The sequence below is a fragment of the Carassius carassius genome, chromosome 15 (assembly GCF_963082965.1).
Source record: "Carassius carassius chromosome 15, fCarCar2.1, whole genome shotgun sequence".
NCBI lineage: Eukaryota > Metazoa > Chordata > Actinopteri > Cypriniformes > Cyprinidae > Carassius > Carassius carassius.
Genome location: NC_081769.1, coordinates 32,779,893 through 32,921,531, shown reverse-complemented (window position 1 = coordinate 32,921,531; position 141,639 = coordinate 32,779,893). Strand labels below are relative to the sequence as shown.

General features: G+C 37.1%; 4 protein-coding genes and 2 pseudogenes across 9 annotated transcripts; 3 read left to right on the top strand and 3 right to left on the bottom strand.

Annotated features, from left to right (window-relative positions):
* Positions 1-22,327: 22,327 nt before the first annotated feature.
* Positions 22,328-35,298, top strand: LOC132158923 (protein FAM110C-like). Its single transcript, XM_059568551.1, has 2 exons — positions 22,328-22,453; positions 32,173-35,298. Exon 2 carries the CDS (start codon positions 32,803-32,805, stop codon positions 34,093-34,095), a length of 1,293 nt encoding a protein of 430 aa, XP_059424534.1. The 5' UTR covers positions 22,328-22,453; positions 32,173-32,802; the 3' UTR covers positions 34,096-35,298.
* Positions 35,299-51,696: 16,398 nt separating this feature from the next.
* Positions 51,697-58,234, bottom strand: LOC132157881 (uncharacterized protein C1orf232-like). Its single transcript, XM_059567144.1, has 4 exons — positions 57,784-58,234; positions 53,191-53,268; positions 52,836-52,939; positions 51,697-52,208 (listed from the first exon to the last, which is right to left on the bottom strand). The coding sequence occupies exons 1-4, from the start codon at positions 57,904-57,906 to the stop codon at positions 51,866-51,868; spliced, it is 648 nt and encodes a 215-aa protein (XP_059423127.1). The 5' UTR covers positions 57,907-58,234; the 3' UTR covers positions 51,697-51,865.
* Positions 58,235-61,982: 3,748 nt separating this feature from the next.
* On the top strand, positions 61,983-90,199 carry LOC132158922 (leukocyte elastase inhibitor-like). 5 transcript variants are annotated; one of them, XM_059568549.1, is made up of 8 exons: positions 76,366-76,518; positions 76,781-76,957; positions 83,005-83,142; positions 83,285-83,440; positions 83,542-83,659; positions 83,797-83,939; positions 84,022-84,189; positions 84,495-85,341. In XM_059568549.1, the coding sequence occupies exons 2-8, from the start codon at positions 76,790-76,792 to the stop codon at positions 84,897-84,899; spliced, it is 1,296 nt and encodes a 431-aa protein (XP_059424532.1). In that variant the 5' UTR covers positions 76,366-76,518; positions 76,781-76,789; the 3' UTR covers positions 84,900-85,341. The 5 variants fall into 5 exon arrangements, with proteins under 5 accessions (XP_059424531.1, XP_059424533.1, XP_059424529.1 ...); XM_059568548.1 differs by lacking the exons at positions 76,366-76,518; positions 76,781-76,957; positions 83,005-83,142; ... (3 more) ...; positions 84,022-84,189; positions 84,495-85,341 and adding exons at positions 61,983-62,356; positions 62,842-62,958; positions 63,089-63,244; ... (2 more) ...; positions 63,903-64,070; positions 64,397-64,837; XM_059568550.1 differs by lacking the exons at positions 76,366-76,518; positions 76,781-76,957; positions 84,495-85,341 and adding exons at positions 62,169-62,356; positions 90,043-90,199.
* Positions 90,067-90,403, top strand: LOC132157958 (serpin B10-like; annotated as a pseudogene).
* A 16,597-nt stretch (positions 90,404-107,000) lies between these two features.
* On the bottom strand, positions 107,001-124,776 carry LOC132158921 (leukocyte elastase inhibitor-like). 2 transcript variants are annotated; one of them, XM_059568544.1, is made up of 9 exons: positions 124,712-124,776; positions 123,502-123,678; positions 121,774-121,911; positions 121,476-121,631; positions 121,257-121,374; positions 120,977-121,119; positions 120,727-120,894; positions 119,429-119,644; positions 107,001-107,243 (listed from the first exon to the last, which is right to left on the bottom strand). In XM_059568544.1, the coding sequence occupies exons 1-9, from the start codon at positions 124,742-124,744 to the stop codon at positions 107,040-107,042; spliced, it is 1,353 nt and encodes a 450-aa protein (XP_059424527.1). In that variant the 5' UTR covers positions 124,745-124,776; the 3' UTR covers positions 107,001-107,039. The 2 variants fall into 2 exon arrangements, with proteins under 2 accessions (XP_059424527.1, XP_059424528.1); XM_059568545.1 differs by lacking the exon at positions 107,001-107,243 and having other exon boundaries at positions 119,077-119,644.
* A 2,281-nt stretch (positions 124,777-127,057) lies between these two features.
* Positions 127,058-141,033, bottom strand: LOC132158919 (leukocyte elastase inhibitor-like; annotated as a pseudogene).
* Between the last annotated feature and the right edge of the window lie 606 nt (positions 141,034-141,639).

The following is a 141,639-nucleotide window of genomic DNA, read 5'->3' as shown; positions in this document are numbered from 1 at the left end:
TTTACTGTAGGCTATGTCTAAACCGGACATCATTGTTAGATGTAAAATGCACCTGAATAAATAAACAATATCTAGTTATAGGAACATAAAAGGAGAAAAATGCAAAAAGCCATAAACGTCTTCAAAGGAGACCAAGAAAATTTGATTATAATAATTCTTAATAAAACATATCTGCTTTTCACACCAGAATTTATATATATATATATATATATATATATATGGAATGAAATTACCTTGTAAAATACACCGTAACAGCGCTTTATAATTTTAAAAACATTCATTTTGAATCATACTTGCATACTTTATAATTTGATCTTGTGCACCATGCAAAAATATAACTGAGCTCGTGTTCAATCTACAAACAGTAGACCTCTTGACCTGAACATTTAAGGGTTTTCTCTGCATCCTGCAATCGTCTGTTTTCTGTTGTGGCTGCTTGAGCTTTTCATGAGCTGAAATACTTTCCCAGCGATGCCAAGCTGCATCAAACACAGGACATAAATAGACACAAGCTGGTCAGAGAAAAAACATGCAGGTTTTATTGAGTCTTAAATGCATGCTGGGTTTATTCTTGCGACTTGATTATTATATTGAATTCAAAGTCTATGAGGTCTTACATTGTGACCCAGAATGTCAAAGGAATGGCAAAACAATCCTAACCTTACATTACAGGCAAAACTGGAACATAGTTAGCAAGTTTGAGGCAGGGTTTTTATCGTTAACTAAAACTAAAACCTTTTCATTATGTTTAAAATAAAATTATAAAAATAAGATCAAATAGAATAAATACTTATTGAAATATTAAAACAAGATCTCATCATATCAAATATTTAATAATAGAATATTAAATACTAAATTTACATTTAAAAGTAAAATCTTAAAAATCTCATTACTTGAAATGTAAAAAAAGTGAACTGCAATATTAAAAAATGTAATATTGAATTAAACAGTAAATACAAAATATTATAAAATAAGAAATACTTACATACAAATAAATAAGCAACATTCACTCCATCCAGAGACCTGTAGTTAATATATTGCTATATTTTAATTGTTATTATTAAGTAAAAAATCTTTTTAGAGAGACATTGGCTAGAAAAAAATGTTTATATACTTTGTATTGTGAATGGGAGAAAAAGTTGAAAATGTTAACTGCACAGATTTGTGAATAACATAAAAAAAGGATTGAATGGAGATCCTCGGGAGAGAACAAACATCCATGTGACATTAGATACACTTTCAGAAAAAAAGGTACAAAAGCTGTCACTGGGGCGGTACCTTTTCAAAAGTCATACCTTTGTAAAGAGTCCATACTGGTACCTTAAAGATACATATTAGTACCTAAAATGTACATATTATTACCTAAAATGTGTACCTTTTGAAAAGGTACCACCCCAGTGACAGCTTTTGTACCTTTTTTTCTGAGAGTTTGTGAGGAACTTCTGAGGACTGTTACAGATCATCTTCAGATGAATACTGAGTGTGTGAGATTTGTGGATGTTTTGTCTGCGTACTAATATCAGACAGGCATTAAACGTGCTGCCAGCTCACACGTCTATCATATCAAAACACTCATATTTATCTTTGTTTTTGATCTTTTAAGCACTCGTGGTTTGAAAGTGTAGTTAAATCTTTTTTTCTCCCTAAGAACAAACATCGTGACTCACTTGCAAATAGAATTTACTGTAGATTGTGAAAAAGCAAACAAGCTTTGATTTAAGCTAAAACACTGCCGTAAGAGCTGTAAACCATGACAGACCTTTTCCTCGTGACCCATATTGAGGTCAAATGGTTGTTTTGAAGTGACTGTTTTTACCGCAGTATTCTTGCAGTAAACACTGAATGGTTTGACTTTCTCCACCACTGTAGAAACAAAACTACACGGCGTCAAACATGCAGAAATGAAAGGCATCAGATCATAATATCCAGCACAAACATAGTTATTATTATATTAGGCTCCTAAAATAGTTACTATTTCATCCTGGATCAAAGAGAAGTGTTTTGATGACACGATGAGCAATTATGACAAATGTCACTTTAAATAAATGTCTCCGTCATTAACAAACAACATGATTATATTCATGCTGTAATGTCTGGACAAACATAACAGCATATATGCATTGATGTAATAGTTAATAACATTTAAATCTTCTTCAGAAACAAACATTTTCTCAACCAGACCTGAATGTTTTTACTAATAAGTTTTGAAAGTATGCAGTGTATTCAGTGAGTAAAATCTGATTATCTGATTACCAAGTTTGTTTATCACAATGGAAATAAAAAGATGCATTAAGTGCACTGCATTGTGGGATACAGTGTTTCATGCAGTGTGTATCAGCACTGTTATATGTTTTAGGTTCATATGCATGCATAAACTGTGACTTCACATATTGTGCACAGTGTATAACAAGTATAGTGTGGTAGTGTGATATTTCATAGCCGAGACAAGCGCTGGAAATAATAATAAAAAAATAAAAAAAATTATACAAAATAAAAAAACTGTGCCACACTTTTACAAATATATTAGAAGAAAATTACCTAAATTTAATTTACAGAGCCCAATCAATTTACGCTAATGAAAATGTGTTCAGATTGCATCCAGCAGTCAAAAGCTGAAAAATAATTGCATAACACACATTGGTCCAGGCATGCTGTATGTGTGTGTGTTTGTGTGTGTGTGAATTGTGATTTATTATCTTACAATCATCAACCTCAGGTAGCTTCAAGTGAATTAAGGATTTATTATCCTCCCCTATCCTTTTTAGCAGAGATTGCGTTCTGGATCTTCACTGCTCCATAAAAAGTACAGTATGACCTTTTGTGTAATAGTGAAACATGTTCATCAATAATGTGATGAACTGCATCTGTGGTTTATTGTGTGATATGTCAACCATATAAATCATCAAAATACCAGCTGAGTCAAAAAAAAGAAGATCTTATGATCATCAAGGCATTTATTTGATAAAAAATACAGAAAAAAGAGTAATCTTGCAAAATGTTATTGCAATACAAAATAATGGTTTCTATTTTAATATAATTTAAAATATTATTTATTTCTGTGATGCAAAGCTGAATTTCCATCATCATTACTCCAGTATAAAGTGTCACATGATCCTTAGGAAATCATTCTAATATGCTGATTTATCATTACAACTATAAATGTTGACAACAGTTGTGCTGCTAAATGTTTTTTTTTTTAAATATTTTTATATTTTTTCCACATTTTTATTTTTTTGATGAACAAAATCTTCAAAAAGAACAGCATTTATTCAAAATATAAATCTTTTCTAAAAATATATATTTTTTGCTCTCACTTCTTAACAATTCAACACGACCTTGCTGAATATAAGTTTTAATTTCTTTTTTTTTTTAAGAAAAAAAAAGAATAAGGATTTTACTGACCCCAAACTTTTGAACGGTAGTGTATATTGTTAGAAAATATTTAAATTTTAAATAAATATGAGTATTTAAGTGTGTGAGCAATTTTTTTATATTACATAATAAAGATAAATGAATACAAATTGAAACATATAATACACATTTTTTATATAAAAAATGTATTGAATATATAAAAATTATAATATATAAAATAAAGACTAAAAAGTAAATTCGGTAAAAAAAATTGTCAGACAGAGAGACATATAGATATTATTATATAATTTTTATATTATAATGTATATGTGTATATGTGTACTATCAGTAAGATAGATATAGATAAATATTTTATCGATTTAGGTTTTATATACCATCGCATAATTGATCACACAAAATATGAAAAAGCCACTGAAGATGGAAATAAATGCTTTTATACCATATTATTTTTTATATTATAATGTATGTGTTCTATCAGTCAGATAGATATAGATAGATAGATATGAACTGAAATGTGATGTGTATGTTTGTCCAGCAGATGGCGCTGTTGACATTTGGCCGCTAAAAAATTGGTTCTAGTTAAATCAGCCAAAACAAGAGCACTTGGCTTTCTATGATCACATCAATCAATCAAACTTTATTTCTATAGCCCTTTACAGCAGCCACAAGGTGTCCAAAGTGCTTCACATCAGATACAAATAACACATCATCTTTGTTTCAGTTGTTTCTGTGATGTACTGAAATATAATTACAAGCACTTCATACGTTTCAAAAGCTTTTATCGACAATTACATGACATTTATGCAAAGAGTCAGTATTTGCAGTGTTGGCCCTTCTTTTTCAGGACCTCTGCAATTCGACTGGGCATGCTCTCAATCAACTTCTGGGCCAAATCCTGACTGAGAGCAACCCATTCTTTCATAATCACTTCTTGGAGTTTGTTAGAATTAGTGGGTTTTTGTTTGTCCACCCGCCTCTTGAGGATTGACCACAAGTTCTCAATGGGATTAAGATCTGGGGAGTTTCCAGGCCATGGACCCAAAATTTCAACATTCTGGTCCCCGAGCCACTTAGTTATCACTTTTGCCTTATGGCACGGTGCTCCATCGTGCTGGAAAATGCATTGTTCTTCACCAAACTGTTGTTGGATTGTTGGAAGAAGTTGCTGTTGGAGGGTGTTTTGGTACCATTCTTTATTCATGGCTGTGTTTTTGGGCAGAATTGTGAGTGAGCCCACTTCCTTGGATGAGAAGCAACCCCACACATGAATGGTGTCAGGATGCTTTACTGTTGGCATGACACAGGACTGATGGTAGCGCTCACCTTTTCTTCTCCGGACAAGCCTTTTTCCAGATGCCCCAAACAATCGGAAAGGGGCTTCATCGGAGAATATGACTTTAGTTCAGTCCTCAGCAGTCCATTCACTATACTTTCTGCAGAAGATCAATCTGTCCCTGATGTTTTTTTTGGAGAGAAGTGGCTTCTTTGCTGCCCTTCTTGACACCAGGCCATCTTCCAGAAGTCTTGTCCTCACTCTGCATACAGATGCGCTCACACCTGCCTGCTGCCATTCCTGAGCAAGCTCTGCACTGGTGGCACTCCGATCCCGCAGCTCAATCCTCTTTAGGAGACGATCCTGGCGCTTGCTGGACTTTCTTGGACGCCCTGAAGCCTTCTTTACAAGAATTGAACCTCTTTCCTTGAAGTTCTTGATGATCCTATAAATTGTTGATTTAGGTGCAATCTTAGCAGCCACAATATCCTTGCCTGTGAAGCCATTTTTATGCAACGCAATGATGGCTGCATGCGTTTCTTTGCAGGTCACCATGGTTAACAATAGAAGAACAATGATTTCAAGCGTCACCCTCCTTTTAACATGTCAAGTCTGCCATTCTAACCCAATCAGCCTGACATAATGATCTCCAGCCCTGTACTCGTCAACATCCTCACCTGAGTTAACAAGACGATTACTGAAATGATCTCAGCAGGTCCTTTAATGACAGCAATGAAATCCAGTGAAATCTGATCACTCTTCATAACATTCTGGAGTATATGCAATTTGCTATTATAAAAACTTAAGCAGCAACTTTTCCAATTTCCAATATTTATGTAATTCTCAAAACTTTTGGCCACGACGGTATATACCCCTGTTACTGACTACTTAATGACTGTAATGCTTCACTGTAGTGTTTGGTAACAGTTAGCAGAAAGTGTTGCTTTGTTCCAGCAGTCGGACCTCCAGGGTGACCTGTAATACTCACCTTGTAATGATGACAGATGCCTGAAACACATCTGGTTCTTCAGGAAAGGGGCGGAGAAATCCTTTGAAGTCTGGAAGACATGCTGAAGAAGGGAGAAAGCTGCTCTGATCCTCTGTGTCACTACTGTTCAGAGATATTCAGGCTTGTGTAAAAACACCAGTAAAGATCTGGAGGAGCTTATTGCTTTATAAAAGAAGCAGCACAAACGGAAAAACTGTGAAATGTTATCAGAAATCATTCTAATATGCTGATTTGCTACGCAAGAAAACATTTCTCATTATAACTATCTGAAAACAGTATTTTTGTGGAAACTGTGATATAAATTAGTTTTTAAAGGGAGTCAAAAGAACAACTTGTATTGGGAATATAAATCTTTTGTATCATTACAAATCTATTTCCTATTGCATTTTTGAAGATGTCCACTAGAGGACCTTCCTGTTTAAGTCTTTAAGAAGTATTTAAGAAATTAATATATTATTTAATAACCATAATGTCATTTCAAATTCATATGCTAGTAGGAGAAATGTTCAAAAATCTTTCATTTTGGTCTTATTGACAAAGACAGCATGCACATATAATAAAAGCAGTCAATATGAGTTCATCATGCATGTGTTATATCTGTTTATACCAGCACACTGAACACAGGACAGTAACGTGTGCAGGTTTCCTACATGTCTGAACCACATTAAACACGCTGAGTCACTGCTCAGATGCACATATATAATTCACACGTGGAAAAGAGGCTCGTCCATATATTATTAAATGAAATAACCTCTCAATTAGAGCAGAAGCGAGGACAGCATGTAAAACAGAAGGTATCTGGGATCTAAAAAATAAAGTGCAAACATAACAATTAACCTAAGAAGTATATTTATAATCAACATTTTCTTTTTAATGAGCTCGTCCCAATGCATGATGGGATTGGCCTCTTCACGAAGGATACTGTTAATGCAGCAGTCCACAGATTTCAGGTACACAGAAAAGCAGCATTGTTAAGATTTCTATCATTTGGATACGCCTTCAAGTGTTACCTATGTAGGCAGCTGACTAGGCAGTTGGAGCCGAGCCTGACATCACAAGATGCTCTCGGGCCACAGATATAAACAGTGCGACCGCAATCTAAACGCAGGCATCCTCTAAACATAGAAAGGCAGGTTTCTGTTTGTGGAGGTTGTGTTTTATATATAGTTGAAGACGGACAACAGGATCACTGCCAGCTGTTTATGAGAGCGCTTCTCACAGAGGTTTGCACACACTACAAGTGGAGCGAACGGTTTATAGGTAACCCAAATACTAATGAAACACAGTAAAGGCTTGTCTCTGTGTTTTACACTCTCAAACCGGCCAAGAGCCTGACAGTCTGAAGGGAACAGAGACTAAAGGTTAACATGAACTGAGGAACTCTATTCATTAAATTCAATATCATTTATGTGGGAAAATCAGGTAAATGTGCATGTAAATGTTTTTATTTTTTTACTCTTCAATTCATCCTTTTACTCTTATTAGGGAGATTTCAATGTAACTGTGATTACATATTGTAATATAAACATTACATTTACAAAATAAAAAATATTTAATTAAAGCAGCATTTCTTAATTGTTTAAATTATTTTTAAAAATGTATTCAATTATTATGTCTATTTATATAAGATTATGTATAAAATTATATGTATTTAAGGTTTCATTTATTTAATAACAATTATTTTAAAATATTTAAATTCATTTATTTATAAAAAAGATATTAAAATATATATTTTTCATTGTTTTAATTATTTCATTAATTCATGTTCATATTCATGTTTAAATATCATTAAATTGTACACACACAAATAAAAAAAATTGATTATAATATACGATTAATAAAATACATAAATCTAATTAGACAAAAAATATTTTTGATTATTATATTTGCATATGTGTGTATCTATCTATAAATACATACTACACACATAAATCTAATATATATATATATATATATATATATATATATATATGATAAATTAAATATTTATATTAAATATTTAAGTTTCAATTTATTCCCAAAAAATATAATACAATTTTTAGTTCTTTTATTTATTTTAACAGCTATATTTTGGACTATATTTTCTCATTTTAAAAGGTGAAGTGTGTCATTTATGCACCAATAACATCATCATGGTTTTCAAACAGGTCCCCAGAACTCATTTCATAGTGCTGAATATGTCAGAAATGGCCAGATTGAGAACATTTAGACATTTATATTTACTGAAATCCAGTGTGCAGCGCTGCACATCGGTGAGGGTGTGTATGTGGCACGTGCATCAGAACGAACGGATGTGAGAGAAGACATGGCTTGCAGGGAACAGCAACACTGAATGATATAAATACTGCATTAGAAGCCCTCGTGACCAAATCAGTGCAGGACTGAACCTCCAGCTGCCTCACTGCATTTATTATTCCTCTGATGCATGAAATATGCTTCTGAATGCACTTATTATATGTGATTCCTGACTGCCTCCAGCTTTACAATAACAACAGAAACATCCAGTTGCTTTGAATTGGATTGGCCCTTAAATTTATTACATCCCTAAACAAGAATTTTATTTCTATTATTTATTATACCTTAAAACTATAAAAACTTGTTATCTAAAAACAAATATGAAATAAAAATAAATATTTTATAAAAAAAAAAAATTTCAATAATGTAAATATTATAATATTATAACATCAATTATATAAATATTATAAACTAAATAATATAATATTATTTATACTTATTATATATAGCATAAATATTAATTTATTTCACATGCAATTTTTACCACACACAAAACACTTATAACGTCTCTAAAAATAAATATAAAACTGAATGAATAGTATAAGAAAGTATTTTTCTAAGACCTGAGAAGTGCAACATGACAAACATTTAATTTATATTTAACTTTAAAAATAAGTATTTAAAATAAAAATAACAATGTCTCTCTTTATCTTTGCAGTTTATATATATATATATATATATATATATATATAACAATTTTTTCTAGAAAACTATAAAACAAATAAAACGCTTGGAAAAATGTGAATTATTTCCACGAATCCAGGATTACAGGCTCTTAATTGACTGAAGCCTGTATGGCATTAAACTGAAGGGAAACCCCTGCTACAGTGATGACCAATGATGACATAATGAGTGAGAAAACAAGAGCGATGGCTGGAGTTTGTGGAAATGAAAGTGCTGAGGGCACATTTGGCAGAAATGAGACACATCACAGAGGACACTTTGCTTTTAGTGCATGTGGTCAGACCAGACACAGCTATGAGAAACCACTGTCCTGAGAACAGCTGTGTGTCTGTCATCACAATCGACCTCAAATCTCCCCCTCAATTCAGATTCCAGCCCAAAACATCATATTCTCAGGTCCATCTGAAGCTCAATGAAGGCATTGTTTCAGACGAGACCTCGAAGAAGATTAAAGCACAGTCTCTCTAAGTGACTGCCGTTCCTAACCACCTGAGACACACATCCTGATGAAGTTATTTAGATGTGGCTAGAGCGAGCGCAGACGAGTACAACTGGCCTCCGTTGCACTTTTGTGCGGAGATAAAACAGATCTGTATTGTTTGGTCGGAAAATGTGAAGAGTTGTGAGCTGACGTCAGCTCCTGAAGAGTGGGAGACTGAGGCTTTTGTCATCGTGTTTGTTTGTGTCTGTGTTTGTGTGCTGGAAGACAAGGACAGACAAGTACTTGTGCAATCACAGTTCGACTGAGGACAAGCTTAACCTGTTTATAGCTGCTACCAATAACATTTTTTTTAGGAATAATTCATCTAAAAGTTAAAAATTGTCTCCATGATATGATGATTTGGAGAAATGTAGCATTGCATCAGTGTCTCATCGATGGATGCTCTGCAGTGAATGGGTGCCGTCAGAATGAGAGCTGATAAAAACATCACAATAATACACAAGTAATCCAGTCCAGTGAGTGTTTGTTAGAAACAAATCCATCTTTAAAAAGTTTTTAATGTTTTATCTTTTTAATATAACTATTATATAATATCTAATCTATAAATTAAGTAATTAACTTTAAGAAATTAAGTAATAAAATATATTTTGTATTTTGTTTGTTGTTGTTGTTTTTTTTTACATTTATTTTATGTTTTATTTATTTATTTATTTTTTCAGTTAAAACTAATGGCTAAATATATAAAGTATTACAATGACAGATTTATTTTAGGATTTTTTCATTCATTAATTTACATATTTAATTTAAAATTCAAGGCAATCCTCCATAACAAAAAATAAAATAAAAGTTTAATAAATGCATGATCTTTCCAAAGTTAATAAATAATCACATTAAATAATTGTGATCCCAGTACAGTTTATTATTATTATTATAATTATTATTATTATTATTATAATGTGCCGTTCACAGGCTGATATTGATTGAGTCAGCACCTCGTTAGTGTGCATTCATCAACCAATGGCCACTGCAACATTTATTACCCCAAACGACTTTTGAAAGAGTCACATGCAGGGTAGAGAAGTCAAGTATGTTCATGGGTCGTCACTGCTGGGATACTTCCCAAAATTATTTATTCAAGGATTCCTTTTCTAGGTCACATTTCCACAAGAGCACTATATTTACAGAGCGCTGGAGGAGTGACGCATCTGAACAGTTTATTAACTTCAGCCTGATTGCTTTGTACAATACACAGAAGTCCAACAACCGAAACCTCAGAGTGATTCTTTAGCATCTCAATTGTTTCTCCTATAGAGCAATGCAATGAAACGGAGGGAAAATCCAGGATTGTCAAGGCATCAAACGGCTCAGACTGGGCGAGATCCTAAAAGCAAGGGTGTAGAGTTGAGTAGAGATGCTGTGATGTGTCCCTACCAATATCCAGCGACTACTAATTTGTCCCTAGCAGTGATTTTGATCAAGCAATTAAACTTATGTGTATGTAACCATTGTGATTTCAGATGCATATCCAATTAAATAATGGTTTTTGTTCATGCATGTGAAATGTATGTCTTATATTTTCCTACATTGTCTTTCGAGTAGTCAAACAATCCAAAGAAAACACCTTTAAAACAGAAAGAAAAGACATTTACAAAATGAGATCTGATGAATATGGAAAATATTCTGACCAAAGTGTCTCTGTGTGGGTTCATTGTCAAACCAGAGAATGAATCTTTCTCAGAAGAGAGACAAAAACAGTCTGACTTGTATTATAATTACATCCATAAGCTTTTTCCTGAAATTTAGATGAACTCATTAATCTGTTTTGTATTAATTAGTGCTGTCAAACAATAAACCGTGATTAATCACATCCCAAAAAAGTTTTTCTTACATATCGGTATGTATATGTATGTATGTATATATATATGTATATATAAATACACACACATACAGTATATATTTTGAAAATATTTATATAACTTATATTATATATAAATACATATATTTAATATATAAACAACATATCTTTGTGTTTTTATATACATAATAAATATACACGGTACACACAGATATGTGAATAAAAACTTTAATTTTGGATTAAACATTAGTATTAATTAAATACATTTTATTTTAAATTTGAAATGTAAAATATATAAAATTATTCTAGAACAATTACAAATATTCCATTTAATATCCTAATTAATGTGGTCATGAAAACTGTAATGGATAATAATTAGAAAAAAAATAAAATAGTGTGTTGCTTTTTAAAATTAAATCTCACCTTCCCAAAAGTATTTCATGATATCGATTAGACAGCACTAGTATTAATCTGAGCTCTTGATATTTAAGGAGATAACTATAGTTTCGGGCATCAAAAAAAAAAAAAAAATAATAATAATATACATGTTTATATATATATATATATATATATATATATATATATATATACATATATACACACAAAATAAACATTGGTTAGGAGACATATGAAAAGTTACTTTTGTTGTCAAAGTCATCTAACCTGCATAATTTATTTCAGAGCTATGAGTTTTTTTCAGAGTAAAATGAGTTTGATCTGATGCCACACAAAGCCACCTTCAGAAAACGTAGAAGTGCATGAGTCACTCAGACTGATTTATGGTTCAGTTATGGTGCTTCTTGTCCATTTTGGAGTATGACAGACAGGTCTGGAGCTGAAAACAGCAGATCCGAGTCTGAGCCTCAGTGGGAGTCGTGGCTCCAGACCCATAAAACATAATGAGAGAGTCAGCGGTCTTCAACTCGGTCTCAAACGCTGAGAGAGACTCACATCCGAGGGAAAGCCCTCAGGGACTGAGGAAGAGACAGTCCAGCACAAACAAAACCCTGCATTTCCTTTCCCCTCCACCTTGTCTTCCCTTCATCCCTCGCTCCTCATTGTTGTGCTTGTGGTGATGCAGCTGTGGAGCTCTAAAAAGCTTTTATAGAGCTTTTCTGGAGGCTTGTGTCACAAAAATGTAAAAGAAAAAAAAACTCACAGACAGGTTTATCATGACAAAGTGCTTAAAGGAATAGTTTTATTTAATATATTTAACATTAGTATTTTTTATATTATTACTATTATTAAATATTGATAATATATTGTAATAATAATAATAATAAAAATAATAATAACACATTCCAATAATTATTAATTTTTTTATTAATTTATTTTCATTTACTTTTCATGTCCACATAAGTTAGGAGATAATTAATAATACTAATTTAATATATTTTAAAGTTGTATTTTAAATGTAAAATTTATTTAAACAATTATTGCATTTATTCACAATTTAATTAAAATTAACATTAAATTAATTAAAATTAAAATACATTTAAAATCTAATTAATTTGCCACACCACATGCTCATTCAAAATCAACTAATGAAGAAAAACAGGTGATTAAAATGGTGAAAAAGACAGGATTTTCATGCATGTTATAATATGTTATATTTCATGAATGTTGATAATAATAATAATAATAATAAAAAAACATCTAAACAGAAAAAAGACTAAACATTTGTCTGCGTTTATCTTTTAAATAGATAACATAACATTCTGGGAAGATGAGATTTTAAACTATTTTAAAAAGCAACTCACTACACTATTATTAATCCATGCAGTTTTCATGAGCGCATTAATTAGGATATTAAATGGAAAATTGTATATATTTTACATTTAAAATAAAGTTTAAATTTAATCGATTTTATTACTTATTTTCTATACGTGACACCAGTAAGTAGCACTGGATCAAAATTGCATTGTTGAGTGTAAAAAATATATAGTAAGTTTTATTATTACATTCAGAAACAATATAAAATACTGATAAACAAAACAAGATAAAGATTATAATCACTATATAAACATGTTTGATTTCCCTTCTCTCCACAGCAAATGCTTTAAATTTAATTCAGAACAGGATTGAAAAATATAACACAAACATACATCATACATACAATCAGAAACGCCAAGTCCGGGGAAATGTTTTGGGATGAACTATCCTTTTAAGGACAGACTATTTTTAAATTAAAACATTTCATACTAAATTCGTTTTGTTGGATTCTGCTTCGATGAATCAGCGTTTCTCGTTCACCGTGATGACAGATTCAGGGAACTGATTAAAAGTGTGATACCAGTAATCTTACTCAGGCCAGACAGGAAGTGAGCTCATAACAGGACAGGATGCATGCCATTATTTCCTTTCATAGGTCGGTTTCAGAACCGGATGGCGCCTGTTTATTCAACTCTACAATGTCCTGGTCTTTCAGGGTCAGATTCAAACACAGGACAACAGTCTGTGATTGGCCGAGAGGATTGCACCAATAACCAATCACACAGTGACTCAAAGTTTGACGTTTGAGTGCTTTTTTGAGTTTGCATTCAAGCTAATTGTTATGTGCCTCGTTCTGCTCTCGTTCCCACAATTCTCGTGTCTTTTCCTGACAGATCTTTCACAATAAATACTGACATTTTGTGCTCCTAAAAACAATATGCAGTATACAATAATACTCCTAAAACAATATGTAGTACAGTTTAGCTATACATAATGTGTAGTATGTTTAGATGGACATATGCAGAAGTCATTTGGAAAGCTGACATATTCTGCAAAAAGTATTTTAAACATCATTTTGTTTTTTATTATTTGCATGATAACATTAATTTTTATATATTTTACAATCATTTGAAACTTAATTTAAATGATAATTACATTTAATAGTACTTAAAATAAAATAAAATAATTTAACAAACTAATTTGTCTACAAAAGATCCTTGAAGATTAACTGGTGGAGGCAAAAAGTAATTAGAAATGGTAATAAAGCCCAACCTGCTATTAAAAACCAAAATAATAATAATCATTAGTATGACCACATCAATTAGGAGATTGTAATTTTATTGAAGTTCATTTAATATCTTTTTAAATATATTTTAAATTTAAAATGTATTGAGATGATTATTACATTCATTAGTATAAAAAAATTGATTAAAACTGTAGTAAAGGTTAACAAAAATAGTGAAAACCCTAACCTGCTATTTGTTTTATAATTATTAGTATGGCCACATTAACTAAGATATTATATTTATAATTTTAAATATAAAAAAACATTATATTTACTATTTTAAAATTAATTTAAATTATAATTTAATGCATAAATAAATTTAAATAAAATAAATGTATATTTTACAGTTCATTTGTCACACCAGAGGACTGTTTAAAATTAATTGGTGAAGTCCAAATTCAAGTCACGTTTTTTCAATTAAAAATTGTGATTAAAAAAGGTGAAAAACCTACAAGAAACAGTGACTATAAGCACTTAATCATATACATGAAAATAAATGTTAAAATATTTTTTTTTATTTGAATAATACAATTCCAATAATAAATATATATTTTTAAATTGTACTTAAAATCTAAAGTTAATTTAAATAATGACTACATTACTAACCATTTAAATAAAATTAAATAATTTACATTTAATTAATTTGTCATACCATATTAAAAATAACCTATTAAAGGCAAAAAGAAGGTGAACATTTTAATAAATGGTGATCAGAACAGGATATACAGATTAAAAGTAAAAAAGAAAAAGAAACTACACATACAGGCAGACAAACTAATTATTAAAATGCTGAATTTGATCATTGGAATAAAACTGGTGACTTTAAAATCATTCCCAAAATACAAGGGTCGATTCTGAGGTTACATAAGAACCGTTTCACCCCCAAAACCTCCTGATCCAGAGCATCAAAGCTTTCTGACCCCGTCATACAGCGTGGTTTGAATCAGAGGGGAAAAAAGAATAAAGATGCTCAATGTGATTATAATTAAGACTCAAAAGGTTTTGGAATGGAATAAATGTGTTCCCTGAGAAACAAAACAAAAGAATTACTGTTTTGCAACAGTCTGACGTGAGCGTGACGAACAGATCATGAGATACACACTGAATCTGAACACACATCACTCACAAAGACAGACAGATGGATTTCAAACTGCATTTTGCCATTTATTTTATATTTAGCGGTATGACCACATTAGTTAAGAGATTAAACTGAATATTTATAGTTTATATAGAATATATATATATATATAAAAAGTAACAAATTATATTGATAATTTTTTTTTTTAATTTACAAAAAAATATTAAAATATAGATTTAATCATTTAAAAAAGTATATTCTGGTCGCTCTAAAAACATTTTTCTTCTTTGAGAAACCAATTTACCAATTTATTACAATTAATAATTGCATTGCCTATAGACTTTAAATTCGTCTGCAACAATTCACATTAAAATAATCACAACAAACCATGCATGACTTTGACATGCACATCCATGCCATCCTAAAAAAACCCTCAATATTCCTGTGTTTTGTGTCATTCAGAACCAAACGCTGAAGAAGGTGGCAGCTCGTCATGCACCAGTGAAGGAAAAGGAGAAACTGGATCCAAATTCACAAGAACATGTTGCAATCTCCTAATCTCTTGTCCATTTAGCAGCATGTTTTGGAAACGCAACAGGTGTGAAGGTTCTCTAAGGGCTTTCACCTGCACACAGAGACATCTGAACATCAGGCTGAATGGAAGAAAGGAAACTGAGGATGTGTTTCCTGATCTGCACAAAGACCAAAGGCCACCGGAGAAAGACAAGACAATGGGACATGTCAAACAAACCACCAAAGTCTAAATATATTGATCGGGAATTCACTGATAACAATTAATTTTATCCTGAAACAAATGGCAACTGCATCATTGAAAAAAAAATGCATTTAGAACTCGATTTAAGGAACAGTTCACCCAAAATGAACATCTGCTTAACATGAAGACAGGCCGAGTTTGTTACTCGGAGAAATGTACAACCCGAATTCCGGTTGTGTCTCAGCAGTGGATGATCTGCAGTGAATGGGTGCCACTTTTGTCTTTTCAAGACATTAACTGATGGACTGGAGTGCTGTGGATTATTGTGATGGTTTTATCAGCTGTTTGGACTCTCATTCTGACGGCACCCATTCACTGCAGAGCAAGTGATGGAATGCTACATTTCTCCAAATCTGATGAAGAAACAAACTCATCTACATCTTGGATGCCTGAGGGTGAGGACATGTACAGCTAATGTTCATGTTTATTTGATCTATTCTTCTTAACCCTAATTGTTTTGCACATGAATGAATTACAGTATGTAAAGTGAAGATTCACCGACATTTAGAAACAGAATGGTAAAAAAGCAGTTTGCTTGTCATCCAGAGGAAACTTTTTGAGAGTGTGCTCCTGTGGAAGCAATATATTTAGCTTGCTTTTCTCATAAAAAAGTGATAAAGTGATATCTGTGATAAAGACACTTTTGATATCTGTCTGATGTCTTGCCAAGCCTGCTCGCGTTATCAAACTTTACAGCTTAGATGTAGACTTTGGCAAAGATGCATCAACTCTTTTAGAAAATACTCATAAGGAGTGCAGATAATAAATCAAGATTAAAAAGTGTGGTTTTAATAAAACGTATTAAAGTAAAAGTGGTAGGAGTGCTCAAAAATTGAATTTAAAAATAATCCTACACTGAGAAATATTAAGTGAAGAAAAAGTCTGATAAAAATCCTTTTAAAAAGACTTTTACAATGTTTCCAAAAAACGCTGTTCTTTTGATATTTCCATTCATCAAAGAATCCTGAAAAATTAAATATAACACACAAATATGAAGCAGTTACAACTGTTTTCAACATTGATAATCAGAAATGTTTCCAGAGTAGCAAATCAGCATATTAGAATGATTTTCTAAAGATTTCATAAGAATCTTACTGATTTCAAACTGACAGATAAAAGTCCTGTGTATCGCTCAAATCAGCATCAATCAAAACCCTAAAAGTCCAGACCAAACAACACAGACCGCTGAAGTCAACAATTCAGCTCTCAGACATGAAGAAGGATCGTCTTCTGTGCTTGTGTGTCTGAACGGAGAGATTACGAGCCCTAAGCAAAACAGCATGAAGGGCACGGTGCTCCAGACCAGATGTAGACACTAAACAAAAGAGCCACGATGGGGTTGGTACAGAGGGTGGGGGTCAAAGGTCAGGGCAAAGGGAAAGGTGAAAGAGGCTTCAGGAGCCACATTTTATGCACAAACTGAGATACTCCGAGCTGAAACAGTTAAAAAAAACAGTTAAAAAACTATAAATATATACAGTCTGGGTAAATCTCAGAAAACTTGTCGAAACCACAAATTCAAAAGAAAGAAATGAGAATAAGACAAACTGTGTTCATGGAAATTATGCAAACATGCACAATGCTTCATTTTCTTCATGCAACATTTGTTTTTAATTCCTTTATTTTGAAGTGAAATGTGACCTGCTTTCATGAGAATCCTGGTAAAATACATTTTTATTTCAGCAAATGTCTTATTAAATTATGTTTATTCGATTTTGAAATTAGATCACATTAATCATATGGGGCTTTATAAAATTTAAACTTGTAAATAAGCATGTTTTAGGACATAACAAAATGCAAAACAAATAAAAGATATAAAATAAAGATGTAATGCATTTTTATTTCTTCATTTTTATTATTTTTATTCTCTTATGTCGCTTTTTATTTATTTATTTGAATTAAATATGACATGCTTTTGAGAAAATATTGTACAATAAGTGTTCAGTTCAGCAAATTTCTCATTATTAAATTATATTTCGTATAGAGTTCAAAATGAGACCACTTTGAAAATACGGGATTTTGTCCAATTTAAAGCTGTAAATAAGCACCTTTTAGGGCTTAAAAATTAAAACAACAAAAAGATATTATGTAAAAAATAAGACATATTTATTTAGCAATTTTTTAGCTTTTTCTTTTTTTTATTTTGGATTGTAATGTTGCCTGCTTTCGATGGAATATCGTAAAATAAGTTTTCAATCTACCAAATTTCTGATTATTAAATTAAATTACCGTATGTATAGTGCAGTTTGAAGATCATATGAGAAAATATGAGGTTTTTTACATTTAAACCTGATTTAGGATATAAAAAAATGTATAACAAATGAAGATGTATTAAATAGAAAATTAGATGGAAAAAAAAAATAAAAAATTATTGTTGTTTTTAGTTTCATATGTAGCTTTTATGAACATTGTAATCACATTCATGTAAAACACTTTGGATTCTTCTTTGTATTGTTTTTTTGGACAGAAATGTGACCTGCTTTTGTGAGATTTCACCATCTAAGCCCTGCTGAATCTGAGTAAAAAAAGCATGTTTTTCTTCTTTCTTTTGGAGATCTTGGCTGCTAGAAAGCAAGATTAATTTATTAGGTAAGCTGCCATATTTCCAGACCAAAAGTGTGAAGTCCCAGATGTTGTACACATGGGTCCGGAGCAGCGGGCACATGCTCAGGTAACAGTCTGTTTCACTGATTAAAAGGCTGTTTAGCAAAAGTAAATGAACCCCATCCGGACCCCATCCATCGGTCTGTGTGATTACGTACTTGATCCTCTAATAGTCACCGCATGCTTCAAACACACGGGGCCTCAAGTGCAAAGACGCAAACGGGACAGGAAGCTGGGTTTACTGTGACTTCCTGCCCTGAAGGTGTGTCATTAATCTTGACCTGAACCGAGCGTGTACATATGTGCACGTTCACAGCAATAATACAGAGATGTGTACATTACTAATATAATTATCTTTTCTTATTGGTCAAGCAGTTTAATCAGACAATATTTGGCTATTTTAAATGTTTGTCAATGGCTGATATCTGTAGCCATGGACCACGGTCATGTCACTCTATTTTAACTCTATTTTGTTAAAATATTCTGGATGGTTGCTAGTGTATTGCATTTTTCAAGGAGGTTTGCAACGATTTGAATTTTAAAAAAGCACTATACAAATAAAATCTAATTGAAATCAGTTCTGGATGAAAAAAAAGTGCTCAAACAGGTCAGGCTCTTGGCACCCCACAAACATGGTGGCCTGCAGGAAGTCTGGTTTCCAGGGTCCCCCGGGTTTAGGCCAAGGGTCAGTGGTATCAGGACCAGGGTTAAATGGTGTTGGGTTTCTTTTTAGTGACGTGACATTCAGCCAAGTATGGTGACCCATACTCAGAATTTGTGCTCTGCATTTAACCCATCCGAAATGCACACACACAGAGCAGTGAACACACACACACTGTGAGCACACACCCGGAGCAGTGGGCAGCCATTTATGCTGCGGCGCCCGGGGAGCAGTTGGGGGTTCGATGCCTTGCTCAAGGGCACCTAAGTCGTGGTATTGAAGGTGGAGAGAGAACTGTACATGCACTCCCACCACCCACAATTCCTGCCGGCCCGAGACTCGAACTCACAACCTTTCGATTGGGAGTCCGACTCTCTAACCATTAGGCCACGACTTCCCAAACTTCCCAAACTTCCCAAACTTCCCGACTTACTAAAGTACTGCAGAGAATCCAGACCACTGAACAACGATAGGTGCTGTACAACTGCATATCCATCACCAGTCTTCTGTACTGTTATGAGATACTATTACAGTTTTTCTTTTAATATTTTGAGTACGTTTTTATTTTAATTTTATTTAAAGTTTCAGTTGGCAATTTAGTAATTCTGTTTTGTGCTTTGTCATTTTTGTTAAATATATAAAGAGTTTTTATTCATTTTTATTTCAGATTGACTTTTAGTTATTTTTACATCAAGAGTTCAAGTTTCATCCAGAAATGAACCCTCAGACCATTCAAGATGTAGGTGAGTTTGTTTCTTACATTTAGGCATTTAGCAGATGCTTTAAAGAGACTAGCAAATGAGGATGATAGAAGCAATCAAAACCAACATAACAGCATAACACAGTAAAAGTAGAATGTCTTTTTAATAATAAAAATAATTGGGAATAACAGTGTTAGAGGCAAGATGATCCACAAACAATTCACACGACTCAAGTTCATCTATTAATGTCTTCTTGAGAAGCCAGATCTGCAGTCCTCTATCCATAATAATGCTTCTTCCAGTGAAAATGTAATCTTGTCTGAATCAGGAGAGAAATCTGCATAGATCAAGCACAGTCCAAAACAGCTCTAAACAAATATGTGGGTGGATTTTAATGTGAGAGAAAACAGGAGATGGACTTTTTCACTGGATCATGGACTTGTATTTTGTCTTAGGTTTACAAGACAATAACTGATAGACTGGAGAGGTGTGAATTATTGTGATGTTTTTATTATAAGCTGTTTGGACTCTCATTCTGACGGCACCCATTTACTGCAGAAGATCCTTTGGTGAGCAAGTGATGTAATGATACCACATTTCTCCAAATCTGATGAAGAAACAAACTCACCTACATCTTTTATGTCCTGAGGGTGATTACATTTTACTTTTTTGGTCAATTATTCCTGTAAGCTAGATACAAATGAGAAATGTTGCTTTGGGAACTAGCTGAAATAAAAAAAAAGGGTCATGATTTTATATTTTATTTGAAGTAACAACAGTTTTTCATGGTTTCAGTGTTAGTTGACTATAATAACCACAGATTGCAGTGAATGCTCCATTAGAAATGAATAATAAACTAGAAATTAGTAAATGCATCCACGCACTATTTTCAGAGTCTCCAGACCAAAGCCCTGCAGGGCGCTCATTGTACCGTCATCACAACAACATTAACACATTGATGCACTGAACACTAATCTAATCCTAATGCTCTTTTCATTACTGCGTGAATAACAGACTCAGACATAGACGGTAAATCAGCACTGAGCTCGTGAGGCTTTCTGAGTAATGTTTTCTGGAAGAAGAGCCAGTGCTGATAGCTTATCATAGTTATCCATTTATCCACAGTTATCTATTCACCATAGAGATTTGCAGCTTGAATGCTAAGCAGTGAGTTTTGTGCAAAACAAAAAAAGATCAGTCTATATTTAGGTGATTAGATGCACATTGCTGAGTGTAATTTATTAAATTTTCCTGTGACTGCATGCTGACAAAATCACAGGCCAAAAAAAAAAAACCTACAATCTTAAGATTTAAGATGTTTTGCTAATGCATTAATATGCAATATGCACAAATAGAAATAAACAGTGATGCTGAAAAGTATTTGGACAGTTCAAATGTCTGAATGCCATTGCATTAGACTTTTCTCAGACCTACATTCACTTTTATTTAGTTACTTTTAATCAAAATGGTTTTTGGTGATTTTTAGTTGATATGTGAAGTCTGTTCTTATTAAGTTCAATAATATATGTGTGAATTTGAGAGAAATTACTCAGGATTCACTAAAAATCTATTTTCATCATCTCTAGATCTTTTGTTTTAGCATTTCAAATCTAAAAAACTTATTTTGTGAAATGTAGACCAACTGCAGGAAATGTGATAGGCCTAATTGTCTTTTTTAAAAAGACACCAACTTATGTTCTAAAAACATTTTAACGTTTCTGATTGTTGAAAAGTCTTTTCTTTATTAATAAGAACATTATCATTTTTGCATATAACATATATCATTATCAACTTACGCGTTACCTTTTGAACGTTTTCTGAACATTAAGAAACACGTAAGACGGAAAATGTCCATGAACAACCAAATAAACGTTTTTTGTTTTTTTTTTTGGTGATTTTGAGAACATTATTAATTACTATATAACTTTGAACGAACGTTCTATTAACGGAAGTCAAAAGTTAGCCAAAGTTCTGAGAACTTTCTCTGTTAGCTGGCTAGGTTTCAATGAATACAAAAAAAAAACATCCAATATTATGAAAAAATGCATTAATAAATTGTAATTTTTTATGATTGTAAAATGTAATTTTAATTACCTTGTAATTGTTACTGTATCCCCACATATGGTTGTTTGTTTATTTTTGTTCTGATGTTCACCTGTTTCATTGTGGTATTAATAATAATAATAATAAAAAAAAGGTTTCAATGAATTATGTCCTCAAACTAGGTTCATAATTTAATATACTCTTTAGATATTTCTAAAAACCTTAACAGGCTATTTAAAGAAGGATCCAAAACATATGGCCACAAAAGATCAGCTTGCGTTCAATGAACTCAATCTTTTTTTCTTTTCTTTGAAATTTCTTTTCTATTTCCTGTGAAATATTCAACAGGGTTATTAAAAGGTCTATATTTGGCTTGATATTTTTGTCGCACAATGCATGTCACTTAAAAAAGATATAAATCTACCTCTTTAAACACTGATGCCTCAAGTTTCAGGTCAATCCCCCAAACTAGCTCTCTCTGCTGTAGTGTTTGTGGAGGGCTCAGTTTACACTCATACCTGCCCGCCCACAGTGGGATGATCCCGGTGCATCCACGAGCCGCGCGGCGCGCGCTCCGTTCCTCCGGAGCTCAGTTCACTAACAGTGAGACAGCACACGGAGATTACCGAAGCTTTCACTTGTGCATAGAGAGCACGACACACGGTAAGAGCAAATCGAGCACTAGTGAAGAATATCCAATCACATAATTATGCATTTAGCGACTTTATTTTATTCGCGTCATTTATTTTGTTATATTTTCGTGTTCGTCTCGTCATGTGTAAACAAACGGCTGAGTTTGAAACAACACTGTTCATTCAATATAAACTGTTATCTTATTTTCATTTTTTTTTTTTATCGCATTTTAAGTTCAGTTTGGATATGATTTGTTTTCGGTAGGCTAGATAATTGATATCACTGCAGCTTTTAGTTAGGTTTATGTGGATATACTAGCCTACTATTTTGGGAGCAAAGTACAAATTGTAAATTCTGTGCTTTTTATAAGAGTGGTAGCCTAAATGGATGAAGTGAGGATGTTTTTTCTTCTTCTTGTGAATGAGAAATTGCCATACAGGGAATGTTTTGAAACGGCATTAATGGAGTAAAGATGATAGTTTATGAAACGAAGCGATTTGGTGCTTTAATAAATTTGCATATGAGTATGTGTACATTTTACATTACATTATAATGATTGGTTTTATTTTATTTTTCTTTATAAGTTTGAATGTAGTGTATGTAATACTTTCTTTATTCTGGCTGGTCGTTTACTTAATGTAATTTTATGTATTTAAAACTGAGTTTTTGAAGATTTAAATCTTTTTCTTAAAGGTACAGTGTGCGATTCTTGCGCCTCTAGCGGAACCAAACCGAATTGCAATAATAATGAATGGTTGAGTTTAAATTCCCATAAATTCGTGCACTCAATGACACGAAGAAATTACTAGGATGTACCAAATCATTCATACAGTTTAGTTAGGATGATGACTTTAAAGTCAGGAAGCATATATTGACCAAAACACTACATTTTCAGAGTGGAAATTGTTGATGGACTATGCATGACCTCTTCTCTCATTTACACTAGACTAGGAAATCATGTAAGTTTATAACCCAAAGTTTACACAGTGCAAGAGTGTTAAATGGTAGGGTTGGTGTGGTGAGAGAAGCTTTAAACAAAAGAACAGACTCCACTTCAGGAAAGTGAGGTGACCACATGTGTTTTTGGAAATGACAGATACAGTAGCCTAAAAAAAAACTACTGAGCCAAACAGACACAGTTGTACTACTAATTAAGTCTTTTCTCAATCTGTATGGATTTATAGCATTAAGTTTCTGGAGTTAATGGATGGTTAATGCTCACAGCCCTCCCCCACTAAAAAGCTTTATAGGTTAGGTGGCAAACCATGCACTAACTTTCCACAAAGTCAGCAGAATTAACCACTGAGAACCAGTCTAAACACTCAAGAACTAGACCAAACGCAGAGATTTCACCTGTCTTTGAACCATAAGTGAGGTCTCTTCATACTGGTGTATTGTCTTCCAAACCCCAAAATAGGATAAACACGTGTCTGTGGCGGTGTCATCTCTCTGACGCACCAATGCATGTGAAATGTAAACATCAGCATGATGCTCCTCTGCAGCCTGTCATTATGTATGTTTATTGAGGTCTAATATCTGCTTGCAAACAACAGTAAAGTCTTTGATATATTGCTGAATGCATTAGATCCAAATTATGACCCCAAATACGGCCATAGACGTTCACTCCAATAGCTACTAGCATGCATTAATGCTCACTTTTTAACAGTGTCAGACCAGGCCTTGGGACATTAGATCTGAAGTGTGGAAAAACTTTCACTATGTATTCACTATGTGTATATATATATACACACTCACACACACACACACATACATATGTTTTCATATTTAAATAACATTTCTTATATATTAATAATTTTATAAATGTATATTATTATTTTTTTTACATATACTGTATATTTTCATCTGAGTGTATCAATGACAAGATTAATATATACTTATATTAATGCATTTAATTAGATTCTCTAGATCTCTATTTTCTATTTTTATTCAATTTTTTTCAATGATATATTTCATATTTTTTATGCATATTTTTCTCTCTCTCTTTATGTTCGTATATTATTTATATAACAGATCTAGATCTATATTATCAGCTCTGCAGTAGACCTGTGTTGTCCACATCTCTCATCTGAGCTGCTTTGAGATGAATAAATGTGAAAGCACTGGGGCGGACGGTCAAAACACACGAGAGAAGCCCACGGGCTTCATGCAGTGACCTTTGTCAGTTTTTATGCGATCGGCTGAAAGGATGCCCACGCCGCTCTGGAAGTGAACCCTATGTAGGGAACACACTTCTCACTCGTCTCAGTGTGACCACATCATCAGTCTCAAGTGTTTCATGCATCCGGGGTGGAAAAGAAACAGCTGTTTTGTTTTATCAAAAGCCCAAATGTCGCTCTTCTTTCAGCCTTTTATTTTCTCCTCAAGTGCAATCATGTATACAATCATTCCCCCCAAAGAAATAATCACATCTATAGTGCTAATGTGTGGCTGCATGTTAACAGCATGAAGATCGGGTTACTAATTAGAGGCTGAAGGTTCCTCAAACTAGTCCCTATAAAGTCCTCTAGACTTTTTCCCTTCATGATTTATTAACTCACTGCACTATTAATATTAAATGGACAAATCCCGATGCTATGATGCTCACGGGACGCCTTACAGCTGTGGGAGCGGGTTGCTGATAGTCACACATCCCCTTAATTGTCCCCGGCTCGTCTAGATAGCACTGGATCTCTCGTGGCACATGAGGGGCCTGTAGATATTGTTGAGCACTGATCTTTCCCTTTGCTGGAGTGGTGGGGGCATTGAGGGGAGATTACGGGCTATTTCTGTGGCACTTTGGGCCTGTGTGCGACCAACGAGCCAGACTAGCGGTTAATGAGAGAGGACAGCTGACAGGTTCAGCGGAGGCTGTGAAGCAAGAGGAAACAGCAGGGAATCACGTGGCCTTTTTAGGTAGAAAGTGAGTGATCGAGAGTCTGGCTTGTGCTTTATTTTTAAGTTCAGCAGGAAAGGAATGATTTTTTCAAGAACTAAACTTCTGTCCTTGTTTACTCACCAATCTGAGATATGAAAGAGGAATATGTGAGCAATAAATGCTTCCTTTAAGTTGAGAAAAGAGAATGAGAGAATTGATCACTATTGGTTATTTTTGGATATTTGCATTTATTCGTTTAGCAGGCACTTTTATCCAAATAAAACCACAAATATAAATACAAGCAATTTAATTAAAATGAAAAATTTAAATTTGTTTTAGTTAAATTGGTAGTATATATTTGTACATATTAATAATTTGATTTTTTTTCATAAATATTTATAGTGAGGTCCTTTGTTTAAATTATTTATTTACTTAATGTACAAAAATATGCTATAAAAAACTAATAAATAAATTATATATAGTTATACAGTTATATTCACATTTGTATTATTTATTATTTAGTTAATTACACAGTATATATATATATATATATATATAATATATATATATATAGGTTATAATAAAAAAAAATTCTTACATTTTCATATTGACATATAGCAAGAAATTATTTATTAAATTTATTTAACTTATTTAAATATTTGAGCTTAACAATTATTTAACCAGGAAGTAAATCTAAGGTACGTATAATATAAATAAAAAAATAATATTCATAAATTATTATAATTAAAAAAAAAAAAAAAAGTGAAAGTGAAGTGACATTCAGCCAAGTATGGTGACCCATACTCAGAATTTGTGCTCTGCATTTAACCCATCCGAAATGCACACACACAGCAGTGAACACACACACACACACTGTGAGCATACACCCGGAGCAGTGGGCAGCCATTTATGCTGCGGCGCCCAGGGAGCAGTTGGGGGTTCGGTGCCTTGCTCAAGGGCACCTAAGTCATGGTATTGAAGGTAGAGAGAGAACTGTACATGCACTCCCCCCACCCACAATTCCTGCCGGCCCGGGACTCGAACTCACAACCTTTCGATTGGGAGTCCGACTCTCTAACCATTAGGCCACGACTTCCCAAAACTACTACTGCTACTACTACCAATAGTAATAATAATTTATTATAAATGAATAATAAAAAATATTTATAACCTTATTAAATTAAGGTTATATATATATATATATATGTCTGTGTGTATATATATATATTTCTATCTCTCTCTCTGTATGTATTGATTTGTTAAGTGTTTTTGTGTGGCAGTTGCTGGATTCAGGTCACAATGGATAATCAATGCAATATCTCTGGTAGTGTTTTGTGTTTGCTGTCATAGGGTGAAAACATGGTGCAGGATTGTTGTGGTGCATGACATTTGATGGTTTGATGTTAGACAGGACGACTGGAGGGGTCAGGCGTCCCTCCCCATCATCCCATCACCCCCGACCCCTTCCACAAGTCACACTTGTTTTAACACTTGAGTCTGTGGTGACCTTAACATGAGCCTGGCACATCACACTAACAGCCGGACCACAGCAGCTTTATCTGAGGGAACTAGAGACTGGTTAATGTGTTGACAGGAATAAACTCAACTACGTTATCACTTGTGTTCCCTGAGAGCAGATTATGGCAATCAAGTTAAGACTTAACCTTCCAAATGATCTGTAATGTAATCTGATCAGCGTTTGTGCTGCTCGTTCTACACAATTGCTCTTTGCTTTAGGCAGTTCACAAAAAATTCAGTTTTGTGAATGCTTAAAATGCTGCATGTAGATCAGATTATTCTCACTTAGACACAGATGAGCATGCATAGACTAGATATATGTATATCAAATACACATTCACATGCACACCCGCATTAGTCCTCAGGAACTTGGGCACCTCGCCTTTCCTGTCATTGCACGCACAAATCTTGAACATTTTCTCTGAGGAAAAGTAAGATGTTTCCATGCCCCTTTGTGTTTTTCCTTTACTATAATAGACGTGCACAACCTTTAGCACTTCTCAAGGCAACTCCTTCATTTCCTGTCTGAACTTTCCGGCTCTCATGAATGGATTAGATGGAGAAGCCAGGTCCACATTCATAGGAGGATATTCTGTTTTACTCTGGTGAAATTTATAGCTCTTTATCAGGCCTCTGCAGTGTGAAAAAAAGAAAGAAACAAAGCAGTTTATGACGTAACTAATGGAAAAGTAGGGTAAAGTCCACTGAAGTGATGTGTGAACTCTTTAACACAACATCTTAACCCTGTAAAGCCTGAAATAAATGAAACAACAGGCAGAACGTTTTTGAATCAGAGCACTTTTTGGAAACTTTAGTGAAAATATAAATTAAATCTTTATTTAAAAAAAATGTTTTTTATATATTTGATTTATCAAGCTGTTATGATATAATAAGAATATGGATTTAAAGCTAAACTTTTTCCTTAATGGTTAATTGATAGGTCATTATGCCATCTTTTGTTTGTTGTTGTTGTTGTTTAGGACACATTTGCATTTTAACTACACCTTTACATTTATTGGTTTAGCAGATGCTTTTATCCAAAGGGCTTGTCATAGACTCAACAATATTCATAGAATACAATACTAGATTTATTAGAAAGTTTATTAGAAATGTGATCCGGTGAATAACACATAGAAAAAATAATCTTCAAAAATAAAATAAAATAAATATTTTCATTTAAGTAATTAATTTTATTTTATATAAATTATAAATAATTATATAAAAAATAATATATATGGACATATTTGTTTTCTTACAATCAACATTAAATTTAATGCAACAAATACATATTCTTACAAACTATAACCAGTGAATTAACAGTAATGGGAGTACTCTTTTCTTTTTCTTTTCTTTGTTTGCTTCTCTGTTTTTTTCTTTTTATTCCAATAATGAACATTTTAAAGGGTAATCGTTTAATTTTTTAAAATGAAAAGCTAAAAAAGCTCAACCTACTGCTGTTATCAAAATAGCTTTTTGGTCAATATTTGCACAATATAATTATATACAACATTTTGTTCTCGTTTTCTTTTTGCACGTTTTCTTTTTTGGCTTTCGAGATTAAATATGTTCCTGATAACCTGCAAATTTGGTTTAAATAATCAAATCACAAACATTCCAGACCACATTTACACCTGCATTCATCACTGATCAGTGATGTTGTTAATAGCTGATGTAAATGGTGCCCATTTGTCTCCGGCTCACATTTGTGACGTTTGAATGACAATAGATGCCCACCGGGTCAGTTAAGTGTCCACCTCATAATTTGGAGAGGGTTTAGGGGGGTCTGTCATGTTTTTGTGGCCCGTACGCCCGTCCAGCCTCCACCATCATACATCAACTGCATAATAGCACTCAGGAGCTCTCTGTGCTCTGGAGATCTATGCTACCTCTGCCTTTGTGTGCGGAGAGTGTTTGTGTCTGTTGAGTTTTATTGTCACGTGTTTTCTTTCTCTCTGTTTTTCTTTCTAATGAGCCGCAGCATTCAGTCCAGCCTCTTATCTCCACAGCCAGAGGCCTCTATTGTCTGTGCCGATAAATAATGCAGGAGCTGGTCTGTGACGGACGTCCTGAGCCTTTTGTGGTTTTATATCGGAGTCCAACACGGGACCTTTAAATGTAATTAGGCTGCTCAGACTGGGTGGGACAGACACACTCTGCACTGTTTGAGTGTGCTTTTAATTAGAAGCGTTGAAGTTTTATCAACTGGATGCAATAACTTTCCGTTTCAATTCATGGCACGGACTATAAATAATATGCTTTACTGCCTGGATTGGAAGTGTTAGAATATTCCACAACATTCTAATGGAATGGAATATTTGGAATATTTAACCATTTTAGATTTATGAATTTTATTAAGATTAAGAAGTATAGTTTTGCATATTATTATTATTATTATTATTATTGTCTAAAACAATCAGTGAAGCATTTATATTAAAGTAAATAAAATAATATATAACAATTATATATAAAATACGTTTTTTCATTATTATTATTATTATTGTTAATAGTTCATATTAACTAAATATTGAAATTATATACAATTAAATCAATTTAAATGATTATTTAACTAATTTAATTAATTATTACTGTTTTTTTAATTGTTTGTTTGTTTGTTTTTCAGTTGAGTAAAAGATTAAGGAAATCCGCTTTTAAAAAGATTTATTTAAAGTTCAATAAATGCATGATGTTTCAAAATTGCTGTGTAATCAAATAATTGTGATCTCAATAAAATAACCATGAATATGAATTATTTTTATTTTTAATCGAGCAGCCCTATGATGTACATCATTTAAGGTTTAGTGTCCCAGTAAATGTTACACACGCACACAAATAAATAACATATGCTGTTTATGTGACTTTTAAACTTTTATAGGCAGTTTGAATCATTTTCCACCCATAATCTAACATATATCAGGATATTAAACCATAAATAAGGCCTATATATTTAGTCAAATGGGTTAAGACTGTCTTTTTGGTCGTGTTGCTACTCTACAGCAGATTATGGCTTTAGATGCAGCTTGTAAGAAAACATCTGTTTTCTCTCTGACCTTGTTGGATGACTGTTTTGGCCTCTGCAGGCAGACGGTCTGCCCACCAACTTCACCGAGACGCAAAGACATACCAGCATGAAAGCCAGTGAGATGAGAGGAGGCTGGATTAGCAGGGGTTAATTACAAGCCCTCAAGAGCCACTGCTATTACTGGGCAGTTCAACCCTCAAAAGAGAGAGGAGCACAGGCGATTCATGTCACTAATTTGCCTCTTTAAAGCCAAAGAGAGTAATACAGTGCACAGTAAAAGAGCAAATGCTCTCGCTGATGCTGTGAACATGTGAAACGACTGTAGTGATGTGGGACTGATCTCAGATCAGTGCTAAACAGAGACATTTTGCTTTTAAAAATCTCAATTTTGTTTGTGTTAGACGTTATATTTTAGATGAGTTGTGAGCTTGCAAATCAAATCGAGTTTAAATTAAATAAGTTGATTTATGTGGTTCTCTTGAATGAATCAACTGAACCAATTCAGACTGAATCAAATCATCTCAGATCAATCACTGAATGGCTTAGTTTATAGTACATATCTGCAAAATAATTTTGTAAAATAGCTTGTATTTATTTATTTAATTTTAGTTTATTGTTTAGAATGTTAGTTTGGGGGGAACAGCTGAAGGAAACTTTGTGAATGTGAAGAAGTTCATTTAATAGTGTTTTATTCTATAAACTAGGCTATTATTAGCTCATGTCCTAAACACGGTGATCCAGCATTCAAATGACTTTCCCACTGGTTTGGAAAGATCTATATTAGTGATGAAATGCATTTACAAGCCAATAATAGCCTTAAGTGCACTTAAGTGATGTAGACAAGGCTAATAATAATGTGGTAATTATGAAACATGCTACTGTGGCTTAATTTGTGCACCATATTTTGATTGCATTAACCTGACTGATTATGCATTGTATAAGGAAAATAATAGAAGACTGGTCCGGGGTTTTTTTTTTTTTGTTACCAAATTTCAAGTCTATTGGGCTGGTGGTTCATCTAATAAAAACAGTTAATATATTTGTAATATCATTAAATCAAAAGACTGAAAAATAAAAGCCCAACTGGTTAAATAAGTGTGTTTTCTGAGTTTGGACCTCCTGTTGCTCACTTATTTTCTGAAAGTCCCTAAATCCAGATCCATCTCATGCTCAACACCTGTTCAGAATTCTTTCCCGGAACTTTCCCAAACAATGGCTGCTTTTCCCGGACTCTCTGACATCTGGAAAATGTTGCAGTTCCCCTTTTGACTGGATTTATAGTGAAGGGCTTCAGAGGGGGTCGAGGTACATGAGAGGTGCTGTAGTTGTACTTTTATGTTAGGGATTTTTTTCTCCTTCAGAATTTGTCTGTGCAGTTGATTTTTCTCCCTACTTTAAGTCTGACTATTGAGGAAAATAGAGTTTGGAATTTAGCAGCACACACCTTTTTTTAGTTGTACTAAACAACTGCTATTCATAGTGAAACTGGCAAACAAAGCACAGTTTTTTCCCCATTTACTAGGTCACAAGGACATATTCACTTGAAAATACCATGTATTGTCTTTTTTTTCTGTGAGGGAATATAAAAATAGCACTTTGATGTGTCATGTTTCGAATGTCTTCCTTTTCAGAATTATCCATGCAGTCAAAATGTTTTTAAGCTAGCTTTGCAATCAAATTCTTTGAGTTGTAAGTGCTATTCTTAATGGACTAAAACCATGCAGAATCATAAAAACTACTCCAGTGTGTTCAAAATTAAATGCAGAAAATGGTCTTACATCTTAAAGGAAATGTTTTTTATAAGCTGATTTTGGGGTCTCTAAAATATGGACGCAGTCATGCATTATTTAGCAAAGCCCTCAAGGAATGCAAATGTGGCATGTGGGTTAAGCTAATGCTGATGGTGAAGGCCATTACCTCTGCAGTCTGAATCCACATGGTCACAGTTTCCCTTAATAGACTTTCTAAATGCATCTGAGGGTAAATGGGCAAAATTCCCTGTGTAACATTCAGTGTCAATCCAGACTATGTCATGTCTATTATGCATATTCATTCAAAGCTAAAATGCACTAAATTTGGACAGCACATTTGTATGAGTGAACTGTTATTTAGGGCTAGTTCAATAGGTGAGCACTGTGAAGTCAAATCAGTCCATGAATAAGCTAATGGCACTGCCTGTGGCCCCAGACATAAATTTCTGCCAACTTCATCGGCTCACAAAGGGCTACAGAGACTTCTGTTCATGCTGCCATATGGCCTACGCCTTGGGAGATTGGCTCTCCCTTGAGAAATGCTAAAAAAAAATTAACTTTGTCTCTACCGTTTTTGTTTTCACAGGGCTCTAGGTATAGAAGAAGAAAGACAGGACCTCTGTCTATCAAACTCTGAAGTGCCCCGGTGCCAGCTGTATATGTCAAGCCAACCATAACGACACAGGACAATAGAAGCCCAGCCCAGAGACGGCTATCAAAAAGCAAATAATCAAGCTCATTAGCGCTCTTCCTTCAAGACGACCTTCTCTGAAAAGATTAACAGAAGAAAGGAACTAAACGAGGAGGGAAAAAAGCCACTGGCAGCTATTTCTGATGCTCTGTGGTGAAGAGAACATCTCATTTGGGATTTAGGGATTGCAGAAAAAGGATTTCCCCATGCCCTGCCCATTTTTCCCAATGCCTGTATAAATATTGCATGGACATATCGAATCAACCCTTTTCCAAAAGCGTCCAGTAAAGAGACTAATTGTAGCAAATCCCAACAGTCTGTTGCATAAACCTTCCAGATTCTCAGATGCCTAGAAATCTATATTCATAGGGATCCTATAATTGGATCCCTAAAATTCAGAGACACATCAGATCTTGACGAAGCATCAAACCAGTGGTTTAATCTCCAGAGAGTTTCCTTGTCCTTTTTTGGGCAAGGCAGCTGCTTTGTCCTTTTTAGTTGGATGCATTTTTGCAGAACTCCAAAATGAAGCCATTAACTCCCATTGGTTCACCTTCTCCACTGCGGCTCCTAAACAAGGGGCCTGATTACCTGCGCAGGCAGATGGATGCCGGAAGCAGGGGACGTTCTGTCAGTGCTGTAGAGCGACTGGAAGCTGACAAGGCAAAGTACGTCAAGAGTCAACAGGTCATCAACACGAAGCAGGAGCCTGTGTTAGTTCCCTGTGCGACCCCTCCACCGGTGCCTCGTCGCAGCTTCACAGTGTCGACACCTTCAACGCCCATCCTCCCAGCTCGAAATCAAATGAAGCCTTTCTCTGCACCATTGTTCCCACGGGATGAAAATGAGGACGACTCCAAGAAAGAGAACTGTCGGAATGAAACCGATGAGGAAACCAAGAATTGCAACAATGCAAACAAGCCTCCTGCAACTTCTCTAAGAACTCCGATCATTGCTCCATTAGTTGCTCCACATAGTGCACCAATAATGCGCAGGAGCAATGGCAAACGCATGCTGCGTCCAGACTCCCTGGTCATTTACAGACAGAAGAAAGAGTGCAAGAGTCCCAGTGGAGGTGGAGAAAATGCCAACGGCAACTTAGAGGTCAAGGGATACAGCTTTGTAAGACGGCTCTTCCAGGGATCTATGCGTGAAAAGAGCGGTGGGAATGAGGCTCAAAAAATGGTGATAAATGAGGAGAAGGGGTCTTCCTCTCGAGACGGGGATTCGCGAATGTCTTGGTCCATTGATAAAGACACTGTCGATGGCGGGAATGAGACCAGACGATCAAGCAAATCCGAGCGAGAGCACTCAATGCCCGAGACACAAAACAACAACATTGGTTTTCAGGAGAAGCAATCGAAAAACTGCATGATCATCAGTTTACTAAACAGGACGGGGAATGCCAACAATAACGACATGGACCCATGGAAGCCAGTCGTTCCTCAGATGCGATCCGATTTGAAATGCTCCAAGTCAGAATTGAGACTACGCTGTTCGCTAGCCATGTCCGAGCAGGAACGCTTCTTCGACTACTGTGGATTGGACCTGGATATGGTTGAAAGGCTCGGACCGGAGAACTTTTTAAATGGGGCAAGTTCAGTCGACACGCTCTCGCTGCTACTGAGGAGTGTCGGAGGCGGCGGCTCAGAGCCCAGCGAGTTTTCCCGACACTCCGGTGAAGGACTTTTCCAGGAGGAGCTTGCCGAGCAGATTCCTACAGGTGTGTCCATTATTGAGAGAAATGCACGGGTCATAAAGTGGCTCTACAGTTGTAAGAACGCAGCCCAGGAGGGTCCTAAAGAGTCTACTGTTTGATTATCACAATGACCAATCCTGAGACTTTCTGGAGCTGTGTTCCAGTCTGGAAAACTACATTGTATTTATTTCACATGAGACATTGTATTTAAGAGATTTGTTTGGCTTTTCACAGCCAGTACGAGAACATTGATGTTATTTTGTGCAAGTCACATATGAAGCTGCAAACCGACACTTCCTTTTATGACCTACACTGTGGCTTTGTTGAAATCACCCCCTATAACCTCATTCACTATTACAAACATTAGTTTACTAATATAGTCCACTCGAAGGAGTGGGTGAAAACAAATGAGCGAATTTGAAGACTGAATGTGGCTGTGGACTCTTCTGATGAAACTCGAAAATGTATTTGTTGCATTTCTCACATTGCATGGCTATTCTGTAGTGGCCTGTTCACTCATTATTACGGTGCATTTTGGGATTGAATGAGTACATGTCCACTGCGGTTTCAGACTAGTGCACTATAGCTTGTAGGGGGCAATAATGATATATATTTAGCAATTTCATCTCCTGTTCTCTATAAATAGAAAGTGTCATGAGTCTGACCTGTTACTTCTGTTTAGAAACGAGTGTTATTCATTGAACGTAACTTAAAGAACGTGTCATCTGATTAATAATTTAACATTGCAAACCACTAAGCTTTTTCTCTGGGGTTGGGAAACCGATGCATGAGTGTTAAATTAACCATGTGTACCTCATTTCCAAACTGTCCCAGTTTAGTTTGTGTGTTGCCTTCTTTCCTTAAACGCAGGCGTTGGAACAAACACACAGAGGACCCCTGTGGGGATATTAATGCACTGAATTGGAGAAAGAAATACAGTGGGAGCTATTTATCCTGCTATGAAACATATTTTGAACGCTGAGTGTATGCAAAGAAAAATGCAAGGCCTTAAAAAAAAAGATTTTGAGTTTTATTAACTTATGCCAAAGAAATGTGCTGCGTACTGATGTACAATATGTTCCAAACCCTGTTGAGCCGCCTTGAGAGAATGACGTTCACAGAGTTTGATTTTAGCATGTTGCTAAGCTAATAACCTGGGAAATACTGGATTAAACTGTATGTTTTTATTAATATTTTTACAGTACAGAACATAATATGTTCAGTGTTGGGAAGGTTACTTTGGAAATGTTATAGGTTACAGATTACAAGTCACCCTATGTAAAATATTTTACAATTACTTTAGTAAAGTATTGTAACTGATTACATTTGAGCACAGCCACCACAAAATCTGACTTGAGTTCGCTCTGAGGTTAAATACAGATTTAAAATCATAAGAAATCGTTTAATAGCTGAAACTGTTTTTCAAATCAAATCTTTGCATAGCTATGGCAGGAAACTAGAATCCAACAATGCCTTGGACAACCATTTAATCAAAAAAATAATTATAATAATAAAGCATATACATAAACCCAAATAGGAAATAAAATAGTTATCAAATAAGCATGTGTCCTAATAATATTTTAGAGCAGTTAATGCATTTTCGGGAAAGAAATCAATAAAATCTGTATGTGTGTGAAAATATTCATATGTAACTCGCTTTGTAACTGTAATTGAATTACACATTTTTCTCAGTAACTGTAACAGATTACAGTTACATTTATTTTGTAACTAAATGTAACTACCCAACACTGAATACACTTATAAACAACACATCTTCCATGTTTGATTTTTTTTTCCTGTGCATTTAAGAATTATCATTTTTCATAAAAGGATGCATGATGTGCAAATTTGATTTTGGCAGAAACTCGAATTGTACAAGGCTTTGTAATTTTGCTCTAAACAGCGAATATTCATTTCTGAAGGGGACCAAAGGTAACATTTTAAGGATCAGTCATTGATAAACCAGTACTCTTGGTAGCCGCTCAATAGGTTTTGGAACAACCATAGCTGTCTTTTACCATACATATAACATGCAAATTACTCAGTTTCATTACCACATTTGTGAAACTGCATCTATGGGTAAATACTGTAATGCTAAATTATGGTCTTTGGATAATTGGTCCTCAATGCAAATGACAGTTCCTGTGGCAAAGCATTCTTCAGTACGCACTTGATCATGCTGTTTCTGTGTTTTTTAAAAAGTAGAGGAAGACATAACAGCAAGAGACAGTGTGGGAGACGCTGATGTGTTTTTATATTAAAGAAGACCTTTGAAAGCTCCTCCTGTCTGATTCAATCAATCAGACACTGATTCTCCTTTGTCGTAATGAATCCCCCGGTCGGAGGCATTAATCAATCTCTATGATACCACTGATAAATGAAGCAAAGGTCTGCTGCGGCATGCACAGGTCAGACTGCGATCTGCAGAGAAAGAACTGTGATCTTTCCTTTCAAACTTTTTCATCCCCACCGTCCAGATCACCCCAAATCTCTCTCTTGCATGTTTACATTCTATCTGTATATGTTTCTATAAAGAAGTTAGATTTCAACCCAAATAGATATTACAGAGAAAGTCCTAATAAAATCCTATTTCTGAACAACTGTATGCATTTGTGTTTTGTGTCGGTATAATTTAATTGAATGCAAAGAAAATTGTTTGCTGCTTAATTTTTTATATAATAAATAAAATGCAATAACCACGATACATTCAAAAGTAATAAAACATGACAGTAAAGACATTTATAATGTTACAAAAATTTCTAATTCAAATAATTATTGTTCTTTTTTAACTTTCTATTCATCAAAGGATCACAAAAATTTTATGTATCAGTTTTCACTAAAATATGAAACAACACAACTGTTTTCAATATTGATAACATTCAAAAAAGTTTCTTGTATGGCATTTCAGCTTATAAGAGTGTTATCTGAAGATCACGTGACGCTGAAGACTGATGCTGAAAATTCAGTTTTGATAACAGAAATAAATTACATTTTATTAGGTATTCACATAGAAAACAGTAATTGGAAATTGTAATAATATTTCACAATATTACTGTTTTTACTGTATTTGTATTCAAATTAATGCAGCCTTGGTGAGCATATGCATGAAACAAAATCACTGGAAATTCAGCTTGCCAGCTGCTCAGGTGTGTCATATTTCCAGTGTTGAAGGTGTGGAAACTCTTTAGATGATGTCATTGGAAATAAAAATGATTGCATGGTCCAACTGTGTAAAGCTATAAATCTAAATACTCTGAAGTGAGTGCTGCATGCCAGCACAGAGCTGATGATTACACAGTAGTCAGTCTCAGATTTCTTTCTAGTCTTCAGTGTTGTTAGGAAACACACACAACTCAGTTGTTAAATACATTTTGTGCATGATAGGAAACAACATACTTTTGAACAGCTCTTCGTCCTACGTCTCAGTGCATTTCAACACACAGCTCCTTTCTCACTGAAGCTCAAGTGTCTGTTATTCTGCAAGAATGCACACAACATGCAAAGCAGTACTGGATATGAAAAACATATTTGTGTGTTAAACAGTATATTCAGTGTGAAATCTGGAGAATGGGACTTGATGTTCTCAAACTGGATTTGATTGGTCAAAAACAGACATTATATACCAGAATGAATTCAGGTGTTTGGAAGAGTCATTTCTGAAATGCTTCATCTTTTAAAGAGGGATAATTATTCTGAAGAAAAAGTTTTATTATTAACAACTAACTTATTTTATTATTATTATTTGTAAATACATGTGTCCATTAAATCCAGAAAATGAAAATAAATACCTTAATTTTGCATGGACGCATTGATTAAAACGCATTGATTTTGTTTGTCAAAAGACATTGGTATTTTAAATGCATGCATGTGCTTTTTAATCATGAAAGAATGAAAAATGTATTCAGAAATCTATATTATATGTCATTATATGTATATGTCAGTATGATTTTTCTTTCTTTTTTTATTCATCAAGGACACATTAGAGTGACAGTAAAGACATAATTTTACAAAATAGTTCTATTTTAAATAAATGCTCTTCTCTAACTTTCTATTCATTTTACTATATATTCACATAGAAAACTGTTATTTTAAATTATAATAATACTATTTGACTTTATTAGAGTGTAAAGAGCTGGTGATCCTATTTTGTCGGTCAGGTCGGGTTACCCTCTTCCTCTCCAGCTCTCCTTCTCTTTCCTCTCTTCAGACACATATGTGAATGAAACAGCAGTTCTCTTCCTGACGTTCAAACGCTGTGGCCTGCTGTGACATCCTGTTATTGGTCCTGTCCGTAGTTTTTTCACACGCTTGCTTATCAAACAGCTCCTCTCCTCCCACAGCTGCTCTGGGGTGGACGGGTCCACAGATCATGTTTGCAAACCTTGTCTCGGTCTGACCCATGCAACTTTATCTCCAAGTGTGATGTCAGCGATGTCAGGATTCACAAATTTAGCCACGGCAGACTGACTCAACCCTTCTTTCTAGATACTGGAATGTGCATATAAAAAAGTCGATAATAATAATAAATAAAAACCTCTATGCAACAGTAATCATCCCATTTTCATCTGGGATTAATGTCAATATATTTATATAGTCTGTATGGTTTTTATTCATTTTTATTTCAGTTTTTATTTTTTTCTACATAAAGTTAAACTAAATCAAAAATGAGAAATGTTTCCTTGCTGACTGGCTAAAAATGAAATAGGTTAAGTTTATTTCAAGTAACAAAGATGCTAGTTGACTATAATAACCCTAATATAAATTCATATTTTTATGAGTAAATGAACTACATATTTCATAAAGCATTGCAAATAATGGAATAAAAGCATACATTTTAGTACAGTATAAAAGCTACTGAATATCAACGTGTACAATATATTTGATGTTCACTGCAAAATATTAAAATATAACACATTGCATCACTGACTTGTGGCTTCTACAGAATTCATATGCAGTTGCAAAAAGTGTTTTATACTTTAATATTAATCAAGAATGTGAAATAATTATTTATTAACATAGATAACATACATGTTTTGCTCAAACAGCTCAAATAAGGCGACTTCCTGATGAAGTATAAAGAGGTATAATGTTGTTTAAAAGAAGAAGAAATTAAAGAAAATAACTAAAGTAGAGGGATATATAGATTAGCACTTCCTGAGCGGAGCTGACGTTTAGGGTATGTTTGCGTCTGATGCAGGGTGTCGTGGGTGGTCTTGTAAGCACCGTAAAAGCACAATTATACAGTCTCAGGTGCATTTAGCAGACAGCGAGAACTACACACATCTGAACTCTGTCTGAAAAACCTTCTGGATTCGTAAGACAAAGCATGCCAAGATTTCCACTCTCATTGTGCCATGGCAGTATAATGAGACTCTGTTCACAATCGCCCTCGTGCACAGTGAGGGAATTTGCATCGGGGTTGTGAAGTGTGGTAAATCTGGCCTAATTCTTCTGGCCCAGCAGCTCCCATATGCCAGAGCCATGCATGAGTCAGAATGATCTGTCCCTCCATCGGCATAAACAGGCGGGATGGAGGAGAACTTGTCCTGGGAGAGGCCTAAAATAATTCAGATGAAAATAATGCATGATAACAGTGTTGCAGGAAGACTGGGGGAGAAAAAACCTGCCCTAAACACAACTGCAACAGGAAGAAATATAAACACGCACCTGCAAAAGAAACAGTCTAAGCCTAAAACAGATGTTTTATAGAAAAAAAAACATCCTTAGACGAGAACCAAGAGTGACATTTATTATTTTCACAATACATCACAATATAATATTGACTATCCATAGATGTAAGACCTTAATAAATGATGAAGCTATTTAAAAGTATGGGATTTTTAAAATGTTTTTGAAAATCTCTTCTGGTCACCAGGGCTGCATTTATTTGATTAAAAATAGAGTAAAAAATGAAATATTCAAAATAAGTGTATTATCATAAGTGACATTATTTTTGATGTTGAAAAGAGATGCTACTTTATACTTCTGTGTAAACCGTGATACAATTTAGTAGAATGTTCAAAAGAACAGCATTTATTTTCAATTAAACAACATTTACTGTAGCACTGTTGAATTTTTATCTAAAATCTCGACATTAAAAATGCCAGTATAAAATATTAGTATACAAATAAGTTCATGATATCATAGCAATCTTTGCACGTGTGCGAAAGCTTCAAGACTTAATTCGGATGGGCTTAGGAAACCTAAAACTCTTGGGGGTTTCTGGGAGGGTCTGTTTCGGTGCTTCACAAAAAGCGTCCGAGCGCAGGAGAAGATCCGATGGCAGCAGAAGGTCATAAATCAGAGGACAGACCTTTTCACTTCAGTCTCTGAGGCGTAACCTCACTTCTGTGAGGTCAGAGAGAGAGAGAGAGAGAGAGAGAGGGGCTCCTGACACTGCTCTGTGGGAACATGGCATGTGAATTACGGCTCTTTGTAATGACCTCCTGACATCAGGACAGACCTGAGAATGAAGGGCAGAGAGTGGTTGGTGGAAAATCACAGGAAAACCTGACAAAAAGTTTGTTTATTTGATGTTTTAGGATTTCCTTATATCATATTTTTAGACTATGTAAAAAAAAAAAATTAATAAGATGATAATTTATTTATTTATAGTTAATTATTATCTTTTAATTTTTTCTTTCTAAGTTTTGCAACTCTCAATGTCTGGACAATATGGCGAATAAAATATGTGAATAAAAAGTTTCTTTAATTTATTCTGCATATCATATTTAGCCCTCTGATTTAATGTAGCAAAAAAATTTTTTTTTTTTTAAATAATATGTTTATTTAAAAAAAAAAAAAAAAAAAAAAAATTATATATATATATATATATATATATATATATATATATATATATATATATATATACAATGGCTTCTTAAAAACATTTTAATAATAAAAAAAAAATATTCACCCCTTTTTTTGCACTTATTATTATTTATTAGCTTATTACTGTATTACTAACGTATTATAACGTATAGAGACCTCGTCCTGTAACTATACTATATATATGAAAACGTGTTAAATAACTCTGTTATAAAAAAGTAATCAAATTACAGTAATGTGTTACTAAGTAATGCGTTACTGCACAACACTGGTCAAAAGACACTTCTACAGTAAACGTATCAGAAAGACACATTTACAACATGCTGCAGAGGCACAAACAAAAGCAGTAATGGTATCAGCTTATGTTTAAAGAGTTTCGAGCTGTGTAAATCTGGACGCGAGGAAGGCCAGACTTTGATGTTATGGGGGGTAAAAAGCCTCAGGAGTAACACGATGCTTAACGTCTCTGTACAAGCAACCCTGAGCAATCTAGTTAAAGTTTGTGTATAAGTCCTGCATGCAAATCAACAAGTTGATTCCATTACAAATAAATCACATTACTGTGTTCCATGTTTTGTGTAAATCAATATCCTTGACTGAGATAAAAAAAAAGAAGTGGTTTCTGCAACCAGGCATATGAATGCACAGGTCTGCCATGGAGTGTTTGCCATCTCTGGAGATTTAGAGACTCCAGTGAAGTGGTTGAATTACACTGTAGAAAACCAGGAGGAACATCAGGCTAACAGCTGTGCCATGTTTAGTCCATGTTCAATTCACTATACCTTGACTGAACCATGAACACATTATTTCAAAAGTCATGCCTTCATCTTTTCCCCCCTTAAAGCATATGTGCAAATGTTTCATCTGTAATGATAGTGATTTAACTTAACTATTGCTACACATCCATCCAACTGTTTGGGGTCAGCAATATATTTGTAATGCCTTTGAAAAAAGTATTTTCTGCTCACCAAGGCAGCATTTATTTGATCAAAAATACAGTAAAAACCGCAATATTGTGAAATATTATTACAATTTAAAATAACTGGTTTCTATGAGTATATATGTTCAATTTTAATTTATTTCAGTGATCAAAGCTGAATTTTTAGCTCATTACTCTTCAGTGCCACATGATCTTCAGAATTCATTCTAATATGCTGATTTGCTGCTCAAGAAACATTTCTTATTATTATCAATGTTTGAAAACAATTTTACTTTTCAGGATTCTTCGATGAATAGAAAGTTCAAAAGAACAGCATCTATTTGAAACAGAAATCTTTTGCAATATTATAAACGTCTTTATTGCCACTTTTAATATATTTAATGCAAACTTCAATGAATAAACATTTTAATTTCTTTAAATAAAAGCATTATTGACCACATTTTTTGGATACTGTATTTGGTATTTTTCTTGCAAAAACATCTATCTATCTATCTATCTATCTATCTATCTATCTATCTATCTATCTATCTATCTATCTATCTATCTATCTATCTATCTATCTATCTATCTATCTATCTATCTATCTATCTATCCACAGCCGTGTTGGTCTTCATTATACTTGGTATTGGATCAAAAAGCAAATAAGTGCCATCACCCACGCACCCAGAGTCTGATGAGCTTGATTATAAAGTGCAGTGATGGGCAGCTGGATCTCCATCTAATTTACGTCTGCTTGTCCTTCTCTCTGTAATTGTGAGCCGTTTTCATGGGGGAAGAGTCAACAGTGCTGTTCCCACACTCTAGGGCTGGTCACGCTGGGCTTTAAGGGTATTTCTCCCGGGATCAGGTACTTCTGCGAAGGCCAACGGGAGATTGGGGAAATTAGTCCGTTTAGCTCCAAGAGCTGGAAAACGTCCATATGTTTTCCATGGGAAGACCATCTGTGTTTGTTTGTGTGCACATGTGTATCCCTGCTTGCACTCACGGCGTGTGTAGCGCTCCAGTGAGAGAAGACGCATCAAAGACTCGCTGGGGTGTGACCTCGCCCACAGTTTTTGGGACGAGCTGTTCTGTATTTAACCCTGGCCAGCGTGACACAGTCGTACATCCCTCCGCCACAGCACAGAGCTTTAAACAAACTCCTGCACCATGCTTTATCACGATCACAACACGTTTATATTATGGAGTGGCGGTGCCATTTGAGCCATGATGAATGAGATTTTACCTTCCATATGTGGCAGCTATAGGTGACTGACTCCTGCAGATGCTCTTCAAAAGGACCATTTGCTCTGTATAATGAGACACACATCAGCTGTATTACTGAGGTTAGGGAGCTGCCTAGCTAGGCAGTATTTTTAGTAATCACAAATGTAAGTACCTATAAAAAGGTAGGCAGCATAAAGTCACACCCAGTGCAATGCATATTTACACTGAATTATGATTAATTTTTTAGGATTATTTTATGAATAAAAAACATAATTTATTTGAAATATACATATTTCGTAACAATTTAAAAGCTTATAATGTCACTTTTGATCAACTTCTTACATCCTTGATGAATAAAATGTATTAATTTCTAATTAAAATAATTGTAATTAAAAAAAAAAAAAAATTAAAACCTACTGACCACAAACTAGTGTTGTTATTACACTATGGGTTCACTGTTTTGCATGACAATTTGTGCATATTTTAAGCTTCGTAGTGGAAAAAAGTATACTAATTAAATTATTGATTAAAAAAAAATTGTATGATAACAATTTTATCTTAATGGCTTTTTAATGGCTTCATTTTCCCAGCTTTGTATAAAGATTTAAATATAAACATAGATTATTTGAGTGCTGCCTTTTTGTAAGCTGTAGGCAACAAATTCTTTAGCAGTGCAACCAATTTCCTGTACAGAAATGAGGCTTTGGGTTTTTCCTCATTTGGAAATTAATTGTACAAAGACTCATAGTTTGCTTAACACACCATAGGCATTGGTCTTTATGGAAATCAGAGAATAATGAGAACCAGCTGTCTAAACCACCAGAGACCCACTGTAAAACATCTTTCAAAAAATATTTTACATTTATAATTTATAATACATTTACATTTAAGGATAGTTTGGGAAGAAAATAACATGTTGAAATGACAACTTGAAGCAGTATGCTGATACAAAGCCAGAAAAACAAAACTTAAAGATCTTTTTCATTGAAGGTTTGCTTTCGATTAATTCTAAGCAAAAGTGTGAGTGATTGAGAAAACAGATCAATTCATAAGCAAACTATCCAAATAATTCGGAACTGAACTGCAAATGGATTCAGACTCAATAGTGAACAAATTCGAAATTTTAAGCCACATTTACACTTTAAATTAAAAACCTAAGTTCAATTGCTGCTTAAATGTTAACTAAACTGGCTGTACAAGTCAATCAACTTACATTAAACTGACTTTAATGGCGTTAAATCTCATGTTAGTTAAAAAAAAATGAAGTTGAAATTGGTTAAATTCATTTAAATAGTTAATGTAATGGAGAAACATATGATGGCATTGATAATTTGTTGATCATATAATTTTTTAAGTTGCTATGTAAGGTCTAAAACAAGCTTTTTTACATCCATAATTCACTGGCTTCTGAAATCACATTTGATGTACAGTAAGACTATTTGTTTTTTTTGTATTAAGGAAAAATCTGAGAAAAAGTTTATCAATGCATTTGGTATCTAAGGGTTAGACATTTGAACAATTAAACCTGAGCTGTGTGTGTATTACTTCAGGGTCAGTTACCCTGAGGAGAAAAACACCACACACACTTAAGAGCTCAATGGCAATCATATCAACCACATTGAAAAAAGACCTGTTATCTCAATCTAATCTGTCTACAACCCAAACAACAGACTGCTGTCACCTGAAGCCTTTCAGAGACCTTCTAAACACACAGGGTGTGTGAACACCTGGACATAAATAGCCAATTATGCTGATTTCTAATGAGCATATCAGCCAAAAGAGTGACCTGTGAACTGTCTTCTAACTTTCTGAATAAACATCCTGGGGTGATTTTCATATCAAAGCATCACAAGTATTCAAATAAACGCAGGCTGGTACCTCACACCAGAAATAGAGACATGGGAGCTCAAGTCCAGAGGAATTTCATGATGAACTCTATTTGTAATGACTTGTTGCTGACAGGCCGGACAGGAGGGAATGTTTGACCCTGAGCAGATCACGCTATAGGTGAAAATAGAGGCAGATAGTTGAGATCTTCCCTCTGTTTAATGGCGTCTAGTACCAGGCACTGCCAAGTAAAGTGTATATAAACATGAAAAAATCTTTTAATCCTGTCTAGACCGGCTAGCTGTACGGTTTTGAAATACCATGTCCGTCTATTGATGCAGTGCAGTATGGAGTACCTCAAGGCTCAGTACTAGGGACATTATTCTTCACGCTTTAAATGTTACCCTTGGGAGATATCATCAGGAAACACGGTGTTAGCTTTCACTGTTATGCTGATGATACTCAGCTCTATATTTCTTTATGGCCCAGCGAAAAATACCAGTTGAAAAACTAGCAGAATGTATAGTTGATAAAAAATAACTGGATGAGGAGTAATTTCTTACTGCTAAATTCTGAAAAAACAGAGGTGATAATTATAGGACCTAAAAACTCTGCATTTAATAAACTAGATCACTGTCTAAGAATTGATGGCTGCTCTGTCGATTCTTCATCATCAGTTAAGAACCTAGGTGTGCTATTTGATAGCAATATTTCCTTAGAAAGTCACGTTTCTAGCATTTGTAAAATTGCATTTTTCCATCTCAAAAATATATCTAAATTACAACCTGCTCCAAATGTTCTTTTAGCAGCATTAAACACTCCAAATAGAATGCCACTTCAGATGCAGATTCCTTGCCACTTCAAGTAGGAGTCCAAAGATGGATTTTGTTGATATTGATTTCATTTGACTGGTATTAGCCCCATAGTGTATATTTATTATAATTGCATTAAATTGTCCCATAATGGAAAAGTTTGTTTCTGTCAGTGGTTAGGGATTATGTTAAATGTCCTGTCACTATTGTGCTACTAGGTCTCATTTGGACTCCGGGAACCGGGGGAAGGGGATTTGAAGCTATATTGGCAGCACGGGTGCAAAGTAAAGACAACATCCCAAACAGCTGTAGAAACAGTAAATGGACACCAGGTGGATTTGGAGCAGTGGGGAGAGGGTTAAAGACACATTTGCATCCTGAAATACAATAAACAAACACACAACAGGCTTTATCATAGCCAATATATCAGAAAACTAATTAAAACTAAAAGTTCAAATACCTGCTCCCTACAACAAAACAATGGTTATGTTCAGGCAAGTTGACATATCAGGAGTTGACTTGCATATGTAAAATAAAATAAAATAAAATAAAAAACTATCATAGAAGACAGATCAAGCTCATTATAGCGCCCCTTCAGACAATACTGAGAATGCAACACAATTCAGAACAAAATATTGATGATGCATAAATGTAAGCTCGTTGCATATGTTCCAATATATGCTATTTTATTTTAGTGTTATTTATTTATATACTAGTATAGTATTTATTAATATTTTGAATTAACTTTTATTTTTATTTTTAATGTGCTTTTTATTCGTTTTGTTTTAAAGTGTAACTTTAATCAGGGTTTTTTTTTTGTTGTATGTATTTTTAGCTTTATTTATATTTCAGTTTTAATTTTATTTCACCTTAAATTTATTTTAGTTAGTTGCCAAAGTAACATTTCTCATTTTCATTTTTGTTTTCTTTTGTAAAGTTTTTATATAATTGTTTCATATGAATTCCTGTTTAATAATTTTTATATAATTTCATTTTAAATATTTTATGTGTTATTTAATTAATTTCAGTTGAAAAAAGATTTAATAATTTTAGTTTAACACTAACACTGACCTGTTCCCATTTCAGGCCTGTACATGCAGTATGTAAGAGTGCATACATCAATATTCATGTTCATGGGCAATGCATAAATAACTAAATCAATATTGATTTTTGAATGAGCGTCATGGGAAAAAAAAGCTCACATCCCATGATTGCCATTTGCTTCCCATCAAACATCACCCAGAGTCTGACGTCTACAGTAAACCTGACGAATAACATACAGACAAATCAATCTGAAACATTGTCAGCTCTCTTGCACGTAAATAGGTCACATAAATAACTTACAAAGACACATGCTGATTGTATCGCTTTAGAAGAGTTTTTTAGGACAAGTTTGTGCCAATTCTCACATTCGAAATTTGTTCTTCAGTCTCATATAAATAAAGATTTCAAAAGCGGGTTTTCACAGTGATGCCGGCATGTGCATGAACGTTCCTCCCTTTATTTATTTTATGTCCTAATAGTATTAAAATCTGCATAAAATTAAGCACATTTAATTACAATTAAGCACATTTATTATTACCATTATGCATTTCAAATACACACACACATACATACATATATATATATATATATATATATATATATATATATATAGGCTATATATATATACAGTATATAGTAAAAAGATACTGTAATACAAATAAAATAATTATATATTTGCATAAACTCAGCACAACAAATAATAATACAATAGATTGTTTTGAATTACAAATTTGCCGAATTGTTATTAATGTGTAAAAATGTTAAAAAGAAACATGATACTGCAAAAATTTATATATATATATATATATATATATAGTACAAATAATAAAATATGAATATTATAGATTTTGTTTTTGCATGACAAATTGTTATTAAAACAAAATCAACATGCAAAATAATAATAATCATCGTAAAATATGTAAAAAGTTAAATAAACATGATACTACAAATTACTCTAAAACAAAAATCTAAAAATATCTACATAAATTTAGAAGAAAAAAATATATATAAAAAAGAACGTTTTTTTTTTATTTATTTTTTTACATTTTTTTTCTGTCTTTTTTGAACATCTCAGTTTATTTTTGATTCATGGGAAAGTGCTATTCATAAGCCCATCCAGGCCTTTTCACTTTCCCAACAATTTGGTTCAGTTTTAAAAAGTCTTTAAGCGTTACGCTTATATGTTATGCGGGGGGATGAAAGAGCCGGTAATCTCTAAAAATCTATGAACAAGCAAAAAGGTTACTGCGAGTTTCTCAGGAAGCAGCTCCTGTGGCCTGCAGGCTAGGCTGCATAAATAATCAGCACATTTTCTTCCCACGTTCACCTATTCTCCTAAATCACAGGTCTTTCTCTACACCTCATGTGAAAGGACAGCCACTAAGGTGTAACCTGCATGTTTAGTCCAGACTGCAAAGCTTTTACCCTGACATCAAACGGTAACAAATGGGCAATTGTGCCACATCAGAGAAGAAACGCAGGTGAGGAGGTCAACACTTCCCTAACATTTGTTCACTGTAGTCCTCTGGAGAAACTGTGTCTGTATCATGGGAAACTACACCTGGCCTCAGGCGGCTCTGTGTTTGTAAGGTGAAGTGGCACATGCATGTGTTTGTGAGGCTCTGTTCAGACACAGATCTTCCAGATGGACCTGTTGCCTCCACAGATGAGTCACAGACCCTCACAAACGAGCCCATGTCACCCACAGTTGCTGGCAGGCATGTCTGTCTGCAGCGCAGGACGGCTTTACATGAGGATGACTAAAGTCTGCGCTGAGCTGGTATGTGTTTTATTATGCTTGTCTTATAATTTCACTCGAGGTGATGTCGTACCTTAAAAGAGTCTAAGACACCAACAAACTCTAGGATGGAAGAAAAAGAAATGCAGAAAACTCTCATATCTCATAAACAAACAAGCAAACAAAAAATATTATATTTTGCATAAAAAAATTTTATAGTAATAAATGTGCCTGTTTTTAATAATAATAATAATAATAATAATAATAACAATAATTATGTTTAATTTGTGCCTTCCCAAAACTCACTTATGGAACACTTTACAGTTGTGGTACAGTAGATAAAAACAGAATAAAAATAAAAGAAAAATAAATAAATAGACTTTTTTATGTATGTACTACATGTATGTATTTTTACATTGTGAGGTTATTTGCATAATATTTAAGCACATTTAATCTCCAAATTCTCATTCTCTTTTTTTAAATTTGCATTATTCTTATGATTATTATTTGCATTACATTCCCATTAGTGTGATACATTATCACAGAAAAAATACTGTGATACAAACAAAATTATTTTTATTCTTCTATATAAACAAAGTACAACAAAGAAAAAAATTAGCATTACAGGTGTGCATATTGTCATTTAAATTTTTTTTTTATTTTCACAAGGTCTATCCATATAAAGGCACTACAGAACAAAAAAACTATAATAATACAAATAAATATTCATATTGAAAAAACAAAACTGTGATTATGTTATTATAGGATTTTTTTTTTCATTACAAGTGTAATCGTCATTTTAAAATGTCAAAATGCGAAAATACGCACCTAAAATATGTAAAAAAATATTTTCATTAGATCTATCCATAAACATGTCACTCACTCGATTACAGTTAAAAAATGCAGTGCATCGCATAGAATAAAAAAGGAACATTAATTTATGCTCATTTCCTTGTTCTATTTTATGCATCAGAACAACTAAATTCATAAAATGTAAAAAAAAAATGTATGTAACATTTGTAAAGACACATAATGGTCAATTTTAAGCATTACCGTAAGCATGGACAATTGCAGTAAAACTGTCACTTTTGTTCCCATAAACATTATGTGTCTGCTGTAATGAGTTATTGTTGCAGGGCTGTAACCTCTTCTCACAACACCTGGATGAGAAAAACATACCTGCAGGCCATAAACTATGTAAGTCCTGCATGGAGCCATATGTTATGACAGGCTTAGAGAGGGTTATTTTACTGTGGGACAATAAAAACAGCAGTAGTCTGCATGTCTCATGGATCTGAGCAGTCCAGCAAAGACAATAGTTGACTTCTAATGGAGTCATGAAAGTGACATTTAACACGGCAACCTGAGTTTCCACCAAAATGCCAGCTGTTTATTGTTTGATCAATAAAACTGCGATGACAAACTTGAAATTAGCCAAAGCGGTCATAAATAAAACAAACTGATTAAACTATTCTGTTTACCTTACTGTTTGAAGGAAATCTGGATTTAAGTAGGAAGGTGGTTGGGCCAGGTCAAAAGAAGCGGTAAAATGCTAAATGTCTATCAATTCGCGAGCTTGAGCTGAGTGAGAATATAAACAAAACGCGTTTTGTTTTCTGCTTGTAACTTTATGATGTTCGGTTCGTAAACGAATCGTTCTTTTGAACCGGTTCTATTGAATCGTCGAGTTCGGTCATTAAAGTGAACACCGGATGAATCAATCCACCAAATTGAATCAGTTCGCGACTCGAGTCAGCACTGATTAATAAGTGACGACTAGGTTAAAAACTTAATATCATAAACGCATTTCTCATCACATATATTTATGATAATTTAGTAGTAAAATCAACAACGACGAGCCAAGGTCAAAACACCTGTAAAATGCTAAATGGCTATAGGCTATAATTAAATTTTGTATTAATTATGGACCATCTTAGCAACTTTATGATGCTCATTTGGTGAACCAATTGTACTTTTGAACCGATAATCTTTAATGAATCGTCTGAAATAGAATCGCAATCAAACTTTTGGACGTTAATGACAGTCACCTCCCTTCAGTTAGCTGATAACAAGTCATGCTGAAATGGTATTTTTCCACTCATTTTGGTGTTGTTTGTTATAGCCTGCACTGACACCAGCTGTTCACTATTGGCATTCGCAGGAAAACTCACTATGACCCTTCAAACTCCTGGAATATTATTTAAACATAGCCTATCCTAATAAAATCTCAAAACAATGTGTTTTTGCAACACACCTTTATTATATCATAAAATAAAACATCAAAGCAGGAAAAATCATCATTCAATGTGACGTCTGACACAGAGCAAACTGTGAACAAAGACAGAGAGACTCAATGACAGCAGACACAACACTTAGCCTACATCAGACTACAGGACTTCAGACACAAAACAATGTGGAAGAACATTATGAAACAGACACTGCATGAACTACACCAGACACATATTCTGTAAACTTCCACCTTTTAAATTAAAAGAATAAAATAAAATAGTAAATTAAACATTTCCCAACTTTATCAATTGCATTTCTAAATAAAAAGTATTGTACATGATATACACTATATAAAATAGCAAAATCATTGATCTGATTCATTCTACTTTTTTCTTAATGAGATTGTTACTCTGGGGTTTTCAGAACGCGTTTAATCTTAATGTTTACTGGGCTAATCATTATTGCACTTAATCTTTAATTACTTCTACCTGATGACATAAATCAATGAAAATAATAAATGTATTCATATCATTATGACATCATTCACTTCTAGAGTATTCTTGGCTGGTTGCAGTGGATGGCCGCTATATATATATATATAAAATTTTTCTCGAGTTATATTAAACTTTTTTTTTTTTTTTTTCGTCATTTTTTAAGTGTGTAATTTAACACACAAAAATAACACTAAACACAAAATATAACGACTTTCAGCATTTTAGCATTACAAATGTTTGCTAGGGTGTTGCTAAGCTGTTCTGGTGGTTGCAAGGGTATTTCTAGGCATTATTACTAAAACTAACCTTCTTTCTAAGAAACTATTTTCACTAAACAACACTTGATTATTTGATTTTAGTGATCATTTATGACAAATATGCTCAGGTCAGAACTTTTTCCATCAAGCTATATAAACTTTATATCTATATATAAACACTTTATTCTCATGCTTCCCTGATTTTTTATAGTGTTTTTTTTTTTAAGAGAAGTGTGCAATTTCTTCTGCACCAAATGGAATTGCATTAATGCAAATTTCAGTATTTTATCACTAAAAATGACACACATCACCTTTACTGAACAGACATTTCCCATAAAAGGTTTCCACATGAATGGCAGCCAGTTCAAGCCCAGAGAGGCCACAGTATCGGTCACAGTCGATGCTTGTAAACGGGTTTGGTGAAATGTGATCACCGTACAGCTGTGTGATAAGGCTCATATGAAGAACTGTGGCCCATGTGGTCTGAACTGAAATCACCTGCTCTTTCTGTTGGCTAGTTACTCTTGGCCATGCTTTTGGTCTTCAGCTCAGCCAGTTTGCTGGTGACAAAGTTCCACTTGAAGGCCGGTGTGTCTTCACTCTCTTCTCCGAGCGTGGCGTATTTGGAGAAGCTGTTTCCTGTGCCGCTGTCGCCCACCTCGGCCTCCTGCTCGACCTGGTTTTCTCCATCTTCTGCTCTCGCCCCGCTCTCGTTGGCCACCTCCTCACTGCCATCACCTCCTGCCTCCGTTTGCCTCATCGCAGCAGCTTGATGCCACTTAGTCGCAAAGTTATCCCAGAATCCAGTGCTGCGCTTGTTGGGTCGAGGAGGCTCTTCTGGCTTCACTGCTAGTGGACTGGAAAGACGATAAAGGCAACTTGGGATTCAATATATTTTGATTTTGCAAGAAATATGTTCAGTACTGTTCAACAAATTGGCGTTAGTAAATATATACAGACAGTAAAGACATTTACAATGCTACAAAAGGTTTCTATTTCAAATAAAGACTCTAATATATCACAGATTCCACAAAAACTTTCAGCAGCACAACTGTTCTCAACATTGATAATAATCAGAAATGTTTTTTTGAGCAGCAAATCAGCACATAAGAATGATTTCATAGATCATGTGACACTGAAGACTGACACTGAATTTTATAATTTATTCAAAGAGAAAACGTATATTTCAAATTGCAATGACATTTCCCAATATTTGCTGCATTTGTAAAATATATGCAGGACAGACTTCTTTCAAAAACATTAAAGTATCTTACAAACCCCAAACATTAGAACAATAATTAAAATCTTAAAAATGTAAGTATATTATGGTAATGATGGACCATTTTCCGCTCTTAAAAGTGTGACATGGTGCATATATTTTCTGCTGGTTGCAAGGATTGTAGTATAGAACAATCGGTGACTAAAACATTTGGTCAACATGCTTTCCCAATAGAAAAATGAGCTAAATGCATCACAACACTCACTGATCAGCTGCCGGCTGGTTGTCTGCCTCCAGAAGCTGGTGTTCATCCTCCTTGGTGAATAGAGACGAAACACTTTTCCAACCTTTAGCTCCGGCTCCCTGCATCTGAGCAATGAACACAATGACTCAAACCAACAAACATCAGGTTGTCTAAATGTTAAACTGACATGAAGATTCAAGCAGTTTCAGAACTGGCCTCTATGAACTTTTTTGTTAAACATTGTGGATACAAAACAAGCACATTACAAGCACAGTTTTACAGTTTTCAGTAGTTTTTTTCTTTCTTTACAAAGCTAACAGAAACTACATTTCATTTAATGAAATAATTATGAATGATATTTATTTTCCAGGTTTACTCTCTTGGCCAGCTGTGTCATTGCATTGGGCCCTTCTTCAGACTGGATTGGCGTAATATCTTCAGCAGCATCAGTGACCTTCACAGACAAACATTCGTCAAACAGAAAGTTATAATGATGAGTGAAAAAAAATAGTATAAATAATAGATAAAGTTAGTTACAGAAGGAGAAATTATATTACAATATATGTACACTGAAATATACAAAAGAAAAAAAAGTTCTGAAACTTAATCTAACACACATTGATTTGTAAAAAAAAAACTAAAACAGGAAAAAAAATACGTTTTATGTTAAATCCGGTAAACAAATTAGTTCTTTAAGGCATTAGATGCAAGTTTTAGCTCTTTTTGTAGATAAAACTAGCTTACGTGCGTAAATTAATGTGATGAAAATTAATATTTTGTCTCCCTCATGTGGTTTGTAGCGAAACTACATCAAGGTAATTTTAAGGCGAGAGTGAATAGTTTCAAATATTTTTAAATAATATTATTATCAGAGCAGCACCATAGGCCTATTTCATTTCTGATAGGACTTCTGTGAAGGACTGAAGTATAGATGCATACAGTGAATTGTAGGCCTACTGACTATTAGGTTGATGAAACGTCTTTCTGGATAAAACTGTAACTAAACAAGAACTGTACAAAGCAATTTTGAAGTGCCATTGAAAAGACTACGGGTGTTTACCCGCCACTGTTTTTAACTAAAAACGGAAAACATGCAATCATGTATTTACTATGCATAAATGACTGAAAGAAAGGGGGGGGGGGGCACGCATGCAGAGTTTATCTTGACGAAGCTGTTGGAATTGCTGTGTTGTAGCAGGCTGTGGAAACTGTGCAAGTACACTGGTAAGTGAAAGGTCACACAGAATCTGCCAACAAGCCCAACACACCCTAGTGCAGTGGTCTCCAACGTGGTGCCCGCGGGCACCTGGTAGCCCGCGTGGAGTCTCTGAGTCGCCCGCCGAGCACGTTCTATAAATAGCCTGAATTGTAATCTTTCATTTTTTTTTTATGATAATGTTATAAAATGAGAAAATAACTATTGGTGACATTTCATATACCATTAAAACATAATAAAATAATTCAATAATTTAAAATATTTAGAATCTGCACGTCTCTCTATCTCTCTCTCTATGCATCTCGTGCGCGCACCTCTCTCTCGCTCGCTCGCTCTTCGTCTCGCGCGCATGCACCTCTGTCCCAAATCGCGCACTTCATGTGGACTTTCGGTCTCGTGGACTTGAAATGCGCGTGCTCGCCGAGTCTACGAGTCCGTAGGCCGTCCCATTCAGCATTTTAACGCTCCGAAGTGTGCTCAGCAGCGCCCCCTTTGTACCCTTGAAGCGGTCTTCCGCGAAGCCCGCATAGAAGCAGGCTCCACGCACTTCAACTACCCAGGAATCCTTGCGAAAGACCAATCAGACAACAGATGGGAGGATATTTCGCTCACGGACTGTAAACATGACTGAGAAGAGAATATTTAAGTGTAAAAGTATCAATGTTTTTTATGACATAGGCGTACATTTTACCAGTTGTTACTTACAGTTATACAAACATTATCGACCAGTTGATATCTCAAACATAATAATAGCGCGTTAAATAATACGATCGTATTATGATTCATTACATAAATAGAACCGAGTGTCATGGCTTTATGAGTCATATAAACAATAAATAAAGTGAAGTGACATTCAGCCAAGTATGGTGACCCATACTCAGAATTTGTGCTCTGCGTTTAACCCATCCAAAGTGCACACACACAGAGCAGTGAACACACACACACACACACTGTGAGCACACACCCGGAGCAGTGGGCAGCCATTTATGCTGCGGCGCCCGGGGAGCAGTTGGGGGTTCGATGCCTTGCTCAAGGGCACCTAAGTCGTGGTATTGAAGGTGGAGAGAGAACTGTACATGCACTCCCCCCACCCACAATTCCTGCCGGCCCGGGACTCGAACTCACAACCTTTCGATTGGGAGTCCGACTCTCTAACCATTAGGCCACGACTTCCCGACTTCCCGACTTCCACGACTTCAAACGTAGTATGAATATTGAAACCTATACATTTTTCCTAAACTCATTTTAATTTTGTGTTAAAATTTAACATTATGTATTATTATGTACAAATGTATTTATCATTTAAATAACCATGACATCTATTCTAATGCCCAGGTGGCATTTACAATTATAGAACTGTAAAAGCAGGCTGTGTATTTCACATGGACATATTATTTGGGAAATTAAAATTAATCCTGTTCTCTATGCTAAAGACTGTAATTTGTTTAATGATATTTGTGATATTTTTCTAATAAAGGGACTGATGAGATGACCTTTAAGTTTATTCAGCTCCGTATGGAGAGGGATAAGTCAACCAGACCTTCTTCCTGTTTCCGGCGTGACGATCGAGTCTGTCCCAAAATACCTCTCAATGCACCCTCGCGGACTCGCGCTAAGGGCCCTATAGGTCTGCACTACATGACGTCACCGAAGTGTGGACTCTGAGGAAGTCCACAAGTCCGGAGTGTGCTATTTGGGACAGGGCCACGTCTCTCGCTCGCTCTCTATGCTCGCTCTGCGTCTCGTGCGCGCACCTCTCTTGTTCTCTCTGCGTATCGCGCGGCAGAGGAGCAGCGTTTTAATTTAGATTTAGAACACAGATATTATGTTGCTTTTCTAATTTTACATGCAAGTATGTAAAGTATATCATTCAGTCACTATTTCATATTTATGCCGTTGTTCTTTCTCCCTTTCCCCCCGTGATTTTGTCTATATCGCGACGACCCCACATTTTTTAGGACAAAAACGCCTATTTTTAGGACAAAAAAAATTGTCTTATATTCGGGTATATACGGTAATTATATATTCAATAGTCATAATATTTAACAATATTACTGTTTGTTGTTGTATTTTTCAAAACTTGAAACTGTGTGTGTGTGTGTGTGCGCGTGTGTGTGCCTATATCAAACAAGTAGCCCTCAAGACTATTTTATCCCTTCAGGGAGCCCTCACTCACAAAAAGGTTGGAGACCCCTGCCCTAGTGTATGCTATCCGTCTCAAATCAATCGCTGGAATGCCATCCTATTCCTATCACCCCAGTAGATCCAGTTACAGGTCATTGAAAAGTGGGTCAAGGTTTCCCTTGATCAGATACATGAAAGAATACTTAAAATATTTGAATGCATCCTGACACTCAGAACTGCATTCATTAGGTTTTCAAAAACAGATGCTCTAGTCAGTTAACATAGCTGAACAGGAACAGAAGAAAAAGCGTCCCTCAGTCAAAAAGGTGAACTTTAAAGGTTCAGATGAGAATCCTACTGTCAAACCTGAAGTTGTCTTAAGTTGCACTTAAAGTCTTGATTCAAACATTTTGTGATATTATACCTGCGTTTTTGCAGTGATGCCATCGAAGAACCATTTTTTTGTTCTCAAAAGGACAATTTTTCGAATATAAAGAACCTTTTCTGCATTCGAATGATTCAATGGATGATTAAGGTTCTTCAAATAAACCATTGATGTCAATAACAATTTTTTCTAAGAGTGTAAAGTTAGGAAAAAACTCTTAAATGCTGATAGCATGCATGCATATTCATGTGATGAGAGTCAAGATACTAGACTGATATACTGGTCAGGCAGAAGAAATTATATTATGAATATTAACCCCTTAACCGTCACCCCCCATTTTTTAAATAGGCATTAAAGTGCAATATCCAAACTAAAATTGCTGTAATTTATGAACACTTTGGAATATAAACATAAGGTGGAAAGTGGAATTTTTTCGAAAAATTGAAGTATCAAAAAGTTATAGAAGTTTAAATGTGCTGTAAATAATATGCGCTATATTTATTTTATTTTATTTATTATAAATATTTTACATAACAGGTTTTACTCTAAAATTGGTATAAAATTAAAGCCTTGTGTCTAAATAAGTTATGTTATAAATTTGAAGTTGATATGAAAAAAATTGAGGTTCCTGTGAGATTTTATTTAGGGTGTCATACCACACACAGCCACTGGGAGTCATCAAAACTATTTTCAATTTTGGTTTACGAATTATAGGCCTAAATATAATATTTATGCATGTGAAAATTTCCATCTATTAATAAACTGCATGTGTTTAAATACACAATAAACAGGTTTCTATATTTATCATCAATAAATCCAGTTAGTTTCAATCTCATACATTAATTAACTCACTTTAACTAACTATATATTGTGTGTTCCACAACTATTTTTAACAATATTCATACTTTCAAACTTTTTTCACTTTTTTAAATTAAATTTTCATTTAATTTTTTTTTTTTTTCTACTCAGCAGATTTATGCTGATTTTTTTTTTTTTTAAATACAAGTATTTAATTAAAACCAAGCGGATGCATATAGTTTATGCTGAGATTTTTTGAGATATCTTACCTGTTTCTGTCAAATATGCATCACAATTAGTTTATGTTAAAACTCTGTAATTCAAATGGATGGAAGTGTTGCATGCAAACGAATCAGATAAATCTTAAATGAAGGCCTCAAATGCATGTTCACTCATATCTGCCCATGTAGCCTGTTTAGTGTAGTCCTCAGATTCAGTGGATTTACCTCTTCCATCGTGTCTTCCTCCATCTCCGGGTTGAGGGTCTTCATGACCTTACTCTTATAGACTTTCCACAGGGGATTCATGACGGACGACTTCAAAAGATCCTCAGATGTGTAAAAATTCATAAAACAGTCCAAGGTATCTCTACGCCACCATCAACAGACTCCCAGCCTTAGTTTAGATCCCAATCTTTAACAATACTCCTGTTCCATCAGTTAGAGACAGTCAGTTTTCAGTGCGAAATTAAAAGCAGCTTTTCCTCATTGTGTTTATGGGACACTTTATATCGAATGAAAGATTTGGGCTGCTGGTGGAGTCCTTGAATTCAGTGTGAAGTAGATGAAAGAGGCTGTTTCAGCAGTGACACACACACACACACACACACACACACTGTGATACAGCTAAAAAGCCCAGCATCGGTTACCTGGAAACAGGTGTTGGTTTCCTACTGAATATTTCAAGCAGCTCTGCTAATAGTTGAGCTTCATTGTTGGCTGCTTTAAGAAGAGCAGGCCGTGTAACATTAACCCCACAGAATCAACATATACAGATGCCATGTTTCAGTGATCAATAAGGGCAGATCTTCATAGTGACAATGTGCTATTTATGATATTATTATTTAAAGTATTCAATAAATGTTTTCTAAGAACACCAAAACAGATGTGCGGTTTTGAACGTGCCTGTTTTGTGTGTGTATGTTTTTTTTTTAATTATAAATTTGTTTCATTAATTGAAATTAAATTCAATTCAAGTTTATTGGTATGTATAGTGCTTTTTACGATACAAATCTAACAAAACAACTTTTACGGAAAATTATGTTTCTTCAATATTTAGTATCAGAGCTGAAATAGAATGAAATATAAACATTAGATAAAAAACTCTAAAACTGTCAACTAACTGTTCTCAATATTTTTAGCTGAAATTCTTAAATATAATATATTTAAAAGTACCGAATTACAAAAATAAAAACGAAATAAAGCTAAATAGAATTAGTAAAATATTGGTAGCTGATTAAAATTACAAAAGCATGCACATAACAGAAAATTAAAACAGAAAATATAAAAAATATAAAATATTGATAAATCCAATGATAATATATAAGCAATCCTTAAATAACTGATTGTCAATAGTAATCCATTTAGAAATGTTTGTTACTGTAATACATTTTCTTTATTTTAGTCATCATGAAATAAAGGAAGAATAACAAATGATATGAAAATATTAAACAATTTAAATAAAATACCATAAATATCATTGTTTTTATTTTAATTTACAGTCACTTTAAAAAATCCTAATGGTCCTAAAATCCTTTATGCCATCTATCTATCTATCTATCTATCTATCTATCTATCTATCTATCTATCTATCTATCTATCTATCTATCTATCTATCTATCTATCTATCTATCTATCTATCTATCTATCTATCTATCTATCTATCTATCTATCTATCTATCTATCTATCTATCTATCTATCTATCTGTCTGTCTGTCTGTCTGTCTGTCTGTCTGTCTGTCTGTCTATCATTATATTAAAAAAAACATACCTGGCCACAGATCAGTACACAAACATTTGAGAAAGTCTAAAATGATTACAGTAATAGCAGCAGTGATGCCAACGAGCAGTGTTTAAAGTTGACTCTCCACCTCTGTGTGTTTTCTCTGACCTGTGCTTCATAATAGAGGTCTGTGCATGCCAGCTAATCGAATGATAATGTTTCTAGTGTAATTTCACCTGACACATTAGTTTCCTGTAGCTTGTTTCTTCTCGTTAACCTGATCTGAAGTTGCCAGTGCAATATATGGAGACAGACATTATTAAAAATGTATGAGATGTCACATATACCTTTGGTACATCTGTGGTGGTTGCTGATATCTACTGGAGGATGATTTAGAGCTTTTCAGTTTACAATTTATAGATAGCCTTTACATTTATTAACATGAAGATAGGGATGTATTTGAACCTGGATCTCAAGTCTCAAACCATTTCACTGTCATAATGTGACTTTCGTCATTTTCTTTAAATGCAAGCCAGATTCTTTAAGGTTTGAAACCAGTAGGTTGTAACTTTTAGCCAGCATGAATTAGAAACAGTGAATTTTAGAAAGGCGCACATGGAAGATCTCTTAGCGCTCTTGATGTGCTGCATTGAGTTTCACTGGTTTCCATTATTCAGAGGGCTCTGGTACAGCTATTCATGCCTGGGAACCAAATCCTCCTCCTGTCACAACCAGATCAACCAATCAGAACAACAGCCCAGAAATGACTACAGGCTAGTGAACATATGAGAATCAAATGATTGGCATGCCAGCTTACATTTGCTTGTACTTTAAATGAACAGTTCACCCAAAAATGAACATTTGCTGAAAAGTAACTCACCCTCAGGCCATCCAAGATCTAGATCAGTTTGTTTCCTCACCAATAAATCCTCTGCAGTGAATGGGTGCCATCAGAATGCGAGACCAAAAAATCCACATGACTCCAACCCGTCAATTAACATTTTGTGAAACAAAAATCTGCATGTTTGTACAAACAAATGCATAACTACAAGGTATTTAACTTCAAATGGGTGATTCTGGCTAAAATATGACTTCCTAATCCATAATAACGCTTCCTCCATTGAAAAAGTGAGTGAGTTGTTTGCAGTATTGTACAGTTGTGAAAAATCCTCTAACATACAATAAAGTCATTTTGTAAATATCCCAACTTGGACGTTAATGTCATTGCATATATAAAATCCTATAATAGTATATTAATAAAACTAAATTAACTCTAATTCTCAGTGGTAATCCTTTATATGTATTTTATTACTATAATATTTTTTTTAAATGACCATAAATTAAAGGCAGTATAACAACTGATTTCATGTTATGTAAATATTACATAAACAATTTAAATAAAATATCATATATATATATATATTCTGTTTGTCTGCATGGAGTCCTTACTTTCCGTCACCTAGTGTCCTCGCGTTCCTAGTCTTCGAGTTCCTGTTCCTGTTCCTGTTCTTGTTTGTTTGTTTGTTTGTTTCTGTTTTGGACTGATGTTTGATTACGATCCCGGCTTGTTTTGACTCTGATTTTGGATAACCCTATTAAACCTACACTGCACTTCGGTCTTCCGTCTCCTGTGTTCCAGTACGTTACAATTATGTCTTAATATGAATTTTCTTTAATGCAAAAAATCCTAATGGTCCTAAAATATATATTTTATTTATGATTTCTTTTACTGTATATTTCCTAGAATTATGATACATGGAATCATGTCCCACAGATAAACCATTTTAAATATTGTTTACAAAAATAACAAATTTTAAACTGACTACTTGCTGTGTTTGTGGTGATTATGATTATTAATTTATTTTATTTTTTTAATGGGGATTTTAAAAGTTTCACTAATTAGTCCAGTCCTCATCAGCTCGTTATTGTACACAATGATTATTACATAATTTTCTTCCTTGCAATAAGGAATTTTTTTTCAGCCATGCACTTTTATTTACCAGGGTTGATTTTTATTCAAGACAATTGACATTTTTTTTTATATGAAGGTCACATCACTGTCTTTTACTCTGCCTTTCATATTATTTTTTGTTTGTTTGTTTTATTTAAAATTGCCCTTTATCTATAGATTTTCTGGTTTTATTCTCATCCTGAACGTAGACTTGCTAGACCAAATATTAATGCATCTATAAAGGCAAACACATTTTTGAAAATGATTTGTCAGTTTTTACACAACTTATCACACTAATCTGTCTCGCAATCATTTACACCAATATTTTGCCCCTAATAATGTTGTGTTTGCCTACTTCAGTTATCGGTGAAAAGCTTCACATGTGATCAAGGTAAATATGACTTGTGTACAGAATATTTAATTGTGCATCATTTCTAATCATTATACCAAAAGTGTAAAAATAGCCTGTTTTTTGTTATCTATGCGGAAAAAAAGAGCCAGTCAGATAAAATGAACACAACACTGGCTGTAACAGTGAGGTTGAGCTATAGGCAATATCTGAAAGACAGTTCTGTAGGGTAAAGCATAAAACATCACACAAATGGTTGGTTTTGTCAGTGTCGATGTGTATACATTTATCAATAACAGAAACAAGAATTTAATTACAGGGTTTGTGGTTTCAGTCTTCTATGAGGGCTGGATTTAGATTAAAGCCTGGGCAGGTTTGGTGATGCATCGTTTATTTGAAAGACGCCCAAAAACAGACAATTCATTCACCTCAGACAGAAGGGAAAACTGCGAATTATTCTAGTTACAGCTTTTGTTGAACGCTGTTCGTTATAGGTACATTTATGTCTGTCATTTAAATAGAACAACCAGATTTGAGATATTTGTGTGCCGTGATGAAGAAGATTATACTTTTATTTAAACTATTGCTATTTCTCACTGAGCTTGTGAAAATGGAGCAGTTGTCTGCAGCAAACACACAATTCTCTCTTAACTTGTTCAAGAAGATCAGTGAAGGAGACGCATCAGGAAATGTGTTCTACTCTCCGATCAGCATCTCCTCGGCTCTGGCCATGGTGTCGCTCGGAGCAAAAGGAAACACAGCGGCACAGATGTTTAAGGTGATCTCACATTTATGCATTTTTTATGGCCAGTTGTTTTTCCTTTAATCTACATGACAGAAGTGATTTTTTTCCCGTTCCAATTCTGCATTAATTCAAATGGAATTCATGAATTTGAATTAAAAACAATTCTTAATTTCATGGAATGCTGCCACATTCTTTACTCTGAGAAGTGAATAATGTGGGATTTTTCCTGTGATAATGAGCTTTGTGCTTGTACAAACAAGACTATTGTGGTCTCATGTTGCAGTTTCACTTAAAGGGCAGGACACAGAAAAACATGGTCACTCCCGGGTTTCAGATATGACTAAATGCTCAGTCAGTGTCTTTTCAGTTAAATAAATAACAGTATAGTACTAACGTGTGTGGAGTAAATCGGTATGGTGTTTGAATCACTATTTTATGCAATGCATTCACAATAGATGTTAAGTTTATCAGTATAGTGAGGTTGCCTATTTTAATTCTACTAAAAAAATGCTGTGTAGGTTTTGGGTTTTACCAACCCTGCCAAGCCTAATGTTGTGACTCCAGCATCTCATCAAGCCCAGAAGCCATCAATGACACAACAAACCCAGAAGTCTGAGCTACCTCCTGAACTCAAGGTTTAGTATGAGTATTTTCATGAAACACCAACCTCGTGACTTTATGATTAAATGACAGCCGGATTTGCCAAATTGGTGCATGTAGATTTTAGGCTCATCTAGTTAAACTTGATATTACTGATGCAAACAGAAATCTCCAGCTCAGCCAGATGCTGGACAAAAGACTGAGGACCAAATTCATTCCAGCTTCAACAAGCTCATGAGTGAACTGAAGAAACCAAAAGCCCCGTATGTGTTGAGTCTCGCCAACCGTCTCTACGGAGAGCAGTCATACCAGTTTGTAGAGGTGAGATTCAAAGCAAGTAATTCAATGTCCTGGAAATGTTTCCAACACTAATTTCATTTGCACGCCAATCGATTTGCTATGTTACAGAAATTCCTTAATGATGCAAAAAGATACTATGAAGCTGGACTGGAGGAGGTGGACTTCAAGAAGAAATCAGACGCCGCACATGTCCACATCAACAAATGGGTGGAGAAAAACACTCAAGGTGAAGACCAGCAATTATAATTTTAGTCTTAGCTATTTCATGTATTTGGCAGCACTATAGATACAGCAGAAATGGCAGTTTTTGGCTACATGGGCTCTTGAATTGAGCTATATAGTTATTTAAAAAAAGATTAAAAGAACAAACCAACCAGTCCAGTTCAAACCAATGCTCAAAGTTGACAATGCACAATTTTATTTTAGGGAAGATCAAGGACTTGATGCCACAGGGAGCAATCGATGCGATGACGAGACTGGTCTTGGTGAACGCCATCTACTTCAAGGGGAACTGGGAGAAGAAATTCCCAAAAGAAGCCACCAGAGATGGACAGTTCAAGATGAAAAAGGTGAGATTTTGTGTTCTTATTTTCTTTTTGAAATACAGTAGTTTAAGTTGCTCATGCAGTAAGTCATGAAATCAGAGGAGTTGTGATGTGTTTCCATTAATGCTTTGCAGAATCGAACTAAACCAGTGAAGATGATGCAACAGAAGGCAGAGTTTCCTCTGGCCTTCATCCCAGAGATGGACAGTCAGGTTCTGGAGCTGCCGTATGTTGGGAAGAATCTCAGTATGTTGATCATCCTTCCTAACAAGATTCAAGATGAAACCACTGGCCTTCAAAAGGTGAGAAAGCACAGGTTCTGCTCCAAAAAATGAAGGTCCCAAAAGATGGTTTTCGCTGCGAAGATATAGAAGAATCAGCTTGGGTTCCCCAAAGAACTTTTCAGGGAACATTCTTTCTCAGTATGAACAACGTTTTAATAATCTAAAGAATCTTTTGTGGAATGAAATGGTTCTATGGATGTTCACCAAACCATCAATGCAAATAACCAGAGTGAATGTGGTTTGTTGTTCCAGTATACAGTATGTTAACAGCAAAAAAATGTGCAGAGTTCTTAGTACTCATGTGGTTTAAAAAAATATTCATACCATTTGTATGTCTTATCCAGCTTGAAAAGGCACTGAGCTACGAGAAGCTGATGGAGTGGACAAAACCCAGCAAGATGTGTCAACAGGAAGTTGAAGTATCTCTTCCCAGATTCAAGATGGAGGAAACCTATGACATGAAGAGTCTTCTGATCAGCATGGGAATGGAGGATGTGTTTGACCTGCAGAAGGTGAATCTTTCAGGCATGTCACCCAACAATGATCTGGTGGTTTCGAAGGTGATTCATAAAGCCTTTGTTGAAGTTAACGAGGAAGGAACCGAAGCAGCTGGAGCCACCGGTGTTGTAGTCGCCAATCGTTCATTTGCATCGGTGTTTATTGCAGACCATCCGTTCCTTTTCTTCATCCGTCATAATCCCTCCAACAGCATTCTGTTTTATGGACGCTTCTGTTCTCCTTGAAGATGGCAATATTGGAGTGACAATTCCTATTGTATGTGTTCCTCTGATAAATAAAGTCTATTAAATAATTGAAAATAATGAATTAGTAATGTCTGTATGCATTTACTTTCACAGCACAAACTTTTACGACAACCAAACAGGCAACAGAATTTAAAACAAATAGGACATAGATTGGAGGTAAAGGAGATAAATTGCACAGGTGTGCCTTAGGCCTTTTGTGTACATAGAAAAAGTCTTAGATCTTTGAGTTCATCTCATGAAAAATGGAGGCAAAAACAAAAGTATTGCGTTTAAAATTTTGTTCAGTGTATATTGAAGTTATTGTCATTAATGGTAATAGAGCCCCCTTCTGGTGAACAGATCAATACTTATATGCAAAAACTTAATAAAAAAAATAAATGACTAGAAGTCTCCAGGAAATAATTACTTTAATGGCCACTGCATAAGATTTGATCTCAATTCACTAGCATAATTATATAAAGTGCATAATTATTAGGCTGTATTTATATTACATAATATAATTATATAATTATATCACATTTATCCACAACACATGACCTGTTTTACGCAATCAAACATCTGACAAGCCCACACAGTAAAAACTACACAGATCACAATTACAACATGAAGTGTTAATAAGTGTAACTGTAACTAAACTAAAGCTATAATCGGGCCTTAAAAGTTAGGCCCAACAAGTTTTGATTGACAGCTTTTTAAAAATCCCGAACCAGTTTACAGACCGAAATTACTCAAATGTGGGCACGCACACAGCTCTTTTGCCTATTGTCAAGAACGAGTAATTTATACATGTTTTAACAATTTATCCATTACTAACTTAAGCTATAGGCCACTTGGAAGTTGGAACAAATAAATAAAATAAGTCCTATGTCACATTGTAATATCTTAGCACTATAAATAGACCTAGGCATACATTCAGCCTATAAATAGGCCAACGCACCAATAAAAATTAGTATTTCTTAAAAATTTTAATTAAGATAAATTCAAATTAAGATGGGTATTTGGCAATAATGGAATTAAGATAAATGCTCCGCAGGATTTGCTTTGCCACTTTTCTCCACAATCCGTCCTCAACGCGACGGTGAATAGCAGCTAAAATTTAATAAAGGAATAATGCCAACATTAGCCTCTATACTCTGTCTACATTATGCATTTAAGACTCAATTAATATTTAGTTATAATCTGACCAAGATTAAGCTACATGTTTTTGTGGAAGAAGGTGATTGAATCTGCTGTAGATGGCTTCAGCGCGGTCCTGTGCTCACTGATGGTGCGTCCATCAACACAACCCACTGGCTCATTCTTCGCATTTTGCAGATGGTCAAAATATATTAACTATACATATATTAACTTAACAGTCATGAAATATGAGTTTATGTGACATGTTTTTATTAATCTATTGATGCTTTGCAGACTCAAACTAAACCACTAAAGATGCAGAGTCATGAATCAAAGTTTCCTCTGGCCTTCATCCCAGAGATGGACAGTCAGGTTCTGGAGCTGCCGGATGTTGGGAAGAATCTCAGTATGTTGATCATCCTTCCTAACGAGATTCAAGATGAAACCACTGGCCTTCAGAAGGTGAAACAGGACAGATTCTGCTATATGGTGTTTTCATTATGCATAATTGCTTAAAGGGATACTCCACCTCAAAATGAAAATGTTGTCATTAATCACTTGCCCCCATGTCATTCCAAACCCATAAACGCTTTGTTATTCTTCGGAACACAATTTAAGATAATTTGGATGAAAACTGGGAGGCTTGTTACTGTCCCATAGACTGCTAAGTTACATTGTCAAAGTCCAGAAAAGTATGAAAGACGTCGTCAGAATAGTCTGCCATCAGTGTTTCAACCATAACATTGCGAAGCAACAAGAATACTTTTTGTACATGAGGAAAACAAAAATAATGATTTAATTCAACAATTCATCTCCTCTGTTTCTCTCGACATTACTGTAGCGCAATTTTGGAGATTAGAACCCCTTGCACAATTTAGCAGGTTAGAAAATAAATTGGCATAAATCCACACCACTCCCTCTGAATTCATCTGCCACTAATGTTCAATATCCGCCCTCCACTCCTGTAAGTAATATTATTTTTTATCTAGGAATTAAAATATATGTGTCACACACCTGGACTCATTTTGTGTGTTTTTTTGCCCCTGTGACCCAGTTTCTGTCTCTATGTGGTTTGATTAGTTCCCAGGTGTGTCTAGTCATTTCCGCATGTGTTCCATGTCCCTGTTAATTTAGTCATTCCATCCACCTGTGTTTTCCCTATTATCCGTTGTATAAAAGCCTTGTCCTTTCTGTTCTGTTTTGTCGGGTCTACTCGTCTACTTGTCCACTTGTCACCTGTTACTTGCCACTTGCCTCTTGCCACCTGTTATTTGCTACTTACCTTGCCTATGTTTGAGTTAATAAATCCTTGTTTCGTTTATCCCTCGGCTCCGTGTTCCTTCCAGCAGCGTAAGCCGTGACAATATGCAAATTTATCAGAATATATTCACAAAAATTCCAGGGAAATCTCTCAAAAGGTGACAGAAGATCTGCAGCGTAGGAATACTCTCTCAATTTCTTTACAAGGATGAATTTTTATTATTAAGATGAACATTCTTCCTCGCCTCAGTTTCTTGTTTTTCATGATTCCAATTTCTCCTCCACCTAAGTTTCTTGAGCAGACCCTACCTTTGATCTCCAATTTTATATGGAACAATAAACAAGCTAGATTTAAGTCTTCCACGCTGCAGCGTCCTAAATTGATGGGAGGGTTGTCTCTCCCTAACTTAAAAATGTATTACTGGGCATTTCAACTATTAAGGTGACTTGAAGATCCATAGAGACTGCACTAGTACAGCCTAATAAGCTGCAAGATCTTCCATATACAGATTTAAAAGGCAAGAAATTTAATGTTAAATTTGGCACTATAATTTGGCAGTATGGAAAAAAGCCAGGAAACTGTTTGAAACGGAACCTAAATTTCATAAAATTTCCCTCTTATAGAATAATACTAATATATTGACAGTAGAGATACCATTCACATGCCCACTTTTGGCCTCTAAGGGAATTTGCACGCTGGGTGATATCTGTAGTAAAGATTGTTTATATGCATTTCATAATTTAGAGATTGAGATCAGCCATGAAGGCTTATGGAGTTCCATGGAACACATCATCACTACCTTGGCACCCAATGGCAGGATTGTTTGATCCTGCAAAAGTGTCTCACAAATGTATAACTCTCTTTTAAAAACACTGTGTAAACGCTTGTCAGTTGAGGTAGTGTGAGAAAAGTATTTAGAACAGGCTGGACTTCATCCTGATTGGCTTATGGTATGGTCAAATATGAGTGAAACATCTCCAAATTGGAGTCACCAACTTATTCATTTAAAAACCATCCATAGAGCTTATGATTTTACAAAAGTCTGTTGCTGATACAATGTATCATATGTTTTGGGAATGTTCTGTAATCAGTCATTTTTGGGCGCAAGTTTGTCGCACTTTGGAGGGACACTGAATGGTGGATACTGAATATGCAACATATAGTTAATATGCAATGCTCTTTAGCTAGATTTAATAAAGGTAAACCAAGAACGGTACAGGCCTGGCAAAGAGTTGTAGAATCTGTTTCTGACCTGTTCATTAGGTAGTAAGATGTTTTTCCTTCAAATCGTGAAGTACTCATATCTAGGGTATTACTATGTCATGTAAAGTATTCATCTTATATGTAGGTAGTGCTGACTGAATTTGTCATTCATTTTTCAATTATTTTGTGTGTGTGATTGTGTGTTCTTTTGAAAATCTAGTAAAAAAGTTTTAATAAATGGCCTTTTAGTATAATTTTACAGAAATTGCCCAAATTTTGCACATGGCATGTGTCTTTTTGCTGTGAAATATTAACTTTTTTTTTTAAATATAAGAATAATCTTTATGTTGATAGAAATTTGTGTAGATCAAGATCTATCTGAATCAACTGTTTACTATCATTTTGTTAAAAATATAATCTTCATATGCGAGGATAAGCATTAAATATCTTAAGACATGTACAGTCGTGGCCAAAAGTTTTGAGAATTACATAAATATTAGTTTTCAAAAAGTTTGCTGCTAAACTGCTTTTAGATCTTTGTTTCAGTTGTTTCTGTGATGTACTGAAATATAATTACAAGAACTTCATACGTTTCAAAGGCTTTTATCGACAATTACATGACATTTATGCAAAGAGTCAGTATTTGCAGTGTTGGCCCTTTTTCAGGACCTCTGCAATTCGACTGGGCATGCTCTCAATCAACTTCTGGGCCAAATCCTGACTGATAGTAACCCATTCTTTCATAATCACTTCTTGGAGTTTGTCAGAATTAGTGGGTTTTTGTTTGTCCACCCGCCTCTTGAGGATTGACCACAAGTTCTCAATGGGATTAAGATCTGGGGAGTTTCCAGGCCATGGACCCAAAATTTCAACATTCTGGTCCCCGAGCCACTTAGTTATCACTTTTGCCTTATGGCACGGTGCTCCATCGTGCTGGAAAATGCATTGTTCTTCACCAAACTGTTGTTGGATTGTTGGAAGAAGTTGCTGTTGGAGGGTGTTTTGGTAGCATTCTTTATTCATGGCTGTGTTTTTGGGCAGAATTGTGAGTGAGCCCACTCCCTTGGATGAGAAGCAACCCCAAACATGAATGGTGTCAGGATGCTTTACTGTTGGCATGACACAGGACTGATGGTAGCCACAATATCCTTGCCTGTGAAGCCATTTTTATGCAACGCAATGATGGCTGCACGCGTTTCTTTGCAGGTCACCATGGTTACCAATGGAAGAACAATGATTTCAAGTGTCACCCTCCTTTTAACATGTCAAGTCTGCCATTCTAACCCAATCAGCCTGACATAATGATCTCCAGCCTTGTGCTCGTCAACATTCTCACCTGAGTTAACAAGACGATTACTGAAATGATCTCAGCAGGTCCTTTAATGACAGCAATGAAATGCAGTGGAAAGGTTTTTTTTGGGATTAAGTTAATTTTCATGGCAAAGAAGGACTATGCAATTCATCTGATCACTCTTCATAACATTCTGGAGTATATGCAAATTGCTATCATAAAAACTTAAGCAGCAACTTTTCCAATTTCCAATATTTATGTAATTCTCAAAACTTTTGGCCACGACTGTATTACATTACAAGCTATCAGAAATAATTTTATCTTACTTTTTGGCCATTATAACCATCAGCAAACACAGCAAATTACATATTTTTACTCATTTGGTGCAAATAAATAAATAATCAGCTGTTTTCCCTTCCTACTATATGAGCCATAAAGTGTCAAATATGATACTCAATTAAAGGTTAAAAAGCTGTATATACAACACACAACTTTTTATGCAACCAAAAATTAGTGAAAACTACACAGATCACCATCACTACATAACTGTAACTAATTAAATGTCATTTAGAAAAGCAGTTGTTCTTGGTGTTTGTGGTTATGAAGCTTATTATTTTATTTAGCTTTTTACAAAATAAAAAGAATCACAGAGATGCCTACTTTTACCCTCAACAGCTGATCCATTATTGACTTGTACAGACATTATGATTAAACATGACTAATTATAATTAATACATTTAGGATTAATCTTTCTTGTATTTGGCTTTTGTTTCCTCACCAACACACTCTTAATTTACTGTAAACAAAAAGTTAAATTTAGAATGAATCACTCAATTTAAGTATATCAATAAATATTACAAACAATAATTTGTATATTTACAGGAAAGCTGGACTTGGATTAAAAGCTTTAGCTGTTTTAGGGTGAGGCATAATTTATTAGACTGACACACTTTACGGTCAATTCATTCAACACAGACACATTGGGAAACTTCATTTCTGCTGATTACTCCAGGTAATGCTTTTATTGAACTGTATTGAAGGTACTGTTCTCTAAATGGAATGTATATGGTACAGTAATATGCATTATTGATTAAAACAGCTCTAACAGAACTAACAGCTTGTGTAATTGATGAATATCTGCCGTTATTTAAACTACTGCTATTTGTTATTGTGAAAATGGACTTGTCAAAAAAGGAAAAAAAAAGAAAACACAGCGGCGCAGATGTTTTTAAGGTGATCTCACACTTATGCACTTATGGAGAGCAATCTTACCATTTTGTTGAGGTAAGACTCAAAGCAAATAATTCAATGATCTGAAACATTCTGAACTATAATCGATCACTACGTGCCAAATTTCATAAACCCCCTCTGCTAAAATTTTTGATTTTGGGGGTTTTGGAGACATTTCCTAATGACAATGAGGAATTAATAATAGTCAGAAGAGGATCTATGACTTCTGGACGCACCTTTTTTAATAGCTTAGATGAAGTAGGGACTTACATGCATGTTGTTGGTTTAACAAGTTTATACAATTCTTCCTCTCCTATAGTAGAGAATGAGGGGAACCGTTGCTCAGGGGGTCTATAGTGCACTGTCTGATGTGATACTGTTGCTGACGGCTGAATGGTTACAATTTTATCTCTAATAGTATCAATTTTAGAAGTAAAGTAGTTCATAAAATCATTACTGCTGTGATGTTGGGAAATGTCAACACTTGTTGATGCTTTATTTATTATATAAATACCTGGGGTTATGATTGTTTTCTTCTAAAAGAGATGAAAAGTAATCAGATCTAGCAGTTTTTAATGATTTTCTGTAGGATAGGTTACTTTCCCGCCAAGCAATATGAAATACCTCTAGTTTTATTTTCCTCCAGCTGCGCACACATACACACACACATTACATACATTTTAGTTTTTCAGTTTTGTGTGGTAATTGTTTTGCTTCAGTCTCAAGTGGGACCTGCATTAAAATTATTTGAAAATACTTTGTAATGATCATTTTAGAGCAGGGATATTATCAGTCACTAAAAATAAAACGAAATAATTTTCCTTATTGGAAATAAAATAAACAAGAACTGAAATCAAATTAAATATAAAAACTTTTTTTCAGGTAGTGCCAAGGCAACATTTCTAATTTTTGTTTAGTTTAAGCTGAAGCAATAAATTAGACATGAAATGAGAAAAACACAAAACTACAAAAATTTAAGGTTACATAAAACTAACATTTAAAAATGAATAAAACAATTTAAAATATATAACATCATACAAAAATAGCATTCTTTTAGAGCCTTCAATTAGTTGCTTATGATGAGCATTAGTCATTGTAAAGATTTCAACTTTTAATTGAGCATTACAAGTTAACTATATCACTAAACACACTACAACAGCTATTGCTATAATCACCCCAAACCTAAGCATTTAGCATAGAAATAATTAAACAATAGATTTAGATTCAAAATATGGATGTCTTTCTCAGATGGAACTTTCAACAGTTACACATTGGCTACATAAAAAAAAAAAAATATATATATATTATTATTTTGACAACAACACATAGCTCACCTGCAATATGTCTGTATGCATGGCAGTCTTCGAATTAATCTTTTTTGAATGGCAGTTTTCAGTCTCTGTAATTTCACATCATTTGGTGGTCAGGGCACTTGGTGTCGCAAAAACAGCTATGAATCACACATATTCCACTGCTTTATGTGCATGGATCGCACCTTTGGAAATGTTGTGCATTCCAGGTATATGAATCACCCGAAAATCATATGGCTGTAACCTCAAGACCCAGCTTTCGATTCTGGCACATGGTTTTGAACAAGGGCTGTAAATTTCCTCCATTGCCTTGTGGTCTGTGACCAGATCAAACTTCCGACCATACACGTATCGGTGTAGTTGTTCACATGCCCACACCAGTGCAAGTGCTCCGCGCTCTGTTTGTGAATATCTCTGTTCACATTCTGTCAAGCTCCTACTCACATAGCAGACAGGAACCATTCCTCCTACTTGATCCTGCACTAGTACTGCTCCAGCATCAGCAATGACTTTCGTTGGAGTGTCCTTGTTGAACTTATCTTTAAGAATTTTGAACGATTTCTTTTGCTCAGACCCAAAATGTAATTTGGCATCCTTCCTTGTCAGTGTGCACAGAGGTTTCTGAGATACTTGCAAACTGAGGTATTAAACAGCTGCTATAGCCAGCTAAACCAATAAAACATTTTACCTCTGAAGCATTTTCAGGTTCCCTTGTTTCCACGACTGCTCTCACTCTTTCTGCTGTAGGGCCATTGCCTTTCTCTGACAACAGCATGCCCATAGACACTAACTTGTCCATATTAAGCTGGCACTTCTCTGCATTCAGAGTCAAGTCGCAGCTTTCCAGTCTCCTTAGTACTGCATGCAATCTTTCATCATGAGACTCTTTGTCAGGTGCAAGGATTATTATCTCATCGGATTATCTCATCGGACTCCTTCAGTGCCAGCTAGAACCATTGCTATTTCGTGTTGCTACTGCTCACTTGCAGAGGAAACTCCAAATATCAGTCTTTTGAATCTATATATGCCATTGTGAACGGCAAAGGTTGTGATGTATCAAGACTCAGGGGTCAACTCTAACTGATGGTACCCCCACTTCAGGTCTAGTTTGCTGAATATGGCTGATCCATTCATTCCCTGCAACAGTTCATCCACTATGGGAATTGGAAACCTCCCACGAATGATTGCAGCTTTCGACCTGCCTCATGTCTAGGCACATCCTTATTTCTGCATTTGCTTTGGGCACAATAACAACTGGGTTTACCCAAGGAGTTGTGCCATCAACTTTCTCAATTATGTCCATGTTAAGCAGTTAATTAATGTTTTTCTCAACAGCCTCTTTGAGGTGGAACAGAACGCGCCTCAGGGGCTGTGCAACTGGTGTCTCTGTGCTGTCTATATGCAAGCTGGTTTGTTTTGTGTTCAATTTGCCTACTCTGCTGAACAATTAGAGGTATTGTTGTCATATCATGGACTTCAAATCACTGCACTGCTGAATCCTCAGCACTCCCAATTTTGACCTGGCCGAACTGCATTTGATCTTCTTTTCTTTTAGCATTTACCATCGACTGTTTTTCCATCTACACGTTGCTTGTTGCTGCTGAGTCAACTAACATTGGTAGTTAGATGTCCCCTACTGAGAAAGTTATTCTGTACATATTGCTCTCTTCTTTTACAACAATCAAATCAGTGCCTTCTTCCAGCAGCTTTCTACACACATATTCAGAATTGCATCTCCTGAGCTTAAGTATGAGTATTTATGTGAAACAAAGTCATGACTTGCAATAACAACTGTATTATCCATAGTCATGCATGTAGTCTTTGTGTTTATCTGATTAAATTAGATATTGTTGATGCAAACAGAAGTGTCCTGCTCAGTCGGCCCCTGGACAAAACACTGAGGACCAAATTCATTCCAGTTTCAACAAGCTCATGAGTGAACTGAAGAAACCAGGAGCCCCGTATGTGTTGTGTCTCACCAACCGTCTCTACGGAGAGCAGTCATACCAGTTTGTGGAGTTAAAACTAAATTACAGCAATTGAAAAAACAATGACATGGCACAATTTCTGATCATCATGGGAATAGAAGTTTTACCCTTTTACCCTCAGAAGGTGAATATTTCAGGCATATCGCCCAGGAATGACCTGGAGCTGTCGAAGGTGATTAATAAAGCCTTTTTATAAAGCCTGTTGTATATTTGGCAACAATTATTTTAACCCATAAGTTATGCAGTGAGTATAGCTCTTCAATTCTAAAAATATTGTCAAGGGTCAAGGCTCAAATTGTGAAATAGTGGTTCAAGGAGCATGAGGAATCATTTTCATGTATGAACTGGTCACCATAGAGTCTTGAGCTTATCCCTATTGAAGGTCTTCAGGAAATGCAGGAGTAATTAAGTAATTAAGTACTTCTGAGTAATTCAACTCACATTGTCAATACAAGCCCATCTTTTTCTTTTTCTTTTTGGTCCAGACAGTGTTTTCAGTTGGCTACATGTTGGTACAATCTAGTATAGAAACTTTATAATGGCAAGCCCATCCTGGACCACATGCAGCAAAACAGGTCAAAACCATGGTACTACCACCACCATGTTTCACAGATGGGATAAGTTTCTTATGCTGGAATGCAGTGTTTTCTTTCTTCAGACATAACGCTGCTCATTTAAACCAAAATGGGGTGGGTTGAATTTTTCTCCATTTGTAGAAAATCTGTCTGACCATGGATTGGTGGAGTCCAACCTCTTTAGAATTGGCTATTTATAGCCTGGTGAGCAACACCAACTCTTTTTCTAAGGTCCTCAGAGATCTCATTTGTTTGTGCCATGATACACTTCCACAAACATGACCAAACCTTGATTGATCCCTGTTCCTTAAATTAAACAGGGCACATACATGGTGTCACTATCACTGATTAAAAACACTTCTGAACAGATGGACTCTAATTTCACCTTCACATTAACAGCTAATCCTAGAAATTCACATGGTTTTGCTGCTCATAGATATGTAATATTGGATAATTTTCATTAATAAATAAATGACGACGTATATATTTTCATCTCATATTTTTGATTGGGTTCCCTTTGTCAACTTTCAGGACTTGCATGAACATCTGATAATATTTTTGGGTGATATTTAGACAATTCTAAACGGTTTACAAACTTTCAAGCAGCACTGTATATACTTTATCCACAGATGACAGCACAATTACTCAAAATTTGTTAATCAAATGTGTTGGAAGAAATATTCAATCTTTTGCAAGAATATCTGGTGGTTTGCAGACTAATATACTGGAATTTGTTAACTTTCAATGAAAACAATCTACTTGGCACAAAACCAAAGACACAGATTACGCAAGCCCTACATTATGTTTTTTCACACTGGTGTCTTCATACAGTCACACCTAGAATAACTCACAGTTTTGACTTAATAACCTTCATTTTAAAGTAAGTAAGTTACTTCACAGCCATTCAAATGACCTTATGATTGCACAGTTTAACCCTCATTGAATTACACCTTTTAACTTTAAACTTTGTCATATATTTTGTAGTTGTACCCTTTCAACTTGATTTAGGTCAGATTTCTCTTCATCCGCTGTGCTTTAAGTGTGTTTTTTTAAACCATGACATGCCTTAAGGAATGTTCTTTCTTTCAGTTATTTATTTAATCTGCTCATCTTTTAGTAAAATATAGTGTACAGGTTATAAATGCAAATATGGGGGAAACAAGCAATTGTTTGTTGTTTACAGAATTTTCTCTGAACATTCAAATTGGAAAGATTATGGGAATGTTACTTTTTTTAATGTTCTCCAATTGTTCAGAAACCACTAGTGACATTTCAAAAATGTTACATGACCACCGAACTCAAATGTTTCATTTCATAATGTTTTTATGCTTACATTTTGAGAACATTATTAAAGACCAGATAATTTTGAATGAACATTCTGGTGACTCGAAAAGCCTTTGCTCAATAACTTCGGGAGAACTTTACTGAAACATTCTGAGAACATTCTCTATTAGCTGAGAAGGGAAGTCAGTGTTTGTTTTTGTTGACGCACATCGCTGATCTACTGTGAGATGTTGAAACATTCACCCTAACAACACTTTTCCACCCCTCCCCTCGACTCCAGCCACCCACATTCAGCTCTTACAAACCTTTAGTTTGACAGACAGGATGGATTTGGTTTAGAGGCTGGGTTTTGGGGCGAGGCAACATTTATAAGGATGACACTCAGAAGAGAATTCATTCATCTCCAACACACGGAAACTTCTTCACTTCTGCAGAATACTCTAGGTAAAGCTTGTAATTAACTTCTCTGTTTGTAGAAAGTACTTTAATATAGTTTATAGTCTAATAGAACTTAAAAATCAGTAAATTTCATATCTATATCTCTAAATGGTCCAACTACAGACTACTGAACTACTGTGAGAAAAGGCATCCATGTTTCTTTGACAAACATGTGATGTTGTTCACATTGGAAATGACAGCTTGTGTTTGGAATTATTGTCACTTTATTTGTTATGCTGATAATGCATCTCTCTTCTTTCTTGCTCAGCTCGTGAAAATGGATTCTTTGTCCGCAGCAAACACACAGTTCTCTCTTAACCTGTTCAAGAAGATCAGTGAAGGAGACGCATCAGGAAATGTGTTCTACTCTCCGATCAGCATCTCCTCGGCTCTGGCCATGGTGTCTCTTGGAGCAAAAGGAAACACAGCGGCGCAGATGTTTAAGGTGATCTCACACAATCTGAATTTCTGCACTTACTTTAACTGAGAGAGTAAAGAGAAAGTGAATAGAGCCAGAGTGAGAACAAGACAATGAAGCCTTTTGCACAAAATATTTTTAAAGGCACAGCTCACCCAGAAAAATGAACATTGGTTATTATATACTCGTCCTCACCACACTGTGGCAGCTTTTGCTTTATATTCCAAATATGCACTATATTTCCAATCTGTAGTTATAGTTTAATGTTCAGTGGACATTATTTGTTAAACATTAACTTGTAAGCAGGACATATGTAAAAATGATTTTATAATCACGATCTTCACTCTTCTTATCAGTGTCGGACTTCTAGGCATTGCATAAACAAAAAAAGCTGCCAGATATTTCAAATTATTTAAAGGTAATGAATGGCCTGAGAGCACAAATCGACAGAGTTCCTCTTCAGGAACTTGAACTGCGTCAAAACGCTATGGGGAACGCCTTTAGTGTGAGTGACTCTGAATATCATGTGTAATCTGTCCAATGGAAGAGTGTGACGTCACGGGCGGGGTGATGTAAGTGACCAGGAAGCTATAAAAGCATGTGCATCAGCTGGCATCAGCTTCGTGTCTTTGTCTGTGCATGTCCTCAGTTTGTCTTGTCAGTCTTATTTATTATTGTCTGTGGTTACTCACACGGTGGCCAAGCTCAGCATCGATTGGCCCGCCAAAAAGACATCTGAACCGCAGAAAAGTAAACTCGATGAATGATTTCTGTGGACGAGGCAACCACCTCCATGCCGGACCCTTCCCTTTTTCCCCGATCTACATGAAGAGATTGCTAAATCGTGGAATCGTACATTCTCAGCATGCCTCTACATCCCCTTGTCTGATTATTATGGCAACGTGGCAGGGATGGGAGAGCGTGGCTACAGAGCGATGCCACTGGTGGAACAGATGCTTGTGAGCTATTTGTCCCCTGGGGCTGCATCGTCTCTGAAGGCTCCGGCGTTGCCCTCCAGGCCACTTGGAACAACATCGGCTTTGGTGGGCAAAGGGTATGTGCCAGCAGGTCAGACTGGTGCGCACTATGACCGTGTTACAGGCATACCAAGCCGATCTGCTAAAAGAGTTAGACGAGGGAGCGGAGATCAAGTCTGACGATGTTCCAGAATTAAGACGGACCGCTGATCTCTCCCTCCGCGCAACCAAGGAGACCGCTCGAGCCATTGGGCGGTCTATGGCAGCCATGGTGGCCACGGAGAGGCACTTGTGGTTGACCCTGTCCGAGATGAAGGAGAAGGACATGGTCTGCCTCCAGAATGCCTCTCTTCAGCCTTCTGGCCTGTTCGGCAATGCTGTCAACTCGGTCGTCAGCAGGTTTCAGGAGGCGCACAAACAAGCTGCGGTATTCCATAAGTTCCTCCCTCGCCGCTCTGGGTGGGAGATGCCCCAGCTGCATACCAGCTCCTCATACCACGAGGCTCAGAAACAGAGTGTCGCCTCCATGTCGGGACCAATAGTCTCTGGGCCAGGGACTTCTAAGCCCAAAACAGATCAAAGGGCAGTCATTGAAGCAAAGAAGTCCTCGGCCAAGAAATCCTGACATGAGGGGTCCGGTTCAGGGCTTCAGAGTGCAGCTCTGGTTGAGGTAGAGTGGGGTACAATGCCCCCTCGGGAACCCTACCAGAGCTCCAGAGCGCAGCAGCTGCTCTCAGTCTTTTCCGCCTGCAAGCGAAGCGGAACTGAGAGGCTCGCTACCCCTTCGGGGGTCTCAAAAACAGTCAGATCAAAGAAAGACCGATCTGGCTGCCTCAGTAACACCAGAGGTCAGTCTCGAGAGATTGATTCCCTTAGTAGATTATTTAGCATCATGGAAACTACTTCCAAATGTATCTCCATGGGTCCTGCACACAGTAGAAAAAGGCTACCGCATTCAGTTCAGCTCTCCACGGCTGAGATTCAACAGGCCAGTCACTCACTGTCAAACAGTTTCAGAGATCGTTAGGTCTGATGGCAGCTGCATTCAACCTGATACCTTTTGGCCTAATGTACATGAGACCTCTACAGAGGTGGCTCAAGGCCAGGGGCGTAGCAAGCTTTTTAAAAGTGCGGGGGATGGATGTGGTTTGTTTAAACAATAAAAACGATGAATACAGTGACAGAGGGGTACAAAATGCAGGGCTTCTCCGGCACCGTGCCAGATTTCCGGCTTGCAGCGTTTGGCTGGGAAAAAAAATAATCCTACATTTAAAAAAAAAAAACAGAAAAGGGGAGAAAAAAAAACGCCCACACAAAGCTTTTTCTCTGGTGGTATAAATAATGTAACAATTTACTGTTTTTAAACATCAAAATAATATACACTTTTCTTTCATAGTTCTTCAACAGGTATGCAAACAATGTCATCATTTCTCACTTTTTTCTCCTTAACAGGTAACGTTACAATCAAACACAACAGGGAAGTATCCACAAAAGTATTCAGCTAATCAACAAACAATGCTCAAAATATCAAAATCAGTTGCACTGGCAATTAAGCCATAAATACACTGCTTAACAATGGCAGTTTGTCCCCCCTCCCCGCCTATTCCCTGCTTTCTTCATCACAGTTATGTTATAAATTGCATGCCACATATCTTTACATAACTGAATTTAGCTAGCTGCTGAACAATATCCCAATAATAGCAATTAGCATTAGTCTAAAAAACGAAATATAATACCAAAAACACTCAACATGTCAACAAAACGATAACAGAACATCTTCCCAAACACATATCAAGCGTATTTAAAAACCTCGAAAGCATAAACACTAATTCAAAGTACCTGGAAAAGGGAGATGTAAATAACCATAACCATAAGTTCTCACCTCCTCAGCACGAGCTGACCGATAACACCCAAGAGAGGCGGAACTTAAGGCAGAACAGCCAATCATCACCCGGTCACACTCAAAGCCGGTGTCATGTTTGAGAGGGAGGGGGAGAGGAGGCAGCCAGCGAGCGCAGACACAGAGCAGCCAGAGAAACGGAGGAGCGACTGTAGTAAGGTGTTTGTGCAAAACTGCGGAAAAACTGCAGAAAACGTGCGGGTGTTGAACCCTCTCACCGGGAAAAGTGTGGGTGTTAAAACACCCACATCCCCCACGGGTGCGACGCCCCTGCTCAAGACTAAGGGATTTTCCCCAAGGGGAATCCACTTCGAACTATCAAGGTCACGCGGCGATGCCTCCGTGTCTTAGTGGCCACCCTGCCCGCGGTCTGTGGAGAGGTCACCATCTGACATGGCATATCAATTGTCTAGAAATGCTAGCTGTTTTTATTGAGCACTAAAATACTTTCTCCTAGACCTGAGAGGTCACCATGTGTTGGTTTGCACAGACAACATATCGGTGGTCTCATACATCAACCACCAGGGAGGTCTGCGTTCATGCCCCTTGTACATGCTGGTGCACCAAATCCTTGTGTGGTCCCAGGACAAACTCCTCTCACTCAGAGCAGTATATATTCCTGGATATTTCAATGTAGGAGCAGACGTACTGTTGAGACAGGGGCTGAGGCCCGGGAAATGGAAGCTTTACCCCGAGGTGGTGAAGCAGATATAGAGAGTTTTTGGCAAAGCTCAGGTGGACCTCCTTGCAACTCAAGAGACATCGCAATGTCCCCTCTGGTTCTAGCACCACTGAGACTGGACGCTATGGTACAGACATGGCCGAGGCTTCATCTGTACAACTTTTCCCCTATTGCTCTGCTCCAGGGAGTTCTGGCGAGAGTATGTCGGGACGGGGTTCGGCTATAATTAGTAGTGTTATTATTAATATGGTTCTCAGATCTGGTCTCGGTCCTCCACGACTCTCCGTGGGAGATTCAGATCAGGACAGATCTATTCTCACAGGCGCAGGGTGCGATAATTCCCCCTCACCCGGAGTTGTGTAAAACTGTGGGTGTGGCCCCTGAGGGGGCACATCTCATAGCATCCGGTCTCTCAACCAAGGTTGTTGAGACCATTCTCCAATCCAGAGCTTCCTCAACGATGAAACTGTATGCCCTGGGGTGGAAACTCTTCACCTCATGGGGCAGAGACCGCCAGCTTGACCCAGTTAACTGCCCAATTTGTAAAGTTCTGGAGTTTCTAAAAGCCAGGTTCTCTGCAGGGTTGACCCACTCCACCTTAAAGATTTACATGGCGGCCATTGCGGCCCTACCATGTCCCTCTCGGTGGACAATCAGTGGGAAGACACCCCCTAGTGACATGTTTTCTCTGCGTTGCGCTGAGGTTGAGGCCTCCAGTACGGTCCCGTGTTCCCCCCTGGGACTTGGTTGTGGTGATAGAGGCTCTCTGTAAAGCTCCATTCGAGCCAATTCAAGATATATCAGATAGATATCTGACCCTTAAGAATGCCTTCCTGTTACCTCTCTGATGAGATTTTGGAGTTCTTCAGGCCCTCTCAGTGGCCCCTACTTACCTCGACTTTGCGCCCGGCATGGCCAAAGCCTTCTTATTCCCTCAAGCGGGTTGTATTCCAAAAGTTCCCTCTGTCATGCCACAACCTATAGTGCTACAGGCCTTTTGCCCTCCTTCCTTTTGGGAGCCTGACCAAGGGAAGCTTAATTGTATGTGTCCAGTTTGAGCGCTGGACACGTACGTCCATAGAGCTGCCCTGTGTAGAAAATCTGACCAATTGCTTGTCTGCTATGATCCCCCCAAGAGGGGCTCTCCTGCATCTAAGCAGACTCTTAGCCGTTGGATAGTTGAGGCTATCAATGCCACCTATGAGTCCTCTGGTCTCCCCTCACCGATGGGAGTCAAGGCTCACTCCACACGGGGTATGGTGGCCTCCAAGGTCTTCTTAGCAGATGTGTGCATGCTTGACATCTGGAACGCTGCAGGGTGGTCCACGCCCTCCACTTTCGTCAGATTCTATGGTCTAGACATGCGTGCCACGCTAGGCTCTTCGGATACACAATAGGCAGGGATTTGGAAGTCTGGCTGCATGGGTACCTCATTCCCCATAATGTTTCAATGCAGCTCGAGTTCCTGAAGAGGAACTTCTCAAGGTTCCGCATTTGTAAACATGGTTCCTCGAGGGAACAAGACGCTGCGTCTCGATGACATACTCCCGGCACCCCTACCGGCACTTGCTGGATGGCTGCGTGGCACATAGTTTTATAGCTTCCTGGTCGCTTACATCACCCCGCCCGTGGTGTAACACTCTTCCATTGGACAGATTACACACGATATTCAGAGTCCTTCACTATGTTCCCCATAGTGAAGTGAAGTGACATACAGCCAAGTATGGTGACCCATTCTCAGGATTTGTTCTCTGCATTTAACCCATCTAAAGTGCCCACACACAGCACTGAACACACACAAACCATGAACACACACTCGGAGCAGTCGGCAGCCAATTATGCTGCAGTTCCCAGCGCCTAAGTCGTGGTATTGCCGGCCCAAGAATCGAACCCATAACTCTAGGGTTAGGAGTGAAATTCTTTAACCACTAGGCCACGACTTCCCACTTTTCGACGCAGCACATGGTTACATGTGTAACCTTGAGACATTTTTTTGACATCATCCATTCCTTTAAATGTCATTACTTTAAACTTTCTAAAGGGTATTTAAGAAATTAATTCACATTAGATTTTTGAAGTTATCAGAATAATGAGATTATATTTATTAACCCTCACAGTCATTTTGTCCCAGAGAGTTTTTTTTTTTTTTTTACAAAAATGCTAATGTTCTCACATCTGACTAAAACATACTGGGTTTGCTCTCACAGGGTATTAAAATTTCTTCTATATTTCTTGTTATGTTATATTATCATGAAATTTTAGATTCAATCTTTTTATCGACTTGTTTTCTTTTAATTAGCACAGGTTTTGTATTTCTTATTGGAAATGATTGATCGTAGTGCTCATTGATGTGATGCAACTTAGTTTTTGAGTGAACATGTTAAAATGAATAAAAAACCTGTACTGTTTGGTGATAATATAGCAAAATGTGAGATTTACAAACAATTTTTAAAAGACCAGCCCTTTTTGACTGAGGATACTAAGAAATTTATTCTACCATAATAAAACTGTTTAGGTCCTGAGTTTTATCAAACCTCCCAAACCTGACGGAGCGACTCCAGCATCTCATCAACAAGCTCAGAAGCCCCAGATTGCCTGCGGTGTCAAGGATCAACATGGACCGTCAATGACACAACAATCCCAAAAGTTTGAGGTACCTCCTGAACTTAATATTTATTATGAGTATTTATGTGAAACACTAACCTCATGACTTGCAATAACAGCTGTATTTGCTGTAGTCATACATATAGTCTTTGGGTTCATCTGAATAAATTAGATATTGTTGATGCAAACAGAAATGTCCACCTCAGCCGGCTCCTGGACAAAAGACTGAGGACCAAATTCATTCCAGCTTCAACAAGCTCATGAGTGAACTGAAGAAACCAGGAGCCCCGTATGTGTTGAGTCTCGCCAACCGTCTCTACGGAGAGCAGTCATACCAGTTTGTGGAGGTAGGACTCAGTTAAAACAATTAAATCAAGGTTTGCTCATGGTGTTAAAGAGTAAGGTTCTGGAAATGATCGCTAATTTAATTGCTTTGCTGTGTTAACAGAAATTTCTTAATGATGCAAAAAGATACTATGAAGCTGAACTGGAGGAGGTGGACTTCAAGAAGAAACCAGACGCTTCACGTGTCGACATCAACAAATGGGTGGAGAAAAACACTCAAGGTGAAGACCAGCATGAAATTAATCTGAATTTAAAGTGACTCTACACTTTTAAAAACAAAGATTTTTCATACATTTATTTGTAGAGCATTAGGTTTCAAAATAATCTTTGCGATAATATTATAGTACTTTATTTTCAGGGAAGATCAAGGACTTGCTTCCAGAGAGATCCATCGATGCGATGACGAGACTGGTCTTGGTGAATGCCATCTACTTCAAGGGGAACTGGATGGAGAAATTCCCAAAAGAAGCCACCAGAGATGGACAGTTTAAGCTGAACAAGGTGAGATTTCATCTTCTTGTTGATTTAATGTAATGAAATGAAATCAGAGGAGTTTTGATGTGTTTGCATTGATGCTCGGCAGACTCAAACTAAACCAGTGAAGATGATGAATCAAAACACAAAGTTTCCACTGGCCTTCATCCCAGAGATGGACAGTCAGGTTCTGGAGCTACCGTATGTTGGGAATAGTCTCAGTATGTTGATCATCCTTCCTAACGAGATTCAAGATGAAACCACTGGCCTTCAGAAGGTGAGAAAGCACAGGTTCTGCTCCCAAAAGGGGTATTTTCCATCAAAGCCATAGAAGAGTCATCTTTCAGTGAACAGTTCTAAAAATAACCATTCTTTCTTGGTGTGAAAAACAGTTTAATCATCTAAAGAACCTTTTGTTGTATTAAAAGGTTCTTCGATGTAAAAGGTTTTTTATCAATGCAAATAACCAGAGTGAATGTGTTTTGTTGTTTCATCATATTGTAACAGCAAATACATGTGCAGAGTTCTTAGTATTCATGATGGTTTCAAAAATCATTCAAACCTTTTTTATGTCTCATCCAGCTTGAAAAGGCACTGACCTACGAGAAGCTGATGGAGTGGACGAGACCTGAAGTCATGCATCAACAAAAACTTGAAGTATCTCTGCCCAGATTCAAGATGGAGGAAACCTATGACATGAAGAGTCTTCTGATCAGCATGGGAATGGAGGATGTGTTTGACAGGAAGAAGGTGAATCTTTCAGGCATGTCATCCAACAATGATCTGGTGGTTTCAAAGGTGATTCATAAAGCCTTTGTTGAAGTAAACGAGGAAGGAACTGAAGCAGCTGCGGCCACCGGCGTCGTCATGATGTTGCTTTCTGCGAGAAACCCACAGGTCTTTAACGCAGATCATCCATTCCTCTTCTTCATCCGACACAATCCATCCAAGAGCATTCTGTTTTGCGGACGCTTCTGCTCTCCGTGATCCAGTCCTGCTGCTTGAGACCCTTGCAGCTGGTTTAGTTGGTGATCTGGTTAGAATCAGTAGAGGAGACTCTGGACAACAGCTACTAATTGTCATCTTTACTTATATGTGCCAACAGTATCAGAACCTGTTGCAATTTACATGAGACTTAGATTAAATGAATAGTAATAAAACATATAATATCTACATTCAAAGTATGGATATTTTTCTCAGCTTGAGAGATACTTTACATGCACATCATAAATGTTGTGACTCTTGACGTATTTTTAATTGAAGACATTAAATGCAGTACAGTTGTCCTGGTCTCACCTATTGATGATAATTCAGATGTTGTGGTTTTGCACAGGTCTCTGCATGTCCTATATGTAATCAAATGCTTCAATTTATATAAACATCAAGAACTTATGTTGTTTCCTGCATTAAACGAGGATCTATTAAAGTCGGATTATTACAGTAGTGTATATAAAAATGTATATATTTTTTATATATTTCTTTCCTCTCTTTATATATATATTTATATATATTAACGCATTACTTCGATTAATTATGGAGAATAATAACACGTTAAAATTATTAACTCATTTTACGCATTTGCCCCGCCCCAGACCTATGTAGATCATCTACTATTTTACACAGTGGACTGATGATTACGGAAGTTCTAAGCGGCCATGCATTATTAATTTTTTCTCCTTTTTGTTTTCTCGTTATAACGACTTGATTTTCTCGTTATCTCGACATAACGAAAGTCGTTTTCTCGTTATAACGACTTATTTTTCGCGTTATCTCGACATAACGAAAGTCGTTTTCTCGTTATAACGACTTATTTTTCTCGTTATCTCGACATAACGAAAGTTTGTTTTCTCGTTATAACGACATGACAGTTTTACTGTTGCTATAGCAACGAACTCAACTTTGACAGGCATCTGATGGACCATGCAGGCGCTCTTACTGTAGCTTTGATTAAACTCACTTTTAATTTTCCATTTATTTGAAATAAAATTATACATAATTTTTAATTTTAGTAGTCATTAAATGCTGTGGCAGCAGCTTCTGTTTGAAAAGATCGTTCATGTGCAGTGTGTGTGTGCAGAAAAAAACGATTACAACATTATAGAACAAACATAGAATTAAATTAGCCTATGCATTTTACATATACATCACATTTCTCATCAATATGGTTAACCATAAAGATTAATAATAAGGAAAAGAAGCACATAACAAATAGCCTACATTGTTAAATCCCTTCCTACTGTAGATAAACAGAACATCTCTGCTTATTAACTCCCTAATCATGTGCCTAAAAAAAGCACAAATAAAGATATAGGTGCAAACAGAATACAGTGACATTAACCTTGGTTTTGATAAGCAGTTATTTTATGACCCAGAACGCGTTGGTGAAACTCATGCATCTAGCAAGAACTTAATACACAAAATAATCATATTGATTAAAGCAATTAACATTTATGAATTAATTAAATGTTAGTAATGAACAAGACTGCACAAATTATAGTGATCACGAGGAAGGTCCGCGTACAGTAAAGTGAACAGTGTACAACACCCCATCAGTTATATTTAGGTCTATAGTGCCACCTGCTGGCACAGTTTTGTAACTTATTAGAGAAAATTAAGTCGTTATAGCAAGAAAACGACTTTCGTTATGTCGAGATAACGAGAAAATTAAGTCGTTATAACGAGAAAACGACTTTCGTTATGTCGAGATAATGAGAAAATTAAGTCGTTATAACAAGAAAACAAAAAGGAAAAAAATTATAAAGCATGGCTACTTAGAACTTCCGTAGATGATTAATGAGGCAGAGCAACAACTTACTGCGTGATGGAGCCTAGAAAATGTCCCTAAAATTCAACATATGGGGGAAAACGTTTGAGATTGTGTCTCATATTTAGTACGTACATCACATAGTTAAGAAATATCAGACAAGCTGTAGGCTAAGTAGAATATCACACGAGTGCATATGTGATACTTATCTTAAACAGTTCATTAAGAAATTAATATTGTGTTATTTTAGACACAATGTTGTCTGTTTTGCTAAATTTTGCCAACCAGAAGATAAAGACAAAGCAGAACTGTTAATCTCCGAGCAACCCACAGCGGCATTTCATTTAATTTCTAAATCCACGTTTAAAACGAATTTGGTGAACCATTTAGCGCGTTGAACCATTGGCCATTGACGCGTTTGCTTTGAAGTGGCGCTGCACAGACCGATCGGTGTATGACATCAAAGTACCGCGAGAGCGATTCAAAAGCGATAGGAGACGTCTGCTCTCTAAACTCTTGTGGTACTTTGATTTCACACACCGATCGGTCTGATGGTGATGACCCGCTTCAAGTCGAACAAGGCTAATGATTCAATGAAACGATCATTAAGAACCATATACTTCACTCCTGAATGAATCAGCCATTTCAAAGAATCAAACGAATTAATAAATGACCTGATGACTTAATCATTAAGACATTACCAACACCTACTGGCAGTTTTGGCTTATTATTTAGTAAATAAATAATTACATATTTGCATAGTAATGATAATAAAATTAAGAAAATAAATTATTAAAGTTATACCAAAATCCAGTTATAGTCATAGTGCCACCAGCTGGGAGCAGGAAGACTGGCACATATAAATAACTTTGATATATTCCACTTATATTTACGACTTTAAATCCATATCTCTCGCCGGTCACCTTTTTACTAAAAAGCAGCTTTAATTTTTTAGTTTTTGTCGGTAATGACTCCGCCTTCTAATAGTGTTGTACAAAATATCAAAATTCTTAAAATTAGAATGTCTAATTAAATTATTGTACCTGATCAGATATAATATATATAACACCAAATTTGTCTACACACATTTTAGACAAAAAAAAAGCTTCACAAAAAAGAAGACAGAGATAGAAAGAGTAAAGGGAGGCTGCTAAAGACAGTTCAACATTGCAAACATTAATACAAAGCTCCAGCAGAAAAAAAACATCATATAGAATATTTAGCAGTTTGTTACACTTTAATTCTTGTAATTAAGTATATTTCCCATTATAATCACTTATCTTGATACTAATAGTAACCTATAACACATCATATTTTATTAAAACCATATTAATAGTAGGCCTATAAATAGTTGAAAATATAGCCTAAATAATCTAAATTAATTGTTTATTAGTATATAATATAGATTTATGCTGTAAAATATTAAATTAAATGTCTAATACTTATAGGGGAGAGTGGGGTAAGATTAGCCAATATTTACTATTGCGTTCCTCAACAAGAGGCAAAATGACGCAGAAGTACAATGAAGTATCTAAGTAAGATGCCAGATGGGTAAGAGTGTTTGTTGGCCATTACTGACTACAGGTGGAAAGATGTATTTATTTATTTATTTTTATTTGTTTTCATAGCAATATCTGGCGACACTGCCAGAACTTAAACTGATAGTAATCAAATGAGCCCACAGACATGTTATTTCTGACAGGGCACCACATTCGGTAAGACAAACTAAAGACAAAACCATGATATTATCTGTTATCTAATTATCTAATTATTACAGTTAATACACAGTAATAGCTACACATGCACAATTAATTATAGTCCATAAAATGGTGATCCAATGTTCTTTAAGAAATGGATTCACATGAGAAATGTAAGATTATATTCATCAACCCTCATAATAATTTTGACATGGAGAGGATTTTCTTTTCTTCCCAAAAATGACTAAACGTACTAACTTTACTCTCAAAGGGTATAAAAGGGATCATGTACATTCCAGCTGGTTATCACAGAATAAAGCCCGACAGGCTTATAAGTTACTGAAGGCCTTTATTTTGCAATAACAACCAGCTGAATGTACATTATCCCACATATTACATAGCTACTTGTCACAAGACAAAATAACGTGATACAAAATTTTGATTTGAGTTGAAATATCGGAATACAAAACTTCCATGAGGAAAGCAGTTCTAATAGCTAGCAATTTAAACTAGATGGACATTAGAGAAATGGTAGAGTCATACTACTTACTACACTGCATTTCACCATGCAAATAATTATGGCAACAAAAGATTTTTTAGTTATCTTACAATCCATTACAGTTTACAGTTTGCGTTTAAACAAGAGAGAGTAAGTCTGCAATACTAGGATGGCATTATTAAATACTTGTACAAAGATCCTATTATAGTTCTATTATTAAAGTTTTAAATTAATGTTTTTATTTATTTATTTATTTTGGTTAAAGTTTTAATAATTTTGTTGTGTTTTTGGCAACTAGCTAAAATTAAATATGTTTAAGGGTTTTTTAATATTTTGTTTCAGTTCATTTCATTTTTAAGTAATGAAACCCTTTTTAATGGTTTTGCCTTTAATTTTAGTTAATGGTAATAAAATGAAACACTAAATAATTATTAATTAAAAATTTATGGTTATTTGTAAAGATTTACTTTTTTATGTAGTTCTTGAGTTGCTCTATTCTCTTTGGAGTTTAATGAAAATTCAAGATTTCTTGTTCAGTGCCATGTATTGAATTTAATGTGAATTCATAATCTAGGGAAGATCAAGGACTTGATTCCACAGAGATGTGTCAATGCGATGATGAGACTGGTCTTGGTGAACGCCATCTACTTGGAGGGGAACTGGGAGTTTCCTCTGGCCTTCATCCCTGAGATGGACATTTCAAGCTGAACAATGTAAGATTTCATGCTCTTGTTCCTTCAAAGAATAAATTAAATCTGAGGAGTTCTGAAATGTTTCCATTGATACTTGGCAGACTCAAACTAAACCAGGGAAGAATCTCAGTATGTTGATCATCCTTCCTAACGAGATTCAAGGTGAAACCACTGGCCTTCAGAAGGTGAGAAAGCGGCCATTTTGCAGCAAAGTCAAAGAAAATTAATCTTGGGTTCCCTAAAGAACCTTTCAATGAACAGTTCTTAAAAGAACCATTCTTTCGTAGTGTGAAGAACATTTAATAATCTAAGGAAACTTGGAATGAAAAGATTACATTAATGTTAAAGGTTCTTCACTGAACCATCAATGAAAATATCCAGAGTGTATATGTTTTGTTGTTTCATTATTTGTTATACATTACAGAGTTCTTCGCATTCGTGTTGATTTTGAGTCATACCATTTGTATGCTTTATCCAGCTTGAAAAGGCACTGAGCTACTAGAAGCTGATGGAGTGGACCATACCCAGCAAGATGCATCAACAAGAAGTTGAAGTATCTCTGCCCAGATTCAAGATGGAGGAAGCATATGACATGAAGAGTCTTCTGATCAGCATGGGAATGGAGGATGTGTTTGACGGGAAGAAGGTGAATCTTTCAGGCATGTCACCCAACAATGATCTGGTGCTGACGAACGTGATTCATAAAGCCTTTGTTGAAGTAAACGAGGAAGGAACCGAAGCAGCTGGAGCCACCAGATCATTCGTTCCTCTTCTTTATCCGACACAATCCAACCAAGAGCATTCTGTTTTACGGACACTTCTCGAAACCTGCTGCTTGAGACCCTTGCAGCTGGTTTAGTTGGTGATCTGGTTAGAGTGTTTCCTTGAAATAGCAAAGTATTTTGACTTATTTCTTTAACTCAGTGGTATGGTATATATGCCAAGACCTATTTCAGATGCAGCCGATAACAGTGGTTACATACACATACATTTCATTGTTCATTTCATTATTGCTTGGAACAGTTCAGTCGCTGAATATTTGTAGGGACATGTTGTAGCATCCCTACTAAATTCTGTGGCCTTGTAATAATGAACTGGCCATGACTTAAAGTTATCAATGCTAGAATTGTGTGAGCGCAAAAGCAGCCTGCATTCTGCCCAAATTTAAGAAGTCAGAAAACTATGACATGGCACAGTTTCTGATCAGCATGGGAATAGAAGTTGCCTTTTACCCTCAGAAGGCGATTATTTCAGGCATATCGTCCCAGAAATGACCTGGTGCTGTCGAAGGTGATTCATTAAGCCTTTTTATAAAGCCTGTTTTATATTTGGTAACAATTCTTTTAACCCCTAAGGTATGCAGTGAGTATTTCAATTCTAAAAATAACCATATTGGTAGACGTACCCATGTTCATACTCCAGGATGACAGTGTCAAGATTCATCAGGCTCAAATTGTGAAATAGTGGTTCATGGAGCATGAGGAATCATTTTCATGTATGAATTGGTCACCACAGAGTCTTGAGCTTAATTAACCCCATTGAAGGTCTTCGGGATATGCTGGAGTTTACTTTACAGAGCAATTAAACTCGCATTGTCAATACAAGTCAATCTTTTTTTGTCCAGGCAGTGTATTCAATTGGCAACATGTTGGTACAATCTAGTATAGAAACTATTTTTGTTAAATATTTGTGAGTGGCAAAAGTATGTGAATCTTTGCTTTCAGTATCTGTGTGGCTCCCTTTCACAACAATAACTGCAGGTAACGTTTCCTATAACTGATGGTCAGTCCTGCACAACGGCTTGTAGGAATTTTAGCCCATTCCTCAGTACAGAACCACTTCAGCTCTGTGATGTTGGTGGGTTCCTCCTATGAACTGCTTGCTTTAGGTCCATCCGCTAAATTTCAATTGGATTAAGGTCTGGAATTTGACTTAATCAAAAATTATCTTTGTTGTTCTTTAACCACTCTTTGGTAGATCGACTTGTGTGCTTGGGGTATTTGTCTTGCTGCATGACCCACTTTCTCTTGAGATTCAGTTCTCGGACAGATGTCCAAAATTTTCCTTCAGAATTTGCTGGTATAATTCAGAATTCATTGCTCCATCAATGATAGCAAACCGTCCTGAACCAGATGCAGCAAAACAGGCCAAAACCATGGTACTATAGCACCACCATGTTTCACAGATGGGATAAGATTCTTATACTGGTTTTCTTTCTTCAAACATAACGCTGCTCATTTAAACCAAAATATTCCATTTTGGTGTCATCTGTCCTCACAACATTTCTGCAGTATTCCTCTGGCTTGTCCACATGATCTTTAGCAAACTGCAGACAGGCAGCAATGCTCTTTTGGGAGAGCAGTGGCTTTCTCCTTGTGATTCTGCCATGGACACCATGCTTGTTCAGTGTTCTCCTGATGGTGGGCTCATAAGCATTAACATTAGCCAATGTGAGAAAGGCCTTTGCTTAGAAGTTAGCCTGCGGTTCTTTGAAACCTAGGGGACTTTTACACGTCTTGCTTTTTGAGTGTTCTTTGTTGGTGGAGCACTCCTAGGGAATTATTTTGGTCTTGAATTTTTCTCCATTTATACACAATCTATCTGACTGTGGATTGGTGGAGTCCAAACTCTTTAGAGATGGCTTTGAAACCTTTTTAGCCTGATGAGCATCACCAACTCTTTTTCTGAGGTCCTCAGAGAACTTATTTGTTTGTGCCATGATACACTTCCACAAACATGGCCAAACTTTGATAGATCCCTGTTCCTTAAATTAAAACAGGGCACATACTGACACCTGATACTCATCTCACTGATTAAAAACACCTCTGAACAGATGGACAATAATTTCACCTTCAAATTAACAGCTAATCCTAGAGATGCACATACTTTTGCTGCTCATAGATATGTTATATTGTATCTTTGTCAACTTTCAGTGCTCCGATGATTTTTGGGTTATATTTATACACAAATATAGACTATTCTAAACAGTTCACAAACTTTCAAGCAGTTCTATATATATCCACAGACGACAGCCCAATTATTTGAAATTTGTTAGTCAAATGTGTGGGAAGAAACCTAAAATATTTTGCAAGAACATCTCGTGGTTTGCAGACTAATAAACTGGAATTTGTTAACTTTCAATGGAATCAAACCAATTGTCAAAAAAAAACAAAAAAAAAAACAATTACACAAGCCCTACATTCTGATGTGTTTGGTGTCTTCTTGCAGTCACACCCAGAATAACTCACATTTCTGACTTCATAACCTTATTTTTAAAGCAAGTAAGTTGGTTTAAATATTTTATTATTAGAAATATTAGCAGATAGTCACTTGTAATTACACTTTTTTTAAATACAAACATATATAACTTACATTTTAACAAATAAACATCCCACCCAAAAAAAGAAAAAAAAAAAAAACAGACCCTTAAGTGCTATCCAGTGGTAACAGTAGGTACTGAAGGCATAATAAACATATTATTCACAAGTATTTAAAAAGGCAATAAAAGGGGACCATATTTTTTCAAATAACACAATCTTGTCTATTAGGGTGTACCTGATTCTTTCCAAATGTAGTGTACTCGTCAACTCTGTCAGCCACAATTTAAGATTTGGAACCTCTTTTTTCTTCCAAAACAAAAGAATAAGTTTTTTGGCAGAGATCAACCCATATGAAACAAACTGTTGTTGTACCCGTGTAAGTCTCAAAAATTCTTCGGAAATTCCAAATATAATTAATATAGGATCTGGTTCAATAGAAATGTGCATTGTATCTGAAAAAACTTGGAATATTTTGTTCCAGAAATTCTTTAATTTGGGACACAAGACAAAGCTATTAGACAGGCTGGCCTCTAAAAATTGACATTTGTCACACAGAGGAGACACTTCTGGAAATATTTTATGAAGTTTACACTTGGAATAATGAAGCCTATGAAGCACTTTAAACTGAATAAGACAATGTCTTGCATTAATGGAACATCTGTGGACCAGTTCAAGACTTTGTTCCCAGATTTCATTAGGAATTTCTACTGCAAGTTCTTCTTCCCAGGCAGATTTAATGTTCTCCATAGATGGACTCTTCAGCTGTTCTAAGCCCTTATAGAGCCAGGAGATGTTACTTCCATCTCTTAGACATCTTTCCAGAAATGTGTCCAGGTACATGGGTGTAGCGGTGACATAATTAGCAATATTACACTTCACAAAGTCTCTTATTTGAAGGTACCTAAAGAAGTGATTAGAAGGAATACTGTATTTCTCACAGAGCTGCTGAAAGGAAGCAAATTTTCCATTTATATATAAGTCCCCTATGTTTCTTAACCCTACATTTTTCCAAAACTCAAATGCTCTATCTAACATTGAAGGGCAAAAAGAGGGGTTGGCTGAGATAGAGAGTAAAAATGACATTTGGGTGAACTTAAAATGTGTCTTTAACTGTTTCCGAATACGAACAGAGTTATGAATGACAGGGTTATGATTATAAAGTGAACTAGCTATACCTTTGGGTGATAAGAGTATTGCATTAATAGAATATGGGAGACATTCCTCCTGTTCCAACACCAACCAGTTCTCCTCCACTGGAGTAAAATCTATCCATGACGTCAAGGCCCTCAGGTTTGCAGCCCAATAATAATAAAGAAAATTAGGTAGGGCAAGCCCTCCCTGTATTTTGGGTTTACACAAGTGGTGCTTAGAAATCCTATGGGCTTTATAGTTCCAGACAAAGGGAACCAGGATAGTGTCCAGTTTTTTGAAAAAAGATTTGGGCAGAAATACAGGAATGTTCTGCACTATATACAAAAATTGTGGGAGAAATATCATCTTAATTGCGTTTACCCTACCCACAAGAGAAATGGGAAGTGTTCTCCAGAAATTGATCATGGATTTAAGTTTAGATAACAGGGGTTGAAAATTGGCCTCAAATAAACTGGAAAACTTTTTTGTCACCTGAATTCCTAGATATGTAAACTGTTCTGAAGAAATTTTAAAGGGTAAATGCTGAAGCCAAGAAGAATCTTTGATAGTAACTGGCATCAACACACTCTTGTCCCAATTAATTTTATATCCTGCAAATGTACCATAGTAATTTATCAGATTAAGGATATTTGGAATGCTGCTATTGGGCTCAGAAATGAATAAAATTACATCATCTGCGTATAACGCCACTTTATTATCAGTACTTCTGGTTTTATAGCCTTTAATTCCAGTATGTGATCTAATAGCCTCAGCTAAAGGCTCAATCGCTAATGCAAACAAAAGTGGTGACAGTGAACATCCCTGTCTTGTACCTCTGTGTAATTCAAAACGTGAAGACATTGTTTGATTTGTGAGAATTCTTGCACACGGACTAGAGTACAATAATTTAATCCATGAAATGAAATTATATCCGAGATTAAATTTCTTCAATACGGCAAATAGGTAAGGCCATTCAATTTGATCGAATGCCTTCTCTGCATCCAATGACAAAATGGCTAGATCTTGCTGCAAGCCTCTCGAAGAATAAATTATGTTAAAAAGACGCCTAAGATTAGAGGAAGAGTTACGTTTTGGTATGAAGCCCTTTTCATCTGGATGAACCAAATTTCTAATTACTGTGTTTAGTCTGCATGCTAAAGTTTTTGCTAGAATTTTTTGATCTGTGTTTAAGAGTGAAATAGGTCTATAAGAACCCAGTTCCTCTGGGTTCCTTCCTTTTTTTGGGACTACAGTAATAATTGCCTCGTTTAGTGAGGACGGCAGAGACTGGTCTATAAATGCCTGTTTATAAACCCTATGTAAATAAGGTGAAAGTAATTCGTTGCAGGCTTTATAAAATTCATTACAAAATCCATCTGGACCCGGTGTTTTACATCCTTTAAGAGATTTTATCGTACCTGATATTTCTTCAATAGTAATTTCTGCGCCTAACTCCTCCATTTGCTCTTGATTTAATGAGGGTAGATTTTGTTGGTCTAGAAACTGAGCAATAACTGTAGGATCAATAGTTCCTTTCGACGAATACAGTGCTTCATAAAATGCTTGAAACCTACTATTTATATCCTTAGAGGCAGTAAGAAATTCTCCTGTGTCTGATTTGATTTTGTATATTGTTCGTTCAGATGCTATTTTACGAAGTTGTCGAGCTAACAGTTTTTGAGGTTTATCACCAAATTAAAAGTATTTTTGTTTTACATACTGAAAGGATTTAGAAATTTTAGAACAGAGAATTTGATTCAATTTATATTTAAATGCACAAATTTTTTTATATCTATCATTTTCCATATCTAACTCGTGAATTTGAACTTCCAATGCCTCGACTTCAGCCCTATTTCTCTTTCTCTGAAATGCTTGATAAGATATAATACAACCCCTGATGTATGCTTTAAATGTGTCCCATAACACTCCCATAGAAATGTTGGGCTTGTCGTTAAATTCAAAAAAGGTTTTAATGTCTTGTTTTAAGTGATTAATAAAGACTCTGTTTGTAAGTAAATGAGAATTAAGCCTCCAATTTCTTTGTGGTTTCTCCATATTATCTATTTTAATAGAAAAGGTCACCGGACTGTGATCGGATATAATAATATTATGATATTTAGCAGTACAAACCTGTGGCATGAGTTAACCATCCAGAATGAAATAATCTATTCGTGTATATAGATTATGAGCTTGAGAATGAAAAGAGTATTCCCTAGCTGTTGGATAGAGAATTCTCCACACATCAAACATATTTGAATTAGTTATATATGAATTCAAAAATTTACTGGAGTTGGAACTAACTATTTTTGTGGAGTAGGATTTATCTAAGTACGGGTCTAGTACACAGTTAAAATCACCCCCGATTATGAGATTTGTATCTGAAATATTTGGAATTAGATCAAACACTTTTTTGAAAAACTCAGGGTTATCATAATTTGGTCCATAAACATTGACTAATGTCAATGGCACAGAAAATACTTCTCCAACAACAATTACATATCTCCCATCTTTATCTGAAATGGTCAAATTATGTTTAAATGGAACTCCTTTACGGATAAGGATAGCTGTTCCTCTAGATTTAGCAGAGAAATTGGAATGATACATTTGTCCAATCCACTTGCATCTCAGTCTAACCTGGGCAGCACGATTTAAGTCGATTTGAGTCTCTTTTAGAAATATGATATCTGAAAACAGTGATTTTAGATGAGACAATATTTTACCCCTTTTAACTGGTTCATTCAGACCTTTTACATTCCAAGTAGAGAAATTTAAAGACGCCCCTTTTGCATTTACCTTATTAAGCATGAACTGCGATTACAACAGAAAATAACAATCTGTTCTGACAAGTTACCTACACACCGGTAGATGTTACCATGGAAACCTTTAGCACTGACCCACCCACCCAACAAAACGTTTAATAACAGAACATGTTCAGCTGTTACAGGAACAAATGTACAGCACAACTTACCACGAAGTCGAAGGCAATAAAAAGGTATAATAAAAAACAAATAGAAAAGAAAAGCCGACTTCCGCATTTTACATTGCAGAGACTTCGCAAAAGTCCAACAGTGAGCCCGCTAAATAACAGAAACTTAAACAAAACAACAGGCTTGACGTCTCTGAATTCTTATCCGACATTTACTTATCTGTGCCAAACTGTTCGATTGCAAATTTCCATGCATCGTTCGCATCGGTGAAAAGCTTCTCTCCCTCGCTGTATGTCACCCGGAGCTTTGCTGGATACAGAATGCCAAACTTAACACCGGGTTTATCCCGAAAGATTTGTCTTACTCTGGAAAAGGCTGCCCGACGTTTGACCACAGTCGAAGGATAGTCTCTGAAGATCTGAATGGAGCGACCGTTAAAGGTTAGCTTTCTCTGTGACGACACTTTGCGCATGATGTTTTCCATGATATGGCCATGGTGTATTCGAGCAATGAATTGCCGCGGCGGGTCAGTGTCCTCAGGCCGGGAACGAAGAGCTCGGTGCGCACGATCCAGAACAGGTAGCTCGTCCAATCCAAGCACCTCCATGAGCAGTTTAGCCACAAACTCTCTAGCACCTTGACCGTTTTCCATTCCTTCTCGGATTCCCGCGATTCTTATATTTTGCCTCTTGGAACGGCCTTCTAGATCGATGCATTTTTCCGTTAATTCTGACACCTGCTCGGACAGACTTTTAACTTGAGCTTGTAATTTCGTAACCGCTTCTGTTGAGGCCGTAGCATTCTGTTCAAGATGCTCGAGAGTTGAACGATGGTCGTTTATGGTTTGCTGAATTGCATCAAACTTCGCGTCAATTTTCTTTTCCAGCGTCGCTATTTCTCCTTTCAAACTTTCTTTAATATCAGTTTTAACCTTGCCCAGCTCCACTCGGAGAGATTCAATTGCAAGCAGTACCGGGTCGTTACTTGCTGTTGAGCTGGCCCCTTCCAGTGAGCCCGCGGTCTCGGCCGAACTTTCTCCCTCAGCGACATCTTTCTTTCCTGGTTTCTTCGACGGCATTTATAAACACGTAAATTGCAATTTATGTTAAGCGTATGCAACTCTATAAAGGATTCGAGAGCACTTACAAGCTTTATGTTGCCTTGTTTTAATGAAATTTTAATGAAAATTAGCGGAGCTACAAAATCCACGTTCTTACTCCATCATCAACCCGGAAGTCCCTCTAAAGCAAGTAAGTTACTTCACAGCCATTCACATGAATCACATCAGCCTTACCGTCAGATGTTGTGGGATAATCTGCAGAAATGATGCTTGATGTCATGGTTCATTTTTTTTAATGAATTATTGTATAACAATTACAGGTACAGTAATATTTCAAATAAAATTGTGCACTCCAGTTAAAAATACTGTCTTAATTGTTCTCCCCTGAGCATGATGGGAAATGACCTTATGATGGCACAGTTTAACCCTCATTGAATTACAACATTTAACTTTAAACTTGCTGTCATGTATTTTTTAGTTGTCCCTTTCCAGCTTGATTTAGGTCAGATTTCTCTTAATCCGCTATGCTTTGAACATGGTTTTTTAAACCGATGACATGCCTTAAGGGATGTTATTTCTTTCACTTAGTTATCTAATCTGCTTCTTCTTTAAGTAAAATATAGTGTATATAAATGCAAATATGGGGGAAACAAGCATTTGTTTGTGGTTTGAATTCTGAAAAATCAGAAAGTACAGTCGTGGCCAAAAGTTTTGAGAATTACATAAATATTGGAAATTGGAAAAGTTGCTGCTTAAGTTTTTATAATAGCAATTTGCATATACTCCAGAATATTATAAAGAGTGATCAGATGAATTGCATAATCCTTCTTTGCCATGAAAATAACTTAATTCCAAAAAAACCTTTCCACTGCATTTCATTGCTGTCATTAAAGGACCTGCTGAGATCATTTCAGTAATCGTCTTGTTAACTCAGGTGAGAATGTTGACGAGTACAGGGCTGGAGATCATTATGTCAGGCTGATTGGGTTAGAATGGCAGGCTTGACGTGTTAAAAGGAGGGTGATGCTTGAAATCATTGTTCTTCTATTGTTAACCATGGTGACCTGCAAAGAAACGCGTGCAGCCATCATTGCGTTGCATAAAAATGGCTTCAAAGGCAAGGATATTGTGGCTACTAAGATTGCACCTAAATCAACAACTTATAGGATCATCAAGAACTTCAAGGAAAGAGGTTCAATTCTTGTAAAGAAGGCTTCAGGGCGTCCAAGAAAGTCCAGCAAGCGCCAGGATCGTCTCTTAAAGAGGATTCAGCTGCGGGATTGCAGTGCCACCAGTGCAGAGCTTGCTCAGGAATGGCAGCAGGCAGGTGTGAGCGCATCTGCACGCACAGTGAGGCCAAGACTTTTGGAAGATGGCCTGATGTCAAGAAGGGCAGCAAAGAAGCCACTTCTCTCCAAAAAAAACATCAAGGACAGATTGATCTTCTGCAGAAAGTATAGTGAATGGACTGCTGAGGACTGGGGCAAAGTCATATTCTCAGATGAAGCCCCTTTCCGATTGTTTGGGGCATCTGGAAAAAGGCTTGTCCGGAGAAGAAAAGGTGAGCACTACCATCAGTCCTGTGTCATGCCAACAGTAAAGCATCCTGACACCATTCATGTGTGGGGTTGCTTCTCATCCAAGGGAGTGGGCTCACTCACAATTCTGCTCAAAAACACAGCCATGAATAAAGAATGGTACCAAAACACCCTCCAACAGCAACTTCTTCCAACAATCCAACAACAGTTTGGTGAAGAACAATGCATTTTCCAGCACGATGGAGCACCGTGCCATAAGGCAAAAGTGATAACTAAAAGGCTCGGGGACCAGAATGTTGAAATTTTGGGTCCATGGCCTTGAAACTCCCCAGATCCTAATCCCATTGAGAACTTGTGGTCAATCCTCAAGAGGCGGGTGGACAAACAAAAAACCACTAATTCTGACAAACTCCAAGAAGTGATTATGAAAGAATGTGTTGCTATCAGTCAGGATTTGGCCCAGAAGTTGATTGAGAGCATGCCCAGTCGAATTGCAGAGGTCCTGAAAAAGAAGGGCCAACAGTGCAAATACTGACTCTTTGCATAAATGTCATGTAATTGTCAATAAAAGCCTTTGAAACGTATGAAGTGCTTGTAATTATATTTCAGTACATCACAGAAACAACTGAAACGAAGATCTAAAAGCAGTTTAGCAGCAAACTTTTTGAAAAATAATATTTATGTAATTCTCAAAACTTTTGGCCACGATTGTAGTAGCCGATATCGAATTTTCTCTGAACATTCAAATTGCAAAGATTATGGGAATGTTACTTTTGAATGTTCTCCAAATGTTCAGAAACAACTAGTGACATTTCGAACTAAAATGTTTCAGAAACATTTTTTTTTAACATTATTAAAGGCCAGATAATTTTGAATGCACATTCTGGTTCCTCGTAAAGCGTTTGTTCAATAACTTCGAGAGAACCTTGGTGAAACATTCTGAGAACATTTATTAGCTGAGAAGGAAAGTCAGTGTTTGTTTTTGTTGAGGCACATCGCTGATCTACTGTGAGATGTTGAAACATTCACCCTAACAACACTTTTCCACCCCTCCCCTCAACTCCAGCCACCCACATTACCCGCCACATTCATCTCTAACAAACCTTTAGTTTGACAGGAAGGCTAGATTTGGTTGAGAGGCTGGGTTTTGGGGCGAGGCAACATGTATAAGGATTTTAATATCCCGTCAATTCATCCCCCGCACTTTTTCGGTCAAGTGTGTTCGCATCGAGGTTTTCAAGAGCTGGTGGGACTCCAAATAGATTTAAACTCAAAGAGACAGGATAGTGTTGTGGAACAAAGGGGAAATAAGGAGCTGTTCCTTTAATGTTGTAAGGACGTAAATTGTAGTACGAGCGGAAGGGAATTATGGGTGGAGTAGTCCGGAACACGCATGCTGGGGTGTACAGCCGGAGAGACCAAAAAAGATAACATTGGGGGCTCGTCCGGGATCTTGTTCGTCGCATTTGGTGAGTTATATGGACAATCTGTAAACTGAAGCAGATGTTATCAAGAGAGAGAGAGCAACATGACAGATCGTGAGAGAGCGGGGATGACGGGAAAATACTCTCATACAAATAAGAGCAGTCAATTGAACCCTGCTATGTCTGCTTGCCATGAGTGAAACCAACCCCTTCAAGAGTGTCGTAGAAAGTGAGTTTACATATGACAGTGGAATTGACACACCATGTTACATACAGAGCACGCCAGCAAATCTGAACTACTACCCACAAGCAGTGTACAAAGACCTAACTGCTAAACCAATGTCACATTTTATGTCACCAATTAATCGCTTTCCACATGAGAGTGCTACAGTCCAGCATAGTGTTCATGACGCTGAAAATAAAACTGCTTATATGAATGCTGATGAGAGTGGTTTTCCTGAGGTTATTAGACCCAGCCTGCAGGGAAGAAACGTCAGGCATGTTACGATCTATCATCTGACAGTGGAGAGGAATGCAGTATCCCAAGAGGAAGAATTCCTACTCTCCGACCAGGCCAGTTTGATGGTTCAATGTCGTGGAGAGAGTTCCTAAATCTTTTCAAGGATTGTGCCAGAGCTAATCACTGGTCTAAAAGGACAATGACTGTGCAGATGAGGTTTTGTTTGGTTGGAGCAAAAAAAAGAAAGAGAGCAGGATTCCATCAGCGTTGAAGTGTTCAGTAATGCCATTGGGGACGCTGACATTGTGCACAGACTGCTGGAAGAGCGCGAGTGAAAGTGAAGGAGAGGGTTCAGTGTCACCACACTCTGATCGGAGACAGAAAGCATTCAGAATGGAATCCAAACCGCACCAATTAAGATTCAACAAACAAGGCAAAATTAATTGGGGAGAGATTGTATGCCACAACTGCCAAGGCATTGGACACATGAGACGGAACTGCCCTTCACCCAGGCTCGATCTGCCTCGTGTAACTCCAGTACTACATCATTCTGCTGACATCCAACCTACTTCCACCGTTCTCCAGGTAAAGGGCGCTGGTCCTGAGATGTGTATACACACACTGTTATACAGCATGGAGCTATGTGCTCTCTTGGACAGCGGAGCGAGAAGGAATGTGCTACCCCGTCACTGCTATGAGGCTATTAATGAAGGAGTTCGACCCCCACTTGAACTATCGACAATACAGGCTCTGCAAGGAATAGGCCCTATAAATGTGAATGTTCTTGGGGAGGTCCATGTGCCGATACAGGTCGGAACACACACAGTCAGCGTTAACTTCATTGTAGCCGATGTAACAGAGGACACAGAAACAATTCTTGGACATCCATTCCTGGAACAAGCACGAGCACGTCTCGACTTTGGCAGTCAGAAAATTGTACTGTTCGGGGAGCAGATACCTTACTTTAATCCCAAAAATAAACCCAGGGCACACGTTGTAAGAATAGCACGCACCGCTGTTCTGGAAGCAGGACGTGAAAATATTGTGTCGGGAAATGCACATTTCCGAGAGCCTGTGCAGGGCAATGTGTTACTGAGTCCAACAAAAGGGTTTATGGAGAAACACAGAGTGTTGGTGGCACGGATTGTAGTTGATGCTCATCCCAATAAACAGATTCCAATAAGACTGTATAACCCAGGCACCGAGGCCGTGCAAGTAAGGAAGGGGGCCATTGCCGGGTTTCTACAGCCTGCAAATGTCATAAAGGTTGCCAACTCTGAGCTGCCAACCGCAAGCACAACCACCACAACTGTTCCAAGTCACTTGCAGTCTTTATATGCTGAGAGTATAGTGCATCTTGGGAAATTGGATCAAGAAGAGCTAGCAGAACTCCTTAGCACTTATGGTGACGTTTTCTCGGCTGGACAGATGGACCTTGGTCGCACCAATCTGGTACAACATGATATCCAAATATGACCATGTCCACCGGTAAAACAGCAACCCCGAAGAATGGCTTTTGAGAAACAGCGCAGTGCTGACGAACAGATCCAGCAAAATCTTGACACTGGTTTAGCTGCCCCTAGCCATAGCAGCTGGGCTTCGCCAATTGTTATGGTCCGGAAGAAAGATCAGACATACAGACTGTGTGTGGACTATAGAATCCTGAATGAACGCACTATTAAGGATGCTCACCCCCTTCCGCGAATCCAGGATACCTTGGACACTTTGTCTATGGCAAAATGGTTTAGCACCCTGGATCTAGCTTCAGGCTATTGGCAGGTGGAGTTGACTCTGAGGGCACAGCAGGCTGCAGCGTTCTGCAGCAGGAAGGGGCTATTCGAATGGAACGTGATGCCATTTGGGCTGTGCAACGCTCCAGCAACGTTCCAGCGCTTAATGGATCGGGTCCTGGCTGGACTACAATGGGAAATTTGCTTAGTCTATTTGGATGACATAATTGTTCTGGGAAGGGATGCCAAAGAAATGATTTAGCGCCTAGCACAGGTATTCGAAAGGTTGCGCCAGGCCAACCTCAAGTTGAAACCTGCTAAGTGCTGCCTCTTCCGCCGCCAGGTGATCTATCTGGGTCATGTAGTTTCAGAGGAAGGCATCGCCACTGATCCTCAGAAGGTGGAAAAGATTCGAGAATGGCCACAGCCTTCAAGTGTTAATGAAATCCGACAATTCGTTGGTTTAGCATCTTACTACCGGCGCTTTGTCAGAGATTTTGCCACAGTGGCCAAGCCCCTTCATGATCTGTTGCGAAAGAATGCCAGATTTCAATGGACCCCTGAAAGTAATCAAGCATTTGAAAAACTGAAGGAGCTACTCACCACCGCTCCTGTTCTGGGGTATCCTATGGATCATGGCGACCTCATACGCGATACGGATGCCAGCAATTTTGGAATCGGAGCTGTGTTATCCCAACTCCAACATGGCGAGGAACGCGTACTAGCCTATGGCAGTCGAGGATTGACACTGACGGAGCGGAATTATTGCACCACACGGAGAGAGTTGTTGGCTGTAGTGGAGTTCTCAGCACATTTCCGTCAATATCTTTTGGGCAGACCTTTTGTTGTGCGGACAGATCATAGTAGTCTGCAGTGGCTGATAAACATGAAAGAACCACAAGGACAGTTGGCTCGGTGGTTGGAAAAGCTTGGAGAGTATGATTTCAAGGTTGTGCATCGGCCTGGGCGCCAACATGAAAATGCAGATGTGCTATCCAGGAGACCATGTCGTTCAAATTGTGCCTGCAGCTTTAAAGAACCTTCTTCCAGTATCCCTCAGGTCTGTCATCAGGCAGTTCAGTGTGATTTTGACATTGGACCTGGAAGTGCTAATCCCGAGTTCTGTCCAGTGGGGGTAGTGCAGCCTGTCATGACTGCAAATACTGCTCCATTCCTAGGGTGGGCTGCTGAGGAACTTCGCTCTGCTCAGGCAACTGACAGTGATATTGCCCCAATCTAAAGGTGGATGGAGGAAGGTGGGGAACGGGCCCCCTGGGGTGATGTGTTGCCTTATGGACCGGCGACTAAAGTTTCCTGGATCCAGTGGAAGAGATTGTATCTAAAAGATGGCATCTTGGTAAGGCGTTTCTACCTGATGGAGGGCCCAGAGTTTTATCCTCAAATTATCTTGCCAAAAGTCTTTCGGAAGGATGTCATGCATCAGATGCACGATGGACCAGTGGGTGGACACTTCGGGGTGGAGCGGATGCTGTCCCGATTACAGTCACGGTATTACTGGTACCAGATGCGGGAGGATGTTACACTCTGGTGTCGCACGTGTGCCAGCTGTGCTGCGAAGGCTCGACCCACAAAGACCCCGCAAGCGCCAATGGGCACTGTTCGGGTGGGGGCTCCAATGGAGAAGATTGCTGTCGATTTGATGGGCCCCATGAATGAAACAGAACGATTCAACAGTTATATTCTTGTGGTGCAGGACTATTTCACTAAGTGGGTGGAAGCCTACCCCCTACCCAACGACCAGGCGGTCACTGTTGCGGAGGTTATAGTTACTGAATGGGTTTGTCGCTATGGAGCACCGGCGACACTGCATAGTGACCAAGGCTCCAACTTCGCAACTTGTGTTTTCCAAGCGATGTGTGAATTGCTAGGAATTGAGAAGACTCGAACGACACCTTTCCGCACCCAGTCGGATGGACAAGTGGAGCGATTTAACGGCACTCTCCAGAAAATACTGGCTACCACTTCAGAGCGGTGTCACTGGGACTGGGATCTCATGGTTCCCATGGCTGTGATGGCTTACCGAGCTACCAAGCATTGCTCCACTGGTTTCACCCCAAACATGATGCTATTTGGCCGGGAGTTGACAGAGCCTGCTGATCTAGTTGTAGGGTTGCCTCTTAGTGAAAACTCAGCTCCTACTCCCCCACAATATGTTGCTGAAATGAGAGAAAGGTTGGAGTTGGCACATCAAATTGCCAGAGAGCAACTGGGTCATTCCGTTGAACGTGCCAAAAAGCAATATGACAAGAATGTGGCGAGGACACATTATAAGGTTCGGTGATGCTGTCTGGTACCTCATAAAAGGGACTAAAAGGGTGAAAAATAAGATCAGGAAGTTTCTACCTGCTTATGAGGGTCCGTACTTTGTTCTGGGACACTTGGATGATATGGCGTATCGAATCCAGAAGGGTCCAAAGACAAAAGTGAAGGTCGTTCATCACGATAAGCTCAAGCTGTATCATTCCCGACAACCCCTGGAAAATGGCTGGGTGTTTAAAAGTTTGGAAGCCTGGCAACCCCAGGAGGGGCCTACTCCCAGTCTTGGAGCTAACTTTAGTGACCTTGACCTTGGCCTCACTCACCTCTTTGCAGAGGAAACTGTAAATGACAGCGGCATGGAGCAGGTGCCTGTACTTGATGTGTCAATGACTAAACAGGAGGATAGAAATGTGCAGTGCGGAGAAGGTAGCACGGTGCAACCAAGTAAACCATGGACTGTTAACGGCCAAATCGGGGGTAGGCCGCAACGAGTTAAGAGACCACCAAAGTGGTTTGGTGACTGGACAATCTGATGCTCGAGGAAAAGAGACTTTGACAAACATACCAACTGTTCTACTGTTAAAAGAGAATTAGTGTTGCATTAATTTTTTTTTTCTATGTTGACCCCAGTGGATGTTATTTGTTGTGCCTATGGGTGAGTTCATCAACAACAAAGTATTATTATTATTAACATTTTTGTGTGTAAACGCTCAGCTGGTATTCCCTCCTTCAAAAGGGGCAATGTGGAAGAGAGATTCCATCCACTAATTGGACTGTTTCCAAAAAGGGACTGTGCAATTAACTTTTATGCCATCCTTTTTCCCATCCAAGCACCGTGCTACCCTCTGCCTTATGGACTGTTTACCCTGTCACGTGGGGCTGGATTACGAAGGCTAGTATCTCTATTGAGTGGAGTTCGCTAACATGGACTGTGCTCCATCAAGTGGAGTTGCCTCAGAGAAAAAGAAAAAAAAAAAAGAAACAGGAGGCAGTATGTTGGATGTATTTCTTCTGTTATTTGCACTGTTAAATGTTGATACATTTTATGTTGTTATGCAAGGGCTGCTGGATTGGTGTTATAGTTAATTACCATCCAGAGTGGGGGTAGTGTTGTGGAACAAAGGGGAAATAAGGAGCTGTTCCTTTAAAGTTGTAAGGACGTAAATTGTAGTACGAGCGGAAGGGAATTATGGGTGGAGTAGTCCGGAACACGCATGCTGGGGTGTACAGCATTGAACAGAGCGGATATGTATGTTTCCTTGTTTTCTGGTGTTTTCATTAGAGATGTGCTGAGTAGTTGTGTTCACTGCAACATTGTGGGTCATGTGGATGCATGCCGGAGAGACCAATAAAGCAGCATACTCAGAACACTTTGTATAACTCATCTTTTGCACGGACTTGAGTAACTGGTAAACTGTTACGCACACACATACGGCTGCCGAGACGGAGAGCGCCGAAGTAAAAAAAAAAGATAACACCATGTTCATTTCTGTGTGAGCTGTTCCTTTAAAAACCTTTTGTGCAAAAGGCTTGCGTCACTTCCTGATCTTGTTCTCTCTCTGTCTCTATTCACTTTCACTTTACTCTCTCTCAGTTTAAGTAGGTTCAGAAATTCAGATTGTGTGAGATTACCTTAAACATCTGCGCTGCTGTGTTTTCTTTTGCTCCGAGCGACACCATGGCCAGAGCCGAAGAGATGCTGATCGGAGAGTAGAACACATTTCCTGATGCGTCTCCTTCACTGATCTTCTTGAACAGGTTTAAACAGAACTGTGTGTTTGCTGCAGACAAAGACTCCATTTTCACAAGCTGAGCAAGAAAGAAGAGAGATGCATTATCAGCATAACAAATAGTGACAATTCTAAAAAGTAGGTGTGATTTCCAATGTGAACAACATCACATGTTTGTCAAAGAAACATGGATGCCTTTTCTCACAGTAGTTCAGGAGTCTGTAGTTGGACCATTTGCACATACAGATATCAAATTTACTTATTTTTTAGTTCTATTAGACTATAAACTATATAAAAGTACTTCAAACAAACAGAGAAGTGAATCAAATGCTTTACTTAGAGTATTCAGCAGCAGTGAAGAGGTTTCCCGTGTGTTGGAGATGAATGAATTCTCTTTCTTATGAATGTTGACTCGTCCCAAAAAACAGCCTCTAAACAAGATGTAGCCTTCCCGTCAAACTAAAGGTTTGTTAGTGAATGTGGATGGCTGGAGTCGAGGGGAGCGGTGGAAAAGTGCTGTTAGGGGGAATGTTTCAACATCTCACAGTAGATCAGCGATCTGCATAAACAAAAACAAACACTGACTTTCCTTCTCAGCTAATAGAGAATGTTCTCAAAATGTTTCACCAAGGTTCTCTCAAAGTTATTGAGCAAAGGTTTTTTGAGTAACCAGAATGTCCCTAGTTCAAAAAGTAATGTTCCCATAATTTTTGCAGTTTGACTGTTCAGAAAACATTCTGAAATTATGTATGCTATTTTTACACTTCAAACAACAAACAAATGCTTATTTCCCCCATATTTGCATTTATAGCCTATACACTATATTTAACTAAAAGAAGAAGCAGATTAGATTCAAATCACAGTGGATGAAGAGAAATCTGACCAAAATCAAGCTAAAAAAGGACAACTACAAAACACATGACAGCAAGTTTAAAGTTAAATGTTGTAATTCAAACTGTGCCGTCATAAGGTCATTTCCTATCATCCAGGTGGATGCTGCACACTGGTGGTGGATGAGGAGATACCCCATGAAAATGTAAAGCGCTTTGAGTGCCTAGAAAAGCACTATATAAATGCAATGAAATATTATTATTATTATTTCCCATCATGCTCAGCGGAGAGCAAGTAAGACAGTATATTTAACTGGAGTGCACAGTTTGAATTGGAATATTACTGTTCCTGAAATTGTTATTCAATAATTCATAAAAATTAAAAAAAAGAATAAACTATGACATCAAGCATCATTTCTGCACATTATCCACAACACTGGACGGTCAGGCTGATGTTATACATGTGAATGGATGTGAAGAAACTTACTTGCTTTAAAATGAAGGTTATTAAGTCCGAACTGTGAGTTATTCTGGGTGTGATTGTATGAAGACACTAGTGTGCAAACATGCTTTCACCATCATATAGTAGTGCTTGCGTATTCGTTGTGTCTTTGGCTTTGTGCCAAGTAGATTGTTTTCATTGGAAGTTAAAGAATTCCAGTTTATTAGTCTGCAAACCACAACATGTTCTTGCAAAAGATTTCAGGTTTCTTCTAACACATTTCTAGTAATTGTGCTGTCATCTGTGGATATATATATACATAACATATTTTAATATAAATAATGTATGTATATCTCTCATTCAAACTCGCGGCTCGCTCCAGCTCTCGCTTCCAGCTCGATGCTACTCCGCATTGGCTTGTGGGAAATATAATAAATTGTGGTTAAAAAGTAGTGGACGAATGTAAGGAATGAAGTAGTTCACTCAGAATTCGGACAGCAGTACATAATGGCTGACACCCCATATAGTGCACTATATAGTGAATAGGGAGCGGTTTGAATGAATGGATGAATGAAAACTTTATTTCGAACAATTAATAAAATAATAATAAAAATAAAAATGAGAGCAATGTGTAAGAAATATCCACATAAATAAACAACAACAACAACAACAAAAATAAATAAATAATTATTTAATTATTTAATTATAGCATAATATTCAACCTGCTCGAAAAGGGATAGGTAGAAGCCCTTATCAGATGCTTTATGTCTCATATGACATCAGTTCATCAGAACAGTTGTTTGAGGGTCATTTACACACACAGATACTTCTTAGTTCTATCAGACTATTAATTAAATAAAAATCCTTCAAACAAACGAAAAAAAGAGAAGTGAAATAAAAGCCTTACCTAGAGCATTCAGCAGAAGTGTCCCGTGTGTCAATGTATTCTCTTCTGTGTCCTTTTAATAAATGTTGCCCAGCCTCTAAAACAAATCCTGACTTCCTGTCAAACTAAAGGCTTGTTAGAGCTGAATGTAGTCGAGGGGAGGGTGGATGATTCAGCATCTCTCAGTAGATCAGTGATCAGAAAACATTAGTTCCTTTTCAGGAACTCGAGCTGCGTCGAAACGCTTTTGGGGAACGTCCCTGACGAGACCGACTCTGAATATCGTGTGCAATCAGTCCATCGGAAAGGCGTGACGTCACGGGCGGGGTGACGTAGCGACCAGGAAGCTATAAAAGCACGTGCCGTGCAGCTGGCTTCAGCTTCGAATCTGTCAGCAAGCGCTCTGTGTGTGCATGTCAAAAGTCTGTCCTGTTGGTCCTATTTATTGTTGTCTGTCCCTTAGCTTTAAAAAGATCGCTAAAACAGTATGCCCAAGCCACGTTATAGATTGTGTGTTCCTCCCTGCCCTCGCTACATTACGAGCGGGGATACACACAGGCTGTGCGTTGCTTGCCTGGGATCGAAGCACGCTGAGTCGGCTCTCGAGGGGGCCGACTGTCCGCATTGCGAACGATTGCCAATGCGGACGCTTCGATCCCGGAGGGCTCTCTTTTTCGAGGAGGGAGCCTTCACCAGCGTTCCTCGCGGTGCTGGCCCTGCTTCTGCCGAGGCAGAGCGGCTGCTGCACTCGTGGGGTTCGCAGGTGGATCTGTCAGAAGGAATGGAGACGGGCCAGTCCTTATCTCCTTCCTCATCTGCCAGATCCGGCGCCCAAACCCTGGGTTCGGAAGCACGCTCGTCGGTTTCTTCCCCCCAGGGTGAGGGATCAGCTCTTCACCTCTCGTCCTCCGAGGAGGTCGATGTGGAGACTGTTGCTGGGGATTCGCCACCCCTGTCGCCCCAGTATGAGGAGCTTTTGGAGGTGGTCACGCGTGCAGTAGATAAATTAAAAATCGACTGGCCTGCTGAGAAACAAACTGAGCCGCAGAGAAGCAAATTAGACGAACGCTTTCTGCGGCCGAAGCAACCACCTCCACGTCGGAGCCTTCCGTATTTTCCCGATCTCCATGATGAGTTATCGAGATCGTGGAACCACCCGTATTCGTCCCCGCTTCTTTGGCCCTGATTCACTATATTATGGCAACGTGATGGGGCTGGGAGAGCGTGGTTATAGAGCGATGCCACAGGTCGAACAGACGCTCGCGGGCTATCTGTCACCCGGTTCGGCCTCGTCTCTAAAGGCTCCGACATTGCCCACTAAGCCGCTTCGAGTTACATCATCGCTAGTGGGCAAAGGTTATGTGGCAGCAGGTCAGGCTGGGGCATGCCTTCATACTATGGCAGTCCTGCAAGCTTATCAGGCTGACCTGCTGAGAGATGTCGATGGGGGAGGGGATTAAGTCTGAAGATATTGAAGAACTCAGAAAGACCGCTGATCTCTCCCTCCGCGCCACTAAGGAGACCGCTCGCGCAATTGGGCGGTCTATGGCAGCCTTAGTGGCCGCGGAGAGGCATTTGTGGCTGACCCTGTCAGAAATTAAAGAACGAGACAGGGTCTGCCTCCTGGACGCCCCGCTTCAAGCCTCGGGCCTGTTCGGCGACACAGTTAATACTGTCGTCGACAGGTTCCAGGAGGCTCACAAGCAGGCGGCGGCGTTCCAGAGTTTCCTCCCTCGTCGCTCTCGTGGTGCATCTGGGCGGGAGATGACCACGCCACATACCGGCTCCTCACACCGGGAAGCACAAAAACAGAGCGTCGCCACTCGTGCTCCCCCACGTCGGGACCGAGGGCAACGACGCTCTGAGTCCGGGGCTTCTAGGGCAAAAAACGATTTAAGATCTGTCATCGAAGCCCGGAAGTCCTCGACGAAAAGATCCTGACGCCAGGATCCAGAGGGTAGCCCCTGCTGGGGTAGAGCGCGGTTCACCTCATTATACGGTGCCCGTCTCACCTCAGTACCCTCAGGAGGTCGGTCTGCCAACCCTGCCAGAGTTTCAGGGCGCAGCGGCCTCCAGCGAGCGCCACCCCCAGTTACTTCCGCCCGTGAGCGTAGCGGAGCTGGGATGCTCGCCGCCCCTTCGGGGGCCTCTTACACCAGAGGTCAGTCTCGAGAGACTGATTCCCTTAGTAGATTATTTAGCAGCGTGGAAGCTACTGCCAAATGTATCTCAATATTGTCCTGCGTACAATAGAAAGAGGCTATTGCATTCAGTTCGGTCATCCACCACCGAAGTTCAACGAGGTTACACCGACTGTGGTCAGCCCCCAGCAGGCTCTGGTTATGGAACAAGAAGTGAATACCCTATTAAGGAAGGAGGCCATCGAGGTGGTCCCTCCTCTAGACAGGGTATCCGGGTTTTACAGCCGGTATTTCATAGTTCCAAAGAAGGATGGGGGGTTGCGTCCGATCTTAGACTTACGTCTCCTGAACCGCTCAGTTATGTCACTGAAGTTCAAAATGCTCACGGTCAACCAGGTTGTAGCTCAAATCAGATCCGAGGACTGGTTTGTCACAATAGATCTCAAAGACGCATACTTCCACATATCCATCCTTCCACAAGACAGGAAGTTTCTGAGGTTCGCTTTCGGGGGCAAAGCTTATCAATATCGAGTACTTCCCTTTGGCCTCGCACTCTCACCCCGCACGTTCACGAAATATATGGATGCGGCTCTGGTATCCCTTCGTATGCAGGGCATCCGCATCTTAAATTATATCGACGATTGGTTGATCCTAGCTCAATCAGAGCAGATGGCGGCTCGACATCGAGATGTCGTTCTCGCACACATGGGGGAGCTGGGTTTGAGACTAAACGCCAAGAAGAGTGTACTTTCTCCAGTTCAGAGAACCACCTATCTAGGCGTAGTGTGGAATTCGACCACGATGCAGGCACGCTTGTCTCCTGCTCGGATCGAGTCGATCCTCACATCAGTCGAGAGAGTCAAAGAAAGCCAGTCACTCACTGTCAAACAATTCCAGAGATTGTTAGGGATGATGGCAGCTGCGTCCAACGTGATACCTTTTGGCCTGCTGCACATGAGACCCCTACAGTGGTGGCTCAAGTCCAAGGACTTTTCCCCGAGGGGAAATCCACTTCGAGTTATCAAGGTCACGCGGCGGTGCCTTCGTGCCTTAGACATGTGGAAGAAACCTTGGTTCTTGAATCAGGGCCCGGTGCTGGGAGTTCCTTGTCACCGTGTAACGCTAGCGACAGATGCGTCCCTCACCGGTTGGGGTGCGGTCATGAGTGGCCACCCTGCCCGCGGTCTGTGGAGTGGTCGCCATCTAACATGGCACATCAATTGCCTAGAGATACTAGCAGTCTATCGAGCATTGAAATATTTCCTCCCAGACCTGAGAGGTCACCATGTGTTGGTGCGCACCGACAACACATCAGTGGTCTCTTATATCAATCACCAGGGGGGTCTGCGTTCGCGCCCCTTGTACAAGCTGGCACACCAGATCCTTCTGTGGTCCCAGGGCAAACTCCTCTCGATCAGAGCAGTGTATATTCCTGGGAGATTGAATGTGGGAGCAGACATACTGTCGAGACAGGGGCCGAGGCCCGGGGAATGGATGCTTCACCCCGAGGTGGTGAAGCAGATATGGAGAGTATTTGGAACAGCCCAGGTGGACCTCTTTACGACTCAGGAGACATCGCAATGTCCCCTCTGGTTCTCTCTAGTTCATCCAGCTCCTCTGGGACTGGACGCTATGGTACAGACCTGGCCGAGGCTTCGTCTGTACGCTTTTCCCCCTATCGCTCTGCTCCCGGGAGTTCTGGCGAGAGTACGCCGGGACGGGGCCCGTCTACTACTATTAGCCCCGTTCTGGCCGGGTCGAGTATGGTTCTCAGATCTAGTCTCGCTCCTCGACGGCTCTCCGTGGGAGATACCGATCAGGACAGACCTACTCTCACAGGCGCAGGGCACGATAATTCACCCTCGCCCGGAGTTGTGGAAGCTGTGGGTGTGGCCCCTGAGGGGGCACAGCTGTTAGCAGCTGGTCTCTCAACCGAGGTTGTTGAGACCCTACTCCAATCCAGAGCTCCCTCTACGAGGAAACTGTACGCCCTGAAGTGGAAGCTCTTCACTTCATGGTGCAGAGACCGCCAGCTTGACCCAGCAAACTGCCCAGTTGGTACAGTTCTGGAGTTTTTACAAGCCAGGCTCTCTGCGGGGTTATCCCACTCCACCTTAAAGGTTTACGTGGCGGCCATAGCTGCTTTCCATGTCCCTTTCAATGATCAGTCAGTGGGTAGACACCCCCTAGTTACACGTTTCCTCCGCGGTGCGCTGAGGCTTAGACCTCCAGTACGATCCCGTGTTCCCCCCTGGGATTTGGTTGTGGTTTTAGAGGCTCTTTGTAAAGCTCCATTCGAGCCAATACAAGATATCTCAGATAGACATCTGACACTTAAAACTGTCCTGCTACTGGCAATCACCTCACTAAAGAGAGTTGGAGATCTTCAGGCCCTTTCGGTAGCCCCTACTTATTTAGACTTTGCCCCTGGTATGGCCAAAGCATTCTTATACCCTCGAGCGGGTTACGTTCCGAAGGTTCCCTCTGTTACACCACAACCTATCGTACTGCAGGCCTTCTGTCCTCCTCCCTTTCGGGAGCCAGACCAAGAGAAGCTAAACTGTATGTGTCCAGTGCGAGCAACGCTGCGGGGTGGTCCACGCCCTCCACATTTGTCCGATTTTACGATCTTGACATGCGAGCCACGCCGGGCTCTTCTGTTCTCTCATCTTAGCTGTGCTCTTTGACTACACACTAGGCAGGGATTTGGAAGTCTGGCAGCGTGGGCACATCGTTCCCCAAAAGCGTTTCGACGCAGCTCGAGTTCCTGAAAAGGAACGTCTCAAGGTTACGTATGTAACCCTAGTTCCTTGAAGGAACGAGACGCTGCGTCGCAGAGCCATACTCCCGGCACCCCTGCCGGCTCTTGCTTCCCTACTCGAAGCTGAAGCCAGCTGCACGGCACGTGCTTTTATAGCTTCCTGGTCGCTACGTCACCCCGCCCGTGACGTCACGCCTTTCCGATGGACTGATTGCACACGATATTCAGAGTCGGTCTCGTCAGGGACGTTCCCCAAAAGCGTTTCGACGCAGCGTCTCGTTCCTTCAAGGAACTAGGGTTACATATGTAACCTTGAGACGCTTTCCTTCTCAGCTAACAGTGAATGTTCTCAGAACGTTTTGCCAAGTTTTTCCAAATAAATAGAATGATCTTGCGAAGCTATTTGGTTTTTAATAATGTTCTCAAAAACATTATTTTAACATGTTTAACTCCATAACTGTCAATGTCCCATCTGTGGGACGCTTGGCACTCTTTTTTGTTGTTGTCTTTTTCTCTATAAAATCTTTTAGTAATCATCGTAAATCATATATCATTTGAAGGCTTAGAAGCCCAAGATTTATCATTTTGAAATCCGACATTGCTTTACCATAGAAATGGTACTTTAAAATCTAATGGCGGTCACCTCCCCTTTAGTGGGCAGGGTCAAGTGTCATAAAACATTATGCATTACGGTCTTCTAGAACCAAAACTTTTTATAATCTTGGCAACAAACATATCATTGGAAAGGTCTGAGTCTCAGAATTTCATATTTGGTGGTTATTTTGAGATAGAAGTTGAAAATTAAAAATAGTTTTGATGACTCCCAGTGGCTGTGTGTGGTATGACGCCCTAAAATCTCACAGGAACCTCAATTTTTTTCATATCAACTTCAAATTTGTAACATAACTTATTTAGACACAAGGCTTTACTTTTATACCAATTTTAGAGTAAAACCTGTTATGTAAAATATGTATAATAAATAAAATAAAATAAAATTAATATAGCGCATATTATTTACAGTACATTTAAACTTCTATAACTTTTTGATACTTAAATTTTTTGCCAAAATCTGCTAATTTTCTTCGTTAAAAAGAGACCAACCTTATGTTTATATTCCAAAGTGTTCATAAATTACAGCAATTTAAGTTTGGATAGTGCACTTTAATGCCTATTTAATAGTTGTTTCAGAATGTTTGGACTTGGTCTTGATATCGGCTTGCTTTTAGTAACTTTCAAACTGCATCTGGATCCTGGCTTGTGCTGCTGCCTAGGGCCGCTTTCTTCTGTTTTTTATACTTTATTTTAAGCGGTTTCTATAGCGTGATATATGACAAATATCGAGCATGCATAATGTTACGTGATCCATGTAATGCACAAGGATGAATCTCTCCACTCGCAAGCGGAGTTCCTTCACTATCACAAAACTGGATGTGTGCTTTAAAATATACATTATTGTTATTTTATGAATTGTCTCTGTTCTCGTTCAGATATTGCGTGTACTCGCTCAAACGTTGTCTTCTCATCACTGAAGACTAGCTTTTTTTCCTAATTCAGGTGAATAGTAGGCTTATCTCACTAAATGGAAGTAAGCTGATTATATTTTATTATATTTATTTTATTAATAGCCTACTCATTTTAGTTAAGTGATTAAATTGTACATATGCATATATATGCACATATATATATGTGCATATATGGTGCTATAGTCTTAATGCACATTTTCACATATTTTGTCCTGTCTATTGCTATGGTTATCACCATGTCAGTCACTGCTATTTCGAGAGTGAATCCCGTATAAATATGCAGACGTCATTCCCGAAACTGTACAACGTGTGCGTAGTCAGAATAAATAAATAATAATAATTATAAATGGAATAAGAAAGCTTGCAAAGAGAGCTCATAAACTCTAGCAAGCTGTCACTCTTTGTTTACTGAGTGTATATACAATGTATTATAACACGCATCATGTCACCTTGTCCCTGAAAAACTGTCAGAATCTATTTGAGTTTCTTACACCATGCCTGTAATAGCTGTTTTTATTAAGTTAATTAAAATTCGAACAAAACAGGTTTTTTATTGTTTTATAGCTTTGGCATACAGATAAAAAGGAACGTCTCAAGGTTACGTATGTAACCCTAGTTCCTTGAAGGAACGAGACGCTGCGTCGCAGAGCCATACTCCCGGCACCCCTGCCGGCGCTTGCTTCCCTACTCGAAGCTGAAGCCAGCTGCACGGCACGTGCTTTTATAGCTTCCTGGTCGCTACGTCACCCAGCCCGTGACGTCACGCCTTTCCGATGGACTGATTGCACACGATATTCAGAGTCGGTCTCGTCAGGGACATTCCCCAAAAGCGTTTCGACACAGCGTCTCGTTCCTTCAAGGAACTAGGGTTACATACATAACCTTGAGACGCTTTCCTTCTCAGCTAACAGTGAATGTTCTCAGAACGTTTTGCCAAGTTTTTCCAAATAAATAGAATGATCTTGCGAAGCTATTTGGTTTTTAATAATGTTCTCAAAAACATTATTTTAACATGTTTAACTCCATAACTGTCAATGTCCCACCTGTGGGACGCTTGGCACTCTTTTTTGTTGTTGTCTTTTTCTCTATAAAATCTTTTAGTAATCATCGTAAATCATATATCATTTGAAGGGCTTAGAAGCCCAAGATTTATCATTTTGAAATCCGACATTGCTTTACCATAGAAATGGTACTTTAAAATCTAATGGCGGTCACCTCCCCTTAGTGGGCAGGGTCAAGTGTCATAAAACATTATGCATTACGGTCTTCTAGAACCAAAACTTTTTATAATCTTGGCAACAAACATATCATTGGAAAGGTCTGAGTCTCAGAATTTCATATTTGGTGGTTATTTTGAGATAGAAGTTGAAAATTAAAAATAGTTTTGATGACTCCCAGTGGCTGTGTGTGGTATGTCGCCCTAAAATCTCACAGGAACCTCAATTTTTTTCATATCAACTTCAAATTTGTAACATAACTTATTTAGACACAAGGCTTTAATTTTATAGCGGTTTTAGAGTAAAACCTGTTATGTAAAATATGTATAATAAATAAAATAAAATAAAATTAATATAGCGCATATTATTTACAGTACATTTAAACTTCTATAACTTTTTGATACTTAAATTTTTTGCCAAAATCTGCTAATTTTCTTCGTTAAAAAGAGACCAACCTTATGTTTATATTCCAAAGTGTTCATAAATTACAGCAATTTAAGTTTGGATAGTGCACTTTAATGCCTATTTAATAGTTGTTTCAGAATGTTTGGACTTGGTCTTGATATCGGCTTGCTTTTAGTAACTTTCAAACTGCATCTGGATCCTGGCTTGTGCTGCTGCCTAGGGCCGCTTTCTTCTGTTCTTTATACTTTATTTTAAGCGGTTTCTATAGCGTGATATATGACAAATATCGAGCATGCATAATGTTACGTGATCCATGTAATGCACGAGGATGAATCTCTCCACTCGCAAGCGGAGTTCCTTCACTATCACAAAACTGGATGTGTGCTTTAAAATATACATTATTGTTATTTTATGAATTGTCTCTGTTCTCGTTCAGATATTGCGTGTACTCGCTCAAACGTTGTCTTCTCATCACTGAAGACTAGCTTTTTTTCCTAATTCAGGTGAATAGTAGGCTTATCTCACTAAATGGAAGTAAGCTGATTATATTTTATTATATTTATTTTATTAATAGCCTACTCATTTTAGTTAAGTGATTAAATTGTACATATGCATATATATGCACATATATATATGTGCATATATGGTGCTATAGTCTTAATGCACATTTTCACATATTTTGTCCTGTCTATTGCTATGGTTATCACCATGTCAGTCACTGCTATTTCGAGAGTGAATCCAGTATAAATATGCAGACGTCATACCCGAAACTTTACAACGTGTGCGTAGTCAGAATAAATAAATAATAATAATTATAAATGGAATAAGAAAGCTTGCAAAGAGAGCTCATAAACTCTAGCAAGCTGTCACTCTTTGTTTAGTGAGTGTATACACAATGTATTATAACCGGCATCATGTCACCATAGCCCCTGAAAAACTGTCAGAATCTATTTGAGTTTCTTACACCATGCCTGTAATAGCTGTTTTTATTAAGTTAATTAAAATTCGAACAAAACAGGTTTTTTATTGTTTTATAGCTTTGGCATACAGATAATCTGGAAAAACACAAGTTCTTAATGCAAAAGGATGCATTTGATTACATATATGACATGTAGAGACCCGTGCAAAACCACAACATCCTTATAATTATCAATAGGTTGAGACCAGGACAACTGTACTGCATTTAATATCTTCAATTATAAACACATCAAGAGCCATAACTGTCTTCTCTCCATCTGAGAAAGACATTCATATTTTGAATCTAAATCTATTGTTTAATTATTTCTATGTTAAATGTTAAGGTTTGGGGTGATTATAGCAATAGCTGTTGTATTGTGTTTAGTGAATTGAACTTGTAATGCTCAATTGAAAGTTTTTGTCATTTTGTGTTTTTGTCATTTCATGTCTAATTTATTACTTCACCTTAACTAACTAAACAAAAATGAGAAATGTTGCCTTGGCACAAGCTGAAAAAAAAAATATGTTTTTATATTTAATTTTATATTTAAACAAGAACTTCAGTTCTTGTTTATTTTATTTCCAATAAGGAAAATGGTCTTCTTTTAGTCTTAGTTACTGATAATATCCCTGCTATAAAATGATCAGTACAAAGTATTTAATGCATTTCAAATAAGTATATTGCAGGTCCCACTTGAGACTGAAGCAAAACAATTACCACACAAAACTGAAAACAGTTTTTTAGTATTCATTTAATGTAAGTCTGTCTCATGTAAACTGCAACAGGTTCTGATACTGTTGGCACATATAAGTAAAGATGACAATTAGTAGCAGTTGTCCAGAGTCTCCTCTACTGGTTCTAACCAGATCACCAACTAAACCAGCTGCAAGGGTCTCAAGCAGCAGGACTGGATCACGGAGAGCAGAAGCGTCCGCAAAACAGAATGCTCTTGGATGGATTGTGTCGGATGAAGAAGAGGAACGGATGATCTGCATTAAAGACCTGCGGGATCCTCGCACCCAAGCTGTTCATGGCGACGCCGGTGGCCGCAGCTGCTTCAGTTCCTTCCTCGTTTACTTCAACAAAGGCTTTATGAATCACCTTCGAAACCACCAGATCATTGTTGGGTGACATACCTGAAAGATTCACCTTCTTCCCGTCAAACACATCCTCCATTCCCATGCTGATCAGAAGACTCTTCATGCCATAGGTTTCCTCCATCTTGAATCTGGGCAGAGATACTTCAACTTTTGTTTCATACATGACTTCAGGTCTCGTCCACTCCATCAGCTTCTCGTAGGTCAGTGCCTTTTCAAGCTGCAGAAGAAAGTCACGTTAAAGGTTTTTTTTTTTTTTTAACTATATGAAACCAAAATTTATACAAAGAACTTGGCAAATGTATTTGCCATTAAGAAATAATGAAACAACAATCCATATACAATAAAGGTCCTTTATTTGCATCTATGGTTCCATGAAGAACATTTAACATCCATGAAACCTTTCCATTCCACAAAAGATTATTTACAGTGTAGTGTTGGGCGATATGGTCATTTTTCAAGTTGTCATATCGTCAGCCCGTGAGATCGATGATACACAATATTATCGTGCATTGGTGGAGTAAGAGAGAGACTCTTTGTTTTTGTCATAGCATAACTATTTGGAGTTTTAAACCATGCATGTACGCCAGAGAGAGCCTATGGAATCACCAATAATCAAAAAAATATACTTTCAAACATACTCATAAACTAACTTTAAATATAAAAATACTGTATTTAAAAGAGCTAGTTCATATATAGTCGGACACAACTCATCATATTGCGCGTCCTGTGAGAAATTTGCTGCATCTGAGCACAGAAGTTATCAGTCTAAATGTTCTGCAAATCAGTCAACGGTGAAAATCAATAGTGGATTTAATTTAAAGTCCCAACAGTTTAACACTAATATTGGACATAAACGAACACGTTAAATATAAAGTATTCAAAACAGGTAAGTTCATATATTTGGAGTGAAGTTCAATTGAACTGACGGATCAGCCATAAAGCGCTCCGGACCATGCACCCCATAATAATAATAATAATTATAATTTAATTCATTAAAAGGAGAATGAGCCTAATATCATCTTGACTATCGACAGAGACATCTGCAATCGTCGAGATCTCTGACTATCGTTGGAACACAACACTATCGTCTATCAACACAACCCTATTACAGCGGGAAATGGTTGTTTAGGTGTTCTTCACATTAAGAAAAATTGTTATTTTAAGAACTGCTCACTGAAAGGTTCTTTGGGAAACCAAAAATAGCTCTTTTATGACTTAACTGTGAAAACCCCCTTTTGGGACCTTCATTTTTAATAAAGTCAGTATATGCTGAATGAAGTATAATCTCTGCTTTCTCACCTTCTGAAGGCCAGTGGTTTCATCTTGAATCTCGTTAGGAAGGATGATCAACATACTGAGATTCTTCCCAACATACGGCAGCTCCAGAACCTGACTGTCCATCTCTGGGATGAAGGCCAGAGGAAACTCTGTCATTTGATTCATCATCTTCACTGGTTTAGTTTGAGTCTGCCGAGCATCAATGCAAACACATCACAACTCCTCTGATTTCATTTCATTACATTAAATCAACAAGAAGATGAAATCTCACCTTGTTCAGCTTAAACTGTCCATCTCTGGTGGCTTCTTTTGGGAATTTCTCCATCCAGTTCCCCTTGAAGTAGATGGCGTTCACCAAGACCAGTCTCGTCATCGCATCGATGGATCTCTCTGGAAGCAAATCCTTGATCTTCCCTGAAAATAAAGTACTATAATATTATCGCAAAGATTATTTTGAAACCTAATGCTCTACAAATAAATGTATGAAAAATCTTTGTTTTTAAAAGTGTAGAGTCACTTTAATTTCAGATTAATTTCATGCTGGTCTTCACCTTGAGTGTTTTTCTCCACCCATTTGTTGATGTCGACACGTGAAGCGTCTGGTTTCTTCTTGAAGTCCACCTCCTCCAGTTCAGCTTCATAGTATCTTTTTGCATCATTCAGGAATTTCTGTTATCATAGCAAATCAATTAAATTAGCGATCATTTCCAGAACCTTATTCTTTAACACCACGAGCAAACCTTGAATTAATTGTTGTAATTGAGTCCTACCTCCACAAACTGGTATGACTGCTCTCCGTAGAGACGGTTGGCGAGACTCAACACATACGGGGCTCCTGGTTTCTTCAGTTCACTCATGAGCTTGTTGAAGCTGGAATGAATTTGGTCCTCAGTCTTTTGTCCAGGGGCCGGCTGCGCAGAACATTTCTGTTTTCATCAACAATGTCTAATTTATTCAGATGAACCCAAAGACTACATGTATGACTACAGCAAATACAGCTGTTATTGCAAGTCATGAGGTTAGTGTTTCACATAAATACTCATAATAAATATTAAGTTCAGGAGGTACCTCAAACTTTTGGGATTGTTGTGTCATTGACGGTCCATGTTGATCCTTGACACCGCAGGCAATCTGGGGCTTCTGAGCTTGTTGATGAGATGCTGGAGTCGCTCCGTCAGGTTTGGGAGGATTGGTAAAACTCAGGACCTAGACAGTTTTATTATGGTAGAATTAATTTCTTAGTATCCTCAGTCAAAAAGGGCTGGTCTTTTAAAAATTCTTTGTAAATCTCACATTATGCTATATTATCACCAAACAGTACAGGTTTTTTATTTCTTTTAACATGTTCACTCAAAAACTAAGGTATATCATATCAATGAGCACTATGATCAATCATTTACAAAAATAAATACAAAACTTGTGCTAATTATAAGAAAACAAGTCGATAAAAGATTGAATCTGAAATTTCATGATAATATAACATAACGAGAATTACAAAATTTTAAAATGCACTACAAATAATGCCATTTCAAAGAATGGATGAGCTGACAAAACTGACAAAAAACTGACTGTGCTCTCATTTTTACATATGTTCTGTTTACAAGTTAATGTTTAACAAATAATGTCCACTGAACATTAAACCATAACTGCAGATTGGAAATATAGTGCATATTTGGAATATAAAGCACAAGCTGCAACGGTGAGGACGAGTATATGATGCGTTGTCTAGGTCATAAATGGTTTAATTTGTGACTACTACTTTTTTTTTTCTCCAGTAATGTGAGTGAATTGGTGTCTTGTTTATTATATAACTGACTATTGTAATTTATAATCTTAACGGTGGGGGTGTTACGTCCTGTGACGTAGACTTGCCGTTGTATTGTGCTGGTGAATGTGTTCACTTTTTCTTTTATCTCTCTCTCTCTCTTTCATGCAGCACTCCAAATCATCTGCAGCTGATCTTAATTAGCAGGAGCGTGGCTTTTCTGCTGGCAGCGTTTATAAAGCAGCAAAGAGACTGTGATCGAGAGGAATCCCTCTCCATCTATCCCAGACAGAGTTGTGTGAACTGTTGTTGAAAAGAGAACTTATGTGGTGAAACCTGTTGTCTGAGTACAAGCATTTAGACTGTGTGAGTTTGAATGTTTAAACCGTGTAGGGAGACGGGCGCCAATTTATTTGGATTATCCATCCCTAAACTTTTCTCCTGTTTATGTATTGTTAGTCAGGGAGAGAGGTAAGATGACTGTCTTTATTTTTCTTTTCTTTTGTTAGGTAATTTATCTGGGTTTAAACTTTAGAAATCCCTTGTTTTGTTTGTTATTTTGGCCTGGCCCTCTCCTGACGATTTGGTTATTTAAACTTGTTTTGTTTGTTTGTTGATCATTTGTTTGCTTTATAAATACTTGGATACTTTTTATTTAAATAAAAGAAACGTTTAGTAAGCGTATTTTTCTTCAGTTTTCTTTTGTTTGTGTGAATCAAAAGGGTGTTGTGTAGCCTTCTGGATCTAACTCCGTGAGAGGTATTTAGAACTGGGATAGATGGAAAGGAGTTTTCTCACATTTATATATTTGTTACAACACTTGTTACTCCCCTTGAAACCCCTTAGACCAGAAAAAAAAGGGGAACGTAACATAACCAATGTTCATTTCTGGGTGAGCTGTTCCTTTTAAAACCTTTTGTGCAAAAGGCTTGCGTCACTTCCTGATCTTGTTCTCTCTCTGTCTCTATTCACTTTCACTTCACTCTCTATCAGTTAAAGTAGGTTCAGAAATTCAGATTGTGTGAGATTACCTTAAACATCTGCGCTGCTGTGTTTCCTTTTGCTCCGAGCGACACCATGGCCAGAGCCGAGGAGATGCTGATCGGAGAGTAGAACACATTTCCTGATGCGTCTCCTTCACTGATCTTCTTGAACAGGTTTAAACAGAACTGTGTGTTTGCTGCAGACAAAGACTCCATTTTCACAAGCTGAGCAAGAAGAAGAGAGATGCATTATCAGCATAACAAATAAAGTGACAATAATTCCAAACATAAGCTGTCATTTCCAATGTGAACATCATCACATTTGTCAAAGAAACATGGATGCTTTGTCTCATACGGCATCAGATTTCTAATATCAGAACAATAGTTCTGTAGGAGCATTTACACACAGATATCAAATTTACTGATGTGTTATTTCTGTTAGACTATAAACTATTTAAAAGTAACATTAAAGTACAACATTTCTGTAATCTATATGCCAGTCAACAGTTTTTGAACAATAAGAATTTTTACATTTTATAAAGAAGTCTCTTCTGCTCACCAAGCCTGCATTTATTTGATCCAAAGTACAACAAAAGTAGTAATGTTGTGAAATATTTTTACTATTTAAAATAACTGCTTTCTATTTGAATATTTATGTGAAATAAAAAAGCTTTTGTAACGTAATACTATACCATTCAAAAGCTTGGAGTCATTATATTTTTATTTTTTGGAAAAGAAATGATAGAAATTAATACTTTTATTTAACAAGGATGCTTTACATTTATCAAAAGTGATGATAAAGACATGTATAATGTTACAAAATATTTCTATTTCACATAAATGCTGTTCTTCTGAACTTTCTATTTATCAAAGATACCTGGAAAAAAAAACATACTCAGTTTTTCCAAATACTAAAAATATTTCAAAATTGTACTGTTTTGCTGTACTTTTTTTTTTTTACATTTGCTGTACTGCTGGATCAAAATAAATGCAGACTTGGCGAACAGAAGAGATTTAAAAAAAAACAAAAAACAATTTTACTGTTCAAAAACTTTTGACTGGTAGAGTATAGGCAACATTATTTTTACTCTAATATCTAGCTTTAAATGGCTTAGAAATCATATAACTGCTGGACAATAATCAATAATAATTTGTTAATGTTTATATACTACAAACACTTGTTTGGCAGAAAAGTTTCTAAACTGTAATAAATGATATGTCATTGAGCACTGCATTGTTCATAAACGTTATTTATTACCTGGAGATGATATGAAAAACACAAATAAACCATATATTGTCGCAATCGTATGTTTAATGTCTTCATGTTTCCAAAAGTTTCCGTTTTTCTGTTTTCATACAGCTAGGGCTGGATGCTTTCTGTCAATTTCCTGGTTCGAGTTTCTGCGCGAGAGTAGGAATGAAAGAATCACAGAATCACACACAGGAGTGTTTAGTGCTCCTCGCTTTATATTCTGGGTCCAAATAAATCAGGTCCTGCGCAGACTATCCTGTCTCTTTGAGTTTAAATCTATTTGGAGTCCCACCAGCTCTTGAAAACCTCGATGCGAACACACTTGACCGAAAAAGTGCGGGGGATGAATTGACGGGATATTAAAATCCTTATACATGTTGCCTCGCCCCAAAACCCAGCCTCTCAACCAAATCTAGCCTTCCTGTCAAACTAAAGGTTTGTTAGAGATGAATGTGGCGGGTAATGTGGGTGGCTGGCGTCGAGGGGAGCGGTGGAAAAGTGTTGTTAGGGTGAATGTTTCAACATCTCACAGTAGATCAGCGATTTGCGTCAACAAAAACAAACACTGACTTTCCTTCTCCGCTAATAAATGTTCTCAGAATGTTTCACCAAGGTTCTCTCGAAGTTATTGAACAAACGCTTTACGAGGAACCACAATGTGCATTCAAAATTATCTGGTCCTTAATAATGTTAAAAAAAAATGTTTCTGAAACATTTTAGTTCGAAATGTCACTAGTTGTTTCTGAACATTTGGAGAACATTCAAAAGTAACATTCCCATAATCTTTGCAATTTGAATGTTCAGAGAAAATTCTATATCGGCTACTACTTTCTGATTTTTCAGAATTCAAACCACAAACAAATGCTTGTTTCCCCCATATTTGCATTTATATACACTATATTTTACTTAAAGAAGAAGCAGATTAGATAACTAAGTGAAAGAAATAACATCCCTTAAGGCATGTCATCGGTTTAAAAAACCATGTTCAAAGCATAGCGGATTAAGAGAAATCTGACCTAAATCAAGCTGGAAAGGGACAACTAAAAAATACATGATAGCAAGTTTAAAGTTAAATGTTGTAATTCAATGAGGGTTAAACTGTGCCATCATAAGGTCATTTCCCATCATGCTCAGGGGAGAACAATTAAGACAGTATTTTTAACTGGAGTTCACAATTTTAATTGAAATATTACTGTACCTGTAATTGTTATACAATAATTCATTTAAAAAAATGAACCATGACATCAAGCATCATTTCTGCAAATCTAGATTGTACCAACATGTTGCCAATTGAATACACTGCCTGGACAAAAAAAGATTGACTTGTACTGACAATGCAAGTTGAATTGCTCTGTAAAGTAAACTCCAGCATATCCCGAAGACCTTCAATGGGGTTAATTAAGCTCAAGACTCTGTGGTGACCAATTCATACATGAAAATGATTCCTCATGCTCCATGAACCACTATTTCACAATTTGAGCCTGATGAATCTTGACACTGTCATCCTGGAGTATGAACATGGGTACGTCTACCAATATGGTTATTTTTAGAATTGAAATACTCACTGCATACCTTAGGGGTTAAAAGAATTGTTACCAAATATAAAACAGGCTTTATAAAAAGGCTTAATGAATCACCTTCGACAGCACCAGGTCATTCCTGGGACGATATGCCTGAAATAATCGCCTTCTGAGGGTAAAAGGCAACTTCTATTCCCATGCTGATCACTTCTTAAATTTGGGCAGAATGCAGGCTGCTTTTGCGCTCACACGATTCTAGGATTGATAACTTTAAGTCATGGCCAGTTCATTATTACAAGGCCACAGAATTTAGTAGGGATGCTACAACATGTCCCTACAAATATTCAGCGACTGAACTGTTCCAAGCAATAATGAAATGAACAATGAAATGTATGTGTATGTAACCACTGTTATCGGCTGCATCTGAAATAGGTCTTGGCATATATACCATACCACTGAGTTAAAGAAATAAGTCAAAATACTTTGCTATTTCAAGGAAACACATATGACACATGTGTGAAGTAAGTTAGGAGTTCAGCTGAATGATAGAGTCTGATGAATATACAGAGTAGGATGAATATATAGATGCAGTTTTACTGTTTTAAGATTAACAGAACTTTGGATCTATATCAACTTTGAAAGGAGAAAGGAGAGGTTCAGAGACAGATTTTTGTTTATGTATGTGAAATATAGGAAACACTTATCACTTACAAACTGTGCAAACCCACAGTTACTGAATTATCATCTATAGATGAGACCAGAACAACTGCAATGCATTTAATATTTTCAGTTATAAATACACCGAGAGTCATAACATTTATGATGTGCACTGTGGAGTACGTTAAAATGTGTGTACTTAGAATGTAAATATTTTGTTTAACTATTAACTATTAAAATTTCAATTAGAAGTAGTCATCCAGAGTCTTTTCTACTCATTCTAACCAGATCACCAACTAAACCAGCTGCAAGGGTCTCAAGCAGCAGGTTTCGAGAAGTGTCCGTAAAACAGAATGCTCTTGGTTGGATTGTGTCGGATAAAGAAGAGGAACGAATGATCTGGTGGCTCCAGCTGCTTCGGTTCCTTCCTCGTTTACTTCAACAAAGGCTTTATGAATCACGTTCGTCAGCACCAGATCATTGTTGGGTGGCATGCCTGAAAGATTCACCTTCTTCCCGTCAAACACATCCTCCATTCCCATGCTGATCAGAAGACTCTTCATGTCATATGCTTCCTCCATCTTGAATCTGGGCAGAGATACTTCAACATATGTTTCATACATGACTTCAGGTCTCGTCCACTCCATCAGCTTCTCGTAGCTCAGTGCCTTTTCAAGCTGGATAAAGCATACAAATGGTATGACTCAAAATCAACACGAATGCGAAGAACTCTGTAATGTATAACAAATAATGAAACAACAAAACATATACACTCTGGATATTTTCATTGATGGTTCAGTGAAGAACCTTTAACATTAATGTAATCTTTTCATTCCAAGTTTCCTTAGATTATTAAATGTTCTTCACACTATGTAGCGGCCCTTCAACTCGTAGAAAAACAACAGAGAGTTTTTGACGGGTGCCTTCGATTTATTTTAAGATGCAATAAACTTCATTGCTGAAGTGATCGTTGTCTTAATTCCTTGTTGCAAATGTTTTCCATGCATCACAACACTGTGTTTACACATTAACTTCATAGCACCATTACAATTGTATCACAGCATGGTGGCACCGTAAAACTACAAAGAAAACAAAAAACAATAGATAAATAAAGCAAAATAAACTCAAAAACAAACAAACATTCACTACACATTTAACATTCTTCAAATTAAACAACAAATGACGCCAAAGAAATACATGAAAAACAAACTAACATACCTCGCTCTGCTTGCCAAAGGGATACTAAAGCTTAAACCATTTTTCTCAAGCTTGTTAGCTCAAGAACAAACGTGAAAATACTCTTGCTTTGTTTCCTCTCCCTTATATACACAATAAGGGTATTTCGCCATCTAGTGGTAACGCCAAGCAAAACAAAATTAAAGGGGAAGGCCATTACACTCCCACCAATCATGTTATGATACACAAAAACAAAAACATACAAATATCATACATGATTTCAACCTTCAGTGACCCTTTTCCAACATAACACACAACAACAAAAAAACATTTTAACCTTGTGTTTAACCCAATTGTCTAATGCACGAGTCCCTATCAATGAATCATTCGCTTTCAAGTAGAACCACAAATTTTTGAATTGGTCGCTCAATGATTGAAGGTTTAGGGTGATGCCCTAACTTAGTCTTTAGTTTTCGTTCTCCTGTTTGAACTTTAACTCGTCGGACTAAGCCATCGTTCCCTTGAATGACTTCAACTACTCTACCTAACTGCCACTGGTTCCTTGGCAGCATGTCCTCTTTGATGATGACTATGTCATTAATCTCAAGATTACGTCGAGGTACGTGCCACTTCTGTCGTGTGGAAATATTTAGGAGATACTCCCTTTTCCAACGACTCCAAAACTGTTCAATTAAGTACTGGACTCTGCGCCACCTTTTTGTAGCATACATGTCTTCCTTCAGAAAGTTCCCAGGAGGAGGAAGAACAGTCTTAGACTTCATTAGGATAAGATGGTTTGGTGTTATTGGTTCCAGTGACCTGGGGTCATTTATTCCATCTATAGTTAATGGTCGACTGTTAACGATAGAACGTTGTTTTACGAAGCAATGGCTAAGAGAAGAGTCATCAAGTCTGCCGGAGCACTGAGAAAGCGTAGCATTTAGCACATTTCGCACAGTCCTGATTTGGCGTTCCCAGACACCACCAGAGTGACTAGCTGAAGCAGCATTAAAAACAAACTCACACTGATTTTCCACAAGAAACTTCTCCAGTGTCTTTGCGTCACATTCTTTAAGAGCTTCTCGAAGTTCATTTCTAGCTCCCACAAAATTTGTACCACAATCACAATAAAGTTGACGAACAGCTCCCCGGAGGCTTAGGAAACATCTTAGAGCATTAATGAACATATCTGTTGACAAATCTTCCAACATCTCGATATGGACAGCTCGAGAAGAAAGGCAAGTAAAGAGAAGACCATATCTTTTATACTCCTTTCGACCCTTCTTTATGATAAACGGGCCAAAACAGTCCATACCAGTGTAACAGAAAGGGGCAGAGACTTCAATCCGTTCTTTAGGAAGCTCAGCCATTTGCTGCTCTTCTACTGGCCGTCTTAGCTTCCTACATTGTACACATTTGTAAATCAATTTAGATACTGATCTACTGCCACCGATAACCCAAAACCCATTTGCTCTGAGTTCCATGAGTGTTTGATACCTCCCTTGATGACAAATTTTGGCATGGTAATGTGTCAAAATGAGTTTGGTGATGTGGCTGTCTTTCGGCAAGATCACTGGATGCTTGAACTCTTCATTAAGAGACGACTGTTTCAATCTTCCTCCAACTCGAAAAAGACCACTTTTCAAAATAGGATCGAGATGAAAAAGTACACTTGATTTCTGAAGAACCTTCCCTCCTTGAATTGCTCTGATCTCTTGGGGAAAAGCCTGTTGTTGAACGAGCTTGATAACAACCTCAGATGCCTTTTCTTGTTCTTCCACAGTCACAATGTTGTTAAGATATTTCTGACTTGAGGCCAGCCTTTTTATTCTAGTAATCACATTAATGAGAGTTCTCCAGGAAGAAAGGTGATTAAATCGTTCAAGAAAGTCAGAACTAACACCACCCTTCGTCACTAATGCTTGAACTAGTCTGACTTCAGGATCTCCCACGAGTAGATTATTTGAGAAATTAGGAGGTGGACACACTTCTTGTTCCCATAAAAATTTGGGTGCTGACATCCAATTTGTTGAAGATATGTCTGAGACAAGAAGACCTCTCGAAACATGATCAGCTGGATTTTCAGATGTATTGACATAATACCACTGATGTGTACTTGTAATTTCCCGGATTAGTTGCACACGATTTGCAACGAACACATGAAACCTTCTGGCTTCATTGTTGACATATGCTAGAACAACCTGCGAATCGGTCCAAAAGAACTCTTGATCAATCTTCAGTTCCAGTTCAGCCTTTAACATAACACTCATTCTGGCTGAAACTACAGCAGCAGACAATTCCAGTCTCGGAATGCTTTTGATCTTTGTGGGTGCAACTCGAGCTTTGGCCATTACAAGACTACAGTGTACTTCGTCTTTGTCATTCTTGAACCTAAAGATAGGAACATGCACCGTACCCCAGGTTACTTGCATCAGAGAAATGGTGCAGTTCTGTCCAGACAATTTTACTAAAGGATGGTGGATGATAGCATCTTTGAATGCTGAAATCTTTCAAGTCCTGAAAACTACTTTTCCACTCCTCCCACCGTAGGAATAAGTCGTCAGGAAGAGGATCATCCCATCCAATATTTCTACGGCACAACTCCTGTAAAATGCACTTTCCTTTCAACAGGAAAGGAGCAACAAACCCAATAGGGTCGAACAAGGAAGCAACAATTGACAAAATACCTCGACGTGTTCCAGGCTGGTCTTTCAGTTTGATGTCAAAACTGAAAGTGCCATCTTTCGTAGACCACTGAATGCCAAGAACGTATCCGGTTATTTCAGGAGTCAGGTTAAGAGGTTTAGTAGTTATTGCCCACTCTGTGGAATTCACACTCTGAAGAACTTCATTCTCATTTGAATTAAACTTATGGAGGTGTAACCCTCCATGCTTACACAGAGTTTGAGTTTTGACAATCAATTCCTTCGCTTCCTCCATCAATGGAACAGAAGTCAAACCGTCATCAACATAAGTTTTTCTTCACGAATGACGAAGCTGTGGGATACTCAGACTTATACTGCTCTGCAAGGTATTTAAGGCCAAAGTTGGCACATCCAGGAGATGAAGCGGCGCCGAAAAGGTGTACAGTCATTCTATATTCTTTGGGTTCTCTTTCCAAATCTCCATTTTCCCACCATAAGAATCTCAAATAGTTTCTATTATCGGGAGGAACATGAAATTGATGGAACATCTTTTCGATATCACATGTCACGGCAACAGCTTCCTTCCTGAACCGGCAAAGTACTCCCACCAGAGAATTTATCAAATCTGGACCAGTGAGAAGGGTGTCATTAAGAGAAATACCACAAAATTTTGCAGAGCAATCAAATACCACCCTCAACTTATCTGGCTTGTGAGGGTGGTAAACACCATGATGGGGTATATACCACACTGTTCCTTCATCAGATGTAACAGGAGCTATCTCTGCATCTCCCTTGCTGAACATTTCTTTCATGAAGGCCTTATAATGATCAAAATACTGTTGATTTGACTTCAACTTCTTCTTCAAGTGCTGCAAACGTACCATAGCAAGCCTCTTGTTATTAGGTAGTGAAGGAGGACTGATGCTCTTGAAAGGAAGGGGCAGTTGAAAATGTCCATCTTCTTTATGTTGGATGTTGTCACTAAGAAGACGTATAAAACGGACATCTTCCTGGGACACATATTTATCCTCATAACCCTTCTCATTGAAGTCTGACTCTAGTACCTTTAAAACATCATTAGCTGATGGAACTGACAATTCTTTCACTGAAACTCGATGAATGAAACTTTGACTTCCTTGTCTGTCCAGGTGGGGATTACAAAGGCCAATGATACTCCAACCCAACTCTGTTTTCTGCGCAAAAGGCTCATTTTCAGTGCCAATAATGACCTCTAAAGGAGCTAATGCTAAAGGACAATCATATCCAATTAACAATCCTATATCACAGCTCTGGAGTGGTGGTAACTCATTGGCAATGTGCCTGAGGTGAGGCCATTGCAACGCAGTCTTTCTCGTTGGAATATAAGCTATATCCACGGGAATAAAGTCACAAGTATAGGCTTGCTGTACTTTAATACATTTCCCACCTTGGAGTCCTTGAACTTGTAAGCCACTAACCTTGTTACTTGGGGTGACTGTATCTGTGGTCGTCATTGTACTAAGTCTCAGCTTCACTGCTTGACTGCTTACTTGGAGCTCATCTAGAAAATCTTTCAAAATAAAAGTCGAATCGCTCTGTGTGTCAAGTAAAGCGTATGTGAGAATCTCATTTTGTGGCTTATCCACTGTTGAAATAAAAACAGGAACAATGCTAGAGGTAGCAGAAGCATGTTGCGTTACTGTATGAGACATAACCTTTTGAACTTCTTGATTAGTTTGCACGTCCGTAGGAGTGAACCCCATTCTTGATACATTCACAGGCCCTTTGATTTTATCTTCATGCAAGCAAGTTGGATGGCGAAAGCTACATGTGCCACAAATATGCCATCTTTTGCAGTCTTTGGAAATATGCCCCTTTCTCAGACATCCAAAACAGATATGATTCTCACGAATAAAAGACCTTTTGTCAGCCATGGGCTTTTCTGCAAAAATAGGACATTTAGAGATGCTATGCGTTTCACTCCTACAGACAGAACATGGTGATACCGTCTTGAATTCTGTTCTTGTTGAATCTTTAACTTGAGTTGTGTTGAAAGCTCTGACTCTTTTGGGAAATTTCTCATCTGAAACTTTAGAACTCAGTAGAAGTGGAGAAGTGAATGGATTGCAAGCTATTTTGGACTCCTTCTGCAAAAACTCAGCAAATCGTTTAAAACTTGGATAATCACCAGTCATGTCTAACTCTTCAACCACAATTGTGCTCCATTTACGTACAATCCACTCAGGTAATTTCTTGAGTAATTTATGGTTTTCCTCACAGTCGTTCAAAATAGCCAAACCTTTGACATGCGGAATAGCTTCAACACAGCCTTGTAGAAAGTCAGTGAATTCTCTTAAGGAAAGTGGGTCATTTACTCCCACCTTAGGCCATCTCATAAGTTTTTCTCGAAAGGCTCTCTGAACAATGAACGGGTTTCCATACCGCTCTTCAAGGACCTTCCAGGTGCCCTGGTATGCATCGTGAGAATTTCTATAGAAGAAACCTTCCACAGCCTTTCGAGCTTCTCCAGCAAGATAGGTTTTCAAGTAGAACATCTTCTCACTTGCAGGAATTGATTTACGATCAATAAGTGCTGTGAAGGACATTTTCCAATCAATGAACTTCAAAGGATCACCAGTGAAAGTCGTTGGCTCTGGGACAAGTAATCGATTTATGCTTAGAGAGTTCGCTAACACTTGAGCCAAGTTCTCAGTCTCTTGAGTTGTCTTTACCTCTTGAAATACTTGAGGATGGAATGAATCTACCTGAGGATTCAGCTGGGGTTGAGTTCCAGCCGCTCTCCTTCCAGACCACGTTGCATTACCTCTCCCCTCCTCCTCCACTTCAAGATTACTCTCATGATAGTTGTAGGCATTCACTCGAGCTGCGGCTACCTTGACTTCTTTATCTGCTTGTAGCATCTGCAGCTTAGGCCTTTCTTCTTCCAGTCTTCGATGCATCTCTGATTCTTTCTGTTTCACCTCTGCTAGCATTCTTGCTTCATTCAGCTTCCAGTCATTCTCCATCTCAAGTAATCTGGCCTGCTGATTGTGAATTTCTTGCATAGCCTTCACTTGTTCTACTTTGGCTGCGAGTTCAGCTTCTGCGTCGGCTCGTTTACTGGAAGCTCTGGAGAAGGTCTCCGATGTTGTTAGGCTTTCTGAGATGATGGTATCAGTGTTTGTGTAACCAAAGACAGATGCATACTCCTCTTTATTTAATGTCTGCCTTACTCTCTCCTTTACAACTTCTTTTTGTTGGATCTGCTCAACAGTTTCTATTCGTTTGCTCACCAAATCAGAAATTTCTGCAGTTAGTGTGGCACAAACATCTACTCTTTTAACAATCTCTGAAGTTGTTGTTTGATTGTGCAATAAGGGAGCATAATGCTGGGTGACTACATCATGTTTAGTTTGAATGTCCTTTAAAATATGTTCAAGCTCTTCATATGTGCAAAAAACTTTCAATTTAGACCTAGTTTCCTTAGCGGTCTGCTTCCAGGAGTCATAAGCTTTATTAAAAGCTGTCTCTTGCTTCTGGGTCTCCTGTTTATGCATCTCTAGGCCTTTCTCTGTACGATTTCTTTTTCGAGAACTTGATCTTGATTTAACCGGTTGCATTTCTTTAGAAATATTTAAATCCTTATCAGGAACTAACTTTTGACTTGCTTGCGCTGCCATTTGCTCAACTGTGTCTTCCATTTTGTCTGTCTACAAACTTGAGAGCAATGCATTACTCATATCAGACATCTATAATTTAGACACTCAAATAATCAGCAATGGTAATAAGTCAATTTATATATGCAACACGATCACGAATTCTTTGACATTCAACATTTTACACGTGCTTGTGACATATAGGCTACCATAAATATAAAACCCAGCATTTACCTGTGGCAGTCAATAACTTATATAAAGAAGACTGAAATCAATAACTTCAACATCATAATCAATATTTCACAACTCATTCAACTTCATATCTTGAACGTCAATTCTCTATAAAATTCAAAACATTTTTAAACATCTAAAGTGTCTTTAATTGTAAAGATTTCAACTCACACAGTCCAGAAACTTGTATTTGCAGTCTTACTTCATGTAACGTTCTTTTACTGAAAGTTTACCTTTTCATCTGTAACAGTAACGTTGATATACGATCACCATCCAAACGTTCATGAATGAGCCACGCTCCAACTGACTGTGTAATTTTACAATCCTGATGAGGTATCCGTCTCGGACTGACGTAACGTGATTCAATCAGCGCTTTAGATGCAAAGTCCAGTGTCCCACTCACGCGATGAAACAACAGCAACACGATGAAACCTCATGTGTAGCAGCGAGTTTTACTGTAGCGGCCCTTCAGCTCGTAGAAAAGAAACAGAGAGTTTTTGACGGGTGCCTTCGATTTATTTTAAGATGCAATAAACTTCATTGCTGAAGTGATCGTTGTCTTAATTCCTTGTTGCAAATGTTTTCCATGCATCACAACACTGTGTTTACACATTAACTTCATAGCACTATTACAATTGTATCACAGCATGGTGGCACCGTAAAACTACAAAGAAAACAAAAAACAATAGATAAATAAAGCAAAATAAACTCAAAAACAAAGAAACATTCACTACACATTTAACATTCTTCAAATTAAACAACAAATGACACCAAAGAAATACATGAAAAACAAACTAACATACCTCGCTCTGCTTGCCAAAGGGATACTAAAGCTTAAACCATTTTTCTCAAGCTTGTTAGCTCAAGAACAAACGTGAAAATACTCTTGCTTTGTTTCCTCTCCCTTATATACACAATAAGGGTATTTCGCCATCTAGTGGTAACGCCAAGCAAAACAAAATTAAAGGGGAAGGCCATTACACACTACGAAAGAATGGTTCTTTTAAGAACTGTTCATTGAAAGGTTCTTTAGGGAACCCAAGATTAATTTTCTTTGACTTTGCTGCAAAATGGCCGCTTTCTCACCTTCTGAAGGCCAGTGGTTTCACCTTGAATCTCGTTAGGAAGGATAATCAACATACTGAGATTCTTCCCTGGTTTAGTTTGAGTCTGCCAAGTATCAATGGAAACATTTCAGAACTCCTCAGATTTAATTTATTCTTTGAAGGAACAAGAGCATGAAATCTTACATTGTTCAGCTTGAAATGTCCATCTCAGGGATGAAGGCCAGAGGAAACTCCCAGTTCCCCTCCAAGTAGATGGCGTTCACCAAGACCAGTCTCATCATCGCATTGACACATCTCTGTGGAATCAAGTCCTTGATCTTCCCTAGATTATGAATTCACATTAAATTCAATACATGGCACTGAACAAGAAATCTAGAATTTTCATTAAACTCCAAAGAGAATAGAGCAACTCAAGAACTACATAAAAAAGTAAATCTTTACAAATAACCATACATTTTTAATTAATTAATTATTTAGTGTTTCATTTTATTACCATTAACTAAAATTAAAGGCAAAACCATTAAAAAGGGTTTCATTACTTAAAAATAAAATGAACTGAAACAAAATATTAAAAAACCCTTAAACATATTTAATTTTAGCTAGTTGCCAAAAACACAACAAAATTATTAAAACTTTAACCAAAATAAATAAATAAATAAAAACATGAATTTAAAACTTTAATAATAGAACTATAATAGGATCTTTGTACAAGTATTTAATAATGCCATCCTAGTATTGCAGACTTACTCTCTCTTGTTTAAACGCAAACTGTAAACTGTAATGGATTGTAAGATAACTAAAAAATCTTTTGTTGCCATAATTATTTGCATGGTGAAATGCAGTGTAGTAAGTAGTATGACTCTACCATTTCTCTAATGTCCATCTAGTTTAAATTGCTAGCTATTAGAACTGCTTTCCTCATGGAAGTTTTGTATTCCGATATTTCAACTCAAATCAAAATTTTGTATCACGTTATTTTGTCTTGTGACAAGTAGCTATGTAATATGTGGGATAATGTACATTCAGCTGGTTGTTATTGCAAAATAAAGGCCTTCAGTAACTTATAAGCCTGTCGGGCTTTATTCTGTGATAACCAGCTGGAATGTACATGATCCCTTTTATACCCTTTGAGAGTAAAGTTAGTACGTTTAGTCATTTTTGGGAAGAAAAGAAAATCCTCTCCATGTCAAAATTATTATGAGGGTTGATGAATATAATCTTACATTTCTCATGTGAATCCATTTCTTAAAGAACATTGGATCACCATTTTATGGACTATAATTAATTGTGCATGTGTAGCTATTACTGTGTATTAACTGTAATAATTAGATAATTAGATAACAGATAATATCATGGTTTTGTCTTTAGTTTGTCTTACCGAATGTGGTGCCCTGTCAGAAATAACATGTCTGTGGGCTCATTTGATTACTATCAGTTTAAGTTCTGGCAGTGTCGCCAGATATTGCTATGAAAACAACTAAAAATAAATAAATAAATACATCTTTCCACCTGTAGTCAGTAATGGCCAACAAACACTCTTACCCATCTGGCATCTTACGCACTGACTCAATTCGGGTCAACTTACCCCTAACCCTGGGACAAACTGAGTCATGGAAACACTTTTTTATAAGAAGCCATATTTTTAGAACCCTTTGTCATAGATAGATTCTGATCATTTAAAATGATAGGACTACTTTAATTTGGATAGGATAGATACTTCATTGTACTTCTGCGTCATTTTCCCTCTTGTTGAGGAACGCAATAGTAAATATTGGCTAATCTTACCCCACTCTCCCCTATAAGTATTAGACATTTAATTAAATATTTTACAGCATAAATCTATATTATATACTAATAAACAATTAATTTAGAACATTTAGGCTATATTTTCAACTATTTATAGGCCTACTATTAATATTTTAATAAAATATGATGTGTTATAGATTACTACTAGTATCAAGATAAGTGATTATAATGGGAAATATACTTAATTACAAGAATTAAAGTGTAACAAACTGCTAAATATTCTATATGATGTTTTTTTTCTGCTGGAGCTTTGTATTAATGTTTGCAATGTTGAACTGTCTTTAGCAGCCTCCCTTTACTCTTTCTATCTCTGTCTTCTTTTTTGTGAAGCTTTTTTTTTGTCTAAAATGTGTGTAGACAAATTTGGTGTTATATATATTATATCTGATCAGGTACAATAATTTAATTAGACATTCTAATTTTAAGAATTTTGATATTTTGTACAACACTATTAGAAGGCGGAGTCATTACCGACAAAAACTAAAAAATTAAAGCTGCTTTTTAGTAAAAAGGTGACCGGCGAGAGATATGGATTTAAAGTCGTAAATATAAGTGGAATATATCAAAGTTATTTATATGTGCCAGTCTTCCTGCTCCCAGCTGGTGGCACTATGACTATAACTGGATTTTGGTATAACTTTAATAATTTATTTTCTTAATTTTATTATCATTACTATGCAAATATGTAATTATTTATTTACTAAATAATAAGCCAAAACTGCCAGTAGGTGTTGGTAATGTCTTAATGATTAAGTCATCAGGTCATTTATTAATTCGTTTGATTCTTTGAAATGGCTGATTCATTCAGGAGTGAAGTATATGGTTCTTAATGATCGGTTCATTGAATCATTAGCCTTGTTCGACTTGAAGCGGGTCATCACCATCAGACCGATCGGTGTGTGAAATCAAAGTACCACAAGAGTTTAGAGAGCAGACGTCTCCTATCGCTTTTGAATCGCTCTCGCGGTACTTTGATGTCATACACCGATCGGTCTGTGCAGCGCCACTTCAAAGCAAACGCGTCAATGGCCAATGGTTCATCGCGCCAAATGGTTCACCAAATTCGTTCAAAACGTGGATTTAGAAATTAAATGAAATGCCGCTGTGGGTTGCTCGGAGATTAACAGTTCTGCTTTGTCTTTATCTTCTGGTTGGCAAAATTGAGCAAAACATAAAAAAAAATTGATGAGTATCACATATGCACTCGTGTGATATTGTACTTAGCCTACAGCTTGTGTTATATTTCTTAACTATGTGATGTAAATATGAGACACAATATCAAACGTTTTCCCCCATATGTTGAATTTTAGGGATATTTTCTAGGCTCCATCACGCAGTAAGTTGTTGCTCTGCCTCATTAATCATCAGTCCACTGTATAAAATAGTAGATGATCTACATAGGTCTGGGGCGGGGCAAATGCGTAAAATGAGTTAATAATTTTAACATTATTCTCCATAATTAATTTAATTAATGCGTTAATATATATATATATATAAAGAGAGGAAAGCGGTTTTTAGAAAAAAAAAATATATATACATTTTTATATACACTACTGTAATAATCTGACTTTAATAGATCCTCGTTTAATGCAGGAAACAACACAAGTTCTTGATGTTTATATAAATTGAAGCATTTGATTACATATAGGACATGCAGAGACCCGTGCAAAACCACAACATCTGAATTATCATCAATAGGTGAGACCAGGACAACTGTACTGCATTTAATGTCTTCAATTAAAAATACGTCAAGAGTCACAACATTTATGATGTGCATGTAAAGTATCTCTCAAGCTGAGAAAAATGTCCATACTTTGAATGTAGATATTTTGTTTTATTACTATTAATTTAATCTAAGTCTTTCTCATGTAAATTGCAACAGGTTCTGATACTGTTGGCATATATAAGTAAAGATGACAATTAGTAGCAGTTGTCCAGAGTCTCCTCTACTGGTTCTAACCAGATCACCAACTAAACCAGCTGCAAGGGTCTCAAGCAGCAGGACTGGATCACGGAGAGCAGAAGCGTCCGCAAAACAGAATGCTCTTGGATGGATTGTGTCGGATGAAGAAGAGGAGTGGATGATCTGCGTTAAAGACCTGTGGGTTTCTCGCAGAAAGCAACATCGTGACGACGCCGGTGGCCGCAGCTGCTTCGCTTCCTTCCTCGTTTACTTCAACAAAGGCTTTATGAATCACCTTCGAAACCACCAGATCATTGTTGGATGACATGCCTGAAAGATTCACCTTCTTCCTGTCAAACACATCCTCCATTCCCATGCTGATCAGAAGACTCTTCATGTCATAGGTTTCCTCCATCTTGAATCTGGGCAGAGATACTTCAAGTTTTTGTTGATACATGACTTCAGGTCTCGTCCACTCCATCAGTTTCTTGTAGTTCAGTGCCTTTTCAAACTGGATGAGACATAAAAAAGGTTTGAATGATTTTTGAAACCATCATGAATACTAAGAACTCTGCACATGTATTTGCTGTTAGAATATGATGAAACAACAAAACACATTCACTCTGGTTATTTGCATTGATAAAAAACCTTTTACATCGAAGAACCTTTTAATACAACAAAAGGTTCTTTAGATGATTAAACTGTTTTTCACACCAAGAAAGAATGGTTATTTTTAGAACTGTTCACTGAAAGATGACTCTTCTATGGCTTTGATGGAAAATACCCCTTTTGGGAGCAGAACCTGTGCTTTCTCACCTTCTGAAGGCCAGTGGTTTCATCTTGAATCTCGTTAGGAAGGATGATCAACATACTGAGACTATTCCCAACATACGGTAGCTCCAGAACCTGACTGTCCATCTCTGGGATGAAGGCCAGAGGAAACTCTGTGTTTTGATTCATCATCTTCACTGGTTTAGTTTGAGTCTGCCGAGCATCAATGCAAACACATCAAAACTCCTCTGATTTCATTTCATTACATTAAATCAACAAGAAGATGAAATCTCACCTTGTTCAGCTTAAACTGTCCATCTCTGGTGGCTTCTTTTGGGAATTTCTCCATCCAGTTCCCCTTGAAGTAGATGGCATTCACCAAGACCAGTCTCGTCATCGCATCGATGGATCTCTCTGGAAGCAAATCCTTGATCTTCCCTGAAAATAAAGTACTATAATATTATCGCAAAGATTATTTTGAAACCTAATGCTCTACAAATAAATGTATGAAAAATCTTTGTTTTTAACAGTGTAGAGTCACTTTAAATTCAGATTAATTTCATGCTGGTCTTCACCTTGAGTGTTTTTCTCCACCCATTTGTTGATGTCGACACGTGAAGCGTCTGGTTTCTTCTTGAAGTCCACCTCCTCCAGTTCAGCTTCATAGTATCTTTTTGCATCATTCAGGAATTTCTGTTATCATAGCAAATCAATTAAATTAGCGATCATTTCCAGAACCTTATTCTTTAACACCACGAGCAAACCTTGAATTAATTGTTGTAATTGAGTCCTACCTCCACAAACTGGTATGACTGCTCTCCGTAGAGACGGTTGGCGAGACTCAACACATACGGGGCTCCTGGTTTCTTCAGTTCACTCATGAGCTTGTTGAAGCTGGAATGAATTTGGTCCTCAGTCTTTGTCACTGCGTCAGGTTTGGGAGGATTGGTAAAACTCAGGACCTAGACAGTTTTATTATGGTAGAATTCAAATCTTAGTATCCTCAGTCAAACGTGGCTGGTCTTTTTAGAAATTGTTTGCGAGGCTTAATAAATATAATACATTCTGATAACTTCAAAAATCTAATGTGAATCAATTTCTTAAATACCCCTTAGAAAGTTTAAAATGCACTACAAATGATGACATTTCAAGGAATGGATGATGTCAGAAAAATTGTTTGTACTCTTAGGCCATTCATTACCTTTAAATAAGTGGAAATATCTGGCAGCTTTTTGTTCATGCAATGTCTAGCTCTCAAACATCGATAAGCAGAATAAAGATCCTGTTTATGAAAAAATTTTGACATATGTTCTGCTTATAAGTTAATGTTTAACAAATAATGTCCACTGAACATTAAAACATAACTGCACCTTGGAAATATTTTGCATATTTGGAATATAAAGCACAAGCTGCAATGGTGAGGATGAGTATATAATAACCCATTGTTGTGGAACAAAGGGGAAATAAGGAGCTTTTCCTTTAACGTTGTAAGGACGTAAATTGTAGTACGAGCGGAAGGGAAT

What these genes read in the sequence shown, in the direction of transcription:
- LOC132158923 (XM_059568551.1), top strand. Translation starts at nt 32,803, where the DNA reads ATGAAGCCATTAACTCCCATTGGTTCACCTTCTCCACTGCGGCTCCTA.
- LOC132157881 (XM_059567144.1), bottom strand. Translation starts at nt 57,906, where the DNA reads ATGAATTTTTACACATCTGAGGATCTTTTGAAGTCGTCCGTCATGAAT. An exon ending in AGGAAGACACGATGGAAGAG is followed by an intron (nt 53,269 to 57,783) that starts GTAAATCCACTG and finishes TTGTCTGTGAAG; the next exon opens with GTCACTGATGCTGCTGAAGA. An exon ending in TGACACAGCTGGCCAAGAGA is followed by an intron (nt 52,940 to 53,190) that starts GTAAACCTGGAA and finishes TTCATTGCTCAG; the next exon opens with ATGCAGGGAGCCGGAGCTAA.
- LOC132158922 (XM_059568548.1), top strand. Translation starts at nt 62,132, where the DNA reads ATGAAGAAGATTATACTTTTATTTAAACTATTGCTATTTCTCACTGAG. An exon ending in GACAGTTCAAGATGAAAAAG is followed by an intron (nt 63,793 to 63,902) that starts GTGAGATTTTGT and finishes AATGCTTTGCAG; the next exon opens with AATCGAACTAAACCAGTGAA. An exon ending in AAACCACTGGCCTTCAAAAG is followed by an intron (nt 64,071 to 64,396) that starts GTGAGAAAGCAC and finishes TGTCTTATCCAG; the next exon opens with CTTGAAAAGGCACTGAGCTA.
- LOC132158921 (XM_059568544.1), bottom strand. Translation starts at nt 124,744, where the DNA reads ATGGTTTATTTGTGTTTTTCATATCATCTCCAG. An exon ending in GTTTTTCATATCATCTCCAG is followed by an intron (nt 123,679 to 124,711) that starts GTAATAAATAAC and finishes CTTCTTGCTCAG; the next exon opens with CTTGTGAAAATGGAGTCTTT. An exon ending in AGTCATACCAGTTTGTGGAG is followed by an intron (nt 121,375 to 121,475) that starts GTAGGACTCAAT and finishes CTATGATAACAG; the next exon opens with AAATTCCTGAATGATGCAAA.